The sequence below is a fragment of the Meriones unguiculatus genome, chromosome 4 (assembly GCF_030254825.1).
Source record: "Meriones unguiculatus strain TT.TT164.6M chromosome 4, Bangor_MerUng_6.1, whole genome shotgun sequence".
In the NCBI taxonomy this organism is placed as follows: domain Eukaryota; kingdom Metazoa; phylum Chordata; class Mammalia; order Rodentia; family Muridae; genus Meriones; species Meriones unguiculatus.
In genome coordinates, this window is record NC_083352.1 from 53,764,206 (window position 1) to 53,889,439 (window position 125,234).

Sequence of the window (125,234 nt, forward strand, 5' to 3'; positions counted from 1 at the left end):
TGACTTCCCTGTAACCTCAGTCCCAGCCTGAACCCCCAGCCAGGAAGACAATAGTTAGCATTTTCTCATAAAACTTATTTGAACACTTACTAAAATGCACTCCGGTTTCGGGACCGCTGAGATAAAATATTTTGGAAGTAATCTCTTAGAACATTTGGTGGCTTCTCTTTTTAACTTTAGATGTCTGTTTTATGATTCAGATAAGTCTGTCTGCATGCCCATAAAGCTTGACATCACACAAATGAGTCAGCAGAAACCGTCATCTTTCCCACACTTCCTATTTACTGACAATCGTCAGAAACACAGGCACCCATTACACCGAGCATTTTATGAGTGGTAGAAAATCACTTTCTTTTCCAACCTAATATTTTTATTGATTTTTCGGGAAATTCACTTTATACACCCCGATCATAGTCACTTCCCAGTCTTCCATGTCCTTCCCCCCCCCCAATGCCTTTCTGACCCTTCTCCCAACACGGTGAAAGAAAGAAAGAAAGAAAGAAAGAAAGAAAGAAAGAAAGAAAGAAAGAAAGAAAGAAAGAAAGAAAGAAAGAAGGAGAAAGAAAGAAGTCCGAATTGTGTTGTTCATATACAGGAACATGGATAAACTCCTCCCCTGCACCCCCCCAAAAAAAAAAAAACTGAGTCCTTCTCCACCTGTGCCCCAGCCAGAAGCCATCATTTTTGGAGAGCCACACTTCCTCATCCTTATCACTCTTTTTAGAAGTTCTCTTTCTTGACTGTCACGTCTTTTTCTTTTGGGGGGCTGAGACAGTAGGGGTTCCCACAGAAGCCTTTCATGTGTGTCCACAGTCATTGACCTCACTGCCAACGTAGCTTCCTCATTTTTATGGTCTGCTGGAGCTGGAATCATATCCTGGTCAGATCCTGATGTTCGGAATAAAGATAACTATGTATCTGTTTGGCACAGTACAGGAAGAGAAGGATTTTAGACCCATGATGATTTGATCCAGCCAGATCTGCCAGCTGAGAATTATGTTCAAGTGCCTTCAAAGAGAGGTGTTCAAACCCTAGCTCCCTCACTTGATAGCTTAAATCTTGTACACACCACTTAACCTTTCTGTTCTCTCATCTTTAAAATGAAAACAATACTAGTAGCTGCCCCCAACATTGTAAGGAATCAATGAGTCAGGCCATGTAAAGCGCTTTAAATGCAGTGTCTGTACTATATAAATATTCAGTGGCTATTACTACTGTTACCAGTGTTTGTCATTGATTCTGTACAAGGTTTCCTCTCTGAGCCCTTATGCAGAAAACCATCGTTCTGACCCCAGGTCATCCCTTTAGACAATTTAACTGCATCTTAGGTACCAGGAAGGCGAGCAGGTATACCACCGTGTAATTGACCCGTGGTGTTCTAAAAAAAAAAAAAAAAAAAAAAAAACAGTCCTTTAGTCAAAATTAATCCATTTCTTCTAAAAATCTAAAGATTCATATACTTAAATAATTAAAATCTAATAGCTAAAAATATTTTAAGCTATTTCTTCATGAGTCTGCCTACTAATAAGTAATTAGAAATAGGTTTATTTTAAAAGAATTGTCTCTTTGTCACCTAAATGAATGCTTACATTTTTCACACAAAACTAGACTTAAAATTAGATTTTAAGACAAAAACAACTCTCTGCCTTTAATAGTGCCATTTAAAACGCAAATGTTGTTGCAGATGAGAAGAACTGAAATTTTCATAGCATAAAAATAAATGGAATTCCGGAGTCACTGTCATATAAATAGGTGTCCATCTGGCCAACAGTAGGATTGCCAAATTTCTTCAGTTGTTCCCCCAGGTTTAACACGAGTTTAAGCAGCGCCCTCTTGTGGCCTACAAGGTCACAGGCAACCTTGAGTCTGATCAACTTAATCTGTCGTTTTGTTATTCACCACGTGTTTAGTTTTTGCATTATATATCTTAAATTTTCCGGGGTAACGGAGTAGAAAAACACTGCAGGGCACTGAAATGAATACTGTTGCTTGAGCGTGCAGATGCAGCCAGGTGTGAAGCTTCACAGAACCACTCTGATGCAGGGCTGCTGCTGTTTCTAATTTGGGGACGTTCATCTACAGGCCGGAAGGACCTTTGCCCAGAACAACACATTGCATGAACAGCAATTCATTATTCACCTACAATTCATTATTTCAACCACATGCTCAGAAATCCTCATACTGGATCTACTGTCTTCAGCAGATACAAAAGAATCCAGAACGAAGCCAGGTGTGGTAGCTCACACCTTTGACCCCCCCTCTTCCCCCCCCCAGCACTCAGGAGGAAGAGGCAGACAGATCTCTGTGAATCTACAGAGTGTGTTCAAGACAGCCAAGGCTATAGAGAGAGCACCTACAATTAAAAAAAAAATCCAAAATGAATGAAAGTCCTCTTTCATCTACATTTAACCCGCACTTCCTGATAAATTGTACCACACTGTTGCAGGACACGTGATCCCATTGTGGATCCTGAGATTGTGAACTGTAAAAACCTGTTTCTAATTGGTTGTGGCTCAGCAATAGGGAACACCTTTAACGCAAGGACTTTCTGTTTATTGTAACAGGTGGTTGTGATGTGGCTCAGCCCTCACACACACCTTTAACCCAAAAGCTTTCTGAAAACAGGGTTAAATAAAGTTAACGCTAGGTCAGGAGACAGAGCAAGTACTCAGCTGACAGAGATTAAACAAAAAGGAGGGACTTTGAGTTGAAGGGTATTTGAAACAGCATGAAGGAGGAGCTTTCAGGTTTTTTTCCCTCTGGGATTCAAGCTGAATAGAAAGGCTTTTTCCTTCAGACTGAGTAGGAAGATCAACTGGGTGCTTTTTCTGCCTCTCTGAGCTAGCATGTTTTTTACCCTACCATCTGACTCTTGAGTCTTCATTGGTAAAATTGAACATTTTTTTTTTTAACTTTAAAAACAACAACACTTTTTGAAACTCTACTCTTCTTTCCTGGGTTCCAGAAATACTTTTGGAGCAGTAATCTGTTCTGGACAGCAAAAATTCAACAGCTATGAAATGAATGCTGCTCTGTGAAACCAACCGTGGGAAGGCAAGCATGAAATGGGCAGTCAGTCATGATGATGTTGGATGTGGCAGTCACTGTAAATGAACATGACAGAGAGGCTTTGTGTAAAGGGCTTCATTAAGGAGGTGACCTGAGAAGGAATTTACCAGATTAAGGCAGGGCGGGAAACTATTTCGAGTAAAAAGAATAAGATATACCAGAGTTGGGAATAGAGGAGAACCATTCTTCAGGGGATCTAGAGGAAGTCAGCGGTGCTGGAGAGGGTGGCAGGCTGTAGCTGTAAGCCAGGTCAGCATGGGCCAGGGAGCTCGAGACTAAGGTACTTGTTGAACAAACCTAAGGTCTATTGGCAGAACCCAATATGGGTGGGTAGAAAGGACCAACTTGTGGCACATGAATGCCTACACACACACACACACACACACACACACGGGAAGGGAGGGGTGGTCAAGTTCATGCAGAGCTCCACAGACCACATGTGGGCTTTGTGCATTGCTTTGAAGGGCAGTGGAAACGCATGAAATGAGTTCATGACTAACACGATTGAGTATTCTTTAAAAAATGAAGCAAGTCACATTGTGTGTGAAGCCAAGCCAGGACGGAAGCAGGCTGGATACGCAGTGTGGATACACAGCAGGAGGCTGTAGCAAGAACCACTGCTGGCTAGAACCTGGGTGGGCCGGGGAAGAGTTCGAGGCAATGCCCGAGGAAGCAGGGCTTCAGAGCGGTCTGAAGGTGACGCGGGTGAGATTTGATGGTGAAGTTTAAGGCAGGGAGGGACCGGAGATTGAAACGTGTCGCAGCAAACCATGTAAACACTCTCAATGATGTGCATCTCACAGGCCTGAAATTTGGAAAAGCCAGATTTTTTTTTTTTAATCTAACTCCAAAAGAATGCATCCCTGTAGCTTTCTTCACTCTGACCTTCCTTCCCGGTAGCTCCAGGGGCCCAGTAAGGGAGCTTGTTGTGTGTCAGTGGCTTTCCAAAGTCAGGCCCAGAAAAACCTTCTGGAAAAAACTGAAAGCCCATTATTTGAGGAGCAAAAGACAGACAGCCAGTGCAGAAATATATGCCCAGCACTGTGGCTGTTCAAGGATTGGCTTAGGTTCTGAGCAGAACATAAATAGAGCACACATTTCCAACATTATATTCAACAGATTATGGGAAGTAAAAAACAGAACTCACACATTTTTAGGTAAAGATGGAAGGGGTGTGAATATACATTGAAATATCTTAGGAGACACACAAACCATGAGAAATGTTACTTTGAATTTCCTTCTTACTTCATGCCCTATGTATCACCCATATTTCAATCACTAGTATGAAATAAAAATAGATTTTTTTTCTGGCCTCAAACCAGAGAGATTCATCTAGCCTGTAGAACAAATGCCAGCCTTTCAAATTGTCTGCGAGTTAAAATTAGTTTGAATGAGGAACCTCAATCTCTCAGCTGAGAAAAACATAATTGAATGTGGGAGGCCAGTGGAGGACATGGCTAGAGAATTTTGCATAGAAGTGCCTGAGAGGAAAGAAGGAAAAACAACCTGATTTTCATTTACACAGGAAAGAAATATGGGGAAGAGAATGAGGAGTTAAGAGTGTCCTTTGGTGGCTTAATTTAGTAATTCATTTCAAAGCAGATGAGAGGGCAGTGTTTAACAAAACTGTTTCATTTCTTTTGAGAGCTCCAGAAGTCTTTATCACCTCAGGGCCACAAGGAGGAAAAATAACTTTTCAATGGGGAGAAAATGAATGTTCTTCCATCTGCTTCAGGCGTGGATTTGAGTTTTCTGTATTCAGTTTTTAGTCCATTTGTCTCATTCTTTTGGTCTCTAGGAAGAGAACAGAAGCAAGAACATACATCCAGGGCTGAGGAGATGGCTCAGCTGGTGAAAAGATGAGGCCCTGGATTCGGATCCCTGGACCCCTTTCAGAAGCCATGTCCAGCGGTGTGTGTCTATAATCCTAGAAATGGGGAGGTGGAGACAGGCGGGGCCCAGTGAGCTCAGTGGAAAGCCAGCCTGAGTCAGTGAGTTTCAGGTTCAACAAACAAGATCAATGAGATCCAGGAAGTGCCTGTTTCAGGGTCTCTACTGCTGTGAAGAGACACCATGATTATGGCAACTCTCATGACAGAGAACATTTACCCAGGGCTGGTTTACCATTTCAGAGGTTGAGTCCATTCTTGTCATGGCAGGGAGCATGGCGGCATGCAGGCTGACATGGTCCTGGAGAAGGAGCTGAGAGTTCAGCATCTTATTCTGAAAGTAGAGCTCTGTGCCACTGAGCCTGGGCTTCAGCATCTGAAACCTCAAAGCCTGGCCCCACAGTGACACACTTCCTCCCACAAAGCCACACCTACTCCAACAAGGCCTCACCTCCTTAACAGTGTCTCCCTAAGGGCCAAGCATTCAAACACATGAGTCTATGGGATTCGTGGAGTCCAACGTGAACCTTGGCCTCTACAAAAACATACAGCACACACGCACACACACACACACTTTTAAATGTAATTTAAAGACTTAAAGACTTCAGTAGAGCCCTACCTTTTCCTTTGCACTATTGCTCGTCTGTCTCTTTTCCTCCACTGAGTGTGAGTCCTGAGTTTTCACAGGTGACTTCCCTGCCCTCTGGAGCCACCTCAGAGCCTACTTTCCAGGGAACACACTGGGCTCACCAGACAGGTGTGCTCTCTTGTCCGTTCTCCTAGACAGAGGGGGGAAGACTCTTAGCTTACATGCCGAGTCATGTTGAGCTTTTTTCCGTGGGAATGTGAAGGGTTGGAAACAAGAGATTCCACTTAGGGAACATTCAAAACCAGCCTCATATGGCTACGAACCATGGCAATCCTCTGCCTATACAGTAATCTCTGTAAAAATAAGGAATCTTGACAGGTATAATCTTGCATAGGCTTTCATTCCTTGCTTGGAGTTGGGGTTGGGGGGTTAATGAGACTCCCCCCTTCCCTGCAGATCTGTGGATAGTTAGTGTTTGTTGGATGGGCAGAGACATAACGAATGGTATGCAGCCCGTGCTCTTGTAAGTAACTAATAAAATTCACGGGGTCAAAACTGAGAAGGAAAGTGACTGAGAAAGACCCCTGGGTGGGAAAGCCAGGGAGGTTGAAGAGCTTTTGTGTTTAAGGAACTGCTTTACCTACTAGTTTAACATCCGGAAACAAAGTCACAAGCCTCACAGAGCAGTGAGCATTCACAATGATTTCTGTGTCCAGGCTACTACAGGGGTCAATTATGGGGGAAATCTGATTCTTGGTTACAATCTTGAAATGTAGAGTGTGCACAAATATGTAAGGAAAATTATACAAGTATGTGTCTTGTTTGATTGATTAGCAAAAGATTGTTCCAGATAAAATGGGGCTAAATAAGGGATGTGTATTGTATAAATCATTAAGAATCTAGAAGGCTGTGTTTCGATGCATTCTCTTCAGCCATGTGTCTATTTTAATGCATTAGCCTGATTTTACCTTGACCCATCAGGTGAATCACCAGCGTCTGCAGATTTTTGCCATCACTGCTGATGCATGCACAGAAGATCTTAGTTTAAAAGCAAAACCCTTGCTTTCTTGTAGACATCTTTCCTATTCCTCTTCACCTCTTATGTCAAGCATACTGACACGGAGGCCTTTTCTATCCTAGGACATAGAAAACACATGCCGGCTCCCTCTTCGTGGGAAGGTATGCGGAAACCAGCAGAGCAGAGGGACTAATCCCACCTTACCTTTGAAAGCACACAGGAGTAAGAAGGATGTGTGTGCTGCAGGAGCCGACGAGATGTTTGCACAGCGCTCTATTGTTCACAGAAGCAGTTAAATATTTATTAAGTTTTTATTGCATTTTGGATTCCACAAACATTGCAGATATATCAAAGAAATGCAAGATTGTCCTCATTCTAAAAAAAAAAAAAAAAAGTGGAAAGATAATACTAGCATACATGACCAGTCAATTCAGAGCAAGTAAGCTCTGAATCTCTGAATTCTTAGGCTGCTGAGCTTAGGTCTACCTTGACTGAAGAGGTCAGTGCTCAGATGTCAAGAGCCAGATCATTTATTCAACAAGCAACACATGAAGGAAGTATGTCCCGTCTCCGCATGCTTCCCTATCATTAAGATGATACTTATTAGAGTGAGTTACATCATCAGCAAGGACAAAGGTCTCAATACTGTCTTGGCTTTCCTAACAATACTCTATCGCATTCTCCAAGGCTCTATGTGGAGCACAGGCGAGGGAGGCCTAAGGCAACAGCCACAAGAACAAACCACAAACTCTGAGGAGGCTAATAAGTAAATAGCTTCCCAGCCTGGTTTCTTAATTCTCCTGGACGTTTAAAACCCAGACAAGCATGTGATGCAGGAAGAAAACTAATCTGTTTCCTTCTCTCTGGTTTTATAACACAGTCCTTGGGCTGCTGTAAAATATCTTCAGGCTTAGTGAGTACTGAGGGCAACACTTCCTGTGTACGCTAGCCCGCCTCTCACGCTCCACTCCAGTTCTCTTCCGGCACTACCTGTCTCACCAGCACTGGTGCCAGATCCCCCTGTATTCGTTACTTTTATATCACTGTGACCAAAGTACTTGACAGAAACAAGGGGAGAACGGCTTGATTTGACTTGTCCAGAGCTCAGTCCATCTTAGCAGGGCAAGCACAGCAGAGCATCTCCACCTGCTTACAGCTGGGATTGCTCAGATCCTGGTAGTCCAGAAAGAAGAGCGGTCAGAAGCAGGGCGCGAGCCACCCTATGTGACCCAGGCTCCAGCTCCTGAGCTTCCACAGCAGCGGCTGGTGGGGGCAGGGCAGATTCCGATTCCGGGATGTTGCGGTTTCAGCGATAGCTTTCTCCCTCTGTGAAATCCCAGCCACCTCCCCACATCCCCAAGAAGGAATCCCTGGAGCTCGGGGTCTTCACTGAACCAGTGTGCAATATTACATGCCTCAAGGAAATCGGCAGGCTGTTCTTTTCCCCTCTCAGAGCCACACCTTTACAATTAGGAACACGCATGGTGGCCCCAACGTCCCTGAGGTTCCTACATGGAGCCTCTCCCACAACCTTTTCCCTCTCCTCATCTAGCTCAGAAAAGAGTCCAGGCAAAAGGTGGAGAAATAGAAAATACTTAAAGCTGCCACTTACATAGCTCATAATGTGTGTGGGTACCATTCTAAGTAAACTATACAAATTAACTCAAAATACCTTCGGGAGGTTCCTAACTACAATTAGCACCATTTCCCAAACAGAGCTTAATGATGATGATTAACCGGCTTGCGCAGGTTTGCTACGAGAACTGAGGCTTGGTCGTACATCCCCGCCTCCAGATTTTGCACACTCAAAGCCTCCTTGTCTCTTCCTTACCGTTCTGCCTTTTTCTTGGCACCCACTTAGACACTACCCACTCTCCTCCTGGCAAATGTTAGTAACTAAATAAAATGCCTTTGGGATAAGCTCAAGCTGAATCTTACCCTACATAAACATCTTCCCAAATATACTTTTCCCTGTATAATTTAAAAATAGTTTTTCTTGAGGCCAGGGAGTGAAGATGCTCGCCATAAAGCCTCATAACCTAAGTTCCATCACTCACACAGTGGAGGGAGAGAACTGACTCCCCCAAGTTGGACTCTGACCTTCACATGCATACAAACACACATACACAGAGAAAGAGAAAGAGAGAGAGAGATAGAGAGAGAGAGAGAGAGAGAGAGAGAGAGAGAGAGAGAGATCTGTTGTTGTTTTTGAGACAGGGTTTCTCTGTGTAGAGAGATCTGTTGTTGTTGTTGAGACAGGGTTTCTCTGTGTAGCCTTGGCTATCCTGGACTTGCTTTGTAGACCAGGCTGGCCTCGAACTCACAACCATCTGCCTGCCTCTGCCTCTCTGAGTATTGGGATTTAAGGAGCAATAGTGAGTTCTCTCAAGCCTCAAATGGCATTCAGCTGGACATCAACCCTCACTAACACCTCAGTTTCTATGGCACATGTCCTGCTGTTCCCACAGGAGTGGGAGGGTCTAATGGAAGGTTGAAAATGCCTGGACTATACACCATACGGCAAGTACAAACTCTAGCAGAGCCCTAAAGCGAGGACTAGAGGGAGGCAGTAGAGACCAGACAGCCCATAATAGACCCGGTAGAAAGGGAGAGGTAGCAAAACGACACAGCTAACCTCTGACCTGTCATCCGTATCTGTGATTGACCTGTTGCCCCACTGTTAGGAAGTGACAATCTTCCTTCGATTCTTCTTTCTGCCTTAGCCCAACATTCCCAGGATTTACCAACAACATCAAAAAATTCTACTTATCTTTACCTGCCCTCAAAAAGCATCTTTCCTTCTCCAAGAGTATCCTGATGAAAGCTTGAGAGTTCACAATTTCATATGCAATGATTTGTGAGTGCTGGTCTCAAGTGGCTCTCAGGTGTTACTAATATAAATGGTAAAAATCTTGAGGGCTTTCCACCTGTGAGTGAACTGGTTATCAGAGCAATTCAGTCTGCAAGAGACACTGCAGGATGACTTCTCTGAAAACAACATGGAATAAAGGGTTTCTGTTTGCACAGAATACCATGGCAACCGACAATTGCATCCCAATAGAATTTTTTTTAATCTAATACAGAGTTTAAAGAATCAAAAATTCTCCTGAGAGCCTACCAAGTGGAGATGCTTTCTCCTGGCTTGTACCACAAAATACAGGAAGCCAAAGCTGACAGTACCTCAGGATTGCAGTTTTCCAGGGGGATGTGAAAGGAGTCTCTTGGTTGACGGGGGATAAAATGGAGAAGAACCATGATGGGCTCCAACCATTCTTGGCCATGGAGCAATCAAGACAGCTAGGGTGTGGGGAGCCCTGGCTGTACCCCACTGTCTTTTCCTCTATATGAGAGGAGTGTGTTACCCTTTTATGACCTCCTACTTCCGGTTGGTGGCTTTACTCCTCTCCCTGCTGTCCAACAGGCCAACACTGACACTAAGTGGATCTCATAAAGCTATTACATTAGTAATGGGAATACTCGACCGATGTTAGAAAGCAACGTTGTCTCCCTACCTGGTTATTTGTTTGAACCCTCTCTATAGGGTTGACCATCTCCATTGAAAACTAAAATAGATCACACTGCTCTGAGACACTCTGATAACAAGAATTCTTCTGGTAACGTCAAGTCACTAAGAATTTCTGTCTGTCAGTGAGGGGAAAGTCCCACCGGTTCAGTAATTAATATCGCAACCTTCAGGGCTTGAGAGTGTGGGTAGCTCAGTGGTAAAGTGTATACTTAGCAAGTGTGGGGCTCTGGGTTCTGTTCTCAGCACTTCCAGGACTACCACCACCCCAAACACACACACACACACAGCCAAATCAGTCTTTGTTAAAAGGCAGAGCCTCCCATCTTGTTAAGATAGCCATGGGAATGTGGGCTTAGAGAGCCTCATGCTTTCCTACTCTGTCCTCTCCCACTCCTAGCCCTGGTTCACTTAGGTACCTCTGGCTCTTAAGATGAATTCTCCAAAACCCTTTACTTTTCCTAATCTTCTATGTCAGAGACCTGTAAGCTTTCCATGTAGATAAAGATTGAATGATAAAAGCCTGGAACTAGGATACAGCTCAAAGGAAGGGCATGTGCTTAGCTGCAAGGACACCCTGGACACGAGCCCTAAGACAACACACACACAACAGACAGAAGCTGAAAAACTAAAACAAAGTTTCTCATTCACTCAAGCCATTAAAACAGCCACTTTGCTTTTTGATTTGACAATTATCTACCAGATATCTGCTGTATGAAGAATGTTGTGTAAGAGCCAGAGATGCAGAAAACTGGTAGATTGCTTGCTAAACATGCACAAATGCTTAGGATCAATCTCTAGCAAAACTCTTTGTCTCACACAGACACACAGACACACACACACACACACACACACACGTGCATATGAAATCTCTACTTAAAGGGAGGGAGGGACTGGGAGGGAATGAGGGATCGGGACACGGCTGGGATACAGAGTTAATAAAATGTAACTGATAAAAAAAATAAAAAAAAACAAAAAAGAAAAAAATAAAAAGTCAAAATCTCAAAAAAAAAAAGAAATCTCTACTTAATAAAAGTTGCTCATTAGATCAAGCAAAAGAACATATATACATACATGTTGGGGACAACTTTAAGAGCAAGCACATTTTAATTTGAAATTAAAGGCTCCATCATAATAATATCTCAACCTAATATTTTAGATGTGTATTATAAATCCCTACATCCTTATGAGGTAGGTATAGTTACTATATGCAGTTAAAAATTACAAAACTAAAACAGAACAATGTTAACTAACTTATTCAAGTACGCATAGGTGGGGAAAGAAAGAAGGGGGATTCAAACCCAACACTGTCTAGTCCCATTCCCGCCCTAGGAGAAACGTGCCAGTGTACAGGGAACAGAGTTTGACAACCCATGCACCAGGAATCACAGAGCAGCTGGGGATGGGGGACCACAGTAGGACTATTCCACTGGAGACAATAATCTCTGACATAAGGGCAGGAGAAAAGCAATTATTAGCCGCTCTAAGTAGCCGTTAAGAACTGTTCACACAGGGCATACCTTCTCTCTCTCTTTCTCGTGTATGTGTACTCACTATGTGTATGGGTGCAAGTGCACACATGTATACAGAGACCAGAAGGTGACCTTGGGTGTCAGCCCTCAGGTGTGTTCACTTGTTTGATTTGGTTTGTTTATTTTGTTGCCTTTTTTGTTGTTTTGTTTTGTTTATAGCAGGGTCTCTCACTAATCCGGAACACCCCAATGAACATGGGCTCCAGGGATCTGCTAAGTCTCCATCTCCTCAGAGCTAGGATGAAAAGAACACGCTGCCATATCTGGGCACGAGTGTCCTGGGGATTGAAATCTGGTCCTCACGCTTCCCCACCAAATACTTTGTCGATGCCACCATCTCTTCAGCTCTCTCTATACCCGTATTAGAGCAGCAGGATTTGGCCTCAGAACTTCCACTCGAGGGGATCTCTGTGCAGTTCTGTGCTTTGGTACTGGGGCGGTGCTCCTTTTTCACAATTCAGATAATAAAAAATGCCAATCAAAAGTCCCCAGAAGCAGGGATGGAAAGACGGCTCGGTGATTAACAGCACTGCTGCTTGCAGAGGACCCAGCTTTGGTTCCCCAGCAAGCAAGTGTGGCTTACAACCATCTGTAACTCCAGCTCCAGAGGATCTAGTGCTTTCTTCTGGCACCCAAGGGTGTCAGGAATGCACACAGCGCACATATATACATGCAAGCACTTGCACAGACACGTAAAATTAAAAAGAAAAAAGTCCCTGGAACTGAGACTGCTTTCACTTAATCTTTGGGTGGGAGGAAGAGGACAAAGAAATATGAGAAATTAAAAAAGTAGTCAGTAATAGGAAGCAAAATATGAGATGACCTGAAGAATCAATCTGTCAAATTAATAGAAAAACTATCTGATTAAAGAAGGAGAATCACTTGCAATATTCACTAGGGTCTTTGGAAGTGTGCTATAAACTGCCATTTGGCCACAAGGATGACCTTTTACTTAAAGAAAAATGGCATTGTTTGTTATTGCTATTTTGGTGATTTATAGTAATGCCTTCACAAATTGATGGCGATTCATTATCTTTCTTGAATGAAACAGGCTAATGTAGAAATGGACATCAAAATTGGCTAATGTATATCTATCAATATTGTCATTGTTTTAGTTTTGCTTATGTAGCTCCTTTATAAAAGAGATTGTTTTATAGCAAGATTTTTGAGTATATAATGATGAAGAGCCTAGAACCCAAGTTTGACCATATCTTCCTCAGCACATGTTTAAATCCTAACCTTTCAAGAGAGAAAAACAAATGACAAAGATAAGCTAGGTAAGTACCTACTTTATTTATTTACCTATCTATCTATCTATCTATCTATCTATCTATCTATCTATCTATCTATCTATCTATTCGTTTGTTTGTTGAGATAGGGTTTCTCTGTGTAGCCTTGGCTGTCCTGGACTTGCTTTGTAGACCAGGTTGGCATTGAACTCACAGAGATCTGCCTACCTCTGTCTTCCTGAGTGCTGGAACTAAAGGCATGCACCACCACTGAGTCCCAACTTTATTATGCTCCCATTTGTAATGTTAAATAAAGGCTAGATGAGGTTATTATTTGGGACCAGCTTCCAATTCTAGTCCCCAGCAAAGTGAAACTAAACTTTAAAGCAAGACAATTTTAAATCCAGATTCCAGCCTGCTGTAGTCATGGCAATAAAAACAGTCCCTTTGCTTTAACTCTATAAGGAAATTAATTTTGAGAGAAATTAATCACTTTTAGGTCTCTCGTTTTTATGTTAGCCCCTTTCAATCCAGCCAGTATTCTCTATTCAGCTCATCATTCCCGTATCCTAGACGCACAATTAAACTTCACAGTGCGTGCTGATGTAGTCTTTGACATGACTGTGTGGCGAAACGGCAGTGCGCTCGACTCATTCAAGTTGAGAAAACAACATCCGCTTTCTGGCTACGTGTCTCCAAAAGTCATTGCTTTACTTGCATGTTTTAGCTTTAGTGAGGGTGTGCGTTATCATAATTCATATTGCCATTTGTAACACTCTCACAAGAAGCCCCAAAGCTCAGAGACTGAAGCTCACCACTGTGACAAGGCACGTATAATTACACAGGTAACACCTCACTGGATCCTTGTACTAGAAGCTGTTTGCCATGTTCTCCTCTTCTGCCTCCTGGGCTGTCTTTCCAGCTCATGATCGTAGCCGCCTGCTTTTGATGCTCCCCATATCCTCAACTAATAAACGCCCTGCCCTGGGTTAACTGGGCTGCAGCATCACCCTTTGTCCTGTCAGTGGTCATTTCCTGCTGACACTACAGATCTGTTTGGCTTTAGGGTATTCAAAGTGTAAAGCGAGTGGAGCACTTCTTTTAGGAAGACCGTCCTCCTTGTTTTGAGTCAAGTTGACTCAAGTTAGAGTCATCTGGAAAGAGGAATCCCAATTCAGAAAATGCTTCCAGCAGATTGCCTGTAGGCAAGTCTCTCTGGGGCTTTATTTTTGTTTTTGTTTTTGATTAATGATTTTTGTGGGAAGATCGAATCAGCTCACAATGGGTCATACCACCACTGGGCAAGTGGTCCTGGGTTGTACAAAAATGCAGTCTGAGCAAACCATAAGGAGCAAGCCTGGAAGCAGCATTCTGCCATGCTCCTGCATCAGTCCTGCCTTTAGATTCCTGCCTTGGCTTCCCTCAGTGGACTGAAGTTCAGTAAAATGTTTCCTCCCAAGTTGCTTTCGGTCATGATCTTCATCACAGCAACAGAGAACACAAAAAATAAAAACTGACTTAGAGCAATATATCTGGGTGATTGATGAGTAGTAAGGACACATGATTTTTTTTTTTAATATCTTTGTAATGTGAGCAACAGAGACACTGAACGTGTTGCATTCATAGGTCTATTCCACACACTCTAGTTTCCAATACCTAAAACAGTTCCTGTACATAAACAAGAAATAAATGAATGCTTTGAATAAGTGACAAAAGAAGAAGTGGATGGGAGGATGGATGAGTAACTAAAATTGGCAATAGTTATTCAGTAAAGGAAGTTAGATAGACAGTACTTGTTAAACTTGTCATGTACCAGTTTATGCTTATCAGAATCTACCGGAAACTGGAGCTCAGTGGTATATCACTTACCGTGAATTATTCAGTAAAGGAAGTTAGATAGCCAGTACTTGTTAAACTTGTCATGTACCCAGTTTATGCTTATCAGAATCTACCGGAAACTGGAGCTCAGTGGTATATCACTTACTGTGAAAGCCTCAGCACCTGAGTTTGAATACCCAGGAACCAATGTAAAGCCCATTATGTAGCTCATAGCTGCAATCCCAGTGCTTTTAGACAAGGTGGGAGGTGAAAACAATTTCAGAAGCTCACAGACCATCAAGTCTGGTGCACACAGATGCAAACAATAAGAAGAAAGGTGGAAGGTGAGGCCTGACATGTGTCCTCTGACCTCCACTGGTGCATCATGGCATGCAAGCACCCTCCCTCACACATCTCTCTCTCTCTCTCTCACTCTCTCTCTCTCTCTCTCTCTCTCACACACACACACACACACACACCACTGTAGCTTAAAATGATGAATCAGTGAGTTGGCTTTGCTTTTCACTCACTGTAAACATCAAGACTGAGAGACGTTTGACACCCTTTAAAGATGTCTGGATGATCTAGCTGGTGCTAACTTAAAGCTACATGATCCCAGAGCATAGTTGAGTGGATCACTTTGCTCACTGTTCAGCTAAATAATTTTTCAGGGTCAAGTGGTCACAGAATAGGTCAGATTGTGCAGTCAAAAGTTAGTGCAGCCCTTTGGAGTCTAATTATCTGGGATCCACCCCGCAAGACATTTCTTCTAAGTTTGATTGTGATAATTTAGTAAAACTTCATTCTCCTGAAAGTTGCATTTCCTCTGGATTTCATACCATCACCAGTCTTTCCTTGCTCCTCACTGTAGGGTGGAAATCTGAATTCCTAGGGCTTCTAGGCTTTCTCAACACCAGTGTCAGCATCTACAGATCGGCAGAGGCCCCAGTCACAGGGGCCATTTCACCCCTGATTGCCAGAATGGAGATTTCTACTATCCAGAGCCTATGACATGACTGTCATCCATTACACATGTCCCATGCCATGGGTCATTTTGCCCTGAATACATGTCGATGCTGAGAGCCTGGTAAACAGTCCTAACTGAGATGCTTTCTTGCCTTTAATTTTCAGCAACTCTTGTAACCAATGTTTATTTACGATACTAAGAATGACATTTATGGATTAGAAAGTGCACAAAATACCAGAAATGTTCTTCTAAATTTTTTTTCTCCCTTAATCTCCCTTAAAATTAGAGGTCTACTAGAATTGGTCTTTTAAATTACTCATAAAAATGTTTGCTTTTTTATTTTACAATCCATACTTCTCCAACATCCCATCATCTATACAGTAAATCCGTCACTTTTAGGAATAAAATATGGTGTGGTGTGGTGAGTGTGTGTTTAACCAAGGAATGAACGCAGCATTTTGCACAAAGCTAGGTCAGCATTATAGCCTGAGCTATATACCCCAGCCCCCTTCTTTTTAGCTTTTTAGTTTGAGATGGGGTCTCAGTAAGTTGTGCAGGCTGACCTTGAACTCACTCCGAATCACAGGAAGGCTTTGAATTTGAAGGCCTCTGCCTTAGCCTCCTGAGTGTCTGGGATGAAACGTTTTTTTGTTTTTTTGTTTGTTTGTTTGTTTGTTTTGCCACTCAATCTGGCTTGGTATATACATGTCTTTTAAAACATCACGTTGTAGTTATCTTAGGGAAAATCAGAGGTCCTAGCAATCACCAACTAATATTCTCCCTTTCGTATAGAACTTCAAGAACAGAAGTTGTGAGGGATACTCTTGACTGCCAGCTGGACTGGATTGAGGGATGCCTGCCTGGGAGATGAATAAATTTTATCACACCTCTGAGGTAATTGTCAGACATGACTGGATACTGAAGACTCTGAGCTAATCAGTGGACTCATTCCTTGGTGAATTGGGAGTAAAATGCGGTCAGGATATCACGTATGAGAGAAGAAAAGAGACAGAAAGATTTCTTGTCAAGAATATTGGGAACTAAAATAGTAAGGCCCGTGTCTTCCAATATTCTAAGTGAGCATTTTTTTTTTTTCATCTAAGAAGTCATTGCTTAAACAGAAGTGTCAATGGCAGCAGGAGATACAAAGCCATGCTGCTGATTGTGCAGCCTGACTTCCTCTAGGGACCTTTACTCAGGGGCAGCTGGGCTGTGGACTAAAACTGCAGAAAAGAATTTCAGCACATGTCATGTCAGTGTGAAGCAAAGTTGGAGCTCATTAAGAAAGGGGCATACATACACAAAGAAGCTTCGGGGGTGGTTGATAAGTATATCAGTTTGCTTTCTGTTGTTGCAAAAATACACCATGACCAAAGAAACTTAGGGAGGAAAGGCTTTATTCCCTCTTAGGGCCCACAGTCCACGGAGAAGGGCGTTGAGGCGGGAACTCATGCAGAAACCTAGAGGCAATAATTGAAGCAGAGACCACGGAGGAGTGCCACTCATTGGCTTGCTCGCATGCCTGGTCCAGTATGCTTTCTTAGAGGACCTAGGACCACCTGCCCAGAAGTGGCAAGGCCCTCAGTGTTCTGGGTCCTCCTACATCAATCATTAATCAAGAACATGCCTCAGACGACCCTACCTTATGCAAGTTAACCAAAAAAAAAAAAAAAAAAAGAAAGAAAAAAGAAACTAATCAGAACAAAAATACATACTTTAATGTCTTTTTAAAAATCTATATTTTATATAGATTTTACACTAAGCATAGCCAAGATGTAAATCTATATTTTATATAGATTTTTAAATTACATTGTTCAAAGGATGTAATTTATAACCAGCCTCAAAGATTAAAGTTTTAAAATTAAATTTAAAAAGAATTGATTCACTTGCTTTTCTGGTTTTAAAGAATCCCATCTTGTAAATGAAATTGTAGGTATTTTAAGAGGTTCACTGCTCAGCTTTATGAATGGGATAAGGTTAGTATCAAAGGTCTTATGAGTCAAAAACAAACATTCTGGTCATAAGAAGTATGGTTTATTAGCTGTTTTTATACTCTTGTTTCAAACAGCTCCCAGAAAAGGGAGTACAGTCTCTTGAAAAGACTTTAGACTATATCATTATAGTCTTTTCAAGTTTTCTTGGCTGTGTTGAAATTGGAGTGGGGCAGGATAATGGAGGGACTGTTATCGTTCGGATGTTCTTTCCATTTTCTCTATCTTCCAACCCTGCCTCATTTACAGACACGGAAGCAGCTGTGCACCTGGTTTGACGTGCAAACCCTTATTCTCAAAACCTGAGTGACTCAAAACCACTGGTAACTCCATCTCTGCATAATGTGATGCCTATTTTGGCTTCTTTGGATACTTGCACACACGTGCACAAAACCACAGGCACACATAAAATAAGATAAAATTTAAACTGAGGAAATATTCCACAAAATAAGGGTAAAAAATTATGTCTAAGGATGTGGAGACTCCACCTCCGGAGTGCGGAATTCCACATTGCTGGTCAGGCGGTGGAGCCCTGAGTCCTGAGAGTCAGACTGTGATTTTTACACTCTGGGCACAGCCTGACAGGGTGCCTTTTAAACTAGCTCCCTTTGGGGATGTAGATGCTGGTGGTTGTGGTTCAGGGCTTACAACTAACCATAGCCAGGTTGTAAAAAACAAACTATATTAAGAAAGAGGGAGAGAGAAACGAGAATAGAAAAAGGATGTGAAGACACAGGGAAGGAAACGGAGGTAGGGAAAGAAAAAGAGAAAAGACTGATTTACTTCCTGAAGACAAGGGCGGAATAAATGTTAGATAATAACAGTGCAGTTGGAAGGGAAATGGTTGGAATGAAAAAGATCAATTCTTTAAATGAACAAAAATAAAAAATTAAAAATTAAAAAAACGAAAGGGCTGAAGTGAGGCAGCATCATACAGCTATGTTGCCAGCAATATGCACTGAGGACGAAGTTTGTACCTGATGGAGAATCCCAAATTCGATAATCTATTAGCTAGAGCATCCAGCACGGTGCTGGGCAGTGGGCGGGGCCCTGGCGGCATCTCAGGGATCCGAGTTCTGGCAAAGCCTCCTTTGAGCTCAGGGGGCGGGGCCGCCCGCGACCTGGAGGCGGGGCCTTGGCTCCCTCACCCGCCTTAGGGGGCGGAGCCTGATTTCTAAATTGGAGCCGCTGAGCGGATTGGCGGCTTTTGAACCCGGAAGCAGTCGTAGGCGCTCGGAAGCGGCGGGAACGCTGGCCCTGACCCGCTGCGGCTGCAGGATGGTCGGCGGTGGCGGAAAGCGCAGGCCGGGCGAGGCGGGGCCGAAGGTAGGCGAGGCGGGATGCTCGGGTTTGAGGATGCTGTGGGCGGCGGCCGAGCCGAGGGCTGCTCTGCTGAGGACTGCCGGGGGAAGTCGTTCCTTCCCAGCCCCAGTCGGTTCTCTGGGTGCAGTTCCCGAAGCGATGCAGCGGACCGACCATTCATTCAATCATTCATTCGTTCATTCAACCAGCTGATGGAAACTGAGGTCTGGTGGGAGCCGAGACTTGTGGAGCAGCTGCCCTGACCGCGGGACACGTGCAAACGAACGTTTTACTCCCAACTTTTTGCTTGAGGTTAACGCTGTTGTGCAGAAGAAAGTATTGGGGTTGTTAAAGATGACTTTTGTTTGAGACGGTCTCTGTTTTGTAGCCCTGGCTGACCTGGAACCCATTATGTAGGGTGGCCTCGAACTCACGGAGATCCTCCTGCGTCTGCCTCTCCAGTGCTGGGGATTTAAAGGCATGCACCACCACCGCTCTGCAAGATGACTTTTAAAGTCTTTCTTGATGTCGACGAAAAATAAGAGATCCCCTGAAGTGTAAGGGATACAGGGACGCAAATTAGTGGCCAGTGTATACTGTTACATGACTTTATGGGTTTCCTAAGCATACGCTAGCTAATAGGAATTAAAGAGGGGAACGACTGTTTAACAAGTTACTCTAGCAGTGTTTTAAACTGGATGCGATGAAGCTGTTGTTAAGGCCTAAAGGTCAGTGGATGATGCTTTTAGATATTTTTTCATGTTGTGTCATGTTTTATCACAACACCAAGTTTAAAATATAGTCTAAGGAGAGCAGCTGCCTCAAAATCCATTTATTAGGGATTTGAGGATTGTGAAGCATTTTGAGTTCCAGAAGAGCTGAGGAATCTCTTTGAAGGTAGTGTGGGCTGCTTTGGCAGGTTAATTGACTTAACTGGAAATAGTTAGAGGTGATCTAGTGGTGTGTTAATGCTGGCAGTAATAGCCTGCATCAGTTATCTGCTCCCGACTGTTGAAGTAGATCTGTTCCTTATTAAAGACAAAAATAATGACAACAGGCACTACACTGTGTCTTCACTGTAGAGTACAAAGCACAGAGAGGTTATGTAATTTGACAGCTGAAAGCCAAGTTAGGTGTCAACCCAAAAACTAGAGTGTGCACACACACTTGGAATCTCAGCACTTGGCAGGCAGAGGCAACAGGACTGAAAGTTCAGTGTCATCCTCAGGGACATTTGCAAGCTCAAGGACAGCCCGGGCTACAATAGAACCTGTGTTAAACAAGGTCCAGCACGATGACTTCCTCCAACAAGCCTCAGTGCGTAATGGTGCTTACCTCCAATCTGATGACCTGAACTCTGTCCCTGCAGCTCACAGGGATCGGGGGAGAGGGAAACTGTGACCAGAATATATTGTATGAAATTTTTTAAATAAAAAAATAACAACACTACCCCAGCTCTGTACCTACCCATGGAGATGCTTTTATACTTTTTTTTTTTCCTTTATACTTTTTAGCTAAACTTTTCCCGTTGATTCTAGGCCACTAGCTATCTCGCTGAACTTTGAGTTACCCCTTGCTTTCTTTTAGAGTTTGTTGTTTTCTTAAAAAGCTTTTATGGTGCATTTTGTCTTAGTATTCTACCGCTGTGAAGAGATACCATGACCATGGTAATTCTTATAAAAGAAACCATTTAATTGGGGCTGGCTTACATTTTCAGAGGTTTAAGTCCATTTTCATCATGGCTGGAAGCATGGCAGCATGCAGGCAGATGTGGTGCTGGAGAAGTAGCTGAGAGTGCTGCATCCAGATCCAAAGGCGGAAGGGAGGAACTGTGGGTTTGGAATGGGCTCTTTGAAACCTCAGAGTTCATCCCTGGTTACACACTTCCTCCAACATGGCCACAATTCCTAATCCTTTCAAATAGCCCCACTACTTGGTGCCAAGTATTCAGATTTGTGAGCCTGTGGTTGCCGTTCTTATTAAAACTACCTCACATCTAATATTGAGTACTTTTCTTAGTTGAATATTGTACTAAGATTGAGTCATGCTGTCTAACTGTACTTCCTTTTCATTTATTTGGTGTACCCCATAGTTTGAAAGTCTTATATATCCATTTTTTTTTCTCGTTGGTTGCCATTTCAACCCGTAAGTACAGTGCCATGAACAATTCTTACATGCCGTCTGATTTGTAAATACAGTATGTGGACTTTGAATGATATAATATATATCATTGGACCTCTGAGAAAATGTAATTATCAACACCTGGGTTAAAAATGTCAACTCTAGCTTAATCAACGTGTTAGGGCTACTCTCCTGTGCATCGTAGTGCTTTATTCCTTAGGTGCCACTAGCCCCACTTGGGTCAGAATGTGCAGAGATGCCCCTGGCTTCAGAACCACAAGTCTGGGTTGAAAGGAGGAATGGGGTGGAAATACTCTACTCCAAGGGATCGAGGTTCTCAGAAAGAAAAAGATTGTACTTAGAAAACAAGACTGATAACCTGAACTAAGCATGCTACCTTGGCAGAAATGAACCAGCTTTCTGATAGCATCCTTTAGCCCAGTGTACTTATATTGCACAGGTGCTAGAAGATACAAAGAATAAGCAAGTGTTGATTACAAAGCCATTTCTGAAATAAGTGGCTTTAGCTCAGAGTTTATTCTCATTTTAGTGGAGACTATTGATCCTTTATGGTACCTTCCCTCTCTTTTTGTTTGCAGTGTCAAAAGGAAGGTATCTTATTTTAAATGGGAGGTTAGTACTGATTGCGGTAAGTAGTCCAGATCTAACTATAGTTGGACTTCCTATAGAAACAGCTTTTTTTCTTATTAATTTAGGTTTCACCCTGGCTTCTTTATACAAATGTGCCATTGTACATGTTTGTTTTTAAAGATGGTTTCACTGTGTATCTTTGATGGCTTTGCCCAGGCAGTCTCTTGAGTGCTATGGTTATGGAGCAATGACATTACAGGTGTGTGCCCCTATATCTGGCAGAAACAGCTTTTATCTGATAAATCCCTTTTTATCCAGTTACTTCTGGTGATTTGCTTCTGGTTTGTCTGATGAGCTGATAAGTCTGCTTAAACAAAAGGCCTGATAATGTGATAACATCTTGTTACCAAAATAGGACAAAAAACATTTATGCCTTTTATTGTTGTTTTTGTTTTTTAAAGATAAGGTTTCTTTGTGTAGCCTTGGCTGTGCAGGACTTGCATCTACTTGTCTCTGCCTCTTGAGTGCTGGGATTCCAGGCCTGCCCCAACACACCCAGCTTATTTATGCCTTTATGACAATTTAAAAAAATCTTTCTTTTGTTTCTATTATTATAGAGAAGCATATTTAAAGACATGTTCTATGTGGGTATTTCTTGACTACTATGTAAACTATTTCTACTTTATACAAAAGAATCCCTAGGTTCTTACTTATATATCATTAGCACATGCTTTTGTTATTGTTTTTTGTTTGTTTGTTTTTAACATGTGAAAATGGAGCTATAAAGGTGGCTCGGGAGACTGGAGAGATGGCTCAGTGGCTAAGAGCTCTGTCTGCTCTTCCAAAGGACCAGGGTTCAATTCCCAGCACCCACATGGCAGCTCACAACTGTCTATAATGTGAATTTCAAGGGATCTGACACCTTCACACTAAATGCACATAAAATAATAAATAAATTATTTAAAAAAAAAGATGGCTCGGCAGTTAAGAGGATGCACTGGTCTTTCAGGGGACCCAGGTTAAGTTACTGTTATGTTGGACAGCTATAAATCTCATATAACTCCAGTTCCAGGGAATCCAATGCCCTCTTCTAGCCTGTACAGGCAGCCACATACCCCACCATAGACACACACACACACATTTTACAGTAATAAAAGTAACTCTTTAGAAAAATGTATGTAGCTCCTGGAAACTGACCAACACTAAGCAATATTGGTATGCAGGGAGAGTTGTTGAAGTTACTTTTGGAGAACTAAAGCTGTGAATGCCAATTTCAGGGTGAAAAGACAGTTGATGTGAAGAAAAGTAAATCCTCTGAAGCCGATGTCTCCAGTGACCTTCGAAAAGAAGTCGAAACTCTTTATAAGCTTTCCCTGCCTGAAGATTTCTACCATTTCTGGAAGTTCTGTGAGGAACTTGATCCTGAAATGCCAGGTGGTGAGTTCTTCCAGCATCTCTCTGCTCCTGTGACAGGAAAAGGTGACAGAAATAGCTCATAGAGAAAAGATTCAGCTGTGTCCAGTGATACATGCCCGTTATACTCTCAGCAATTAAGATGCTGGTTTGAGAGTATCACAAGTTTCAGGCTAGCCTCAGCTGCAGAGTAAGGCCATCTTAAAAAAGAAGACAAAAGAACGTTCCCACAGTTCTTTGTAGTGAAACAGGTGTAGTCAGAGAAACAAGTTAATATTAATGTTTGCCAATTTTCATGGCTGTGACCTGAGGAAACAGCCCAGTAGAACAGGGTTATTTTGAGTCATGATATTAAAGGTTTCTGACCATTGTTAGTAGGTTCCATTGTTTGGGGGCCAGTGATATGTTATTCCAGAAGGATGTGTCAGAAAATGCTTACCTCGTGGAGGACAGGAAGCAAACAACATTAGGGAGCAGTAGTCCTTGGATAGGATGAGCCCTTTAGGGTCATTGACCCACTATTGGCCAGTCACAGAACTGCTGCCAGCTGGGGACCATGATTTCAGTACATGAGCCATTTTGGTTAAACGTCATACCCAAACCATAATGCACAGTATGCTCTGTCACCTATCGGCAAAGGCAGGCAGTTACAAAACACTCCATCATGTAAGTGTGGAGGAGAATGAGCAGTTGCATATATCATCATTTTACTTCTACAAATTTGTCTTATGGAGTAGGTAAACTAATAATTTTCTTCAAGGATATTTATTGAACTGACAGAGAGCGAGAAGGGGTGGGAGGGAGCGTTTAAGGGTGATACCCCCCTAGGAAAGCTGCAGGCACCCTGACTTTGTAAGGTGCACATCTGCACAGACTTCTTGGCATTGTGGTTTGCTTGCTCTGCCCATGTGGTCTGTGAAACAAGATCAGTGAGGGTTCTGGTTTACAGATTATCTCAAAGAACCTGGATTGACAGCTGAAGAGAAGGAAAGGAAATGTTTTTTCTATCCTTCATCTATGTTATCTTCTCCTTAATCTGTATGTTTGTAGCTATGGCAGATAGCAGGTAAGCGTGTGGTTCTTATTCCTGAAACAATGCAGAGCCGCTTGGCTAGGCCTACATAGAGGCAGGAATATTTGAAGTGTTAAGCTAATGCAGTAATGAAAATATCCTAAACTTAGTGCCACATTTCTGTTCAACTGATTTCTTTTCCACTGAGTAAAAACATTTTTACTGACTTAAAAAGCATTTCTTAAAAGAACTGTTTAAGAATTACTTAGAACCAGGAGGCAGAGGCAGATGGATTTCTGAGTTTGAGGTGAGCCTGGTCTACATGATGAGTTCTAAGACTGCGTAGAGAGACCCTGTCTCAACGAAAGAAAGAAAGAAGGAAGGAAGGAAGAGAGAGAGAGAGAGAGAGAAAGAAAGGAAGAAAGGAAGGAAGAAAGGAAGGAAGGAAGGAAGAAAGAAATTCTTCAGAGCTGGGTATGGTTCATACCTTTAATCCAGTACAGATGCACAGATAGGTGGATCTCTGATTTTAAGGCTAGCCTAGTCTATACAAAATTCTAGCGTAGCCAGGGCTAACCTTGAGACCCTGTCTCTAGGGGCGTGGGGAGAGGAAAAGAAAAAGAAAAGTCATCATGGTGAAAGGCATTATTTCCTATTTGCCTCTAGAAAGCATTGCCTGAATAAACTTATTTTCCTTATAGATGCACTTGCCTCAAGCCTTGGACTTCGGTTAGTGGGTCCTTATGATATCCTTGCTGGGAAACATAAAATGAAGAAAAAATCCACAGGCTTGAACTATAATCTTCACTGGAGGTTTTACTATGATCCTCCTGAGTTCCAGACCATTATTATTGGAGATAATAAAACTCAGTACCACATGGGGTATTTCAGGTAAAGGAACGTCTCTTCTCTACAGTACAGCTACTCTGCTATTTCTGAGTCTTCCTGGACCTTACTGGCATCCCTTATGGTGAAAGACTCCTTTTCCTCTTCCTGTTGGCTCCATAGTCTGTCTATTATTCTGGCTACCCTTAACCTCTTAGCCTGCATAGGCTGGTAAACTCTTCACACTAAACTTCTCTCATTTCTCTTTCTCTTTGAATATAAACTTGGGTTTGTTTGTTTTTTTTTTTGGGGGGGGGGGGTCAGATGAGCTTCTTTTCAGCCCAAGTAAGATAATATAGACCAGCTGTTTGACTTAAGCCATGCATATACTTCAAGGGGACAAGAGGACTCACAGATTGGTCCTGCCATTTATTATCTTGATGACAGTATGCCAGTCAGTAACTTTCTGTGATTCAGTTTCCTCTCTCGAAGGAAAATGGATAATAACAGCATATATTTGATAGGAATATTGTGAGAATCAAGTGAATGCCTGCAGATGCAGTAGAATGTTACAGATAGGGTAATTTGAGAAATAGCTGTCCACTCGTAGTGGGAGTGATGTGTTGTAAAGTCTGAGTGAAATGAGAGAAGATGTGGTACGGGTAGAGAGAAGTATGATACAGAAACTCATGGGGTTGAGAATGGGGTCAGATGGCTTCCGTTCCTGGCTTTAACACTAACTGACTGCTAGAACCTTATCAAGAACTCTTAACCTCTCTCTCTACTGGTTCCTGCAATTGTAAAAGAGTTGGAGATATATGCATGAATAAGATTCTTCAATATTTGATAATCCGTCCTGTTTCTTTTTTGTTTTGATTCCACTTTTCTCTTTTTGCTTTTATTTTTCTTAATATACTCTAAAATGAAGGTGATTGGCAATTTGTAATATTCTATTGACAGACTTTCTCATTTTTTGTATTTGAGTAAAAGGTAATTAGGTACTAAGAGCCCTGGCTTTAGGTCTGTTATAAGATTTGTTGTAGATAGTCTGAAAATACTTAGAGCTTAAACCTAGCAACTTTAGTCTACTCTTTACAGGAACAAATTTGTATATAGACCTAATTTGCTGCTTCTTGGCATTGTAACTTATGGGTAGCTAAACTTTTATTATCTTTTGTCAAAACAGGGATTCTCCTGATGAACTTCCTGTGTATGTGGGTACAAATGAAGCAAAGAAAAATTGTATAATTGTTCAAAATGGAGATAATGTATTTGCTGCCATCAAGTAAGAAACTATTTCATTTCAATTCTCTTAATTTGTTTGCATGTCTACAACACATTACAAAGTAGGATTATGGTGACTTCAAAGCTTCCACATCTAGGTTCACTTCTGTGACTCTTGAAGCCAGCCTTATACACAGTTCTGATGCTTGTCACCCAAAGCATATGCAACTGCATATTTATTGGACATATTGCTGAATCCTAGGCTGAGCTCTGAGCACATGGCAGAATATGTTCTTAGCATGTTAAAACCCTCTAGGTTTCATTCCCTGCAGTGCAAAAAAAAATGTGTGAGTATTGTTAAACTTTAACTTCAGATGCCCCATGAAAAAAAATCAGTTTTTTTTCCTTCCCTACTAGACCTCACATTTAAACACTGTCATTAAGAGTCCATTGACTACAGTGTAGTCAAAGTGAAAAGTTTTCCCGAGTAAGGTATTTACAGAATTTTTGGGTGGGGTTGGAAGGCTGCTAGAAAAGGGAGCCTCCAGGGATAACAGTTGGATGACTACTGTCTCATCTGGTATCAAGAAGCTGAGAAATAGACCGCTCTCTCAAGCAGCTCCAGGGCTATATCATCTGTAGTTACACCAGCAAAATCACTACCCTGCCTTCTGCCCCCCAGCATCATGAAGCTAAGGATGAGGTACTAGGATCTCATCTACAGCTTCTCTAGACTTGTCATTGGGCTACAGCTTATCTGGAGAGGGAATGCAGAAGCATGGCCACTACTTCCCAACCCTTCCTTCAGCCTTGAAAGAGATGCTTCTGCTCAGGATAAGCCAGGTCCATGTGGAACAAGCTAAAAGTGACTATTGTTCTGTGCTGTGTATACAGAGGGATAGCAACATTCTGTTCTTTCTCTTGTAAGACAATTTTGAGTCTTCGGTAAAGTTTGCCTGGGATTTGTAATTGGTGTAGGTTTTGTTTTGTTTTTTCTCTTTGGGGTTGTGAGTACTGAAGACTGAACCCAGGGCCATGAGCATTCTAGGCAAGTGCCTTCTACTTGAGTTATAGCCCTGGCCTTGGTACCTTTCTTCTAAACCTTTAAGATTTATCATTAACCTAAACTGGCTTTGTCTATATTAGAAACTGTAGTTGTTCACTGACATATTATTGTCTGTTTCCTGTGCCAGCATGTAAGGCCCATGAGAGCAGTGGCTGTGTTTTTTACATGGTGTTCTTTAAGAACACCTCAGCATATAAATATATCTTTTTAAAAATTTCTAGTGCTGGGGAGCACACTCATGGCATTATCATTATAAATTGTTTATAAAAACAAATTATAGAAATAACACAACTAGCAATAAGGAAGATAATGTAAATACATATAAAACATTTGTTTGTTATATTATATAAATGCCATGATTCCATTTGTTGTGAAGAGGGCAAGTAACACAACAAAATAATTCTGTTTTGTTTTTTATCCTAATGCATGTGGAAAATATACTCAAAATTTTTAATCTTTAAACTATAGGAGTGATGTTTAATCTTTCTTTCCTTCTGCTTTCCTTCCCTAAAAGTAAATGCTACAATAATTTTGAACTAAAGGACTTGCAGTAGTCCATACCACCTTAAATATAGTGTAGTAATAGAATGTATTCCGTGTTTTTGTTTATTTGTGCACCAGTGGCACAAAGGTAGTGGTGGGTAGTATTGGCACCTCTTTAAGAATCAGCATGTTGGCACTACGTTAGCAGTATTGCATTGTTCGTTCTTCAGTATGTGCAGGTGTGTTTAATGACGTCAGCAATGCACAGCTCCAACTACAATAGATCTCTGTAGTCCAGTGCATCTGAACGTTGGCGTGTGCTGAAATGGGAACTAGGCAGGAAGCAGTTCTGCATATTGAAGTATTGTGAGTTAAACTTTTACCTACTTTTACTGAAAGAGAGAGACTGATAGACTTTATTTGGGTACAAGCTTTTGGGAGCAACATTTTCTCAAACCAAAAAAAAAAAAAAAAAAGCAGATTGTATTTGGTATCATTGATAAAATTGAAGGTTTAACAAAATAAGATAAGCTTTTCACTGAAACTTCCTAATAGTCATGAATGTGATGTTTTTCATGTTGCACAATGGGATGAACTTGGTGTAATGAGAAGTTTCAACATTCGAAGATTTATATAACTTACTGAGCCAGTATGTTCCAAATAACCATTACAGAGTGCTGTGAAACATGCAAGGGTAGAGCTTTATCCAGACCTGAAGACATTTCCGTGGGCCTAACAAAACTGCTTCAGTTTGCACATTGCACCTTTTAAACATCATTTAGCACAGTGTTGAAGCTGATAGTAGCTTTGATCACAACTGCTTGATGGATAAAGGGTCTTGGTGGCTGCACTCAGAATAATGGAGGAAGTGCTTTTACAAAGGAGCAAGTGTATGTGTGTATGTGCCTAAGTGTACTTGTACACAAGGTACTTGAAGGCCTCCTGGCCTCCCTAAGAGGGCTTGAGGATAGGATTCATTCATGTTTTCGACAGGACTAGATCTAATGGTTAATACATCTCTTGGTATACAGTCTGTGGTGATTAAATTAAGCAACGGTACTGCAATAAGGAGGGGCTGATTATTGTGGTTTGGGTCTCCATGATATGTAGTCCATCCTTACTATCCTTTGTACCTCAGTTTCCTGATACGTAAAGAAGAATGAAGAATTACATACATGCACATGTTTGCATATGGAACACATTACTGTCCATTTCAGGGAGCTCTCTGTAGCCAGCATTTTTATCTACAGGAGCGATCAAGCCTGCAACATGAACTAATTATTAGTCTACATAACTACTGTAAATTCCTAATGTGGTTGCAAACAGAGGCCAGTTTATTCCAGGAGTCTGCTGCCAGGGTGGGTGTTTTAAAAATACAAATCCCTTTTGTGGACAGCACACTTGTGTTTTCCTCTTGAGCCAGCCCTCTCCAAGGCAGTATGCCATATCTTAATTTCTAGAAGTAAGACTTAAAACTCAGCCTCCTCTTTTGATTATGTTTTCCTTCCAGTGTTTACAATGAAGTTACACAGTATAGACATGTTAGCTCTTTCTGTGGCTGGCAGCTTTTTATTAGTACTGCTTATTCTTTGTTTGATTCAACCTATGAGGACTTTGGAGAGAAGGATTCATAGAACTTGACATTTTTATCTCTGCTCCTTGACTCCTGTATTAAATAGAGGCTAGCAATATAACGAGGGCTTTTGCTTCTTTTCCAGATTATTTTTGATGAAAAAACTTAAAGAAGTAACAGATAGAAAGAAAACTAGCATTTTGAAAGACATAGATGAAAAACTCACAGAAGCAGCCAGAAAACTAGGATACTCACTGGAACAGAGAACCATGAAGATGAGACAGAGAGATAAGAAGGTAGGGTTCCACCAGGTCATGTGCCTGTTGGGCTCTGTTCCTGGCTCCTCCCTACCTGCACTGGATACTTTTCTCTAGTCCTGTCCTAAAGAGAGCTGTATGCCATCCCCAGGGACTCAGGGCAGTCCTGGGGCAGGGGGCAGGTGGCTCCTCCAGGTTGGCATGTAGGCCGAGTCCTGCAACTGGAGCCTGCTCCTCTGGTTGCATAACTCATTCTAGTCTCTTAAGCTTGTTGTATTGGACATTTTGTAAAGGTAAATAAAAGCAGCTTTGTACTTAATGTTAAACTTCCTTTTCTGATGGCTGAGGTCTTGTATCAGTGCAAGGTATTTTAGGGGTGGTGTTCTATACTTCCTAGTGACTTACCTAGACCTCAAAGGTGGTTCTCTGTCTAGAAAAAGTATGGGGTAGGATTTGCTCATTTTCTCCTGATTCCTCTTTGATCCCATCAGCATTTTCTAGTGCCTGCAGTGTAAGGAAATGTTTTATAAATGAGCAAGCAATTCTCAGCTTTGGGGTTCTTTTGGTTTTCAGTTAGGAATATCAGAGTAAGTCAACAGATACGTGAAAGAATTTAGCTATTTGTGTGGGCATTCCTCATAAGTGGTGGGCAAGTGAAAGGCCGGCATTCTCCTGCAGCCTTTCACTGATAGCTTCTGAAGCTGTTTTATCTGAACACACATGTTACTTCTGAATGAGCTGGTGCTGTGCAAAGTTCTTAGTGGATTTATGTATTTAGTTTCTGAGCCCTACTTCACTCTGTGATCTGAGTCAGTGTCGAGTCACACACAGCCACTGAATTGCTGCCTTAGGTACTCTTTCTGTAGTCCTAAGACCAGAAATAGTTTCCAAAGGTGTATATTTTAAGATTAATTACAGTGGCATTTAACATGTTGTGTTCCTTCCGCCATTCTGGTTCTCAAGGAAAATCCCTACTAGAAGAAAAGGAAGTGTACCTCAACTTGCTATTGCCATTTCTGAGGGTGTCCTGACTGGACTGAGCTTCTGGGATGGAAAGGGCAGCAAATTCTTTGAGAAGAGCCTTGTTTTTTTTTCTGTAAACAGCTATAATTTAGTTTAGAGACTTTCTTAATACTTTCCTCCATCTGTAAATATGATTGAAACTTAAATTTCATGTTGTGCTTATTCTTGCTCCTTCCAAGTTTATATTCAGTATTTGTTTTTTATTGAACTATATCTGTTATTACAGAAATACAAGGAAAACCATTTGCAAGAAAATTACTTTTCTCTTTCCATGTTGATAGTTATTTTCAGTCCTCTTTAGTTTATGTATAATTTTTAAATGTTACTGTGAGATCATTTCATTCATATGTTCCTATTTCTGCAGACTTGAGCTCCACTGGTATGCCAGTGACTTTGCCCTAGCAGATTAGCATAGAATCTTCATTTTATTGGGTTAAGGCTTTATATAGCATTATAGAGTATAGCAGTGTTTTCACATAGGTAGACTCTTGTCGTACTTTGAAATGCAAAGTTTATGAGTCATATTTTCCCTAAAAGAAATGTGTATTGAAACTAATTCCTTACACTTTTCTTGTAGTATTTTAGTTTTGTTTTCACATTAAAGACTGAAAGCCAACAATAAGATGATCTGGTGTAAAGATCAAGATATAAAGCTATAGATTATATCAGTGTCTGAAAATTCCTTTTGAATATTCTGCCCTGTAGGGTGGCTTAGCAGATGATGAAAGTATTGGAGGGAGGGCTATGGAAGAGTGGGATGAAGTAACTTTTAACATACCTGGGCTTAGATAAAAGCTTTAAAAGAGGAGGTCATCTTTGGACTGTTTTTCTTCTGTTTTGGAAGCTTTCACTAGACTACACAAGTGGAATATTGAAGATATTTAATTAGACAGTACCAAGACCAAGTATGTTGGTGCACATTTGTAACCGCAGCCCTGAGGCAGGAGAACCAAGAATGCAAGCCATGGGCTAGAGAGATGGCTCAGTAGTTAAGAATACTGGTTGCTCTTCCGGAAGACCAGGGTTTGATTCACAGGACCCACATGAAGGTTTACTACCGTCTGTAACTAGGTCCAGCATATATGATGCCCCTTCCTCACCTCCCTGGGCACCAGACATGCAAGTATTATATAGACATACGTGCAAGCAAAAGATTCATAAATGAAAACACTGCAAAAATTTTCAAGCCAACCTGAGATATTAAAAAAAAAAAAAAAAAAAGATAACCAGGGAGGCAGCGTCAGGCAGATCTCTGAGTTCGAGGCCAGCCTGGTTTACAAAGCAAGTTCCCGGGACAGCCAGGGCTACACAGAGGAAACCCTGTTTCACACCTCCTTCTCCCCTTCCCCCTCCAAAAAAAAAAAAAACAAAAAACAAACAAACAAAAAAAAACAACTAAAGAGATCTAAAAATAACCCTAAAAGAAAGTTAAAAGTAAACTAGCCATGTAATTTGTCTATAAAGGCACCACTTAGAACTAGCCTGGTTTTTGGGAGTTTATTAATGAGCTTAAAATTCGGGGGTCAAAAATAGGTGTCTGAATTTTGGCAGCATTAAGGAGTTCTGTTGTTTTCCCACAGACTCCACCCTAATCCCATCTTCCTTCCAGACCCAGTTTCCATGCTTGCTGCTTAGAAAGTTTACTGACTTGCTTTCTGTAACAGTGCTGGTTGTTTTCTCACACGTCAAAACAATTTAATACATTTGTGTATTTTATAATTACTTCAAATGCGTGACTTCTGATTTTAAAGAAATATATTCTCTCCAGGATCCAGATTTACTGATAATGTCCATGGGTGCTCTGTTGTAAAAATATTCATGATTTATGTGGTTGAAGTTGGGAGACAGGTCTTCTGATCTTCTGGGTCTTTTCACAAGGTGTCATTTTGTGGTTTTTGGTGATTTGTTGTTTTCTTAAAATTAGGTTGTGACAAAGACGTTCCATGGTGCAGGCTTGGTGGTTCCCATAGATAAAAATGATGTTGGCTACAGAGAGCTCCCTGAAACAGACGGTAATGTGTAAATTTGTGTATGTATGTGTAAACTTGTGCATATATGTTTGTACACATGGAGAAAGCTTTCTCGTGTTGGGTGATAGGTAACTGTTAAGAGCAAACTCAGGTTTCAGGTAGACATATATGAATTAATACTGCATTCATAGCTTTATTTTGAGCAAACTATTAGTGTCACTAAACCTTATCTTTTTTATCTACAAAATAGGCAGTGATGTTCATTTCATAGGGGTCTCTGGATTGTAAAAGGATATAAAGTTCTTAGTGTGATGTCACATAATGAATGCCCCAAACAAGATAAATACTGTTTAAGACTGTAAGGAATTTTAACACATTGCTTAGGTTATATTTTTCTAACCTGTTTTAGAACCTTTGACATAGTAATGATTGAAGAGTAAGCATTTGGTTGTAGTCCCAAAGCACAAGATCTCTGTGCTCATTTTGGTTTTCATAGATCTGAGATACTACTTTATATGGTTGGTCATACATAAATACTTAGAGGACAACTACACAAAATCTGGCTAATACTCTGTTGAAAACAAATCATCTATTGTTCTCTTTCTTTACTGTGAGCACCCCTATTGGCACTCTTTATATTCTTGCTTTTGTGGGTATAAAATCTAAAGAGAATCCAACTTAGTACCGCCTCAAGGAAGTGTCCCACCTCGTACACTTTTCCTCTAGGATTTCCTCTAGGATTAAACAAGCCTGAGCACTTCTCAGTCATGTGGCATATCCAGCCAGTAAGCTGAGAGTGTTGTCACAATTTATACTTAATCCTTTTTACCATCTAGCCTTACTATTCCTCTAGGAATTCATAGGGGGAACTGACTGTGGCTGAGGTATCTAATAAGTGGCTCCTGAACACTTCATATGTGTCCTAGTGCCACTGTCAAGTGGCATTAATTTAAATGTTTAACATTTTGTTAAAAATTTCGCTTAAATTTATAAGTTCGAGCAGTATTAAACATTTTGGTATTGATTATATGTTGAAATAGTGCTATATTAGGAGTATTGAGTTAAATATCTTTAGTTTCATCTATTTTTTTGTTTGGGTGTGTGGGGTGGGGGCAGAGGGAGGGAGAGGGGAGAATGGGATGGAGAAAGGGCTGAACACATGCCCTGGGGTGCATATGGAGGTCTAAGATAACACTTGGGATGGATGATCTCATGCTGCCTCGTAATCACCTCAAGCGGCAAAGGCCTGTGGACAGGTGCCACCTCTAACCCACAGGGCCCTATCACTAGCACTCTCTTTTTAATATGGGTACTATAAAAATGTGAATTATATATGCAGTTGTCCTCTCACACTAATCTGTCTTGTCTGTTCCCTGAGATGAGAGATAATCAGTCTCTGTCGGAAGGACTGGGGATTCTGCTCCCCTTTCCAGGCTGCTTGAACCAGAAGTAACATTATGACCGACATTCTGAATTACAGCATGGCAGATTAATAAGATGACATAGGTTGTTAGAAGAATACATAAGGAAAAGCCCTTATGTAAAGTCTACCATTAAAGATGGTCATGTGATTTTTTTATTTGATATCTTTTCATCATTGATTTCTTTCAGCTGACCTTAAGAGAATTTGCAAGGCAATTGTTGAGGCAGCAAATGATGAGGAGAGACTAAAAGCATTTGCGCCCATTCAGGAAATGATGACTTTTGTGCAGTTTGCTAACGATGAATGTGATTACGGCATGGGACTTGAGTTAGGGATGGACCTCTTCTGCTACGGCTCTCACGTGAGTGAAAGCTCTTGTCTCCCTCACTACTCCATACACACATTCAAGTCTGCACTTACACTCTCAAGTCCCAGTGCTGGCAGGCGACTTCCAGTTTGAGGTGACTTTAAAGCCAAAGTTCTAAAACTTCTTGCGATCTTGTATTCCAGCAAAGGTGAATTAACAAAATTGTTTCCTCAAGTTCACATTAAAGTTAGCTTACATGTCAATATTCCAGGGGTGTGCCACCTTTTTGGTGTGTGTATGAATTTGGGAATATATACACCCTAACCCTTTGCTTCTGTTTCTGTTTAGGCAGTGTCATCTACTACCATGCCTTGAATACTATTTTCAAATATTTTAATTAAAACATTGCAGCTAGTAGTCTATCACGATTGTTCCTTAAGAACATTACCTGTTATCTGTGCTACTTTAACTGTAGGTGCCTCAGAGTCAAAAGGTCCATAAGACTTAGTTATGACTGGCTTTAAGTCATCATCCCTAACTGTGTATGGCTGGGCAGTTTTTTCAGTACCATTTTATCTCTTCTCCTACCTGTAAAATTGCCTTCTTGTATGCATACACGTTTCTCATGCTATCTCTGGTAAGTCACTGGTAGAGCACCTTCTCCAGTCTCATAGAGGCGTCCCATTCCAGCATCTTAGTCCATCATTCCCAAACTGCAGGTGCTTGGAAGCCACCTGTGGCTATTACTGCAAATTGCTTCATTAGGTCAGAGATGAGGCCCTCATGGCACTAACATACCCAAGTGACCAAATTGCTCCTCAGCATGTCACTTTACAGACCATGCTGAGGAGCAAGTCAGTAGCTCTCTACCTCCCATGTGCATCAGTCATCTGGGGGCTTGTTCACAGATCAGTGGTTCCCTGTCCCCCCACCTGGAAAAACTGATGGTGGGACCTGACAAACTGATGTGACTGCTCAGAGACCCTGAGTGAGAACCCTCTCCTGTGTTGTTATCAGTAAAAATATCTGAAGTGTTGAACACGCAGAATGATACAATTGTCACAAAGGACCTAACTGTAAATTCCACTAAGATGTGAAATAGGTTAAAAAAAAAATGCAAACTTGATGGTGTGAGAATCACATGAATAATGTAAAGATTTGGTACATTGTATAAGTACGTCAATAAATGCTTACTGTTTCTCAGCAAAAGAATATAATGTTGGGGCTGGAGAATTGGCTCAGAGGTTAAGAGCACTGACTGCTCTTCCAGAGGTCTTGAGTTCAATTTCCAGCAACCCCATGATGGTTCACCACCATCTATAATGAGACCTGGTGCCCTCTTCTGGCCTGTAGGCAGAACACTGTATATGTAATAAATAAATAAATCTTAAAAAAAAAAATGGACTTTAAAAAAAAAAGCCAAAAAAGAATGTAATGTATCTGGATTTCCCCTACTGTGTATGTAATAGCAATACTGTAAAATCAATTCAGTAAACCTATGACTATAAAGAATGAGTCAGAATAAAGGGAGAGAGGCTGGAGAGATGGTCAAAAGCACCACTCTTCTTCCAGAGAACCTGGGTTCAATTACCAGCATCCACATGGCAGCTCACAACTGTCTGCAATTCATGTTGGAAGATTTAACATTCTCTTCTGACCTCCTTGGACACCAATTATGTGGTACACATTTAGGCAAAACACATACATGTAAAAGTATTTTTTTTAATTATAAGAGTGATTTGAAAGCCCATATTTGACATACCTAATTACAAAGTCTATGAAAAAAAAAAAAAAAAAAGACTAGTAAAAATAGTTAAGGAGAAAAAGCATTTGACAGCAGTTGGGTATAAAAGGTTGTTAAGAAACGCTTTTGTTTTCTTTTCTTTTCTTTTTTGAAGTGAACAGTTTCCTCTTGGACAGGATAGCAGTTGCATATCCCATGTCCACTGAGTTAATGACATGATTTTGGAAGTAGGCTTTGTTGCACAGGTGCTTTTCAACACATTGTCAGCTGTACCCACCATTTTCTCGGCTTGATGTTTTGTTCTTTGCTTTTCAGTATTTTCACAAAGTTGCTGGCCAGCTTTTACCTCTTGCATATAATCTGTTGAAGAGGGACCTGTTTGCAAAAATTATTGAAGATCATCTGGCAAGCAGAAGTAAAGAGAACATAGACCAGCTTGCAGGATGAGTGAGCTGCTGTCATGCAATGCTGCAAAGTGGGGCCATCAGATGGCACTTGGTTTTTAAGAGAGAGAGAAATAAATAATGGAAACTTTATTAAAAACTTTCACACTACAGCTCTTCTGGTGTTTCTCTTTCACATGTTAATTAGTGAATGACACTCCTCTTAGTATTTTAGAAATTTCTAAGTTTCTAAGGTACTTTTCTGAGTACTGTCCCCAATATTAACATGCTGATAAAACAGTGCTTATCCAAATTCAAATACCCATCTATTAACTAGAAATACCAGACTAATTAAGAGTGAAAACACTTGGGGCTAGAGAACACTGACTGCTCTTCCAGATGACACAGCACACAGTAGCTTAGAACTGTCTAACTCCACGATCTGACAAACACCAGACAGACATGCAAAACCAGTACACAACAAACCTCTCCTTTTAGTGATGGCAACAGTCTCAGAAACAGTTCATAAGACTTTTTATATGCCTTTGGGGCTAATATGAATCTCAGCTAGATTTATCAAGAACAAATGAAAAGGAAGAGCTTTTCATCCTTGTCACCCACAAGCCTAACCTAATCTGGAACTGTATCTTCAGAAACTGTACCAACTTATCAGAGCCAAAATAGGAACTGGACAAAAGACATGACCATTATCTGTAAAGCTGAAAATAAGCTCAACTATAAAGCACTTGTCTAGAGTGAAGCCCTAGGTTTGATCCCTAGCCCTGCTAAACAAAATTACGTGCATGGCAATTCTAATTTGGATATCTGTGACTACAGTAACGAGGGCAATGAGATAACTGATCTTTCAGCTCCTGAACACTTTCATCAAAGAGCAAGCTCCCTGTTGTAGAATACCACGCATTCCTTTCTTGCCTTTTTACTCCACTAAAGACTTAGTCCATATATACATATGTAGTATGTATATTTACCTATTATCCAACTGGAACACATTTTAAGTGCCTAAGCACATTCATGAATCACCATGACCCAATCAGGATTGTTACTGAACTTAAATTCATTTTTTTACTTCTTGGAGCCCATTGATGGAATTTCTATGTTAGCCTCCCAAGCATTTATGTTGCTTGTGTCCAAGGAAATGCACCACTATGAAAGATATTTTATAATGGCCTAAAGTCCACTCATCAGCCCCAAATTGACCTTACTGTATTGACAGCACAGTCCCCAACCGTGTCAGCATAATTCTCTCATTGGTTCAAGGCACAGACCTTGGTTCCCTTCACTCTTCTAGCCTAGGGTTTGACAAACTTGGAGCTGGTCAGTACTGAAAATGAAACCTCATCAAGGTTCCAAGCATTCTTATTACCTAAATACTACCCCCAACGTTCCATCTTCCTCCCTCTGGCACCCCAATTTTTCAACCTGATTTTTGGTTCAAGGTTCTCACCATGCAGCCATCCTCAATTCTGTGTTGTATTTATGTTAGTATCCTAAACCAAATAAACTATGCTTTACAGAAACTCTACTAAGAACCAAGTAGCTGGGGGGGAGGGGGGAGCTACCATGTCACACTGAGGTTAACTTCAGATGGCTAATTTGGATGTCAGTAGGTCCTAGTTCTTCCTCATCTGTGCTCAAGCTCCAACAGCTTCATTCTCAGATTATGTTACAGAAGTGGCAACAAGTATGTCAGAACTTGACAGACTTAACAGCACAGTATACTGTATACAAAGAATATTTCGCATTTACATTTTACGCCTCCCTTAGTGTTCAAGGTCCATCCTATACAAGGCTCCGCCTCTTGGATCAATCCATTTCCCTCTCATCCCACAATTAGCATAAACCATAATACCCTGCTGGGTATTTGATATTTGATCCCATTGTAAACCCTGAGATTGTGAACCGGAAAAACCTGTTTCTTGTGATGTGGCTCAGCCCTAACACACACAGACAAGGAGCTTGGGTTAAAGGCTTTCTGGTTATTGTGAACTTAGCTGTGGTGTGGCTCAGCCCTAGAACACAACTTTACCCCAAAAGCTTTCTGTAAACAAGAGCTAAATAAAGTTAACGCTAGGTCAGGAGGCAGAGCAAACAGCCAGTTGACATAAGAAAACAGAGGAAGGACACTGAGTTGAAGGGTGTTTAAGACCGGGAAGAATAAGAAGGAACTTAGGCTGAATAGGAAGGTCAGCTGGGTGCCTTCTCTGCCCCTCTGGGCTAGCTGGTTTTCACACCAGCACCTGACTCCTGAGTGTTCATTTGTAAAATCCCAACAATTGGGATTTTCTTCATAAAACCACCCTACACCTGAAAATCTGATCTCAAACATTGCCATCACCTGCATCTTAAAATCATCTGACTCCTTTTCTGAAAACCTCACAGGAGAATCACAGCTCTCTCCTGCCTAAAAGACCCATTCCACTTCCACCATGGCATGCCACCATTCCATCAAACACTCAAGTAGGTCGTCAGTATGCTCACAGTGGCCAACTTTCAGCCGAAGTTTCACCTATCAGTAAATATCTAGCTGCTGAGGGCTCTCTGAAATTCCTTCATTTGGGTTGGACCACCCTGTCTTAATGGTTCCCCTTCTCATCTCATTAGCAGTTCTCTTTTGCTGTCTCATTCCACCATTGTCTGCCTCTTCTCTGTCCAAACTTAAATCCATGTAATTTCATCCTCTTTCTGGAATATACTTTCCCTTTAACTCAAGGCAGACTTTTTAACTTGAATTGCATATCCTACTTGAAATCCTAAAAGGTTTTAAAACTTAGTTCTTGGCTGGAGAGGAGAGAGAAGAGGGAGAAACGGAAGGAGAGAGGAAGAGAGACAGAGAAAGCATTCGGCAGTTAAGAGGACTTGCAGCTATTCCAGAGAACTGGAGTTCAGTTCTCACCACCCACGTCTAGTGGCTCACAATTACCTATAACTTGAGTTCCAAAGGCACTTGCGTGCATGCACGTGCGCGCGCGCACACACACACACACACAATAAGGGGCTGGAGGGATGGCTCAGTGGTTAAGAGCACGCATTGCTCCTAACAGAGGAGCCACATTCTCAACACCTACATTAGGTACATCACAACTACCTGAAACTCCAGCTCCAGAGGATCTGATACCTGGCCTCCTTGGGTACTTGAACATAACCACAGCTTAAATAAAAATAAAGTTTTTTTTTTTTTTTTTAATCTTAAAAACGGGCAGGATTGCTCAGTGGGTAGAAGTAAGCCTTATGGCCTTCGTTGGATCCCTGGACTCCACACAGTGGTAGAACTGATCACAAAGGATTGTCCTCTGACCTCCATATAGTATGTACATGCCTCCATTTACATATACACAAAATAAATTCACCGTAACGTCTAAACCCTAATAGGAGGTGATACTGATCTCGTCTTCCTGCAGCCCTTTCCAGCTCATGTCATTCTCTCATCACACTGAAAACCTTAGGGATGCACATCCTTGAGCTCACACTCATACACTCAGGGATACACTAGCAAATCCTGTTCATCTTTACCTTCTCTAGAACACTACTATTTTCAGAGCACCACAGTTGAGTTCAATGAACACTAAGTGAAAAATACAGAATAGAAGATTCATCCTGGCCCTGTGGTGTTTTCCTCTTAACTAAATGCTTATTAGAAGTCTGAACTCTCATTCAAGTATTTCTTACCACTGTTTTAAAGCAGATCTGTTAGTGTATTTCTAATGTGATTACTTTTGCTCTTCATGAAGACAGTATCATTGTTCTTCTAAAAGACAAACATTTTGAAACTAAACTGGAATCTTTCGTTTTGATAATTGGAGGCCCTAGCCTGTTGCTCGTACAATGTACATGCTTTCTTAATTGAGCATGTCCTCCTTTCTTCTGGCTCCTTGCTTACAACACCCAAAAGAGGAACAGCCATGACCCGCCAGAAGCACTTCAAACACTATTCTTCCAAGGCTGCGTGGGCCAGGCATGCTGGCCTACACTGACTGCACAGTGCAGCTGTGCAGAGGGAGGGCTGCTGGTACAGGTGCAATTAAAGGCCAAACCACACATTGAAGTAGAGATTTTAATAGATCTTCTCATTAACTCATCACAGTAGTAAGTTCTACTGTAATGATATGCAGCTTTACTACACTAGTATAAATAAAAACAGATAAATACAGCTCTAAGCAACAGCACAGATTAACAAACTAAGCATTCTTCAAAAACCAAAAGCAAAAACAATTATTATTAAGAGATGCTGACACGTTTGCCCATTTTCATCATACCGTCTCAAAAAGGGTACTCAAATAAGGCGCTGCACTAAGTATATTGGTCAGTAAGTTTGCCAATTAGCTAGGCACATGTAGTTCATGGTATTCACTCTCTTATTTGGTTGGAAATCAACCACACCTTAATGAAAAAAGAAAAATAGAACATATGTTAATACTCAAAAGAAAAAAAGACCCAAAGCTCTGAACACATTAAAAACACGGCACTTCTCTTATATTTCAGCAGTAAGACACATCAGAAAGAGAAATGTAACAAAGAAAATGAATGCTTTAATATGTAGCCTGAAATGTCAGTCTCTGAAGCAACGGTCTGAAAGCAGAGTCTGAAAGAAAATGTAGAAAATAAAACCATGTGCAGTTTTTGTGTAAAGTTGCAAAGAAACTGGCTTCTCCTTTGAAGACTTGGAACCCAGAAGGGGCTGAGTCAAACCTGTTGGCCATGCTGAAGAGTTTGTACCAGCAGTGCCTTGCACACTGCAAATATAATACAACTATCATTAAAAATGAGTTCACTCAGTTTAGCCAAACAATGAAGGGGTTATGAAAAATCTTAAAATCTGCCAGCAGAAGTAAAAGAAAAAATATTGGTGGCAGACAGCACAGCTGAGAAATTCTAAAATGATGATGAGTTCTGGATCATTCTAATATGGCTTCCTGGTTGTTTAAGTCTTCAAGATCATACAGATCTAATGTGATCTCATTATATATTAAAAACGGCTTATTACCAGTTGTTTCAGAAAATGTTTGTACGGATGCATTTGCCTTCCAAAAATTCATATTCAGAGTATCTGGGCCAGTCTGGTGAGCAAACTGCCTTTGCCAGTCGTGAATTAAGACCATGATTAAAGCAGACATTTCCAGTAACAATTCCAAGTACTGAGAGGTACCTCTTATAACTAATCCTGCAGAAATGTGCATTGTAGCTACTTAAATAATCAGTGAACACTTCAGGTATGGCTGGGACCTACCCCGTGATTCAAAGGTTATACTCACATTGTGATTTTATAGTTTTCATTTTGTTTGATTTTTCTTAAAAAAAAAAAAAGGTTTGGCTTTAATCTACTAGTAATAGTTTATGTTATTTTCAACTTTCCAGTTTGTGGGTCAGAATGGACAGGTCAAAGGACATAACCCAGGAGATGGCAGTGAGAAATCAGAAGGTATTATGTGCACTCTGGATCACAGAAGTGACCACCTCTTCTTAAATCCTTGTGCCTATTGTAAACGTTGTTCATACCTCCATATTTGTAAGACAGAATTAGTCTGTATAAAAGAAATCACATTAAAAAGGTAAAATTATTTAAGTGCAATATTAACTGATCTGTATTTTATAAATTTTAATCCATAAAAATATAAATAAGAATGGTAAATTTTTAAGAAAAGAAATATACATTTAGTGCAAGTTATGAATTACATTTCATCTCCAGTGTCAGCAGTGAAACATCCTGAAATAAAAGAATGATCTAATTTGAAGAAAAAAGCTCCAGTGCTTAACATGCAATCAATACCAGGTACAGCTAAACAGAATCCTTCCTTCCCTCCATCACAGCAGCAGGATTTTGTTTAATTATGCTGAACAGCACTTTTATGTCATAGTAGTAATTTTAGAAATAGAAAATTTGCATAAGACTAGATCACATTATCCATAAAGTCTGAGAGGAAAAAAATAAAACTGATTAGAATCACATTTGTTTTTGATTCTGAAATACACAGCACACAAGCTAGGGGATGTCATTTACACCTCCAGATTTGACCTGCTTGGCCAGCAGTGGTGTGTGTGTGCACGCTTCCAAGCCTTTAGTGATGGTACAAACGACATGGTTAATGGCACAAGAAACATCCCTTCTTGTGATGAAACCTCAGTAAAATCACAATACATCTCAATATGAGAAAGGACTGCTTCAAAAGGACACACCAATTCAAAGAGGTTTTGTTACAGCTTAGGAGAGGGGAGAGGAGAAGCTCTTTTGGAATGTAGAAAGGTAATGCTTAACTATACAATTCATGAGTTAAACAGAACAATTCTGATATAAAAGGGCAAGACCTTGCAGTCTTAATAGATGGCTCAATTCAAAGTAATCCCTCCAGAAATAGGGACTGGTAATACGTCTCTGTGGTGCTGAAGTGACAGCCGGATGCTTGAGGATTCCAGTGAAGGCTCCATGGAGGCTCAAGCCTGCACTCCCACTGCATAGCCTCAGTGAATGCAACCAGTGCAGAACAACATGAGATGAATTACTGCTCCAGTCAGTTAGGGAAATACCTCAGTCCTTTTCCTTCTCCCTCCCCAAACAATCCCTTTGTTCTCCCAGCATTATTTGCAAACCAGGTTGCAAAAGCTCTCGGCTTGTATTTCCTTTCCTGTTTTTTAAAAGAAGAAAAAAAGCGGACGAGTCCCTCAAATTAAAGAATTGTGCTATTCAACAAATGCATTTCCTCTTCTGTCTCCTCTCTCTCCTCATCTTCAGGGTTCAGTTGAACATTATTGAAGCGGGGTCTTGGTTTGCCGTCTGGGCCATATGACGGAGGATATCTTTTTTTGTTATAATGCCAAGGAGGCGCCTGAAAAGGATGAACAAAAAAGAGCTATTAAAGTAAAAGGGAAAAGAAAAGAGGAACTAAATCTATAGATAAATCCTTTTTGTTGACAGAAATAGAGAGCAGAGCAAGCAGCCTGATTATGCATTTTTTAAAGTGTTTTGCTATAAAGACAATTGAAATTACCCAGCAACAGTCTTCCTACATAAAGAGTACTGTGGTCACTCAGAGTGTAAGGGCCTTCCCGCTGGGACTGAGGACTACTGTGTGCCTCACTGAGGCAGAGCTATTTTGATTCAAGTATGCCAATAAAAAGGTAACAAAAAACTGGGACGATGTATGAACAGGAAATAATACTGATCCAGTTTGAAAAAGGAACCCATTCCCATTTTATTAGAAAATAATTTAAAACCTCAATATTTTGAAGAACCAAAATTTTTAAGGGATACTTTTTGATTACCCAGTTGTATGCGGAAAATTCATGAAAGCACATACAACTGAGATAAAATATGCAAACAATGGTCAGCAGAGATATTTGCCTCCCAAACTTGAGAAGGCAAGGGTAAACCTACAGCACAACCCAGGGTTTTGAAAGCACACTTAATGTTTTTCGCCTTTTGATTTTTTTTGCTTCCCCAAAAGAAGATGCAGTGCTTGGATGTTAATGTTTACATTAAAAATTAAGTGAGTAATCAAGAAGCAATCCTGAAAGATTATTACAGGTGAAGCAGAAAGCAAAATGAATGGTTTCTATATTGTGGTTAGTAGTTTTAAAAAAAGGATGCATGAAACACTTGTGAAATATTAGCATACAATAGGGACACACACTCAATTGTGTACTTAAACAAATGGGGACAGGTTTCTTATAGTTATGACAATTGCAGGGCAAAATAATTTGAGGTATTAATTGTTAAAGCCAGACAATTTGTTATGCATAAATCAGAATTTATCTGGAATCAATGACACCACTAAGACATAAAACCTGTTAACACAAAAGCTACTCATGACAGTCTAGTAACATCATATAAAAGGGGCACAGACTTGACCTATGTGTAATCTACTAACAAATGGAGACACACACTCTAACTGAAAGTATGCGAGGGCAGCAGAGAAAGAACTAGTGCTCTGACCACAGATCTACACACGGGGTTCTAGTCGATGTGCCCATTAAAAAACACTGCACGCTCAGCAACTCTACTGCCAAGCTTACATAAAGCCACTCCCCAGATCAGGAAGCATAAAAAAGGGTGAAGGGTTGGGTGTGACAGGGCAGGCGTGTTTAACCAGTCAGGAGTCTTCTGAGACCAGTGAATCCACTACAGTAGATAGACTTTTCAGTCTAAAGTGACCAATAATGATTCCTCATTCCAGCACCAGACTGTGCAGTTCTGAATTGTAACTCATTCTGATGAGATGTTAACTGCCGCTTACTTCCTAAGAATAAGAATTTAGACAGTATATCTAAATTTGTCTCACAGACATCTGGTCAGACACTGTAGCTGCAGCAGGGTGGGATTGTTTTTGCTCAGCAGGTATGGGGGGAGAACTGACAGTTCACAAGTTTCATGCCTCCTGACTTCTAGGGTGTCTAGTGAGGAGAGCTGACACAGCTAATCACCAAGGGTTCCACGTGCTGCTTTAGTTGCTCGAGATGCTCTAAAATGTTCTTCTTTGTGATGATCCCCAAGACAACCCTGAAACAGATTATTATGCTAATAACTGTGAGAAATTAAACTCAAAGAGGTTCCAGTCATAATGATAACGAAGGAGAGGAAATAAACTAAACATAAACCATAAGAATGCTTCTCATGGATTTGAGACAAAAATGATTTTAAAAATCTAGGTTCCATTTTCAGACATTCTACTAACTTCAAAAGTGACACATACTATTTCTAATGGAGTTTATTTTTTTAATTAAAAATCAAAATAATGAAAATTTGACTAAAATTTTAACTATGAAGATGAATAAAACTAAAAGTACAAAAGAAACTCAGTGATACAGAGCTACAGACCTCTAAAATTGGGAGAATGGTTTTCAGTGTTTTCTCTGTAGATGAATGCACTTTCAGTTTCTATTATAACAACCTAGGAGCTGTTTAGATTTTCCTCAGCACTGTGTGTGTGTTGGGGAAGAGAGGCTTAGTTTGAATGCCCATGGGATGACTTAAAAAAATCTAGATTTTTTACTATTTATTTCCAATTCCAATTAAAGAAATACACATGTAAATACTACTGACCTCATTTTCAGGAACTGAATCCCATTTCTTTATAATATGGTAATAAAATATTCATGAGTAGAGGTCCAAATGACTTTTAATGCATACTTTTGTAAGCAATTTTTCTTAGTTTACATGTCATTACTATCAGATCTTACAAAATGATTTGTATAAATTCCCATGAGGATACCTGAAACTAGACTACTTTTAGTAGTTATTAAATATCTTGATACTTATTTTACAACAAATAAATGAATTTTATACAGTATGTGGTAATGTAAATTCTAGAAGCCCATCTAAAAAGCCTTCAAAATAATCAGGCATTTCCTTGCTGATCTGTTTGCTTAAGTCATCTTTCCTGTTAAGCTGCCTTGGAGATTTGTTTTTGAAGAGAAGGTTTCTTTATGTAGCTCTGGCTGCCCTAGGACACACACTGTAGACCAGACTGGCTTCAAACTCTGAGTGGCTTCTGCCTCTCTAAGTGGTAGGATTAAAGGCATATCCCAGCACACCCTACCAAAATTTTGTAAAGTGAGTCACCATGGGATTTCAAAGCAGTCTGGAAATATTTGGAAATATTTCACTCATAAAACAGTAATGGCAGGGGCTTGAAGAGCAGGAAGGATACTCACATCATTGTGTTAAAACAATGTACTGACGTTTTAGAGCATGTGAACAACCTCTCCAAGAAGTTAAAAAAAAAAAAAAAAACTTTATTGTATAAAACAAGTATTTGACCATTAGAGAAATGTTCTTGAAAATATCTGAGGTTTTGTTTGTTTGTTTATTATTTGTTTGTTTTTAGCTTTGGGTGGTGGTGAATATGTTCAAAGTACATAGTACACATGTATGAAAATTAATAAAATCCATGATTCTGTACAATTAATTTATGCTAATAAAAACAAGGGCTTTTTTCAAAAGCTATAACTTAGGTAAATTAGGAAATGGGAAATTCTTAGCACTTAATTAAATACAATAACAGCAGGTTGATTCTTGTGCATGCTTTTTTATCCAATTAAGTAGAATGATTATTTTCAGTTTATCATTTGTAAGTTTAGTCACTGCGTGACAAAACAAGGAGAGTGACACATGTGCAAGAAGCAATCAGCAAACTTAGGACATTAACATTCACCTGCAGATGCACAGAGCGCAAACATTTGGCAGGGGTAAAACCAGTTACACAAGCTCCTCTTTTTTAACAAAGACTGGCTCCAGAACATGAAGTCAGTTTCAGTGTTGCTCTTTCAGTTTTAAAGAGTAAATGGTAAATCAATGCTAAATGTTTCTTATTTAAGAATAATCTGAAGTTTCCTTTTGGGCTAACAAATAATGCTGTGGAAGTTAACAGAGCAGAAACTGGCATTTCCCAAAGCATGTTTGCTAGAAACAGCAATCCCAAGTGTGCACCATCTCTCCCCACCAGAGAATGTCTGCATTTTCAGGCCAGTCAGGTAAGCAATGACTCCATTTCTGACTGTTGGGGAATCAAAATACATCAACATCTTCCAAGTTCCAAAGTAAACCTCAGTTATAATTTAATTTAATACCTCAATAATCTCAAATTTATTCAGTCACATAAATTTCCAGCAACTTCTATTACCATCCTGTTTGTTCTTTAAACTAACGGATTCTGAGAAGTTCTGTTACAAAATGTGGGACAACACTGACCTGACATGTCCACAATTTGAATCTGTTCCTATTACTGCTCTATTCTCTTTTACTCTTGCACCTATGGTTCCAGATTTGCTGCATTTTTCTTGCTGCACATAACTATTTTCCATTGCTATGGTATTACATGAAGCTGGAAAGCACAGGGCTATCTAGAACTTCATGGTCTTTAAAACACGCTGTCTTCTTTCAGTGTTAGCCACTGAACCCTCCTGCTTAAGTAGTTCACAGACAATAAAGTTAAGACTCTCCTCCCCAAATGATCATTTTTTTTCTTTCTGAATGCACTTATTGTATATACCTAACTCTTGTCCCCCTAAACAATAATTTAATCCTTAAATTAAAAGTATTTTAAAATACTCTTTTTAAAAAGGAAAAGTATTTTCCTTTCTAGGATCTATACTGCGAAAAATACGAAAATTAACCTATAGAGTAGGGCTTTATGGTCACAGTTAATCACCACTTCCAGAACAGAATTGGTATTTAGTCAGTACAGAAGAGAACCTAAGACAGGCACAGAGAACTCAAAGCCAACAATAGCTAATGAAAATTCACTTTAGGTTCCAACTGAGCCACAGAATGATTCAAAGGGATCAAAGCAAAGCTTTACAAAAAGACACATCATGTAACTAATATTTATTAAGTTTTAAACAATGACATTTGGTACCATTTTTAATAGCAGACAAGAGCAAACAAAGTGAAACAGTAGACCATAGTGCTTTATGAAACACATCTTTGATTTATTCATGTTATACTCCAGAAGCGAAACACCCAACACTGCTCTAATGTTCCTACTTTCTGCTTTGTTCTGTTTTAAACAGAAGTATAAATGTCTATGATATTCCTGTTACTAATCCAGTAATGGTCTACAGTAGAGGCCCAGAAAGTGTTTTAAGGGCTTAACAAATCATGAAGAAAGTATATTCTGTCAGAATATACATTGTAGAATAGTAGCAGGGTTCAGGATTTCTGTGATCTACAGAGCTAATTTGAACAAATTATTATACCTGTCAAAAAGAGCACCTATTTGCAGGACTACAGAGTTAAGTGAGAAAGTGTGAAAGTGTTTAGTAAATTATCTTTTTTTTTTTTAAATGTCTCCCTTTTCTAGAGAGACCATGTGTTCTGCTACCCACATGTTTTTTAAGAAAATCTTAAAAGGACAAAATCTGTTGTGATTCTCTTATGTGTTTGGTGCAGTATTTAATCACCTTCAGTCTATTCCGGGTGAGCCATCGGTTTATAACAAACCCAAAAATCCATCTGTTTCCCTTTCCTAGCATTTCTATTATATACTTCACATGGAACAACGTTCTATGAATTCCAACAAGTTACCAGCAAGAAGGCTGTAATCTCAGTGCTCATGAGGTTCACAAGGGTCACAGACCCAAGGTTAGCTCCAACTCCAGGGAGGCTCTGTGTCAGTAACAACAAAAATATCTAAATAAAAAATTTTAAATCCCACTAAGAAAAAATAATATAGTGGAAATAACAGGCCCTAAGTACATGAATGCTTTTAAGTAATTTAGCAGTTCAGTTTATAGGTCCAACTTGTTTTGGAGAAGGTAGACCAAAGCAAACAAACAATTAAGAAAAAAAGGAAAGAAAAAAGATTAAACACTGGCTCTAATAGCATATATCAAAATATCTACAGAGAGAGATGTAGAAAAAAACCTACACAGAAGAAACGAAACACAAAAAGAAAATGGTTTTTGCAATGCTCCCTAAAGGATAAGGCCAGTATTTCCCAGGAAAGAAACAACTCAAACTAAAAAAGCTCTTTACATGGAGATGTTTCTCCATTTCTTCTCCAACTCTCAAATACAGTATCTTTGACAATAAGCACAGAGCTGACACCCTTCTTACTCTCAGGCAAGAGTGAAGGTTGATTAATCCTGCATTTATAACCATACTAAGTCAGCTCCCAAGTAGAGCTGACTTGCACTGTGCCCTGAAAACATTACATTAATAGACCATTCATTCTAGTGAGTGAACTGATCTCTGCGGTGCTACACTTACCCATTGTGAGTTACAAGGCACTGCCTCAGACCCAGCTTTCGGAAGATATCTACCACAATCTCCATTGGGGTGTGATCTGTTACTGTAAAAGGACTCATATCAAGAATGCTTCTCAGTTTTAATGGCCGAGGACTTTCTGCTGGAAGAGATGGCGTATGCTGTGCAAAACATACCCGAGAACTGCCAACAATACCTTCTTGTTTTTTTCTGGCACTTTCTGAAATAGAGATAGAAAAGAGCAAACATTTTCAATTGTTGGGCTTTCTTTTCTTACATACAACTTCACTTATGACTTTTGCCTTTCTTTTTTTCCTGTCAGTTTCTATTTCAGTCAGAGAGGAAAAATCAGTACATGGCTTATCATTAACTGATTTCCTTTAATGGTGCTGAACTATTTTCTAACTGCAGAGACAAGAAAGCACGTTTGAAATAGGAAAATTTTAAACCTGTACATAGTACAAGAGCAGTTTACTATGAGATCTGTGGTCAACTGCAGCCCACCTATGATGAATGTGACCTACTCTACACTGGAGATGAGACTAAAGACTTCCAGCCTTGCTATGTCTCTGCATGGACTCCACCACTGTGAACCAGCTGGCTCTTCCTTCCACTCTTCTGATGTTGATGAGTCAAGAGCACTACACATGGGTTGAAACTACAATTATACTCCCAACAAATAAGACTTTTAGGCTGTTTATTCTATAAATGGTCTATCAATTTCTCTGCGCCTCTAATGTGCTGCCTGTTTCTTCTCCCACCTTTGAGAGTGCAAGACAGAAAGTACAAGGATGCAAACAAGAGATCACACACAGGAAAATAGAAACCCTTAATATGGACAGAATATACAATAAAGCGCTGTGCTTGGTTTTTTAGTAAACATTAATGAAACTATGTGTATATAAATACAGTATTAGTTATGGTGAAAATATTTTGAGTATGAATTTTGATACAAACATATTTAAGACAAAATAGTAAACAACAACCTGACTGAAGAAAAGGGGATATTACTGTTTATAAATGAATGTTGTCATGCTTTTTGCTCCTTCTGAACAATAAAGCCATATTCAGCTACATTCTAAACATTTAAGTACCAGAGCATAAAGTGAGGTCCTAGTGGCTAGTGCATGGGCCACCTGAAAGTATAGTCATGGTGTGAAAAAGACACCCACTAGTGAGCAAAATAAATGGTACTGGAAAAATACAAAGTTGCTGTCAGCACATAGAATATAACTTATAGCATGTGCATGACAAATGTACAGTGTAAAGAGTAACAGTATATATCTACAATGAATATTCAGAATAAAATGATGGAAGTGTCACATCAATAATAGCAAAAGAGTCAACGTGCAGAGTTTTTACATCCAATTAAATTAGCAGGAGAAGACAATCAAATTTAGCATACTCTAATACTGTAATAGGGGTGTTATTTAAATTTTCAGTATAAAAAAAGTAAAAATGTTAAAAAAAACCCTGTAGTTTTAATAATCTACCAATAGAAAAAATATTAACAATGTGAGATCAACTAGTCAAAATATTAAATATCCAAACAATAAGAAATACATCACAAATGAAAATAACCCTAAATACTCAAACATTTAGCTGTGGTAATCCATTTTATGAAAATCTTCATATAGATTCAAAGTGACTCGAACTTTTGAGTTAAGCGACCTTGAGGTCACTCATGACTGTTGTGCACCCAGTCTGTTTAACCTGCCTTTAAGAGAACAGTATAACAGACAAGCCTTGGGTTCACCATGTATCAACTTTTACAACCTAAGGTAATGCACAGCTTTAATCTTAAATTATGTACTACTCTTCCACGTTCCTGACCCAGAGCAAGGAATGTCTGCACGTGTGTGTTGTGGTATTAATTTGCTAAAAGCAGCAAACCATTCAAGTGACTTTATACATGCAAATATCTGCCATAAGTGCTGGGAACAGCTATTACTTGATAATAATAATTTGCAGCTATGCTTACTTTTCTGAGTGCTTTTAGGTCACCTGAAGTAAGTAGTTAATCCCTTGTAAAACTCTCAAGAATTTCTATAAAGTATCCCTCAACCCTTTCCCATGCCATGTTTTCTACCCTGTTCAATAAGCACAGAAAGAGATCAAACAACAGATCTACAGCAACACACAGCTAGAGGGACAGTCAGACACAAAGAATAGGCAGACACACATACACTTACATACAGATGACATATAGATCGAAAACCATAAGCTACAGACAGATGGAAGACCCAGGGAGAAGTAGAGAATTCAACCTTGCTCTTTGTCAAATTAATCCAAGAGCAAGTCTGTGATTTCACTCCTTAATGAGACACCAACTCATTCTGGCGCCTCTGATGTTACCGTTAATGCATTTAGCCAACACATTTACAACTTAATAGTTTTGTTTTCAATTTATTTTTTATTTTTTTATATTAACTACAGATTATTCACTTTGTATCCCAGCTGTAGACCCCTCTCACGTTCCCTCCCAATCTCACCCTCCCTCCCTCATCTCCCATGCCCTGCTCCAAGTCCACTGATAGGGGAAGTCCTCCTTCCCTTCCATCTGACCCTAGCTTATTAGGTCTCATCAGGACTGGCTGCACTGTTGTCCTCTGTGGCCTGGTAAGGTTGCTCCCCACTCCGGGGAGGTGATAAAGAGCCAGCCACTGAGTTCATGTCAGAGATAGTACCTGTTCCCCTTACTAGGACACCAATTGGATTTTGTTTTGTTTTTATGCATTGGAGTGCTGGGGCGCAAACCCAGAGCCTGGTGCTGCATACCAGCTGAGCTGACTCCCTCGCCTAAAATTCTTAATTCTAGAAAAAATAGTGGGTTTGGTTTTTGTTTGGTTTGGTTTTTGTTGTTGTTTTTTTTGCAACGTTACTCTGTGATACAAAGTATCAGAAGTGAAAATCTAGCCTCTTTGCCTTAAATGTGTCACTTCAAGAGGTGGCATTTTCACTGTGAAGGTAGAAGGATGATTAAGAATTAAAATTATCATCCTCATGTACATAACAATTTTTGAGGCCAGCTTGGGCTTAAAAAAAAAAAAACAACAAAAAACCTTTCTCACGCCATAAAGAATTACCACTTTAATTTTTATATTTGTATTTAAAACTTAAGAGAGATTTTTAGTCCCCTTTATAACGTAAGCATTTGTGGTAACAGATATCAACCAGCTTCACCTAACAGTATGCTATACCTGCATTTATCAAAACATGACATTAACATTAGTTTCAATTTGTCAATTAAAAGAAGAGTGCTTAAGATAATATGACTTGTATATGCAGTAATTATTTTAAGGAGTACCATTTATTATACAATGTGCCATGATATCTGCTAAGTTGTTTTATTTTTAAAATGATTTTCATGTCATTCATTCACAGGCCTTTGAAGTAGAAAACAGCTTATATCTCACTTCCTTTCTTCTTTTATTTTTTAGGGTTAGGGTCTTGCTATGTGGCCCAGCAGCCTCAAACACGCAATCCTGCTTGCTTCCACTCCAAAGTAACAGGTATTGCCAGTGTGTGCCAGGCTACATTTCACTTTCCAACACCACCGAGAAGATTTTTAAAAAGAGTTTTAATTTCAACACTTTCACTTTCATGATCATAAATAATCTGAGACCTCTCATTTAGATTTAGTATTCTAAAAACTTATTCTCTAATTCCCAATTAAGAAGAATAACACATCAAATTTGGTATTTCATATATGGTATTTTGTTGACCATGAACAAATCTGTTCTTCCATAATATAATTATGTATACATAATATACAATGTAGTAATACATAGGTGTTTTCAAAAGTCATCCTGTGATTTTCATTGCCACATCTTCATATTTCATATTCCCTTAAACTAACACTATTTCCTATGCACCAGTATCTCTGTCAAGTGAGTAAAGTTCAAAACAGTATCTATCCACTGTAGGCAGGAATATGAATTACTGAAAATGTTAGCACTGTCATGACTTTAGAACTTGGCCATTTCCCTTTAACTTTATTTCTTGGGCTAGCAATCCCTAGAGAACAGGAAGGATAATGACACCTGGGAATTACCTTTGCAGACAAAGCAAATACTTGACATTTCTAGCTCAAGGTACTGTCCAAAAACCTAGGAAGTAGCAAATCAATGACTTAGTGAGTCTCTTTTCTCACCTTTGGCATCACAAAGGAAAGGATTTAGAGTTGCTGACCAAGATTAAAATTCTTCCTGGCTTTCCCATCATAGCAGAAAAATAATCACTGAAAAACACATTTAATATCACTTGCCCCTGAAAATCCAACCGATTAAATTTCATTGCTCTTTCTCCTCCTATAAATGTATTACACAAGGCATTTACATTCATAATGGTGTTTTTAAAAAACATACCTATTGCAATTGTCAGGTCTCTTCGGAGGGCAAATCCCACTAATCTCTGAGATTCTTTTGACATTATAACAGGAAAGCCATTATAGCTGGTTTCATTAATCATGTTTTCTATGTCATCTACTGTCATATTGTCCTGTGTCAAAACAGCTAAGGGAGGATCACTTCTTCGAGGTCTCATGACATCAGCAGCCAGGGTTGTATGAGTGAATTCTTCTTTTGCATCCAAGAAAGGGTACCCATTTAGTCGGATATGTGCTTCATAAATACCCTCCCTACCAAAGGCATCACCAACCCATTTACTGGTCATTACTGCAGCCATAAGAGGAACAATATATTCCAAGCCCCCAGTAAGTTCAAAAACAATAACCACCAAGGAGACAGTCATTCTTGTCACACCACCTGAAAGAAATAAACACCACTGATCAGGGACGAGAGAATAACTCACATGTTACTCGAGTCTTGCACTACGCAGGTGAACATAGAATGTAGACAGATCTTGATCAGTGAAAAGCACTGTCACCAAAAATGACTATTCTTAGGATAATAACCATCACTTCTAATATAATCTAGAGGAAAGCCAATCTGGCTATATCACAGAAGACGATTATAACATTTGTAAACCTTTTGTAACACTAAAAATCAAGCAAACAAAACCCACAGCTGAGCAAGCAAAACAACCTCACCATTTTAATTTACTGCTGCAGCCAAAGTTTACGAAAGCTTACTATAACTCCTTAAATATAAATAAGTACATCAGAGCTTTCTTGCTTGCTACCAATTAAATAAGTATATATTTATAGGTAGAATATTAAATAATATAATGTCTTTTCAAAGTGTGTAAAATATTTTGAAGCCTTGTGATTTATTAACAATGTGATACTGTCAGGTAGGACATTCATCTATTTTGGGCTTGGGTAGTGGTATATACATAGTGGTTGGGTGTTTACGGAGCATGTACAAGGATCTGGGCTTGATCCCAGCATCCCAACAAGGAGGAATGGAGGAGGAAGGGACAGAAAGTCATCTAGTCATTTAATCAGACAGTCATCCTCAGCTGTAATCTCTATCACTACATTGCCCTGCTCTCTCTTTCACTTACTGGTGTTTTTGTGTTTCTGTTATGCACACCACAGCTTAGCACTGTTTTCATCATCTATAAAGACTTTAGGTTGCTATCAAAGAAAGCAAACCACATGTAAAATCCAAATCTCTCTTCTTCACCAAGGAAGGGTCATTTCAACTTCCCTGGTCCTATATTCCTGCACACATTCTCCCTCATAATCTAGGTGATTATTTTTGGAACCTTAATTTTATTCCAGTATCTCAACTGTTACCTCTACAGATTTGAATTCTTCTGTAAAATATCTACTTATGTGTCCTTTTTCAGGATTCTGACTGTTGAAAAACTAGTCAAGGACCCAAATTATTCTTTCATTAAAAAAAAAAAAAGCAGGCTCTTTTTCTAAATTTATTTTCAAATGTATTTTATTATATATAAAATGGTTTGCCTGAATGTTGTATCTGTGTGCCACATGCATACTTGGTGCTCATGAGGGCCAGAGAAGATGTCTAATACCCAGGAACTGGCATTACAGTTATGAGCCATCACGTGAGGTTTGGGAGTCAAACTCAGGCCCTCTGGTAGAGCAGCAGTGCTCTTAAGGGATAGGCCATCTATCTCTCTAGTCCTATGCTCTCGTTTTCATACCACTTTATCTTACCTCCTTGACTCTTAGACCCCATTACTTTCAACCTACATTATAAGTGCTCCTTTTTGTTTTTAGAGACAAGGTCTTACTGTGTAGCCCAGGCTGGCCTCAAACTGGCAATCCTCACATTTCTGCTGGGACGACAGGCATGCAAAGCCACAATGGCTTAAGTATCATTTCCACTGTGTTCTTTTGGTCAAAAGACCTAACATTGGCTAGTGAGGTGGCTTAGCAAATAAATGCACATGCTGCCACGCCTGATGACCTGAGCTCCACCCACCAAGACCCACAGGGAAGTAGAGAACTGATTTTCATATTGTCCACTGATCTCCATAGACAAGTGTGACACTTACTATGAAACCCCACAAAGTAAATAAATAAATGTAATTAAAAAACCAACAGTGCTTGTCAGTTCATTAAATTTGTTTCTTAACCTAAAAAAAGGAAGGATCTGCCACGCATAGTATATTTACTCCATGCCAGCAAGTGTCAGCATGTTCTACTCAGTTTATAAAGGCTTTTTAAAAAAATTAAACTAAATACCATGATAACAACATTATGTGCATGTTATCTCATATAATACTCAAAACAATCACAGGCAACAAGCTAGTATTTCCTTTTTATAGATGACAAAAGTAAATATCAAAGAACTAAAGGAACTTTTCCAAAGTCATCAAGCGAAAAATGGCAAACCCAGGACTTGGCAACAAATCTGAACAACTTCAAATATAAATTCATCCTTATATAAACTCAGATACTAATCTTTTTATAATCGAATTCTTACCAATTCAACTTGTTTCCCAAAATATCCAAAATGTACTACACAAAAGTTATATTTCTTCAAAGCATGAATTCCAAATATATTTTCATATGAATTTATCTTTGCATTAGAATCTTCCTACAACTAGATTGCTCCAGAAAAGCTTCAGAGAGTGATTCTACGGCTCTGACTTACTCACAGGACTAGTCTGTGGGTCTATGAAAAGGAGCTCAAGACAGTTAAACTATAAAAGGTGAGTGTGTGCCTTTCGCATGTGGTGCGTGCATGTGGGTGTATGGGCATATGCCTGTGGGAGTGCATACGCACACCTGGGTGCACAGGGGAGGACAGCTGCTGTCTTCCTCTACTGCTCTCTGCCTCATTCCTTTAAAAAGGGTCTCACACCGAAATGAAAAGCCTCCTTAACCAGTGAGCTCCTAGGATCCACCTGTCTCCACCCTCCATTCTGGGGTTACAGAAATGCACAGGCAGTTCTGGCTTTGGGGATGGGCCCTGGGGATTAGAACTTGGGTCCTCATACTTGCATGCCAACTGCTTTGTTCAATGAAGCTCCTCCCCAGCCCTAATTTTTTTAATCTTAGGTTTTAGCATATCCCAAAAGTCTGTATGATTCTTCATTATATAGCTTTAAAAAATAAATGGCTTGAACTCAATCATGTTTAAACATATTATGAATTGATAGCCAGACAAATCTGTCTGATCAAAAAGTGACCCGAAAGCTAACTGTCTGAAGAATCAGATTTCAAAGATTTGTGGGTTTTGAAGCTGTCATTAGTAAGCTCATAACTCAAGCGGAAGGAAGGCATACCCAAATAAAAGGGCAGCGAACTGACAATCTTTAAAGAGGGCTGGCTCAAAAATAAATCTCTACCAAAGTTTTACAGGTATGAAAGTGACCTGCACACCTTCTCAACCAAAAACTTAATTTAAAAACAATACAACCTGCCCTTCCTGGACTACTTGCACACAGTGCTCCCTCTAAATCCCTGCAACTGCACTGTCAGCCTGCAGACGATGCTCACTACTGTTTCCTTAGCGTTGGGCTCATCGTCCCAGGAGCCAGGCTCACGTGCCATTCTCCTCTCATCACTCCCTATACCTGCACAATGCTAAAAAGAATGTGGAGGCTGAAGAAATACCTGCTACTTTGGTGAAAATGATTCTGACTTTAATTGCACTTGGTGTTACACTTCTGAAGAGTCTGAGCAACAAAGTCAAAGTACCAACTATTACTCAGTATTAGACCAAAAATTTGGTGGAAAATTTAAATATAAAACCAAATAACGATTTTCAGCAGAAGAAGGTAATACATAGATTCTTACATATTTAGTATCATTATTTTGCTTTTATTTCACTAAAATGAGTAGTTACTATTTCTTACTTTTCTACAAATGTACCTTAGATCCTAGAAGGCTGACAGATATTTTATTAAGGCTCATAATAAGTTACTACAGAGTTTAAAGTAAAGCTATTCTGAAACTTCATTATAATGCTGAATTTAGGAACACTGCAATCAATTGTTACAGATAGGCTAAGATCCCTAACAGTTGAAAAACCAACAGTCTTCTTGGACAGAATTCAGATTTAGCCTATTGTTTGGTTTGGTCTGATGTTTGTGTTTTACTGCTAATTACTGGCTCTCAAGATCTGGTTACTGCATGAATAAACCTACCCTTGCTGTGGAAACCTGTCTAAGACACTACACCTGATTGGTTGATTAAAGGGTCTAAAACCTGGACAGAGCAGAATGGGTTAGGTGTGCCTAAGGTTCCCAGGCTTTGGGAACAGGAGAATCACCTTAAACAGACAGATAGACTGGAAGAGGACGAAGAATGCCACAGGGGGTTAGCACGGAGAAGAAACCCACACGGGCAGGGAGGAAGAACTCCTACGGTGTGGAAAGGCCCACAGGAAGAATACAAGCAAGTATTTATAAGATTATGGATGGAAGATAGCCCAGATGAGTATGGTTAAAGAGGATGGCATCGGATCGGGCTGGGAGGTGGACGGTGGGGTGACTGAGATAGCGTAGTTGAAAATATCTGCCCAGCCCAAAGTAAATAAAACAATTACAAGTCTAACAGCTGCCTGTGTTTTATTGATTGTTGATAGCAGGTTAAATAATACCATCATGATAATCACAGGGCAGATAATAAATAATGAATAGCCCAACATCACTTTTATTTTCAGCAACAGCCTATGTTATACCAAGATGTTTTCTATCATAAAGCATTGTGATATTATAAATATGGTAGCTATTATTAAATTTTTACATTAAACAAATGTTCTCAAATAAAGAATATTAGTGCTTCATTTCTTTTAAAATGATTCCTTCCTTCTACCTTGTACCTCTTCTCCCTAGCAATCAAATAAACGTGAATATACCACCACTTGCTCTTTTCTCTCTCAGACTTGCAAACAGCCACAAACAAGCAAACATGATCATATTACCTAAGCAAGCAGCAGCACCAACCATGGCATAAAGCCCAGGCGTGATGCAGTCGGCCCCAACCTCACACCACTCCTTGAAGATGAACCAGTCGTGGTGATAGTAGGCCAGCTGTTCCACGGCAATCCCCACAATTCTCCCTGCAATTGCTCCAATGGCCATGCTGGGGATAAACAAGCCTGACGGAACCTGTTACAGCAAGTAACACACTTTTAATGAGCGAATAATCCTTTAACCATGTGACTGAAACTATGTCCTGTACATTTGTTTCTAACTATTGGCTCCATTCAAATCTTAATGAAATTCTAAAATCCTAGTACAAATTAAACTACAGCAAAGTCCTGTTACATGGAACAGTTAGTAATTCTCTGAATTCAGTAACAACGTAATATAGTAGATTCTCTAAGACAAAGAGAAAATAAGTCAGAATTTATTTATCCTTTATCCTGTGGACTCCTTAATTAGCCTGTAACAAAATTTTCAATAGTTCATAGTAAAATGAAAAAAATTTAAAAAAAAACTGGTATTTTCCATAAAGCAAAATCTGTTAAATCTGAAGCAGTAAGCTCCCAAGATTGTACTTCCATTATACTTGTAAAAAATGATAGAAATAGCAGATGTTATTTCTTGTAACTGCTACAGCGTAAGTCAAGAAGTGTTTCCAGAGTCCCCAATATTTTGAATGGAATATTCAAAATGGAATTCACATGAACTAAAAGGAGAAAACTCTCTATTAGAAGAATTCTTTAAAAAAAAAAAGGAAAGGAAAGAACATATTATCAGTTCTGAGCTAACTAAAGAGATATATAATACAAAGGGACAAAATATGTTTCACAATCCTCAGTTACACTGGCTCAGTCAGAGCGCAGGACTGAACAAGGGCCTGCCAGCTGTCAAATCCAGCTCCTCAAGTGTTGGGCAGGCAGCCACTGACTGAGTCTGCTTGATGCAATCCTAATGACAGGAATGACACTGAGGCAATCTTGAACAAAAGGGAACTATAATGGCCCCTTTTTCTTACTGTAAAATTTTTTCCTGATTTTATTTTACTTTGATAGTCAACAGACTAAAAAAGGGGGAAAAAAGAAAGGAATGTTAAACTCGAAATTATCAACTTTCTAATCTCACAGAAATAAAGTGGTTACACCACATGAGCTTATCCTGTGGATGTATGCTATCCCTGCCAAGTACCAACTGCTTTAGGAAGTATAGGACTCATGATTTACAGAAAGTATATAGCAAGCTGACATTTGTTTCGCCATGTCTGCATTCCTAAGAAAGCTGTAAATATAGTCTAAGAAAAGCAATTTTCTAGGACTCCTGACTTTAAGTCCCTGATAGAGTCACATTATTTATAGAGCCAGCATTTGATTCTAAGACCGCAGTGTCAATTTACGCTAGCATACCACAATGATAAAGAAAGTAGAATAATGGTTTCTCTTGAATCTGTGACCATGACAAGGAAAATTTAAGGTTGCTAAGAATTAAGGTTGTTAACCAGCTGATATTAAAACAAGAGATTATTCTGTATTATCTAGGTAGATTAAAAATAATACTAGAGGTTTTTTTTTTATGTGAAAGCAGGATTTATATTTCTAAGAATTAGAGGAGAAAGATCTGGCTAGCTGTGGCTGCCTTTAAAAATGCAAGAAAAAAGAGCATAATCCAAGGAATGCATACAGCCCCTAGAGCCTGGAAAATGCAGAAAAACAGACTCTGTTCCACTGTCTCAGGAAGTTACTACAAACCTCTTGTATCCAGACCAGTAAGTCCTTTTCAGATCCTGGTCTCAGAACAGCAATCACTTAGAAAAATTTTCATTTATTCTACATAAGTATTTTGGATATCTTTAAATTATTCCAGTATCATCTCACATGAGCACTTACCTTGATACCAAAAGTAAATACTGTCATTATTATTTTAAATATGAGTGCTAGGCATAACTGCCAGATAGCTGAATATACTCCAACGCCTGCTGGACGGTCAGGAATGTCGTCAACAATTTTACTGGCATTCATGTCATTTCTGTAGTCACAAAGTGAAGAGGATTCCAGTGGCCCACAATCTGTAAACAGCTCTTTGATGAGTTCACTGGTGTTGAGCCTCGTGTATGGGTTAGGGAAGGCTATCACAGCAGTAATGGCTGCAACAATAATGACTTCAAGAACAGGATACTTTCCAAATTTGGTGGACTTGCGTCGGCGACACCAGGCAATATTTGCCCTAATAAAAAAAGCTCCCCAAAGCCCTCCAAATACCCCCAGGAGAATAAAAGGGAACAGTTCAAAAAGGTACCATGGTGTATGATACTCCACATAAAAAAGGACCAGACGGCTGTTACCAAATGGATTGATGGATCTCAAAACAAATGCTGCTACCAAAGCAGCAAAAAATGATCTCCATAAAGTTTTCAGAGGAAAATAATAGCTAACCTAAAGAATAGAAAAGAAAAAATAATGATCACCATTTCTGAGTAACTATAACTCGGGTAAATATAAACTTCACTTTAACTAACTCAAGCTTTGTTGCAGCTTGAATTTACATGATCTGTGCTAATGAAAAAATAATGCTTTTTCAAGCAAGGACCATGCATAGGGAGGACATAGATCCTCTGCCCAGATATAGACCATAGAAAGCTTAGTCTCCATATGGGTCCCCTAGAAAAGGGAGACAAGACAGTCTCTACATAAACTCAGTTGCCTGTTCCTTGATCACTTCTCCCTGGTGGGGTGACCTAGCTAATCCACAGAGGAAGAGGATCCAGAGATCCTGATGGGACCTGATAGGCTAGGGTCAGACAGTAGAGGAAGAGGAGTTCCCCTATCAGTGGACAAGGGAAGAGGGACAGGGAAGGAAGAGGGAGGGAGGGTGGGACCATGAGGAGATGAGGGAGGGGACTACTACCTGGAAACAAAGTAAATAAAATGTAAAAAAAAAATATTTTAATGAAAAATTAAAAAAAAAAACAAAGACAATGGGAAGTTAAAAATGTTTTTGTTTTATTAGCATAATTATAAATTCACAATAACTGATTATGAAAGTTTAATAATCATTTAGAATACCAAGACTGTTTAGTTTTCCAAAGGGGTTTCATATTTAATTCAATCGTGTCGGGTGAAAATAAACATCTTCTTACTAATTATTGTTAACTACTAAAAAGGGGGTTATTTGTCTCCTCTATAAAAAATATATATTCCACTGAATAAAATTATTTCCTTAGACATACTGTTTAAGAAATACTCATACAAATAAGAAAAAATAATCATATGAACTTTAAACAAGCAAATCATAAGTTTAATTAAAAGTCTTATGAATTGATTTAAAATAGTAAAAATAAAAATATAGACTATAATTTAGCCATCACAGATATAAAGTTCTTAGTGCTTTTACTAAAACTGGTAAAATTCCTATTTTGCTAGTTTTAAATATGTCAACAAAATAAGTTCAGCTGGAAACAATATCTACACACGAACAAAAGGCTAAAGCAGGAGGCTGAAGAGGTGGCTCTTAGAGAGAATTCAAGTTGGGCACCCAGCACCTCCTCCCAGTGGCTTGCAGGAGTCTATAACTCTAGCTTCCGGGGATTTAATGCCCTCTTCTGACTTCTGCACTCACACCAAATACCCAAACAAAGATCCATCCATACACATAATTTAAAGACAAATCTTTTTTTGAAAAAAAAATTAAAACACAATATTCTGTAGTGATTACTTTTTATGTGAGAAGTACTTTAAAACTTTCTAAAAGTAAACTTGAGAACTTAAATTCAGTTATACCAGCTATAAAACTAAAATGTTCACCAAGATACAACTACGAATGTAATTCTGTCATTTTCAATGCTCTCTGCTTTTGTACTTACCTCCTCCAAACTAAAAAGAACTCCTCCAATCGGTGCACCAAAAGCTACAGAAACACCTGCAGCTGAGGCGGCTGACAGCACCTAGAAAGAGAGGGTGGCTTGTTTCTACTTTCATTATCAACTCAAACACATTACAAACTTTTGTATTCCATAATATTCCAATGCCTCTTCTGATCTTAACCTATATATCCTCCTTGCAAACCAAGGGACAAGTATTCATTTCTTCTAAAAAGATATTTTTTTCTGCATTAATTTTAAACTCATTTGCACTTTTTCTGTACAGTCAAAACATTAATGCCAAACATACCAACGTGAATATATTGTAAAGCAAAAGCAATGAATACAAGCAACCCTTAATACTTACGTTTGTACAAACAGAGGAGAGGAGAAAATGTGGAATGGGAGTAAATGTTTACTTACTGTAAGTAGGATATAAATTGTCCAGATTTTGGAGCTAACAGCTTCATCATTAGTAATTACTCTAAGCCTTATCAAAGATATTACAGTTCATCAAACAGTTTCTCTATAACTACCCTATGCCCTCTGAACATCCTGCCACACTTGATCATTCTAAGTATGTTCCAAAGGCATCATTCTAAAAGTATAAACAGCAGCCTCTTTGAGTCACCAAACAGTTGGTAAAGATAATTTCAAGGGAAAAAAATCCACACACATTTTTATAGGCCCCCTGAGCAACTCTCTAGGGGTACTTGATCATTGCTCACTTCCCACCTGCAGGATAACACCTATACTGTAATTTCTTTGGAAATTTATTGAATTATTATTAAGACTCTTTATTCCTTTCACTACTAGTAAACATCTGAGAGTAACTTCAAATCATCAAATTATACACATTTCCTGGAAGATAAACGGTTGTATTGAGCATGACTTGCATGACGCTGGCCTCTGGCCCACACTGGCTGTGCAGGTGTGATAAGAACCTCAGCCTCTGTCAATGAAAGTATGCTGGACTTTGTGTCACTAGCATACAACATGAGAATTTTTCCTGCGCTGCAAATCTGTCTAAACAATTGTCGAGCTATATTTTAGGTAACTGGACTGGAGAATTCGATACTACGATGGAGCAGCTGAGAGTGGCCATTGTCACAGTAAATTCTACCGGAGTGGACGCAGGACTAGCCACAGGATTATCAACATGGATTGCTGCAGCCATGAATCATCTGAAGGAATGGGCGGGCATGGGAGTGTTAGCAGGCCTTCTGGTGTTGGTCTCCTTGGTTTGCCTGTGGTATATATGCAAGATTAGAGTCTCACAACAGTGTGATGCAGCCATGATCATTCAGGCCTTTACAGCCATTGAAGCAAGACATTCTCCCCAAGCATGGTTGGATACCATAAAAAGCTAAAATGATACGCTCAGGATGCGAGGCTAAGCACTGCACTCAGGGTCAGCCGCTTTGGACCCAGAGAAGAGCATGTCTGATTGCATGCGGGTTGATGCCCCAGGTCCCGCCTCTGAGAAAAAGGTATCGGACGGGTCCGATGCTCTTTGGGTGGATGACACCTAAATGAACATCTGTACAAAGTCCCAATTTATTTCTAATATCAGAGATCAGACCTCTACTCTTGCCTGATGCGTCTAAAACAAAAAGGGGGAACTGTAGAGAGCTGCAGAATGCTATGCCTTAAAGATGGAGCTGGTTTCCGCCTTCCACCTTCCCGATGGTGAGTGCTCTCTGTCAGGAACAACTCCACATTTGGCTAAGGCCGAGGATCTGGCTTGCTTCCATGTATGTGGACCTATCTGCATTGCCCCCGTGGCATGCCTGGGTTGGCTACCCAGAGGCTATTTAAGCTGTGGGCTGGCTTTCCCCGGGGTCCGAGGATTGTTCAATGTTCCTGAATAAACTGCATTGAAAAAAAAAAAAAAAAAAAAAAGAACCTCAGCCTCTGGTCTCCTTGTTCTCTATCATGACTGTGATAATGGCACTCAGTGAATATATAGAAGGTGCTCAGAATAACACCTAGAATCTCACAATACAGGATCTGGATATTTCAGGGTTTTTTTTTAGACAAATATATATATATATAATAACAGCATAGTACTTAAAAACAGTTTTTAGAATCAGAGAAAGATGCATTTTAATCCACATTCTGATACTTAACTGTCTGTTATCTTGAGCATGTAAGCTAGTCTTTTAAAGCCCTACTTTACTAACTTATAAATGAGGCTGGCAGTGCCATACTATGACTACTATTTTTATAATAGTAATAATTACTAGAAATTAATTTTACAATGTGAGCTAATACTTCCAAAGTACCAGATACATGATGAATTACAATTATCATTTAAATATGAAAATATGAGTCTTTTAAATCATCCACTTTAGGGATATCTATAAAGAAACTCATAAAATATGTGTATGGGGGGGAGGGTTACACTAGTAACAACAGGATGAAAGGCCTGAGATCAACCCTTGATGAGATGTAAAAGCCATACCTTAACACCTGTAAGATCTCTGTACTAAGACTGTAGGTTTAGTTTACGAAAACATAATTTCAGACTCTCAAAGATTATGAGGCTAAAAAACTCAAGTCTATAGAAATGCTCAGGATCCTGCTTTTCCTTCAGAAACACCCACAACAAGAAAGAAACATGAGCTGAAGTCTAGTCTGCTAGAAAAGTTCATGTTGGCCTAGAAGAGTAAAACAGAAGTACTTCAAAGCATCTGAATAAAGAGGATTCCCATGTTCCCTATATAGTTAACTTCTGACTTAAACTTGGAACATCCTGAAGGCCCTCAGAACTTCCCCATGCTGATTTTATGAAGGCTCTCTGTGGAACACATACCATTTCCATGACATTAGGGCCTATGTCCAGGAAGAAAATATAGCCCACCTTCCCAAGCAATAATGTCAAAAACTATGGAAATAAAACCAGCAAAGATCTTCGAAGAAATCAACTTACCTATACCACAGAGGATGAATGACAACTGAAAGGGTCTACCTAGTCTGACTAAACCAGCAATCAATTCCAGACAAGTGCAAATTAGGGAAAAAACAAACAAACAACAAGAACAGACTAACCTCAAGTTTTAATCTGAACACATAACTTATCCAAAAATCATTCAACAGACGTCATTCAATGGACATTCATTTTTCTGTTCAATAAACTATGCAAACAGCACTTACCTCCCTCTTTTTAGCCTCGTTTGTGCTGTACTTTGGAAAGAGGTAGGAAAAGATATTTCCACAGCAACAAGCAACATGGACCAGGGGGCCTTCCTTTCCTAAACTCAGACCTGATGCCACAGCCAGAACTAATGTGATGGTTTTAATCAGTAAAGTCCATTTTCCCAAGTAACCTCTGATGATGAATCCACTTAAAATAGTTTTAATCTACAAAGGAATAACGAAGGCAGTTTAAGTTCCTTTAGGAAACATGAAAATGTAAACGAGCTAAACAGTCTCATGTTTCACTCACAAACTACTTACCAAACGTCAGTGAAGTATAAAATAACTCACAATTTAAAAAAACTATTTCATCATATATAATAAATCTGTATCATATAATTAGTCAACCAAAACTAAGAGGTAATCTTATCTCAGGAACAAATCAAAATGCTGGATCATGGTAAAGTAAAGGCAGGACCATAATGATATGCAATTAATTAAAGGCAAATCTGAAAAGTTCTGTTGTAGGAATAAGTACAAAGTATTTAAATACATTTCAGTCTGTCAAGAATAAAGACATTCTGCCTTCTCACCACACTGTAATCACGTGGTATTTTCTTACCTATACCACAGAGGATGAATGACAACTGATCACAATAACTTTACCTACATAGCTTTAAAAAAAAAAAAATCACTGTAATAAGATATATTAGGAAAAAAAACACTAAAAAAAATTAAAAATAGAGCTAAATGAGTTCAAGCCTAAGTGTTACTCTCTTTTAAATTACTACCGATGAAATAAAAGCAAACATCTATCCTACTAACCTCCTCAGTTCAAATTATTTTCTTAGAACATAAAAACAACCAAATTTATGAGTCATTAGCTTATTTAATCTAGTCAACGGACTTAGAAAGAAAAGGGAATATTAAAATTAGAACCAAATAGCAAAGCATCAACTAATCCACCAAAGAACTTTATGCCACAAAACACTTCTGAAATGTTTGTTATTTAAACGTGATATGCTTACTTATGAGCTATATATTAGTGGTAAGAAGTGCACATGTGCACGTGTGTGTGTGTGCGCATGTGTGTGTATGTGGGGGGGGAGAGATTACTGATGATGATAAGCCTTTTTATTACAGATATCTCTAGCCCCAGCTTGTATGTTTTTAATTTTCTTTTTCATTTTAACCAAAAAAAGCTATTTTCTAAAAAGTACAATTCCTACAGATAAAAAGAAGTATACAATTATCTTTCAATGAACATTAAAAGACTTACCTCTGGAATTCCAGAGCCACAGGCATATGGAGCAAATACTTTCACCAAGGAAACTGCAAGAAAGGCAAAACTCAAAGCCCAAAAGATGTACATTATGTAGTTCATGATATAAGACCCCGGGCCCTAAAAAGCAAAAACAGCTCAGAGTATGAACATAATTTACAGTGCACCACCAATTCAAGTGCCTGCCACATAAGAAACTTATGTAAAACTTACCATTATTGTCACACTGATTTTAGATTTGGGATTCAGATATGCTGCCTTGACCAAATTCAAACTTCTAGGCTAAAGAAATCCTCTTGCTTTAGCTTCCCCAGTAGTTGGGACTACAAGCACGTGCCATCATATACCAACTGGGTAAAAGTTCTAAAATTTGCCGGGCATGAAATCCCAGCACCCAGGGAGGCAGAAGTAGAGGCAGACAGATTGCTATGAGTTCAAGGCCAGCCTGATCTACAAAATGAGTCCAGGACAGCCAAGACTACCCAGAGAAACCCTTTTTTTTTTTTGGGGGGGGGGGTAGGTCTTGGTTTATTTCCATAATAATAAAAGCTTTATGTGAACAAGATATTTACATAAAATCCAAAAGTGTACTCCCATTTAGTAACTTTCCCAGTTTTCTTGACTCCTAAAGTCTTGTTACATAGACTTGTTATTCATTGACCTATGACTACCCACAAATGTTTTAAAAATTGTTGGTAGAGGTAAAATTGTGTTGGCACTTGGATTTTTTCTTTCTTTTGTAGATTTCTTATTTGTTTGTTTAATGTGGGTGTACATTTGGCTGTGTGCATTTATTGAACCACATGCATGAAGAAGCCCACAGAGTACTGAAAAGGGCATAGAAGTTATACAGTTCCATGTGGTGCTAAGAACTGATCTGAGCTTCTGCGAGAGCAGTGACGACTCTTAACCAGTGAACCTCTCCAGCTCCTGGTACTCAGATTTCATTCTGTTTCAGTTCTCCTGAAGATCATTAAACTGACTTCAATTAAGCCAGGTAATAAACAACACATAGAAGATAATAACAAAAAAATATTCTTTCGACCTAAACTTTGGCAATAACAAAAGTTTTAAAAAACATGTCCATATATGAATATATAAAATATATTTAGTATCCTAAATTTAAGCTTTATTTTAGAACATCATTATAATAATATTAAATATTGTACTACTAGAAAGAAAAACATATGACCTTCTACCATTTGCAAATACATAAGCCTAGTTCCAGTAAAGGCCCAGTAACTCATTTTGTTTGAGAGGCACCTTTCCTGGCAAATGGACCATAACTGGACATACTGCAGAGATCAAGAGATTGTTAATCAATATTGATCCGATGGAGCCTAGCCCCACTGGATAGATCTATGCCACAGCTCCTGCATCTATGGCTCAGGGGACAGGGAGCAGAAAGATTTTAGAACCAAAATACCAAGATCTGCCTTAAAACAGTACCTCCTAGAAACAGGTAGCATAAGCAAGACCAGAACAATGGACCCACTAAGGTGGAAGGAGAGGAACTATCACAGACTCCCCCTGCCCCAGACAAAGAACTGTAGGGACTAATGACAGCTGCGAGAGGGAGCCTGTTCCAAGGATAAGCCCCTTATTAGTAATTCAATACAAAATGGTCAGCCCTGAAAAAACATACACAAACAGAAATGGACTCAGCATGAAGTATTTACATATTTATGCATGCATACACAGTTAGATACAAATATACGTAACAATAATAAGAGAAAAATCAAATATCATTTTAAGAGTAAGAATGGCAGAGAAGGAGTTGGAAGGAGAGTACCCCGGAGGTGTTAGAGGGAGAAAAGGGAAGGGGGAAAGGATATAATTCTATTTTAATTAAAAATGTATGTTTAAAAATTTTAAATGTATGAGTTTAAGGTATCTCAACCTAAAAAGGCTGATTTTATAAGTTATAAAGTATATCTTGTACTTCTATAATTCATATTTTCTAACCTTAGTGACCTGTTATTCCACTTTAATAACTTTATACTAACTTTACACAGCTCCTGTTGCAGTAACTATATACTTCCCTGTCACAACTTGCTATAAATCTATATCATAACCACGTTTATATGAATCATATATTCATATGATTATGCTAGGTAAATAACACAAAAGCTGCCTGAAACAATCTGCACCTGTTCTCACTGTATTTGTGTCTTTTCCAGACTTTTTCTTTCCTTCAGTACAGGTTACAATCACCTAATAGATGGCTAATTCTTTAACTAAAAGAAGTGGACACATACATCTACAGCAGTGACTAACTTGTGAGCAAAGACTTACCTCTGCTTGGCCTATGATTAATTCCGCCCATGTTTTCCACTGTGGGCATTTATCCCTCTCTTCAAATGTTGTTTCATTAGACCCCCAACAACACTGTTCATGGTTGTACCACAATGCACTGAGGCAAATGCCTTCCTTTAGGTCAGTCATCCAGTCAGCAGCAATGTCTATTAATCCAGCTAGTGCGCCTGAAAGAATGCATTGGAAATGGTCCAAAAATGTCTATTAAAGGAGAGCTGAGGCCACCTAATAAAAAGCAAAAATATCCTACAAATTAAGGGTCAATTAAAAATTAAATCTCAATTTAAAATTTTAAATTCATGTGTATTAGTTATAAATAGCTCCATTTTAAAATAAAATTAATATTGTTTGAAATTAAAACTGACTCACATCATTAAAACTAAAATTTTTAAAAGAGAGAAAGTTATTTTAAAAATACAACATTTTTAAAAACAACAGCTACTTGAAAGGAGCGTCACAACTCTGGCAACTGAAATAAGCATGTCAATTCAGCACATTTCCATCCTAAACTTAATCAGTAGACTTATAAATGATACAATCTCATTAAAATATAATGCTCATAGCTAGACATGGTGGCACACACCTTTAATCCCAGCACTTGGGAGGCAGAGGACCATGGATCTCTGAGTTTGAAGGCAGCCTTTGTCTACATATTAAGTTCCAGTATAGCTAGTTATATGTTTCAAACAAACGAAATAATAAAATGTTCATTAAATATAATTTAAAAAGCTCACAGCATTCACTGAATTATTTCATGATAAATTTATTATTTTTCTTAATTAACAAAAAATTATACATATGAAAATTTTCTTACTAACACAATACTAAAAATATAGTTACAACCAAACCTAGATCATTCTTACCACAGGAAATCAGTGAGTCACATGGATAGAATACAAAATTTGTATGAATGCCGGTTATCAATGCTTCTATTCTCCACAAGTACCTTACTTTCTCATGTTTTGTCTTTCATGGTGGAGGCTGACAGTGATCAAAACTACCCGTAGTGACACTCAGATTGGTTGTTCAACTCCTCTCTCTAGGGACTTGGTAACCACACTGGACAGTGCAGTGCTACAAGAACAGACCATGTACGGAGCCACCTACGGCTATGAGGCTGCAGCCACGCCACTTCACTTTTCTCGTGCTTAGTCCCTCATCTATATCACGGTATGTGTTAATGATGGAGATTGCCATCAGACTTAAATACATGGACAGCTGCTAGAACACTGCACCACAAGTAGTAGCTATTGATTATGATGCTGGCATACAAGATATTCATTCACAGACGTTGAAACGGGTTCTAGAGAGATCGGCTAAGTTGAGACAAAGTGCCAGAGACAAAATCACGATGCAGAAACCTGTCTCCTGGTCTTATGGTAAAAATTCAAGGAGAGGATGGGAGAATTATTCAATTAATGTAGAAACAAAACCAAACAAAGCCAAAGGTTTACCTTAACTTTTTCCTTACCTGATGCCAGTCCAGTCAATGTAACTACAAGCCATCCTGACCAGGCATCATAAAGACTTTTTGTCATTTCCCATGCTGACTCTTTTTTTTTACTGTTGATCTGAAATTAGAAATATGTTTTACTTCATAAACTGTATTTCTACAATTCTTGAGTGTAATTTTCTTAAATTATTACAACACAAAAGTATCTTGTAAATTAAAAAATAACAAAGCAGATTTGGGACAAAAATCACTCTGTAGGACAGTTGTACCTAGAATTCAGAAAAGAAGCACCATGCAAAGATCTGCATTTTACTAAGAACCTCTGGATTTGAGTGTGAAGGGCTCATAAGCCACACAGAAGTTTCAAACTATATCAAATTCAGATCTTAACTGTTACACACAGATAGCTTACACATCAGAATTTAGACAATACAGGTAAACTGTCTGGCTTCAGTACTTAAGTAAAATATAATCATGTTTAAAAGTTAAAACTAATTGGACAGAAACTGCTCATACAAAACATGGTCAAAGATAAAGAACTGTGAACACACAGGTGTACAGCTCCAATCCCACTTGTAACAGCCCAAGACTCTTCTGTCACTATGCAAGACAAAAGAAAAATGTCCTCAACTGTGAGTGTAGGTAGTTAGGATAACAACAAGAAGAAGGCAGTTGATGCCCATCTCCTCTCATGAAGACTGGCACAGCTAGCCCATCTTCCTGTGTTTCTAAGCCTATCATCCCTAACTAGCTTCTTTCTGTCCTGTTCACAGCTTAGCTTTAAAAGAAGCTCTATTGTCCATCTAGGGTCTCAGCAATCAACTATCCTGTAGGAGAGCTATAGCTGGAATTCAATGACCTATTCTTTTTCCAGTGGAACATCTATTCAAAAGCCATAAAAACCAATTAAAGAGACATAGTAATTCTAAGGTGAATAAGGAAATTATATTCCTTTCAAACAGAAGCATCCAAACACAGATACCAACTACTTTTAGATCTGGAAGTAGGGCATGTCTTATAAACAATCACTAAGTTACATTTTTTTTTCTTTTTCTTGAAAAGAAAATAAGAACATTTAAAAAAGATAATATTAAGTCATTTTCAGACAGAGTCTCTGCCATTCTTCTTGTTCTTCTGTTTGTATACAACAGTCATTTAATTATCACTTGCTAGGGTAGTTTCAGTACAGAAACACTATCTGTAATAGTGTTGATGTATCACCAATCTAAAAAAAATACAGAAATCACCTAAATGTTTACCTAAATACAGTATTAGTCAAGTAAGCTATAATGTATATAAAAACTTTCTTTAAAAAGACTGCTGATACTCCCTGTAAAGCAAATTAAAAACAATAAAAAATAAAGCATTTTACTCAGTGGTAATTTTCTGTTTCTCATATTATGATACTGTCTAATAAAAAGTATCAATATGGGCTAAATGAAAATAAAATGGTTCTCAAAAAAAAAAAAAGAAAAAGAAAAGAAAAGAAAAAAACACAGGTAACCTAAAAAGCCCATGAAACCCCTGAAACTCTGCAAGAGAAACTATTTCTAGCACAATAGGATTGTGTGTATCATGAGTTAAATTCCGAACCAACCAACTGACCAACCACTCCTTACATCTGATAATCCACCTAGGTCAGCAAACTAGTACTTTCTACATAATTTCATGTTAAGAAAGCGTATCCTCAAAATTCAAGGTGAAGCAATGTATTTTAATGTACTAAGAGGAAATGTTGACAATGTCAGAATGCACATAATAGCTAATCTTTTAGAAACTACTACTTGTTATACTATTCTATCAAAAAATTGCTATGACAATCTTAAAAGGCTATTGAAATATTCATAGGTTTCCAAACTACAACTGTGTGAGGCTAGATTTTCTTTTTATTCTTTATGCAAAAAACATAACATTAGAATACAAAAGCAGATATGAGAATCTACTATTATGGAGAGATGAGATATGCATTATTAGATATGAGAATTCATTATTAAAGCCAGGCAATCATGAGGCTAAAAAAAAAAAGAAATCATTCTCCAAATACTTTTTTATTTTGGAAACTGAATTGTTTTTATGTACTATTAGTTATGTGGGTTTGTGATTATAATTTTTAAGTGAACTACAATTTACTTTAACAGGGAAATATTAATTCATATAAACAAAAGTTTTTTGAGGTTTCTCAATATTTTTTCTAGTTCAAAGAGCATGTGAGTGCAGATCAGGAGATGGGAACAGTGGGTTCATATGCTTCTTTTCAGTTATGCCCTCAGGCCAGGAGCAGCTAACAATCTGTACGTTTCATACACAACTCAATCTACTGCAGGCTCAGGCTTCACACAAAAACAAACATCAATACAAAAGGTTGCAGCCAATTTGGGTAAATTTATTTTGAAAGTAAATTTCAGATATCACAAACAAGTAGGTAGATAAAGAGGCTTTGGAAATTTAGTATTTTTACTTCAAGTAAAATTTGTCTCTTTTATGCATTCACTGTACTGTGGGATTTGGGATTGGGGTTTCTTTTGTTTTGAGATAGGGTCTTGCTATTTATCCTAAACTGGGCTCCTGCACCTCAGCCACTTGGTTGCTAGAACTATAGGCATGAACTACCATGCCTCAATTTTCTTTCCATTATTCCCTTAAAAAAAAAAAAGTAGCTTATATGTACATTAAAAAAAAAAAAAACTTTACGCAGGATACAATTTGAGAATAAATCTCAGCAATTATTACTGGGAAATAAAATGTTAAAAAAAATACACACACAGCAAAATTCTACAAAATGTTTTTTTTCCTCTGTACATTATCTTCCCTTCTCATTAGCCTTATGCAACAAAGTTCCTTTTGCTCTAGCTGCTGAGATGCTGAAAGCAAGTATCTTGGTGACCTCATTAATCTTGGCCTGTCTTCACCCAACTCTTGTCCTGCATTTCTCCCTTTCCATCCTAATTTGTCTATTTGCATGCTTTTGTTTGTTTTTAAGTTACCTCAAACCCTGTCCAGAAAAATGCAGAGTTATAAGGAATGCAGGCACTAAAAGAGGAACACCAAGATAAAGGGGAGAAATGTACCATATAGGACATGTTAAAATATATTTTAATGTATAACATTTTGGAGATGATGTGTCTCTTGGTGTGGGCTTTGAGGTTTGAAAGCCCAGCAAAGCCCAGTCTCTCTATATTTCTCTCTTCCCCCACCATCCCAAACAAAATACACTCCATAAAACTAGAAGACAACTTGTGAAGACTAATAAACCGAAAATGACTTTTGTCTGGTAAATTGTGAATAGACTGTGAATAGATCACTGCCAGAAATGTAATTTTAAATGATCCATTTTGCACTATTTTTTTATAAAACACTGAAAACACTTACACGTCTGTGTCTTTCTCTGTCTTTACACTTCTCTCGCACCCAGTCGATAGTATGGAAATCATCATATGTACCAACTCCTGGGATGGGCTCATCCAAAAGATCCAGCAGGTGTGTAGAGCTATTAATGCTGCCTCCATTTGTCATTGTATAATGAGTTCCTGTAGCACAAAAAAGAAAAAAGAGTCTATTTTATAACATACAGTGAGCTTTGCAACCTATTTACCTATTGGTAAGTTGTAAATGTCATCACAAAAATCACTGAAAAAATAGACGAAATGTTGATTATCTAAAACTAGAAATAAGGCAAAAAGAATACTCATGACCTTACAGTTATATTAGCAAACAGCCTAAAGGTCACTTGATACTCTGGCCAAGATAATTTTGTGTGAATTAGTACCATTTACCACTAACAACAAAATACACTCCATAAAATAGAAGACAACTTGTGAAGACCAATAAACCAAAAATGACTTTCGTGTGGTAAGTTGTGAATAGTTGTGTTTCAGTAGGAACGATGTCAGAATTGTGAACGATTTTTTTGCTGTTGTTTGTTGTTTCATGTCTTAGAATTTTCTCTCCATCGCAAACTATATACATTTCTGGCTCACATGTTCTTCTCTGAGTTGGTTTTGTTATCATGCTGATTCCTTCATTAGGGTTAAATAAATCTTTGAGACATATTTACTATATGTTTTATATGAGTAAACAAGTCTAAAGAAAGTTCTGGGATGTAAAAAGACAACTGCAGCATTGAAAAATACAGATAGCTTTTAAATATAAAAATAAGTTTAATCTAACACATAGAGAAATGCAAATTGTTAAGTATCTGAATGCACTGAGCTGTGAGTTATGTAAAATCTTAACAAAAAAGTTCATAAATTAAATATAAACGCTTTGGAAAACAAAAAGCTACCACATCTAATATATGCTGTGGTGGTGTGACTATGAATGCCCTTATGGGCTCATGTACCTGCATACTTAGTCCCCACCAGAATTCTGCAGAAGGATTAGGAGGTGTGTCCTTACTGGAGGTGATGGGTCTCTTGGTGTGGGCTTTGAGGTTTCAAAGGCTCAGCAAAGCCCAGTCTCCATGTATTTCTCTCTTCCCCCACCATCCCGTTCCCTGCCTCCACCCTGCTACCTATGGATCTCTCAGCTCTCTGCTCCTGCTCCAGCACCATGACTACCTGCTTTGCACCAGGATAATAAACTAATCCTATGAAACTGTAAGCAAGCCCCAATTAAGAGCTGCCTTGATCATGCTGTCTCTTCACAGTAATAGAACAGTAACTAAGACATACACAAATGATATAAAACCAGCAAGTTCCCTAGTAGTAATTTTTCTTTCAGTTTATATCTGTACAATTCTTGAATAAGTTAAAAATTAAGCATAGTATGGGCAGAATTTCCTTAAATGTGTTAATGTTAAATGTTAAAAACATGAATGCCAAAGTATTTATAATCTGATACAAAAGTCATCCAAAAGCTAGAGGGTAAGTATTTTAGGCATGGAGGCCACTCAGTCACAACTACTTAACTCTGCCACTGTAACACAAAATAAGGTTCAGAAAGAAATACATCAGTGGATGAATATTAAAGCATTCTGACGAAGATGTGCCAGATAAAAACAAATAAAGGAAGGAGGAAGGAAGGAAGGAAGGAAGGAAGGAAGGAAGGAAGGAAGGAAGGAAGGAAGGAGAAAAGAAAGACAAGAAAGGAAGGAAGAAAAGAAGGGTAAGATTTATCACATGACCACAGTTTGCCAACCCTTAATCTACAGACTTTGTGCCAAAAATAGATTTAAAATAAAAGGCCAGGAGGTATAGTGCATGCCTTTAATCCCAGCACTTAGAAGGCAGAGGCAGGCAGATCTCCGTGAATTCGAGGCCAGTCTGGTCTTCAGAATGAGTTCCAGGCCAGCCAAGGCTACACAGAAAAAGCATGTCCCAAACAAAACAAAACAAAACAAAACAAAACAAAAAAAAATGAAATAAAAACAAAAAATAAAAAGAGCTATTTACTTTTCCCTAACTTTTAAGGATTAGGTGAGTTTTCTAGATGACCCGTGCTTGGCTGTCTGGTTTAAATGATCTCATTTCCTTTTATGCAGACATAAGAAAGACAGATGGGATGTGCACTGAACGTATGACAGGAGTCTACCGCAGAAGGCATCTGAAAGACTCTACCTAGCAGTGTTTCAAAACAGATACTAAGATTCATAACCAAACCTTCGGCAGAGTACAGGGAATCATATGAAAGAAGGGGAGTTAGTATGATGTGGAAAGGATAGGAGCTCCACACGGACCAAATATATCTGGGCACAGGGGTCTTTTCTGAGACTGACACTCAACCAAGGACAATGTATGGATATAACCTAGAACCTCTGCTCAGGGGTAGCCTGTGGTAGCTCAGTGACCAATTGTTTTCCCATAGTAAGGGGAACAAGGACTATTTCTGACAGGAACTCAATGGCTGGCTCTTTATCCTCCCCACCCCCCAAGGGAGGAGCAGTCCTGCTAGGCCACAGAGGAGGATTTTGCAGCCAGTCCTGAAGATACCTGATAAAACAGGGTCAGATGAATGGGGAGGAGGACCTCCCCTATCAGTGGACTTGGAAAGGGGCAAGGGGAGATGAGGGAGGGAGGGTGGGATTGGGAGGGAATGAGGGAGCGGGATACAGCTAGGATACAGAGTTAATAAAATGTAACTAATAAGAAAAAAATAAAATTAAAAAAAATACTCTCTTAAAAAAAGAAATAACTACAAACAAAACAGCAACAAACTATGATGTAGCAAGTCTGAAGCAGGAGCCTTTCCCAGGCAGTAAGCAAAAGGTTGGTCCTCCTAAACCTGGGGTTTGTGAGTGAAGTAGGAAAAACACGGAGCTCCCATGCTGACCCAAGAACTTAAGCACTGCTATGATCTAAGCCAATGAAATACACTGGGAGTTGCAAACTGTTTCCCTCATTACTCAAATGCCGAGAAATAAGGTATAAGAATATGAATATCTAATTTCCTTTTCTTTAACAGACTTGTCTCATCTCCCTACTGAATACGTTTGAATGGTTGCCTTAAGAAGGTATTACATGTCTATAAAGAGAATGGTACATCAATTTCAGTATTCTGGCAGAAGTGTTACAGGAATAAATATTTTTATGGAATTGTTCAACAGTTTAAAGATACAATCCCTGCACTGCAATGTTCACTTTCACTTACATAAAATACAAACTATATTTAAAGCTTTAAACGCATTTTCAAAAGAAAATACCATTTATCAAATTATAAAGCATTTATAATATCTTAACAAATATAAGAATATCTACTTTGCTTTTCATATAATAACATTAAAATTAGTAAGCTAAAAATATTTTTGGAAGAAAGTGTCAAGAACCCCTGGAACAATGTACAATATTTTGTGGCATTTTAGGCAAAAATAAAGACACTCTCAACAAGAACAAACCAAATACACCCAAGATAAGGAAATTCTGCAAAATTGGTTGCAAAAGGGCCTTTTTTAGTCCTCAAACTGTTGAAATTAGCTGTCCATGGTGGTACACGGTTTTAATCTCAGCACTAGGAAGGCAGAGGTAGTCAGATCTCTGACTTTGAGGCCAGCCAGTTTGGCCTTAATAGCGAGTGCCAGAACAGTCAGGATACAGAGAAAGAGCTTGTCTCAAACAAACAAACACCCCCTGCCAAAATATTAAAATTATAGAAGATTAAGAATGAGCAATGAGGGGCTGGAGAGATGGCTCAACTGTTGAGAGCACTGGCTGCTCTTCCAGAGGACCTGGGTTCAATTCCCAGCACCTACATGGCAGCTCAAAAAAACTGTAATTCCAGTTCCAGGGATCCAGCACCCTCACAGACATACATGCAGTCAGATGTACATCTGATAATATATATATATATATATATATATATATATATATAATGGGCAATGAACTGTTCAGGATTAAAAGCAACATGACAACTGTAAGATGTGCTTTAGGATTAGATTATGGACCAGGAAATGCAGTAAGGCCACTGGCCTACTGGAAAATATCTAGCTCAATTAAGAGTATTATACCGACGTCATTCTAATTTAAAAAAAAAAACACAATATAATTATGTACAGATGTATTTCTTTATTTGAGAAAAACTTATTTTTCTAAATTTTACTCTAAACATAATTAAAACCATAGTATATTCCAAGTATTATATCTACAGAAAATGTCACTTGTTTTACATAACAAGGCATATTTAATACAAAGACGAAGAACAAAAGACAGAATAAACTAATGTAGAAAAATGCTAATATTTCAGGAATTCAGATAAAGAATGGAGGATTCTTTGTACTAATTTTCACTTCTGTAAGTGAAAATTCTGAAATTTTTTTTCCTTCAATGCTTAGGACCATGCATACTAGGTGTACCATTTAAACTATGCCCTCATCCCTGAGGTTACTGTAGAAAGTTACTACAGAGATAAGACTGGCTCAAGAGTAAAGTACTTGCTGGGTAAGCATAAAGACCTACATTCAGATATTAGAACTCACGTAAAAATGCAGGTGCAGCAGAGAAATGTTAGGGAAGGCACAAGCAGATCCCTGGGGCTTGCTGGCTAGTCATTCTACCCAGTTAGCAAGCTCAAAGTTAAGTTTACTGAGAGACCCTGCCTCTCTCTCAAAAAAAAAAAAAAAAAGAAAGAAAAAAATAATAATAATAGAGGACTATAACGACATGAAGACAGACAACTGGAGAGGTGATACAAAGGTACAAAGAGACTTACTCTCTTCCAAAGAACCCAAGTTTGGTTCCCAGCAAAATATCTGTAACTCAATACCTAGGGGATTCAATGCCCTTTTTTGGCTTCTGCTGGCAGCATACAATTGTGACAAACACACACACACACACACACACAAAAAAAAAAACCTCACATACACACACACACACACATACACACACAAACAAAAACCACACACATGCAAAAGTGAAATAAACAGAAATCAATTACATGTTATTAAATTTTTCAGTAAGCAACTTTACATTTCAACGTCATCTTACACATGAAGTAGACAAGTTCTCTTGTACTTCTCTTAAACTAGGGTACACTTCTTTTATACAAAAACAGTATTTCAAGAGTTAGTTAATACAGAAATGATAATATGGCTTTTCTAAAACTGACAGATACAAATAAACTCTGGAAAATAGTTTATTAATATATACAAATAAACTCTAAAAAATTTATAACTTTGAGGTTAAAATAAAAGCTGTCAGACCACTGCTTTCTTGATTATGCTTTGTCTTCAGCAAAAAATGCCCCTTAAAATTGGATTTTATTAACCTAAACTGATAGGATGTTATTTGTCACTGTAAATGCTGCCCTCGTTTGTTTATCTGTAGAGACAGAATAGACATGTAGAATATCTTTTGGAACTACGAATGAAGTTCCACGACCTTATTTCCTTATCCTGTCCACAAACTTCCCCAGACCATCAGAGACATGTGTTACCAGGGAAAAGAGTAGAATATAAAAATTCAGTGGTATTGGTGCTGGAGAAGATAGCTCAGCAGTGAAAAACATTCCCATTCACTGCTCTTGCAGAGAACCTAGGTTCAGTTCCCAGCACCAGCATGACAGCTCACAGCCATCTCTAACTCTATTTCCAGGGACTATGATGGTCTCTTCTGCCCTCCTTGGCATTGCACACATGTGGTGCATACATGTGTAAGACACTCATACATATGAAATAAATAAAGAAATAATACTTTACTCACTATTATTTACGTTTAAAAATAAGAAATCTAAACCCCATACAAAAGAAAAAATCATAAAAGCAAATACTTTTGAGCATGAGAGATACTTTTCTAGATTTCCAAAGTCTATAAAGTAAAGGGCTTAGAAGAAGCCATATAATCCACTTTGCCCTATAACTTGAGATGTACTTTGGAAAGAATCAGAAAGAACCAAGTACACAAGAGAGTCACAATAAACTAGTGATTGGTTTCAATCCTTTCCAGTTCCTGAAAGTGAAATATACAGACCAGACTTACTTATAAGCTGGCCATATTTGTTTAGGTGATGACCTTTTCAGTCACGCTTTCTGTAAGCCATGTCATTAAATGAGCACGCATCTCACTTGTGATGAGCTGTTTTCCCATGATAACTTAAACATTTAGATAACCTGACCATGGCAAACAGTATCTGAATTATATTTTTTTTTCTTGGCCATCTTTTCCTATTATTGTAACTTTTTCTTGTCCTTTTTGCAAAACTAACTACCAAATATTCATTATTAATAATCAGTATACCTCGGAACTTAAAATGATTAAATAACCAAGTAATTATCCTCATCACAGGGACACTATTTGCACAATAGTCCCATATTGATTTTATCCACTTATTATCCCTTTACTTCTCTTCTGGCAACATACCTCAAGGTTTTTTTTTTTTTTTTAAAGAAAACTTTACCCTATGAAATATGCAGTCTTGTTGACATCTGTTAGATACATACCTCAGCCAAGAAAAAAAGTATGAGGCTAGAATGTAGCTTGCCTACCAAGCATCAAGCACTGGATTTGAACTCTGACAGAGAGGAGAGAGAAAAGAAAAAGAAGGAAAGGAGGGAGAAAGAGGGAAGGGGAGAGAAGAAAAGAAGGAAGGGTCCATCCAAAAAAGCTGCTGGATATATAATCAGACACACTGATACAACAAATGAAATCAATTCATTTAACAGCTAAACTATCAAAATGATGTACGATGGCTTCCGGTACTTGGATTCCAAGAAGTTAAACTATATAAAAACTGATCTGAAAGTTGTAGCTCTCAAACTTAAGACCAATCTGCCTGCTGCCATGCAATATGTATGTATGTATGTACACACACACACACACACACACACACACACACAGACATTTATCTCAAGGTTTGACCACCAAGAATCTGTGCCTGCCAATCTAATGCCTACTTATAGATACCTACCAGTTAAAATGTAGCAATAAGAAAGTCTGGACAAATTATTTTCTTTCAGAGGAGCCTAGAAAAGGAATCCCATGACCTTAATGCACTTTGGTGTTTAGAAGATTTGAGAGAGTCAACTTCCAGCTTTGCTACCTCTTAGCTTTGTGATCCAGCATACATTACTTATTAACCTCTTAGCCCATAGGTCCATTTTCTCAGCCACTCTGAGCCTAGACATGAGTGAATAGACTAGAAGCAGGTAAGTAACAAGAATGCTTAATATTTGACAGACAAGAGGAAATAACAAAAACACAGCCCTTAATTTCTGTTCAAATATTTGCCTAAAACTTTATCAAACTGTATTATATTTTACTCATCTAATATGATCAAATCATATAATATTAATCTTAGCTCAAAACATTGACAACACTCAAAAGGGACAGGAAGAAAAAAGTTATCTTCTACCTTTTGGGAAGGAATTCTCAAATTTTTAGCTAAAATTAATTATGTTAATATGTATAAAAAAGCAAATCACTTAAAAGTATGATCAGCAACATAGTGACAATTTCACAATTCAAATATCAAAAATCACTGAAAGGCTTCACTTAGAAAAACTCAGTTAACTGGCTTGCAAGTGACTTCTCCAATTAACTATACAAAGGACTTGAGCTTCATTTCATTCTTCTATAGCCATAGAACTTTGTAACACTCAGATACTCATGGAAATAAAATGCATCATTTACTAAATTATCTACAAAATAATTTAACTGCTCATTAAAAATCTATTTCTAATAGAGAAAAAAATAATCTTTTCTTTCCGTGTTTTTTCTTTTTATTTATTTATTTTTTTTAATTTTATTTTGTTTTGTTTTTTTTATCAGTTACATTTTTTTTTTTCAATGCAGTTTATTCAGGAACCTTGAACAATCCTTGGACCCTGGGGAAAGCCAGCCCACAGCTTAAATAGCCTCTGGGTAGCCAACCCAGGCGTGCCACGTGGGCAATGCAGATAGGTCCACATACATGGGAGCAAGCCAGATCCTCAGCCTTAGCCAAATATGGAGTTGTTTGTGACAGAGAGCACTCACCATCGGGAAGGTGGAAGGCGGAAACCAGCTTTATCTTTAAGGCATAGCATTCCGCAGCTCTCTACAGTTCCCCCTTTTTGTTTTAGACGCATCAGGCAAGAGTAGAGGTCTGATCTCTGATATTAGAAATAAATTGGGACTTTGTACCGATGTTCATTTAGGTGTCATCCACCCAAAGAGCATCAGACCCGTCCGATACCTTTTTCTCAGAGGCGGGATCTGGGGCATCAACCCGCATGCAACCAGACATGCTCTTATTAACTCTGTATCCCAGCCGTGTCCCGATCCCTCATTCCCTCCCAGTCCCAGTGTTTCTCTGTATAGCCTTGGCTGTCCTGGAGCAACTCATTCTGTAGACCAGGCTGACCTCAAACTCACAGAGATCTGACTGCCTCTGCCTCCCCAAGTGCTGGGATGAAAGGCATAAGCCACCACCAGCTGGCAAGAATAATCTTCTCAACAACTGATGCTGAGAATGATTATCCATACAAAAGAATGGAACTAGATCCTCAACTCATGCATACTCATGAACAAAAACACAAATTGATCCAAAATCAAAAATTAAGGTTAGCTAAAAATTTAAAACCCTAAGAAGGAAACATAAGAGTCTTGTGGCCTTGAGTTAGGCAATTAGATGTAATACCAAAGCATACATAATACATGAAAAAGAATATCAAGTGAGCCACATCAGAATTAAAATAACTTTTCCATGTCAAAACTAGAACCTATTAACTAGCTCATGCCTGAAAACTACCAGCACCTGCTGAATACATATTGTGCAGGAGACATGTTTGTTAGTACAGTTCATTCGTAGCAACACTGTAAGGAAAGAACCAGTCTGTATTCTAGTCTTTTCTGTCTTTGAAAAACAAAGCCAGAACACTATGAGAGAAAAGATCACGGCCACACTCTAAGTGTGCAGTGGGATAGGCATGCGACTATGCATCTCTGGCCCAACGTCACTGCCGTTGAACTGACAGGGTCGAAAAATACTTTCATAACTGGTATATATGTCTAAGGTATGGAAACACCTTTGTCTTAAGACTGGCTTCAGAATAGTCAACAGCTTCTCCTTAAACACATGTGCATATGCACTTAGGCTGTGGACAACTGGTCTCATCCTGTCCACAAGAATCATCAGGGGAATTCTTCCATTTAGTTCCAGGCTCCTCATCGCTTTTCTCCCATATTGCTTAGAATGCTACAAGAACACGTGTTGTGTGCCAAGGTGATTAGAGAGCTCATATCACAAAGCACCAGTGTCTAGGTGTCTTGAACCCACATTAGATGCCAGGAAGGCATGACAACTAGTTTGTAATTCCAGCCCTGGAGACAGGAAATCACAAAAGCAAGGGGGCTAGTAAGACTATCCTTATCTGTTGTTAGTGCTGAGTCTAACTTTAAGACCCTGCCTCAGATAATAAGATTTAAAAAATGATCGAGGAAGATTCCCAATATCGACTCTAACCTACACACACACACTTGCACATGCATGTGCACATAAACAGACAAAAAAAAAGATGTTATAATAGTAGTCATGGGCAATGTTTTGCTCTTTGAATACACATTCCAAAACTGCTGTGATAATAACACACTCCCACTTTCACCCTCAAGTTGTTCAAGATTCATCTTACATCACAGAAAGCCTCCCCTTATTTACACAAATTAAACTATGCCGCTAGGTGTATACTCAGAAACTAGTTTTTTAAGCCCTTTTGACTGTAGCCTACAACATTGCTCATTGACACAGCTTGCAGATACATATCTAAATAAAACTGAAGTTTAGTAAATGATACTGTTTACTAAATAGTGATCTTTCACTTTTATTTTCTCCATCTTTTAAAAGATATTATTAATTTCATGACTAACATTTTAAATCTGAAGGTTGACACAAAACTAGAGAAAAATAAATATGAAGATTATCTACTTATCCATAAATCAAAAAATCTTCATATACCTCCTATTAGTCCTCAATATATAGCTGAACTGTCCTAAATGAGAAAAAAAAAAAATCAAGTAGCTACATCTTAAACTGGATTCAGAAATAAACTCCATGGTTATACAAACAGCAACCTAATGTTTTTCTTATAGAAAAACAAATGATATTCTTTCACAAAAATATAGGCATGTCATTACTTAATAAGATTGTCATTTATTACCTCTGGGCCATTTCCACTGAACTCCATTTTGCTACCAATGCAGACAAGCCTAATGCATAGACACTATATATTATGGAAGAGGGGAGGCAGCTATCCACGTTCAACTACTTCCTGCCACAGAGCTACTTCTATCTTGAGAGCAACAGGTCCAGCCATGTATGCTCTCTCGCTCTGGGAGCTTATTAATATGGAATGGTCAACCTGGGAAGGGAAGGAAAGGTGAATGCTGTAGGTTGAGAACGAAGTCCCAAGTGTGGGGAAATTAAAAAGTCAATAGCTAATCCCAGCACTTGGGAGGTTAAGGCAGGAAGATCAGACATTCAGGGTAAATCTTCAACTACATATGAAGTTCAAGGCCAGCCTAGACCACATGAAACTGTTTTAAAACTAAAAATGGGGAGGGGAGAGGGGAATGCCAAGCATAGCACATAGAGCTCTGCAATTAATAAGTGATCAGTTAGATGAAGTATAAATGAAATACAGACGTACAAAAATACTGAAGATTTGTTCAGTCATATTTAGTACTAAATATTTAATACTAAATATTAAATACTAAATATTTAATATTTGCTACTAAAACTGCAAAGGCTCAGAAACTAATACAAAACTCCAAAGAAGATGTACAATTAACCACTGCCTACTTCAATGCACTGTTCAGTTTTCCATTCTGTTGTATAAGAGGTGCAGCCTTAGATAGGTAACGAGATAGAAGTTCCTATGCATTCTAGAAGCAAGTTCAACATTCACTTCTGATCTCTGTATATACGATGATGTGTATGTAGTGTCAGAACAAATAATTAAATTTGCAAAAACATAAGCTCAAGTAAATTTTAGTCTGAGTTATAAAGGAAGGAACACATACTCATACGCGTGCACACACACACACACACACACACGACAAAAAAAAAAACCTACAAAGTAAATACACATTAATTAAAAATCAAAACTCGTTTTGAAAGTACAAGTTAGATCACTAGTCTCCAATGTAAGCACAGGTAGACACCTTGATGCAAGAAAAACACCAAAATTACAAACTTAGTAAATGTGGTAAGAGGTCTGCTGAAATTTGAATATACAAAGCATTTCAGATGTAGGATATACTATGAGATGACCTAAAATAAATCACAGTAAAATGTCTGTTGTTTACTTTTAGAAAACAGAACTAGAGCTAGTGAAATGATGAAGATTTTTATTAAAAATTTAAATAGGCAATATAAATTTGACAACATCTGTTTTCATAAGAGTGCTTGAAGACAAATAATAGTGTAAAACAAGCATCACTAATATCAAATAATTTCTTTTTTTTAAATAAAAAGCCTACAGGATGTCCTTTTGATAACAAAAATATGTTTAACACTGGATTTCAAAAGCTGAACAAAAAGTAGAGAACTACTATGATTTCAGGAGGGAAGAAAAACAAACATTCATCTTCTATATTTGGAGAGGAATAGAATATTTAAATACATTTACTTCTCTTTACTGTTTCTTTTATTACTCATAATAAAACTGGTCTATACATTTTGATGCATCAGAGTTAATTATTTTCTGACTAGCTCTTTACTCCTGACATGGCATTTATTCATTCTATTCTCTCCACCGCAAATGCCTGGCACATTTTCTTGTTCATTGGAAAATGGCCTACTTAGTAACACCTGCCAAAATAGACTTGTCTCTCGTTCTCTTAAAGTGCCACAGAAAATTCAGTCTAACCTCAGTTATAAGAAATTAACAGCTTTGATTTGTTTTCAACATCAGAAGCCTTAAACAGGCCCAGACTAAAGAACAGGTCATTTGAAGTTTGTACAGTGATAAGATCTTACAATCGAAAGAAGGGCCAAATTATCTGAATCAAATTCTACTGAATTTTAGCTCTTAATATTATTATTGTAGCTGCCATCAGTCTCCACAGTACCTAGTTATGATTTATATATATAAACACAAGAGCTTTGTAAGTACTTCAAACAAAATAATAGGTAGTCAAATAAATTTTAAAGGCTTTTTACATAGAGTAAATAGAATTCTAAACCTGTCCCTTCCAGGCCCACCAAAAAAAAAAAAAAAGTTCAGGTGCTGGTGAGAGATGGCTCAGTGGATTAAAAATTGTCTGCTAAGCCTGACAAGCAGTGTTTAATTCCTGGGAACACATTATGGAAGGGCAGGAATTGACTTCCACAAGTTATCTCATGCACATGCCATGTGACTACCTGCCTAACACACAAATAAATAAATAAATAAATGTAACAAAAAGTTTTTAAAACCAAAACCATGAAAAGAGATTAGCAGAAGAAAGGAACTCAACTCCCAAACTACTTAAACCTCATAAATAAATTAAGAAAGCCAACATTTGGAATAAAATTAGCAGTATAAATAATCATGTATTTTTTCTTCCTGATTAAAAAAAAGAGACATATTATGAGAACTTAGTTGTTTCTACATAGCAAGTTTACTCCCAAAGATGACTATATCTAAAACATCATCTTAATTTCTAATCAATAATATATAAATAATTTCTATGTTAAGTCTACTGGTTATAACAAGCACTTAAGTAAAAAGCTTAATTATTTATCATCCCACCTTGAAAAGGGGCGATTAAGCCTAATTACCCACAGAGCTAATCCCTAGCTCCAGCTATATTTTTTCAACATCTTTTACAATTTTATACTTTGAATTTTGCCTCTTTTCCCCTTACCAGCCTTAAGATCTGTTTCTAATTAGTGCATTTTGTCCTCATGGGGGAAGCTGATGCACTTTTCTTGATTTAAGCTACTTTCCTATACTCATATCACCAGTTCCTTTTGCTGACCTTTGGTTTTAAAGGCTTATGAATTATGCAAAACAAATACCTTCTCACCCATAGACACTAGGACACTACAGTATGCTCTTAGTAATATGGTACAGTCAAGTAAGGCTAATAATAAAAACTGATCTATACTGCAAATGTGCAATGCTTCCTAAAACCATCAGTTTGTATTAACAGAGAAAGTCTCATCAGAGTATCAGAACGACATCTGAGCTTCTAAGAGTGGTATAGGCCTTAAGGATGATTGCTGGGAATTATTTAAGCACATGTCATTTTTTTTTCAATTTCTCTCTTGATAATATCTACATGTCTAGTTTCACATAACTTTTGACATTTCTTGTAGGTTTTACACAAACAGTCTATAAATTTGCCCTGCCAAAGACTATCAGGTATTTCTCAAGCCCAGCCCTTCTAGTTTGTTATTACTAACAAATGGATGATGTGATCATTCGGAGGAAGTATAGCCTGTCTAGCTTTACCATTTAAATACTTACTAGCTAAGAATGTAACATCTGAAATAATTACTACTCAGTAATTCAATGAGTATTACCAGAAATCTGATGATAGAAACACAGGGAATGGAAACTGTTATTGGGAAAAGGAAAAAATACAACCTCAGGAAGTAAAAAATTAGGAGAAAATGTTCCTCGAACTTTTAGGTATTTCCTCAAATGTTCTAACTTTATATATATATACACATACACATATATATTTATGAATATATGTATATAATACATATATTTATATAATGTTCTAACATTATATATATATATGGAAATGGTTTATGGAAAGCAATTCATAAAGAAAAGCACAATATATAGGACATGATCTTTAAACCATTTCAAACTTTTACTAAGCACAGAATTCTACAGAGTAATGTTGCAACGGTTCAGAACCCAATTATGGTTTTGCAGGTGCAATGTAACCATTAAGTATCTGTTGAATGCACTATAATTCCTAAATTCTAAAGAACTTAAAACTGTCTTCAGGATACAAGATACATTTCAAATTTTCTTTACCTTTTAAACATTAATAAAAGTTGGGATTTACCATAAAGTTTATATAAATCAAGCAAATAATTCAAACTGATATGACTCATATATGAAGTCATCTACTAAAGAACGTTTCTTGAAGTTCACTGACTTCTAGAACAAATGGAATCCAATCTTTTTTTAAAAACTCAATTTAAGAAAATGAGCCAAAGAGCAGCTTAACAGACACCTAATTAGTTTTAAGAGGACCAAGGCAGAGGCTGCCAGAAGATCTACACCATTACACTGCGCGCCCATTTGTTCTCCAACTACCGACTTACATTCTGTAAAAATGTATAAAAAAGAACCCTAAATTGTTTTATCCTATCATGTTGTACAAGATACCTATGGGAGACAATACAGTACGTCAAGTTAGCTAAGATGTTACATGAAAAAAATGTTAAATCAAAAAAATCGTCCTTTACTTTTTAAATGTTATAAAATGCAACTATGAGCTTTTACTGTTATTCTGTGATGCAAAGTCTACACGGTAACTGGCAGCAGTCAAAAGAGAATGGTATACAGGCATTTCATTTCACTGTGTAAACTAAAGAAAATATAAGTTTCCACAGGAATAAAAACATTACTTTGCAGGTGCCAACCGACCAACAACAGGACTTTAGCTGGCTGTTAAAGCAGCTTATATTTGGAGTTAAACTGAAAGGCTTTCACCGAGAAGATGGAGCCGGAGCCCAATGGGATCTGAGGCAGAGCTAATCTGCACAGAGCAAACAATCAGGGAGGGCCCAAGCCCTGCTGGGAAGGTGCATTCTCCCATACCAACAAGGCAGGGCAGCTAAGCAGCGCACTGCAGCAGGAGGACAACAGACAGCCTGTTCCCAGAACCGCCCAGCAGCATGCACGACATACCAACAGAGGATTCAGAGCAAGGGGATGGTGTTACCTCTTTTATGTAATTCCCTCAAGGGAATACTGTCTCCTCCCCCGTCATAAGGCAAATAGGGATCTGAAGAAGCATCCATGATCAGAATTTGTTTAAAAGAAGAAAAAAAATAAGAAAAAAATAAAGAAGGTTGGCAGATTAAAAAGACAGTGGCATTTTCCCTTCCCCTGCTATAGCAGGCAAGGGAGATGCCATATTTGATGAGGTTAGAACTGTATAGTTCGACTGGCTGAAGCAACTGGGTTCTTCCACAGTGGATGATGTCATCAAAGGGAAATTATTGCAGCCTGGTTGCTAGTGGCTACAATCTAGCCCGGCTTAGAGGCGGCACAGCCTTCTTAATCAGGCCCTGCTGTGTACGACGATGACTAAGCGCCAAGTATAATAAGCGAAGCTGGTCTGAGAAATTTAAAGCGCTCACAACATAGTTTCCATAGTAAGACAGTAGAAACATTTATTTTTACTTTAAGAAAACATTAGACATAAAAGGATAATTCTAAATGCAGACGATAACCCTTTTATTATCTAACGTAGAAAAACAGTCAACACTAAAAAGGGTGTGTTTAATAAATGTATAAATGTAATTTATGCAGTAAATTCATATGAGTCATAACAGTACAAAACTAAAACATACCGACAAGTTTTCCAGAGTCTTGGCTTTAAGACTATTTCTAATTGTCTTTTAATCCTCAATCTTTTATGGAAAATTTAAACCTGAATCACTGAACTGAATGGTATTTTATCTCATTTACTAATCCCAGCTGCCTCTTGTTCTTTCCTTCAAATGCCTGCAAGAAGACATTCTAGCTTAAGAGAATGTCAGAGGTAAAAACTGTAAGTATGCTAATAAATTTATTATGTGGGTGGCTTTCTATTTTGCTAGTGCTTTCTCTTATAGAACATGATGTGCTTAATGAAGACTTTTAGTAGAACAAACGTGTACCAAGTCCCCTGAACTGGAATACTCTTCTACATTGCCTGCTGTGCAGTACACTAAAAACTGTATAAAACATGTTTTCTTCATCTTAAATGAGACACCTCTAAGGCCCATTCCAATTCTATGTGTATATGAAAACTGCGAAGAACACACAGGTAATAAAGGGAATCTATTCAATTAGCCTGGTCTATTTTCAGCTATCAGGAGTCTTTTCTCCCCCAAGTTTATAAGTCTCTAGATTTCAAAATCTTGAAATTCAAATAAATAGAGCTTCTTACAAAAGTTCATGTGGAATTTGGAAGTCAAGACTCCAGGAAAAGAATACAGACCAGAATTAGTATGACAGAATAGTCTAATTAATCTTGATGTGAACCATCAGCATTTAAAACAGGATTGGAAAAGCCGGCTGCTCTAGCCCACCCCTGTTCTCCAGGAGGCAGAGGCAGGTGGATCTCTGTGAGTTTGAGGACAGCATAATATACAAATCAAGTCCAGGGAGGCAGAAGCAGGTGGATCTCTGTGAGTTTGAGGCCAGCCAGATCTACAAATGGAGACCAGGACAGCCAAGGCTACACAGAAAAACCATGTCTCGAATAAACAAGACGAAGAAAAAAAAAGTGTATTTTTCAAATTGTCTTAGAAATTTGTATTTTAAGCAAGAAAAGCTTTGACTGAGTCAATTTTACTAAGTTAGCTTAGTGTAAAATCGGTAAACTTGCCATTCTTTGGTATATTCTATGACCATATAGACATTTCATTAAAATATATATATATACTATATAGCACTCAGGTCATTTCATTTGTACGACACTATGTTTTTATACACTTTACAAGAACACAAAAAAACCTACCTACAAACTTTCTCATATTTGTGCATACTTTCCAAACTTGGTCATAAAGAATGAAAAGGACCGTACAAGAGGAGGAATGTCATACCTGTGAAATATTAACAATGCCAGTAAATTTTGTAGAAATACTTATTTACTTTTTGAGATTAAAAATTACGTGCATAAAATATATACATTATTGTAGAGTAATTTTAGAATGAAACATCAAGTTTAACAGCTGCTAACACTGAGCAATAAGGCCCAAGAGGAAAGCGGGCTTTCATTCAGTACTTACACAGTGACACATCAGTTCAGTTGAGGGGAAGAAATGGGCACTGAAGCCGGGGCCCCCTGCATGCTGAAGATCCCTAGCTCTTAATTATAAACAAATATGTTACTTTTGTAATAATGAATGTGAAGGGGTGTTTTTTGTTTTTTTTGGGAGGGGTTCTGTTTTTGTTTTTGTTTTTATTTTAAAAGCAAATTGTTTGTGCTACAGAAGGCACTTTCTCCTCAACTTTACACTTGGACACACCGAGCACTAAGCTTTCATTTGCAGTTAGCCCTCTTCCTTAACAGAAAGTCAAGGGAGGGGAAAGACGCAGCAGAACTTTCAGAAAGCAACCCATTCAAGCTATACAGATGTCTTCAAAGTAAAAATACCACTGAACACACAAACACTGAGAGGTCTGAGAAGTAAACCATGAAAAGAATAAACTAAATTAAAACAGCTCTACAACAGTCATACCTCCTAAAGTCTTAGAATCCTCTCCCGGGCAAATGCACTTCCAGTCACACTTCAGAAAAGGACAAGGTGCACTGGAAGATGAGGCAAGTGGACTGTGACCAGTCATTAGCAGGAATTACAATTAGGGTGTGGTGGAAGGGAGAGCAGGGGAAAAAGAAGGCCCGAATTCTGAAGCACAGCATGCAGAAAATGCTCAAGGGAGAAACTCTGAAGAAAGAAAAACACAGAAAGCACAAATAGCACACACAGGACTCGAAAACTTCGCTCTGGTCAATCTCAATCCTCATATGGAAGTCTGGATAAACCAGACTCTTTTTAGATCATGATATCATGATGGTCCAGCCTGCTGGTCCCATATAACATTAATGATCCAAGAAAACTACCATCTTTAAAAGACATATTTAAAGAGAAAGTAAAAAGTTTGCCTGTAATCGGGATGTAAAATGAATTAATAAATAAATAAATTCTAAAAAAAAAAAAAAAGTTTGCTTTAGGCCTGATTACAAATTAACAAAAAGTACAAAAACTGAAGAAAAAAAAATGTTAAACTCAGCAATTAGATCAAGAAAAGCAAACTAGGAAACAAATGCCAGAGAACCAAGAAATCTGAAAGATTCTGTCTTCTGTAGACAAAGATGCTACATTGATTATAATGTAGTAATACTAAAAAATTGCTTAGAAATAGCCAGAAACTATCATATATGTTTGGAAATTATGAATTACACTTCTAAATAACCCACAGGCTAAAGGAAATAGAAATGTAGAAGTCAAAATTATAATCAATGTAAAAGTAACTTTTATTCACCAGATTTGTCATCTTGTAGGCTTGCTGATTCCATCTGCTAACCTAGGCCTAGTCCTGGAAGCTTCCAACTTCCCTACAATCTAATTTAGGTCTAGAATGTTTTCAACCTCTGAGACTTACTGCTAAATATGCTCTCCCTTTCTATCTCTTTCTGAACCCTGGATGACTGGTTCAACTCGGCTGTTATAGCTCAAACTCCTCTCCAAGCTGACTTGATTCAAACTGGCTTCTCTCAGCTTCTGACTGAATTGCTCTGCTTGGCCTCATACTAACTTTGACAATATGTTATAATATTCTGGCTTCTTCTCATTCTCTGGTTCATTCTATCTTCTGCCTTCTCTCTCTTCTCACCCTGTGATGCTCTCCTAAGTCCTCTTTCTCCTGTCTCTTCTGGTGGGAGTTGGGCATCTCCTATCTCTGGCTCATTCTGTCAAATCTTCCTCTGATTTGTCACTTTGTCTGCCCTTCAATTAGACATCACTTTCAAACATCAGTGCTTCTTTCTATAAACTAACTTTACCTGCACTGTTTGGCATTAAAGGTATGTACCAAGGGCTGAGCCACACAGCTAGAAACAGATTTTTCCAGTAAACAACAAAATCTCTGGGTTCACAGTGTGATCAAATATCCTGCAATCAATTAATGAGAATTAAAGATAACATAAAAATACAATAGTATCTACAGAGAAATTTACAGCCTTAAATTGTACTCAATTGAACTGGAAAGCTACAGTCAACCATTTATTTCCATTTTAAAAATAATTACAGAAAATAGAAGATAGAAAAAATACAAAACAAAAAACAAAAAGGCACACTAGCTTTTTGGAAAGAATAATAATTGTTAAATCTACAATGACAAATTAGTATGGAGAGGAGGGAGAAATAAGAAATGAGAGGGCAAGCAAATAGTGAAAAGGTGGAGAGAGAAAAGACAGGAAAAGGCACTAAGAGAAGATGATAACATAAAAATCCATGATGATGGGAAAATAAACAAACAGAAAACAAAGAGTCTGGAAAGACTTCCTCATATAGATGGGTCCTTCATCTATAAGGAAGCCCAATACAAAGGTGGATCTTTTAAAACTGGTTATCATAATCATTAATATTAGGGTAACTTGTTATCTCCATGTTAACAGAAATGAATGCACACATTTACATATCCTAAATACACATGTACAGCATCATTTAAGTCTAAAAGAAAAAGACAAAGTTCTTTTTAAAATAATACAGAAGGAATATCTGAAAGTAAAAACATTTTCTCAAAATACAAAAGCATAAATTATATAAAAAAAAACATAACTATAGTTAAGAACATTTGTTCCTAAAATGCCCACTTAAAAATAAAATGCAACCCACAGAGTAAAAATATTTATAGCACCTTTACCCATTAAAGATGAAAATCTCTAAAATAGATAAAGAAAAAAAAAAAAAAACAAACAGGCAAATAACCTGTTATGTAACAGTTACCAGTTACCACACATAATATCCTTAACCTCTTTGGCCACCACGATAATGGAAATTACAATCACAATTTATAATAAACTAAATGTCTGGCACAATGGAAACTGTGATATATCTCTGAAATGAGTAACCTTGAACCACACTTAGAGCAAGTTACCTATGACCCAGTAAGTTCGTACCTAGGACAAATGAAATTGGTGCACAGATATATGCATCATTCTGAAAGCAACATTGTTTGTAACCACCAAACCATAAAGATCTATCAAAACCGAAATGAGTGAATTGTAGTAAATTTAGAAAAATAATGATTTCATTGTGTGGAGTAAAATCACAAATAGCTACTACCATCAACACATGGGTATTTTGAAAAACCATACCATAGTAAAGAAAGAAAAGCATATGCAAAAATGGTTCCATTTTTAACTTTCAAAAACAGGCAATATTAAACTGAATTCTTAAGAATGTATAAACTCCATTGATCAATATCACAAAGTTAAGCAAGGAAAGTGATTACTGAAGGAAAACTACCTCTGGAAAAGGAAGAGGTAGTGATCAGACAGGTCAAGCATGAAGCTTTCTGGAATAGGCTATGATTTGTTTCCTTACCTGGGTGTACTACAAGATATCTGCCTTGTACTGACAAAGAAAGCTGTCCTAAGTGTTGTTCTCACTCTGCAACCTGTCTCTATACAACTGTCCCGGTAAAACTGCCTCCTCTCTCACTTCTCTCCCTGTGCTGCTCTCAGGTCACAATTCAAGCCTCAGAGTTTACAAGTATATCTTAAATATCTCTAATTCTATTAACATCTAATATGGATTTCAATACTTCCCTAGCTAACTTCCTATAGTGTAACATTATTTACCATTTCAATACCAAGTTTCTTAAGTGGCTTTGCTCACTTTCACAGTTCTAAGCATTGCTTATAAGAAATTATAAGAACAGTACTCAGGGACTTAGAATCTTTGGGCCTTACTGTTTTTGCAGAGCTAAAGCAACACTTGCAAGTGGGATTTTAGGCACAAGTAACCAGGTTCTGTAGTGTATTAAAAAACAAGCTCCCTTCTTTCCAATGATAGCAATTCAATATTTTCAGGATTTTACTGGTACTTTAGGCTCATTTTACCCAGGTAGGCGCCAACAAATCAATATCATGTTCTTCTTTCTGGTACATTTAAAACATTCCAAATCACACCCTTGCATAAATGTTTAATTTTCCCTAAATGCATCACATCGTTCCTACATTATCGCACACATTTGGGCAGTCCTCTCTTTCTACTAACTGAGTAGGCTGCCCTGCATAAACAGCCTGGAGATACGGGGGCAGGAAAATGTTTACAAGGAACTGGCAACAGAGTGAAAGCTATCAAATGCATGAAGAATATGACCTTGCTTAGAATAAGTACCAGATTAACTTTGTAATCATTCATTTCTAAAAATAATTCTGAGTAGAGCATTTGAAAGCACCTGGACTTCTCCAACAAGCAACCATTAAATTTAGTTACTAGAGTTGTTTTAGGGTAAAGCCCAGGACATTGGGCTGGCCACTGTGCTGGCTAATTTTATGTCAATTCAACTCACGAAAGAATGCCTCGATAAGACTTAGGGCATTTTCTTAATTACTGATTAATGTGGGAGGGCTCAGCCTATTGCGGTGGAACCATTCCTGGGCCTGAGCAAGCAAGCCAGTAGCACTTCTCCATTGCTTCAGGAACAGCTCCTACCTCCAGGTTCCTGCTCCTGTCCTCATTGCTTTTGATGAGCTACTGTTACATAAAACTGTTAGTGAAATTAACCCTTTCCTCCCCAAGTTGCTTTTGATCATGGTGTTTCATCACAGCAAGAGTAACACTAAGACAGCCACCTACCACAACAGTCCAGTTAGGTTTAAAGTAGTTGTGAAAAGCCAGGAAAGGTAACAATGTTAAATGCTATAGAGGAGCCCACACTTCTGGCAGCTGTGACTATCTACACTCACATACCAATACATGAATATACCTTTAGTCCCAGCACTCAGGAGGCAGAGGCAGGAGGATTACTGTGAGTTTGAGGCTAGTCTGGTCTACAAAGCAAGTCTAGGACAGCCAAGGCTACACAAAGAAACCTTGTCTCGAAACAAACAAACAAAATTCTAAACCAGCCTTTACCAAAGATCTCCAACATGTGGCTTGTGAGTTTATGTTGCCTAATTTGACTTTAGAATTTGACATGGTGCCAAGCATCCCACTTAGCTGAACAGTACCACTTATACTGGTAAACACCAAGTTAAACAGTACAGCTAAAATCAGTTTGTCATCTCTCAAAGACTGCATGCATAAACATTAACCTTTTAAATGCTGTTGCCATTCTAACTCAGAATTTGTTTCTTGGATTTCTGAGCACCACTACAACTTTTCTCATATCTACCACAGAAAACTTAACCATCATGAAGTGGTCATGTCAGCAGTTTCTTTATAGCCCCTTGCATTCACCTGGTCCTGTTTGGGGAACTGGAGTTTCCTGACAGCCGCCTTATATATATATATTTTTTTTTTAATTCCTCATATTCTCTATTAGCTTATTTTGCTTTCATATTTAAAATTTAACTATTTCCAATCATTTTGGGGGCAAAAAGGATGAAGCTATTGAGACAGTGTCCCATGGTAGCTCTGGCTATACTAAAACTGAGCCTGCAAGCACATGCCATCAAGTCTGTTAAGCCTTCTATGTATGTACCATGTATCTGCAGTACCGGGGCTTGAATCTAGGACCCTGCACATGCAAAGCAAACATTCTACCACTAAGCTATATCCCCAGCCTTTTCCAATCTATTTTTACATGTAAACTTTATCTCCAAATAGAGAGATCTTGAGTACTTCTTTCTCATTGTGCCAACTGTTAGTATTTTACATTTCATGGTCTATTTGTCAAAATTAAAAACAAACATTGGTAAACTCTAGGCTTCAGCTGGACTTCAGTCTAATTGAAGATTTTCTGTTCATGTCCTCTTTGTAGTCTAGATTCCAGTTCTGGATACCACCATACTTTACTTGGTTATCATCTTTTAGATTTAACTTGTTTCCATGACATTTACTGACCAGGCATCCTGGAAAATATCGTCTGTTCTTTACCTATTATTTTTATTGAGAATGGATTTGGTCACAGATCTTTAGAAAAAAGAACACAAGATGACATCTCCAGGGGTATATGATAACAATTTCAAGTCATTGCAGCATTAATGTTCATCGTTTGAGTAACAACACTTGCCATGTTTCCCTACTAAAAAAAAAAAAAAAAAAAAAAGTATTCCTACCTACCCCTGGCTCTAGTCTTTGAAAGTGAGTCATTTAGTCAAGCCCACCTTTAAGGAATTAAGCTTCTCTTCCATAAAGTTGTAAAAGCCACATAAATTTTAGGACTTCTTCCACAAGGTAGGCTTGCCCTCTCCATTTATTTGTATCAGTTTATATCATATATATAGCTTATATCATGTACACATATGGCCTTATTTCATACTTGGAACAATAATCCACATTCCTTCCTTTGTGGCTCATCTAATTCTAGCTCTACCCATTAGGGCTCTTTCAGGTTTCTCTGACATGCTCCCAGTGGGTTTTTAAAGCATTTTCTTGTTTCTGACACAGTAAGATACACCAAATCATTTTATACTTCTCCAAAGCATCCAAATAATTATTGGATCTCAAAGGAAATCAAAATTATGAGCCTGGATAAGCTAACAGGATGTCATGACATAATCTATTTGATGGCTGAGAAATTTAAACTTTGGTTACCCACGCCAAAATTGTCACAAAAAACTTTCAGGTCTAAGAAAGCACTTGCACGATTTCTACCACCATATTCTTTTCTTTTTCCCCCCCAAAACTAGTCTGAACCACGTGTAGTGGAACATGCCCTTAATCACAGCACTCAAGGGGCAGAGACAGATGGATCTCTGTGTGTTCAAGACCAGCCTGGTCTACATACAGAGTTTCCAGGCCAGCCAAGGCTGTCAAATGAGACCCTGTCTCAAAAGAAAGAAGCAAACTAGTCTGAATTGAGTTAGGAAACCGAGATATTTTTCTCTCATTTTTCAGAAAAAGAAACCAAAAAGCAGAAATGATAATGACTGGCAGTGTCAGAAAACCTCTTAATATTGCCATGACCTGCTTTCCACCAAATTTAGGTCTTTTCCTCCTGAATGCCACTACCATTTTTGTGAGTTCTTGTATAATGTAATTATGACAATAAGGAACATACTACCTCCCACCCTGCTGAATATCCTGTCCATTTTTATAGGCATATAGTTAAACCAAATCTTTTCTCTATATATTCATATTCATCTTGATTCAAAACAAAGGGTCCTAAAAACTATAAAATATGAAGAGCTAATATACTAAATAGATGGCCATTTAACAAAACTGCATTAATGAGCTCCTCTTACATGTACACCAATATTAGCTATTATAAGAAAAGGATAAAATAATCAGCAAAGTTTGGAAATATGAGGAGGATCAGAAGTTCAAGCCAACCTCAATTACATAGTGAATTCAAGCCTACCCTGAACAACAAAAGACCTTGTCACAAAAATAAAGCAAGAAAGTTCTGAGAGAATAATATGCACAAGAACATAAGCTACTTACAAACCAGAAGGAACAACTAGGATAATGTTACAGGGGGAAAAAGTTGCATATAGGAGGAGGACTAACAATGAACAGTACAAGTAAGGATGAGAAATCAAATGTTGCAGAGGAAGGTCTGCAGCAGCCACAGCGTGAGACAAGATAAGGCTGTCTAGAGGTCCTTCTTTCTAGAAGCTAATTTAAGATGCAAAAAACACAAAGTATTGTAGGAAAAGAGCACAAGGACTTGGAGAAATGGCAGCCAGACACAAGCATAAGTATAATATTTATAGAGCCCAGGCCAATGCTTGAGAAAAGTAGTCCATTTACCAGTAATAAATATTTATGAATCAAGTGTAAGAGCTGTTGATGAAATACAGTTTATCCTCCTATAAGAACAAATGCACTTTTATCATGGACATGGAAGTTTAAGGTCAGTTTTATAATTCTGTGGCCAAATTGTTACTATTTGAAAAACATTGAAAAGCATAAAGAAAAAGTAGTCAAATTCCATGACCGAGATAAAATACATTTTCATGTTTTTCTCTCCAGCCTTGTGCATATAACCAAGAGAGTGGGGATTTTATACAAAGCTTACACATAAAAGCCTTGCATGCTGTACTTAGCAAGCCAGTGTGCTATAGGCTGCTAGCTTATCTTAAAACAAATTCATTGTCAAGTGGGGTCTTTAGACCCAAGAGGTCCCTAAGATCTCTTACTAAATGTCTGTGAAGTTAAAACCATTAATACTAACACACTTAGCCAAATTCTATTGCTGCCATAAAGAAAAATGCTGACACACATATACCAGCTTGACCAACATGAATTTGTTCACTTACAGCGCAGGCCTCAGAAGTCCAAGATCAAGGTGTCAGCTTGAGTGCATTCTTTCAGGAGCTTTAAGAACAAAATCTGTTTCCTTGCTTTTTCCAGCTTTTTAAGGCCTTTTTTGTTCCTTGCTTCATGGCCACCTGTTGCATCACTCCAGTCCCTCAGCACTGATGCTCCGGTCTTCCTCTTGTAAAGACCTCAGACCACACTAGCACCACCCAGTTATTCCAGGCTAACCTCATCTGGCCATCTCTGGGTTCAACCACAAAGTCCCTTTCACCACCTGCTGTAAGATCTTTACAGACACCCCAGGAACTAGGGTATGAGAGAGGGGGAGGCTGGGGAGGGGCAGTTACTCAGTCAAAGGGAACACTTTCTTTTTCTTTGCACTGACCTTTGCATATATAGTACAAGAGTAATTAGAAGCCATCACCTAGCACAATCAAAGCTGTCACATGTACTAGATACCCTTGTGATTTTCACGATTGTACCCTTGTAAAAACACAGGAACTGGTTTTGCTTACAGATAAATGCCTTTTACACACCAGCAAATGATACTCACTTTATTGAATCACAACTCTTAGCAATATGCTTTATTTAATATTCGTTGTATGAAAATAGAAAAATATACCCCTTTGTGCACCCTTAATGCTCTTCCAGTGGCCCATCTGGGGAAAGGTGGTTGAGCTAATATTTGAATTGGAAGGTAAATCTTTTTCACAAACTCCACTTTTTGAAAGAACACAACTATAGTTGGTTAGAAGTCAGAATCTGGCAGGCACTTTCTCTACATAATTAGGTGAGCCTGCCTCTTCAAGTAGAAATAAATGGTAGTATCTGTTACCAATAACAGATTCACTTTTTTAGGCAAAACAAAAAACCCAAAGACTGAACCTGTGATCCAGGAACTTCCCAACAGTTTAGACCTACCTCTGTGAAATCCTGTGACTTCCTGACTATGTGCATGAAGATGTACAGAACTATCAACTGTCAGACTGAATTGTGTGCTCCCCAAATGTGTGTCTTAAAGTATTTACCTCTAGCATCAGAAAGTAACCATTTTTTTTAAGATACGGTCTAAGTTACCCTTTAAAAGAGTATAAGGCTAAACAAAGGCACCACTTTGGGTTCTAATGAAGTGTTCCAGGTCTCTTATGACACAGATATACTGAAAGGAAAAGTAATACAAAGACACAGGAAGTGCAGACAGGCTCATACAAACCAAGGACTCACAGGAAATCAATCTGGAGCTCCAGAAGAGTTAAGAAAATAAATATGTGGTTTAAGGTATTCAGCATGTAGAACTTTGTTATAGCTGTAATAATAAAACAATGTATCAATGCATTTCCCATGTAGGTAAAAGATCTATTAAAAGTACAAGGTGGGCAAATGGATTAAATTTTACAGAGCACAAAGTATTCATTAATATGGCTCCAGCATGACAATTAGTCTTTAGGAAATTAACAAAGTCAAATCCTAGTGTAATATCAAAGAATATCCACACAACCTACAAGAAGCTACTAGCTTATATTCTTTTTTAACCACGTATTTTCTGAGCTGGATTTTCTAACATGTCATAGTAAAATAAACACATCTGAGATTCTGTTAAGTGGAAGTTCCTGGTTTCTTTCAAGACTGAGTTTTGTCATGTGATGTTTGGCTGCAAGCTGGGCACGTGATGTTTTGCCCAGAATGGCTTGTGAGAGGGCACATGAAGTTCTGCTGTGAACTCTCACATGCAAGGAGTGTGACTTTGGCCAGCTGAGAACATCAGTGGATAGACTCTGAGGAGAGGTCCTGTATGTAGAAGCCCATCAGCATTGAGATATCACTTTTTGGGTTGACATCTTTTCGCTGATCTTTGTGCTTTGACAGTTGACTTTGCAAAGAGAAACGTTCCAGAGAGCTTCTCTAGACAATCCAACTGAGTCTTGAGGCTTTCGCTGACTCCATGTTGCTGCTTGGTATTGGCCTTTGGACTGGAGTGCTGCTATCCTAATGACTGAGTCTGGTAATCCCCTAAAGACCCATAGACCCTAATCAGGAAGTAGATGAAAGAATACTACAGTCCTTTTCCCTACTAATGTCCTACCTAAAGGTTAGGGGGGTTAGAAGGGAGGGAAAAGTGCTTAAGAACCCTAAGTAAACTAGGTTTGGTGAAAATCTAGGCCTACAATTCTGTTCTCTACTAAGGAATATCTATTTTAAAATATCTTTAATGTCCATTTAAAAATAAAGATATTTTTAAATGCAAATCAATGCTACTCTTCTCATTAAGTTTATTTGGGAAAAGTTCTCATTAATGTCAAAATATATTTTGTATCTGTATTTTAAATAAATTAAAGTTTTAAATTCATCTTTAACTCATAATGGTATATTTTTTCAAAGATGATGCTGACCAGGCATGGTGAGACATGCTTACCAGCCAGAATCTGTAAAGCAGAGTTCAAGACCAGCTAGGGTTACACTGTGACATTCTGTCTCACAAATCAAGGACTGGAAGGCTGTATCATAGTGGTTGAGTTTGGCTAGTATACACAAGGTCAGGACTCCTAATCATTTCTTTAATAGTATAACAGAAAGAGATCTGGGGAAGGTAAAAAAGGCTCCTACTTAAAAGACATTCCAAGAATATACTTCAGTGATAAGTGTTTTGTGAATCCCTGAATGAATTCAGTTTTTAAAGACCTTCATGGTCACTATCTTCTTTAAAACAGTGTCTGCCTGTGGTGGTGCACACCGTTGATCCCAGCTCTTGGGAAGCAGAGGCAAGAGGATGTCTTGAGTTTGAAGCCAACCAGGTCTACAGAGCAAGTTCAAGAGTAGCCAGGACTACACACAGAAACCCTATCTCAAAAAACAAAATAACAATAAAAATTAACCATAGTTGAAATTACTATAGCTTTGTCATCCATAGAGCATACACATTTGACCTTTCCTCAGTACTGCATGAATACCTTTTGACGAACAAAAAATTATTCCTTTTTAAATACTTTGTAAAATATTTATTTTTCTCATATGTGTATGAGTGTTTTGTTATCATGTATGTGTGTCCCAAGTACGTAATGCCCACCAAGGCCAGAAGAGCAGATCCCCTAAAACTAGAGTTGCTGAGCCAAATCTGAGTAATGAGAGCAGAACCCAGGTTTTTAAGAGCAGCAAATGCTGTTAACCATTAAGCCACCTCTCCAGCCCCACAAAATTCTTCTTAATGAAGAATTCTAACCTTGTGTAAAAAGAATTTCATTAACAGAACCTCTAGCAACTTCTATTTAGTCTTACATTATACTGGGCTTTAAAAATTTTAAATGAAAGTTATTTAAAATGAAATTTTAAATAATGCTAGGCCATAATGCCACATATAAACACAAAATAACAACTTAACAAAAAAAAAAGTCACTGATTAATTCCTAAAACATTTATCTGTACTGCCTCATCTATTCAAAGATAGTATTAAATGAATTTGTAAATCCTAGCAGACCATTATAAATATCAATGCCTATGCAGGTGAGTATTTTTAACCAACATGTTAGGGACCAGAGTATTTAAATTTGGGGGCCTTTTTGTTGTTCTTTGTTTTAGAATTTTGGAATAGTTATATATTCATATAATGAGGTATCTTCCTGAGTGAAGGTAACATTTTCTCCAGTGGTATAGCCACTGATAAGTTTTCTGTCATCCAGGAATAAACTCTTACTCATGTTCACATAAACAAGCCTAATTAAATCAGTGGGTCACACAAAAGCAGTAGTGAAAACTGGAAGAACACTATTTGGGAGAACACGGTTTCATCATAAGGGGGTATGAGGAAAATGACTAATATTAATTATATGCATTTTCAAATATTTGATAACTGTTCTAGATTACTTAGTATTTACTTTGAGCAGACTTCATTTTTGAGATTAGTAAATATATTTTTTATTTTTTATTTTATTGTTTTATTTATATTTATTTGCTTTTTAATTTATTATGTATACAATGTTACGTCTGCATGTACACCTGCAGGCCAGGAGAGGGCACCAGATCTCATTATAGATGACTGTGAGCACCATGTGGTTTCTGGGAATTGAACTTAGGACCTCTGGAAAAGCAGACAGTGCTCTTAACCTCTTAGCCATCTCTCCAGCCCCCTAGTAAATATATTAAAGGATTTATAAACCATAAGCTATACAAAAACAGCTATTTAATGGGTTGAGTCCCAAAGCAATTTTTCTCTTATAACTTAAAGCCTATTCTGGATTTAGGCATACATCCTTTCACTAGAAATAATAGAAATGTAACTGAGAGCTTGTTCTCGTAAAAGGAATTTGCTTATAGTAGGATAAAAGAGTTTAGCATATTCAAGCAGAAAGAGCACAGGAAAAAACAGAAACAGCCACTATTAACTGATTCTCTATTACTCTTTTAATGACCCAATTCATATTGTTTGTATAAAGATCTCTAATGCACTTCATTCTCAGAGCATTCTTAAAACGATTATTATCTTCAATAGGAAAACATGAGGCATGTAGAGGCTGACATTAGAATTAGCTAATTAAGAATGTTTTAAATTCAGGCTTCTAACTTGAAGGCTACTGACCATCACCAACACACACAGCAAAACATTACTGGTACTTTCCAGTGATAGTTTTTTGTTTTGTTTTGTTTTATATGTTGCTTATCTGCTTTGTGATGCTTTGCCTTGGAAAAATAAACAAATACCAAATCATGAAATAATATTCCCAATTGCTTGTTTTACCATTCACTGCTGTAACTCATCAGACACAGGCCTACACAAAAATAAGACCTTTCTCCTGTTTGTCTGAGTTCATGATGGTCTATAAAAGGTTCCTGCTTCTTTCAAAAACCCCTTTCTGCTACTTTTGAGGATCATATCAACTACACTACTTCAGAGATAATGCTTATTGCTTTTGCTGGTCCTTCATGTATTACTTCTCTTTGCACAATAGTCTTACCAATTCAAAAGGTGTATTAAAATAAAATTCACTGGGGCTAGTGAGATGGTTTAGTGGGTAAAGGCACTTGTCACCAAGCCTGATGACCTGAGTTAGATTCTCTCTAATCTACAGGGAGAGAACTAACCTGTCAAGTTATCCTCCAACTTCCACATGCACAGCATGATATGTACACGCACACACACAATAAATACATGTAACAAAAAGTTTTAAAAGAAAAATTCATTTGGGGGACATAACATTTAGAATATCTAATACCAAACTTAATATGTAATTAACTTTGAGAACATAATCTATAAAGAGAAAACCAATGTCTGCTTCCCCCAAGAGCATTCCAACTTCTTTCTTCCTTGCTACTACAGCCTTAATTTTATTTGGTTGGTAACATATGTAGGTCCAGTAAAGGAATCATGACTGTTAACTAGTCAGTAATGTCATTTCCTTTTGCCAGTGGCTGGTCTTAATTTGGGTATGTTGCTAAGCTCTGATCAAGTAACATGCAAAGAAGTCTATTGGTGGGTTTCATTTGAGGAAGCTCATATTTTTATACCCTTGTCCTCTCTTTCTATTTAGCTGTCTTTTTAAAAGTCTGAGTAAAGACATCACCAGCACTTGATAACAATGAAAAGATGGGAAGTGCTGGATCCTTCCTTCTGTTCCTTCTACTTTCCTGAGTTAATTTTACACCCAACATAAAGAACCAAAAAGCTAAAGAGAAAAAAAGAGAGCGAGAGAATGTTGTTCATTTCACCTAATTTTTCAAATCATGAATGCATATGTTCTAGTTTAAAACTGACAATGTCACTTTTAAATTAGGCAGAAAAATCAGTGACTATAAAAAAAGCCAATGGCTAATAATGCAGAGTACTATATTTTTCAATCAAGCAACATTCAAAGGAGGCAGCCTAGAGGTGTTACTATTCTGAAAAGCAATGAAGCAAAGAGGTAAAACCAACAGTCCCAACCATTTTTGCTCTGTGCCATTTCCAGACTCATAAAGAGAGTAACTGAGAAACCCCAAAGGTGAGAATTGAAAGCTTCTGACAGTTTGAAGGTGTAAGAATTCAAAAAGTACAAAACCACCATATGTGAATTTGAATGGACTGATACCTGGAGAAGAGATAAATATGGGTCATTGTATGCTACTTTATCCCTAAACTATTTGATTCCCAAATAAAATAAGCAAAAGGCAAGTAGACAAGTCTTTACAATAAAAAGCAGAGGCGTTGGTAATCTTAAAATGCTAAAAGAGGCAAAAAGTGACCATCAGTACCTACCATTGAAGACCTCCAGTAAATAAACAGCTTTCTACAAAAAAACCACAAGAGCAATGCCCTAAGAATAAGATGATTCTAAGAGAGACCAACTAACAGAAAGTCTAAAATCATGTTGTAAGTTCTCTTGCCAGATAATAAATTGCCTGTCTGCTTGAAAGTACTCTTGAAAGATACTACAATTATTTACATATGGTATCCAGTATTCAGTTAATAATTATAGAACCTCTCAGGAACTAAAGCCAAAAAGATCTAGAAAGAAAAGAAAAAGAATGAAACAAATGGAACCAAAGATGGTCCAGGTACTGAAATTTTCAGACATGGATGTAAAAAATGTGATTAATAAGCTCAAATAGGCTCTGATTAAATAGGCTTTGATTTTTGTGATTAATAAGCTCATATAATAACACGGAAACTTTCTCAGAACACTAAAACATACTTTAAAAAACTGAAATTCAGGGTAGAAATAACAATGTTATTGCAATATACTGTTGTGTATTACAGAATGGCTAAACTTCAAAACACTGACACTACCGAATGCTAATGGAACAGGAACTCTCAATCAAAATGACAAGCAATTTGGAAGACAGTTTGGCAATTTTCTATAATATTAACTTGACCTTTACCGGAAGATTCAACTATAATACACCAAAATATTTACTCCAGTTAGGTGAAATATTCACATGAAAATGAAAATATAAATGATGCAAAATACAGAAAAGCCTAAGGATCACAATGAGAAACTCTACCACATATAACTGAAATCCCAACAGAATGGGGAAGGAACACTGTAGAAACTACATTTATGATGGCTCATCTTAGTTATCAACTTGACACAACTGGAAAAAGGGATCCTCAACTCAGAAACTGCCTCCATCAGACTGGCCTGTGGCATGTCTGCGGTGAAATTTTGTGGATTACTAATCGACAGAAGAGGACCCAAGCCATGTGAGTAGCATAAAACGGTGGCTGAATCAAAAGTCTGGGGAGAAGAGTACACCAATATGCAGCATTCTTCCATGGGCTCTGTTTCTGTTCCTGCTTCAGCTCCTGCCCGAGCTTCCCTACATGATGGACTGCAATCTTTAAGATGCAATAGATCCTTTCCTCATCAACTTGGTTTTGGTTAGCATTTTATCAAAGCAACAGAAAGCACAGTAGAACAGAGGTAGAGCAATAGCAATGTGGAAATAAAATCAAGTCACATTTAAGTTTAAGTCTCTCTAATACCTCAACCAGGGTATTATTAATACAGAGAAATGAACACTTAAGCATATCTTGCTTAAGCAAATTTAACTGCAAAACTTAAACATATGCTGAGGTCTGACAAGAAAAAAAGGCAAGCATTTGGGAAATGCAAGAGAGTACAAAGCCCAGGAAAAAAAAAAAAAAACTACAGAAATACAGATACTTGGTACACAAAATAACACTGTAGTTAGTAGCCTTGTACTCATATAATTGTTCCTGTAATGCTTTTGGCTTTTCTGTGTTTTCCACCTTTTTTTTTTTTTCCATTTTCATGTGACTATTTCACCTAACTGGAATAAATATTTTGTTTAATTGCTGAATCTTACAGTAAAAGCTCAGGTAATATTATAGGAAATTACTAAACTGTCTTCCAAAGTGTCATTTTGATTAAGTTGCCTGCCTTGGCACTAGACCAACCAGTTATGCATGAGAAAAAATAAATTTGAATCCTTACTTACACCAGTTAAATGAAAGCAGATTCTAGATCTAAATGTGAATGACACAAGAAGAAAACAGAATACTATCTTTGATCCCCTCAAGTATCTGAAACCTTTATTTTTAAATAATAAATCTAGCTATGTAAGTAAGGTAGGGCTAGCCTTAGTGTCTCTATCCTTGTCTCAACATCTAGGCTTACATGTGTACCATCATACCCAGTTCAAAAGAAGTATTAATTAGAACATAAGAAAATAAGAATAAAGAAAATTACTAACAAGGTTTTACTAAAATCAATGACTTCACCAAAGCACCCTAAGAAAACAAAAATGAAAAGTCATTCTTCAGAGTAAGAGAAGCCATTTGCAATAGACGTATCTGACAAACCAGAATATATAACGGGCTTCTACAAAACAGATGTATCTGGCACTGCTGGAGGCAACCTAAAAAGCCAAGTCAACATATATAAACGCATTTCAATTCCTAAGACATCAAATATAAGCTCAAAATAAGAGACTTCTGCATATACAGAACAGTTAAAATGTTTCAAACTGATAACACTACATTTTGGTAAAGATGTACAACAACTAAACTTCCACAAACTACAGACAGAGATAAACGTACCACAGTGTTGGAATATCTCTGAGAGCACCCGATGATGCTGAAACATGCACACTCTAGATCTAAGCTTTCCACACTAAGTATAACTCTCCATGAGGCATATCACCTTAACTAAAACATATTCACTGAAACAATTTCACAGTAATACTAATATCTAAAATCTACAATGAAGTATATAGAATAACTAAGCAACAGTATATTTATACAATGGAAAACTAAACAGCAATGGGAATAACCATCGCTATATACAACAACATAGGTAGGTAATATCAAAACACAATTAACAACACCAGAGATAAGACTTAATACATTACAGGCCCATCTATAAAAAGTATAAATATCCACTGAATCATTTTAAACAGAAAGTATTATCTTTTAGGGTAAGGAGAGGATTCTAGAGAATGTTTCTTAACTAAGGAAAAATCATATAACCTGTTTATTTTGTAGACATTAATTTATTCGCAAGTATGATGTAATGATTTCATGATTTATACTTAAATTTAAGAGTTTATCCCAATGTTGGAGAATTTGGAGGTAGTAAATATTTTAAGATAATACTGAAAAGATACTAAGGCCACTGAGATGAATACTTTTAAATGGTTACATTCAAATCATGTGACTTTACCTTGGCTTTTAAGTTACCCCAAATGCTACTCTCAAAAAAAATATATATATCAAAGTATATTTATTGGTATAGCTGTGACTACAATTCTCAGTTGCCATGCTGAACTTACCAGCTGCTGTGTCACCGTCTAACAAATTGTCATCTTCAGAAGTCTGAAAGTCCATAATAGCACCTGCTCCATCTAAGAGCTCCTCATCGCTACTCGCGCTTGTTATGCTGTTGTAGCTGTTTCTATAGTAGCCTCTATGGAACAGCTGCTCAGACTCCATTTAGCTGTCTGGTTATCTGGAAAAAAGGGGAAAATGGCTTCAACATTTTCCCAACATATAACAAAAATCACGTATTCTAACATCACAAAATGAAAACTATGATCTCTGTATTAAAAAAATACTAAGTCCATCCGCTGTAACAATGGCTAACTCTACGATGCTACAGGGTAAGGGATGGTTTCATTCTTTCTTCTCACTATGCAGGTGTAAAAAATAAAGAAAAATTCCTTCAAGTAGTGCTGCAAAACAATCTTCAACAATCCGCTGAGTTGAAACGTGAAGAGCTACGCTTACAGTTTGCAGCTCACTGCACAGGATGGGGAAGAACTGCAGTATGTGACCACTTGAGTACACACAGACTGGACCAGGCTTTGCAAAGAGGAGGCCCACAGGGGCAGCAACAAATGGCTGAAATGCCAGGTCCTCCTGTGGATTTTACCTGAGGCAAGTACTACCTAATTTCCAAAATTAATCTTGCCACTTAAACATTTTTAAATTAACTTGAAATATTGAAGTATTTGGAGCTCAGGGTCAAAAACATTGATGAGAGAAAAACTGAAAATACTTAAAATTTTTCATTTTTTTCAAAGCAGGTAAAACCAAATTATTATGTTTTCATTGTTTTTACTCTTTGTATGCCAAAAAATAATACTCCTACATCATTGTTTAAGTACATTGACTCCCATGCTCATCATCAAAATGAGAAGGTAATTATAAAAGTATATTGACATTGACAATAGACCTGAGAAGGACATGTGTGGGACTCAAACAACCACTGATGTAGTCAAACCAGTAAGGCTGGTAAAGCAAGGCTGGTTCTGAAGTCACAGTAGGAATACACAGAACATGAAAGAAGCGAAGTTCCTAAACTCCAACCAAGACTCAAGATGGCCTTGACACAATCTCGCCTCCTTGGTACTTTTTCTTCTGCACAAAAAAAAACTAACATGGCAGCATAGCAGTGCCTTAACAACAAAAGCATTCAGAAGCTACAGCTATTTTGGAAAAATCAAGCAGTACTAAAAAATGGCTTTCTTTTTAAAATTAATTTATTATATCCCCTTAAAGATTACTTCAAAGAAGTAATCTGAGAGCTGTTTGAAAGTTTCTATTCTCAGCATCTAGCACAATGACTGGAACAGAATATAGGCAATAAATACCAAGCTTCCCATTCAGCTGAGATCAAAGAGAAATGTATTCCATTTTCAACACATACACACCCCTCGGCAACAATAGTAAGCTAATATTGAAATAAGCAAAATTTGCAAATTACAAAAAAAATTGCTGCTCTGAAACTTTTTTATTTTTTTCTACCCAAACAACCTATTATAATATACTAAGCTTGTCAAAGTATTATGTAAAGCAAGTTTGTAGAGTATATGGAGGTTTGCAAGCATATTTCCCAAATTACAAAGATTAGACTCCAGAGAGAAAGCCTAGTGTACTCTTAGAAATCTCGAATGACCTCTGCATACTTTGTCTGCCCCCAACTTGATCTTCGTTCTGCAGCCAGCCCTTAAAAAAGTCTGATTAGCAATCTATCCTTATTTCATATACTAAAATGTTTCAGTCATTTTTCACAGTTCTTTGGAGACAAACTCTTTAAGAAAGCAGAAAACGTCCCAGGCTGGCGGTCCGTGCCTAGTTCCCAGCTTCATTTTGTAGTGTGTACTTTTTTAGACTCTAGATCACTGCTCTTTCAATCCCCAGTCCCATCAGATTCTTTCCTGCCTCCTGATTCAAGGCTGTCAGTAGGCCTTCTATCTGTAGCATACCCTTTTCTCCTCATCCAACTTTGCTACTCATTCTTCACATCTCACATCAAAGTATCTATTAATCAGCTAGGTATCTGGTACATTCTTGTAGCCTCAGCTGAGAAACCGTAACCAGAATTATCTGGTGTTCAAGGCCAACCTCAGGAATGTATACCATCTCAAACATCAACAATGAACAAAAGCACTCCTTTAGTTAATAAACCTATCGCTTTAGCACTATCATTGCTAGTACCTTTACAAAAGACCATGCATTAAATATGAGCCAATAACAAGGTTTAAGAACTATTATTCTCTCCACTTAACAGATAAGAAGTCTGAAACACAAAAGGTTTGAATAACCAAAGCCATGCAGGTAGCTAAAAAAAAAAGAAAATAGCCTACCATAGTACTTAAGTCAAATCTTGCCTATATCCAATTTTCCTATTAGTTCTTACAGCTCCCCCTGGATAGCACTGGCCAGAGCTGTACGAGATTTTATTAATTTAGAATTAATCTTGAGGCCTATGTTTTCACTACATAGTCAATGGTTAGCAAAGTGTATGACATATATATTAAGTATTCAATTTGAGAGCTGGTTGGGGGTTTTTGTTTTTTACTTTTATGACATGGTCTCATTTAGTCCAGGATGGTCTACCACATAACTTAATTTTGATGTTCAATTAATCAATTTTTCCTTTATGGATAACACTTTTGTTGTTAAAACACATAATACTTTCCTCGCCCTATTTCCCAAAGACCCTGCAAGCAAGTAACATAAGGGACTTTTATGGTTCTCAATCAAGTTTTGTTTCTCCTATAAAAATATCTGTGCAGAGTTGACGCTAATGGCTAAGCTCCGAAGGTTGTCAGTCAACTGTGTGTCTACTTTTTCTAAAAAGAAAAAGTAGGTCACAATCTAGAGAAAGAAGTGAATCACAACCTTCCACGTCAGCAACCAGAAAGAAGGACCAAAAGTCTCCAGAACAATGATGGCAGCGAGGGGAAAGCCTAACTTCTAGCCATCTGTACTTATGACATTTAAATATTTTTTAAAATTTTTACTAGCAAAGCATGGAACACTTTTCTATGACTCATTGATCAGGGAAGCCCTAGAGGTCTCCAGAACACAGGCTATCGCCACTGCCCTTGGCTATCCACCATGATTACAAGATCCTATTGTGAAGACAGCATATTCTTTTGCTGAAGAACAGAGAAAGTAATCTCAAACTGACCAGTAAACTTTCTCCCTGATGACTAACTTTCTGAGCAAGTTATTGGATAGAGAAGACATCAACGGTCTTACCTAGCACTGGGACCATATGCTGCAAAACCTACTTTACAAGGCAAAATGTGCTCACTAGGACCTTTTTTTTAAACAGTGTTTCTCTGTGTAGCTTGGGCTGTCCTGGAACTTGCTCAATAGACCAGGCTGTCGTCAAACTCAGATCTACCTGTCTCTGCCTCCCAAGTCCTGGAATTTACCATTGCCTGGCAGTGGTAACGACTTTTAACTAACCACTCTCTGACTGGATCTGAGGCCTTCTCCTCTGACAGGAAATCTCATGTCTGGTAGTGAATCCTGGTCAAAGGCTTATGTGGAGGTCTTAGGCCCAAGGCTAGAATCTGTAATTATTATTGACAGTTTTGTCAAACTGCCTTCAAAGTATTTATGTTTATACAAACAGGTGCTTCTTTTTGCAGTTGGCAGCAGTCAACAAGATGTTCAAAACCAGTCTAAGCACTGAAATAAGAGACTCGTACTTAGCCCTAAACTGGACAGCTATATTAAACATACACACACGCACACACAGACACACACACACACACACACAGACACACCACCACCACCCCTCCATGGCACAGGAAACATGACAGATGAGGAGGCAAAAAGAACGTAAGGGCTGAGTACAGGGAGGAGTGCTGTGAAATGCTGTCTTCTATGAGACATGGCTGTCACTCTCATGAACTCACAGGTGCTGTGGTTACTTGCATATGACCTGTACAAGAACATAGAATCCCAGATCTACCCAGTATAAATGGGACAGACAATCTCCAGGCCTCGCCCTTTACTAAGGACCTGTTGGCAATGGATGTGGAGAAAAAAATAATCATTCTGTGAGGATATTGTAGTCACAAGTAGATCTGCCATACTCCATTCCCACACACATATGTGCAACCCAAAGTGGACTCAGTGGGAGAAAGAGAGGGAAGGAGGAGATCCACCATCTACTGACCAAATGGGAGAAAAAAAAGAAACACATAGGTGGAGAGGGAGGAATGCAGGAGGGGATAAATGAGCACAGGCATCATCACATTTCACTGTATATACAGATTAAAATTTCAGAAACAAAAAAAGTAAAGTTTATACTAGGTCCCACATTAAAATGTGGCAATTATTTTATTGATTTCAAAATATTTAATCACAAGTATTCATAGAACAGCTAAAAAGTATCAGAAATTGATAAATGCAACTTTATTGTGTAATACCTTATTTTTATAGGCTGCATAGATTTCGGTAAACTTCAGCATACATTAAGTACTATCTTCTAGGGAAATGTAGTATTTTCTGATAGGTTGATCTGTATTACTACAGTAAAAAACAAAAGCCGACCAATGGCACAACTTAACAAAATTCAAAGAAAATGACATCTCACTGTGGTAGATAAGATGAAGCTTCCCTCCCCCACCCTTCCTTTCTTTCTTTCTTTCTTTCTTTCTTTCTTTCTTTCTTTCTTTCTATAAAATAAAGGGTGAATAGGATCTAGGTGGGAGAGATGGGAGAAGTTACTGAGGCAAAAGGAAGCAGGAATTGAACTACCACGCTGATACAAGAAAAAAAATTTAAGTAATTCTAAGAAAGGTTTGAAGGTCAGTCTGTATGGGAAATGCATCTATCTCACAAACTATACTGTAGTAGCTGTTAGAAAAAGAGCAAGGTATGGTGACGTACACCATTAACCCCAGAGACAAGGATGGAGGCAGAGACAGGCAGCTCTCCAAGAGATCGGGATGAGCCTGGTCTACAAAACTAGTCCAGGGCTACATAGAGAAACCCTGTCTAAAACAAAACAAAAGAACAAAAACCTATATGAACATTAACTTGATAAACAAAATCCATTAAATGTCTTTCAAATTTATTCTGTCAAAGAATGGTCTTCCACACCATGCAACACTTGTAACAGTCTATGGTTCCAGCCAAAGAACACACGTGGAGGTGCCACTGAGAGCATGAGGCACTAATTAAAGCTTATGATAGGCTGCAGAAGAGCTGCAAAAAGACCCAAAGCCTAATCATGGATGAATGAGTGTTCCTGATTAAGTTAAGGTAGAAAGGGTGGAGCAAATGAAATGATAACAAGCTGGCTTCTGAGAAGAGTGAAATGGCAGCTAGTTAAAGAGGATGTCACCAAGGAGAAATGACATAGGAAGAGCACTTGGAAAAGGTTCTGGTACTATTTCAATATCAAATAATAAATCAGCTTATGAATGAAATTCTGGTGGTAGAGTCTAGCATACTCAAGATCCTGAGTTCAATCCCAGCACAGAAACTAATAGTCATAATAAAGAAAACACCTGTTAAGATGTTGCACTGAGAAAAGATCAATGAACGTGGATCTATTGAGAACTACAGGGGAAAAGAAGCACTAAGTCTACAGTTTTCGTTCCTTTCTCTACAGTCAATGGAAAGATTTCACTCCTGCTAGAAGTAGGAACGTCAGTGAAAGAAGGAAGTTGAAGAACATGAAAGAAGACAGAAAGTTCATGTCACTATTCCAGGACATCTGGACAGAAACCCAGACAGCAGGCAGTAGATCCACAGAATCTCCTACAAGAGGATAGGCCACATTCTCTCTTCCACCTGATTTCACACTAAGGGGAAACCTTGTCTCCTTTTTCTAGCAAGCAAAATGGGTAGGACATAGTAGACTGAAATGAAGCAAAGCTAATTACTAATTAATACAAGTTATTAATAAGTAGGAAAACCTATATTTTGAAGTCAGTTAAAAGTGGAAATTAGATATAAAATACATTTTAGTAAACAGTGTGAGAGGCATCACCCTGAGGAGTCTGAAGATGATATTTATATATTAAAGTACAATTAAAATGCATTTACATCTGAAGAAATTCAATAATTTGAATCAACTTAGAACTATTTTAATAAGCACTCTTTTCCTAATTTTATTAGTTTGATAGCTTCATATATCTCTATAATGAATTTTAGTCATTTTCGGCTCCAATTCATTCTCTCTTCCCTATCTCTGGAGCCCTTCATTTTTTTAATGCAAAATAAAAACTGTAATATATATCTTATACACATACATAAAGAAAAATCTGTAGGGGACTGGAGAGATGGCTTAGAGGTTAAGAGCACTTGCTGTTCTTCCAAAGGTCCTGAGTTCAATTCCCAGCAACCACATGGTGGCTCACAACCATCTATACTGTGATCTAGTGCCCTCTTTCTGGATTACAGGCACACACACAGGCAGAATACCATATACTGCATAAATAATAAATAAATAAATCTTTAAAAAAAGAAAAATTTGTAATACATTATGCATATACATACATATTACATTTTCTTTTTCATTTTACTCATTTATTATATATATTACACACATACATGCAAATATGCCGTCTTGGAAGGAAAGTCAGATCTAAAATAATCAGAACGATCACTATAGAACAGAAACTAAATGTAGTCTACTGAGCTGAGAATATCTGGGTAAGGTACTCTGGGTAGGGTTCAATTTAAAATAAGTACCCAAAGTAAAATTAACTTCCTAACCCTAACTACACTGATCTGATATTAAATTATTTTTACAGGGGCTGGAGAGATGGCTCAGAGGTTAAGAGACTGACTGCTCTTCCTAAAGGTTTTGAGTTCAATTCCCAGCAACCACATGATGGCTCCCACCATCTGTAATAAGATCTGGTGCCCTCTTCTGGTGTGCAGGTGTACATGCAGGCAGAATATGTATACATAATTCATAAATAAATCTTTTAAAAAATTATTTTTACAGAATTATTTTTTAATCAATTAATTATTTTATTTAGTTAGTTTTGATTTTTCCAGACAGGATTTCTCTGTGTAGCCTTGGCTGTCCTGGACTTGCTTTGTAGACCAGGCTGGCCTTGAACTCACTGAGATTCCCCCTGCCTCTGCCTCCCTGAATGCTAGGATTACAGGGATGTGCCACCACACCCACACAGAATTATTTTTCTTAATCAGGTATGATAGCACATGGTGTTTAATGCCAGCATTCAGGAGGCAGTCAACCATCCTGCTAAAGGTTAGTGTGTGGCGCATGCACTCAGGAAGCAGAGACATACAGATCTCTGTGAGTTGGAGGCCAGCATGGTCTACAGAGGTGCCCAGGACAGCCAAGCTACACGGAGAAACCTGTCTTGGGAAAACAAACAAACAAACAAACAAAAACACTAAAGTTTAAAACACATCCATACACACACACACACACACACACACACACACAGTATGATTTGTTCTATAGAATGGGGACAAAAGAGCAAGAACGATGGGGGAGGGGTCGCTCATTAGATCTATTGGGTTATTAGGACAGAATTTATCACCTTCCAATAATCTGATTTCTCCCCAAAGTAACTATTTGATATTGTATGGTTACTGTTCATTTAACAAGTCAAAATTACACCTTATATATTTTTCTTTAAAAAAAAAGTTAAATAATTAGTTCCTTGAAAAAAATATTTCTTAAACATACAAGTTCTTGTAATTTAAATATTATTACTCACTAGAGAGAGCCAAAATATGAAAACCTAAATGTATAGTAAGCAAGCACAGAAGAACACTATATGATCTCACTTACATGTGAGATCTAAAGAGTTTAGTTCAAAAGCACAGTGGAGATGGTAGTTCTCAAGGGCTGGAAGGCTGAAAGGGAGTGGGGGAGACTGGTCAAGGGTACAAGATTTCAGTTATCTAGGCAATCAGTGACCTACTGTATATTACAGGGACCACAGCTACACATATGAGCTGCTACCTCAAACACAAGTGTTTTACCACATGCAGGAAAGACAAACTAATCTATGTGGGTTTGACCTAATATTTCCACAATGTACACTTTTATCAAAGTACCACAACATACTTCAAATATACACACACAATTACAGCTCGTAAAGTAAACAAAAACAAGCATCCAGAAAAGGTGAACTGGAGTTACAGACAGTTATGAGCAGCTATGTGGGTGCTGGGAATTGAACCTGGGTCCTCTAGAAGAGCAGGAGGTGCTCTTGACTGCTGAGCTATCTCTCCAGTCCCCAGAAAAGGGGGGAAAATTAAACAATGTGTAATTTTTAAAAGGCAAAGGGGGAGGGGTAACACAAATATACAGGGAAAAAAAAAGATAAAACAATAGTTCAATTTAAAAGCTGCTACGGAAGATCAAGAATTTAAAAACAAATAGTTTTCAGGACTTTAAAAGAGAGAACTTACTCAACTACTCCTATAAGAATGTGGAGAACTGAGTGATTTACTTGGTTCCCTCCCAGATGCAGCAAATCTCTGAGTTCCAGCAATGTGTGAGGCAGTGGGGCTTCTTCCTGAACTTTATACTTAACTAAGGAACACTTATCTTTAGGAATCAAAAGGAACTGTAGCAGTAATGCTTACAAATAGGAATGTGCACACAGAGATGTAATAGTTTTAAAGTGGTAGTACTGGGTGTGTCTCTTTTGAAAACAACACACAGAACAGTTTCTGCAACTGAGCATTTCTTTTATAAATTACAAATGAATGGGCCTATGGTGTATGTCTCTCACTCACCTTTTCTGGAGGGTGTCATCTAGTAGAGTTTTGCAGGACAGTGCAGCCATTGAGGATTGAAAGCACGAGCTCTGGGATGATACTGAGTTTCAGTCTCAGCTCTGAAACTCATTGCTATGGGACCTTAGGAATGATAATTACATTCTTTCTCAAGTCTCCATATCTGTTAAATGGACAAAGTGTATGTATCTACGTTGTGGATTGGTGAAGACAAGTTCTCTCCTCTCTCTTTCTCTCTCTCTCTCTCTCTCTCTGTCACACACCTAAACTATAATATGTACTCTATTTACATAATATCATATCATGTATATTGGAGGTATTCTGACTACAAAGTAAGCTAGAAATTCTACAAACCATGGGCAGTGGTCAGACCCCACAGGATATGGCTTTGATATATGACCCACCACAGAGATCAAATCTGACTTCCTGAGAGATCTGAAAACTACCAACATATCACAACAGGAACTAGGAAGCCTATCACCAACATGACCTGGACAATTGCCATTTTTCTACTATAAAACCCAAATCCTTAACAAATCTGTTCCTCTGAAATACATATATTCAAAAACAGGTTAATTCTTTAAAGCTTTCATAAGGTACATAAGACAGCAGTGTAATGACCTAAGTTATTTCCTCTGATCTCTTAAAATAATTAGAGCTATTACTCAAACAAAGGCTTTGAAGTAAGTAGCAATGGGAGAGGAAGGTATGGGGGGTCAGTGCTATCTCTGATGAATTCTGCCAACACCATATAAGCATATATAAACATTCAATTTGATAAAATACCCACAAGTCATACACCGGATTTTAAAGCCATATAAAACTGCATATCAGCAGAAGCAGCACCTTTCGAAATTGATCAACATACCTAAAAACAATGGACTTCTTGTCTATACTCCAGAACTGAAATACTTTTTTAGTAATTTACAAAGGCATGTAAAACTGAGCCAAAGAAAACAATTATCTAAATCCTTCATGGGTGAAACATACATCTACAAAGCGTCAATTATATATATAAGACACAGTGATAGTGCAGAAACTGAATACAAGGGTTCAAAAAGGTTTACAGAAATCTTTGAATTTATACACACTCACACACAGAGAGCAATTAAGAGACATGGTCACCATTGAGCCAACTGTCATAAACAGAGATCGTTTCCAAAGGAAATAGAAATCTCAGTTTAGAATTAGAATAACACCCAGGGAGCTGAAGATGTAGTGCAGTGGTAGAGTGCTTACCTTGCATGTGTGAGTTCAATCCCTAATGGGGCAAATAAAAATAATAAAGTTTCCTAGAATACACCCGATGAATATGCAATTAACTTCCTTGTGCTCTAGCTTTAAATAAAGCTCGACGAACGAAAAAGTTCTCTTAAGTAACTTCTGGCCCAACAAGTTTACTACCAAAACGCAAATATTTACACAAAAATGATTTGATACACAAAAGTCTAACAACAAACGTTGATAAATTTGGGCAAACTCTACGTTCAAGATGAATCCCGTCCTGGTACCTAGTTTTAATTCTATTTATAGCTCCTTCGACGGTTCTTGGAGGAACCGGGGGAGATTTTAATGGGCTGGGCAGCGAGTAGGTCGGTACCTCTGCGGGAAAGCCAGAGCCTGGCCAAGGCGTGCACCTGACAGCGGGCGACTCACCTCGCAGCGCAGAGGCATAGCACGCTCGGCGGCTGGGGGCTGTGCCGCCTGTGGACCCCGCATCTGCTTCAGATCGCGCGCCAGCCGCCCCTGAAGCTTCACCCGGACACGGCTGCCGGGCGCCCACCCCGGCGGACTTCACTGCTACCCGACTTTTTTTAGCGGAGGTTACGTAAATGCGGCCAGGTGGGACCGGCGGAGGCTGGTTTCGGTGAAGTTCAATCCTCCGGCTCCAGCGGGCCCTCCAGTCTACCTGCCTCTTGCCCCGACTTGAGTCTCCAGCCTCACTGCGCTCTGAAAGGACTGCAACCGGGTCCGCACTCCACCTGCGGAGGGCTGGAACGCGGCTCTCAGGCCTCCGCCCACTCCAGCCTCATCCTCCAGACGGTCGAGCCGTCCAGAGCTGAGCAGGCAGCTGGGCGATCTCGACCCGACCGGCCCTGACCCGCTGAACTGGAAGCGGCGCTGCACAGAGTCGGACCCGACAGGTGCGTCGCACGCGCGTGACGTCACCGCGTTGACGTGAACGGCCGTTCTGCGTTCGGCCTTCAGCGGCACTTCCTCCTACGGCCCTGCTGGAAGGCACGTCCACTCCTATTGGTCTGAATGGAACGGTGGGCGTGACGTGGGCGTGGCCGCGAGACAACGGGCTCCGGGATCGGTGAAGACCGCTCGGGACAGCTCGGGACAGCTCGGGGCCGCTCGGGGCCGCTCGGCGCCGCTCGGGGCCGCGCAGTAGTCCACGTCGCTCACGTCTTTGCATAAGCCCCACCGGCGTCCACAGGAAAGGACTCCCACAGAGATGGCGCTTACTGAAGCGTTCGGTTCCCGACACCTCTCGGCCCTCCCCGGACCGGGAGAAGCTGAAGCTGGCTGAAGCTAGCGTGTGACCCCGCGCCAAACGCTGCAGAGCCTTGGTAGTGTGCAGTGTGTGCTACGGTGGCGCCCAGCCTTACACACCGTCGCCAAGTTATGCGCTTAACAGAACATACCGCAGGGAGAAGATCCTGATGAATCTAAATTTAGACACCACGCATTTCCAAAGAATAACTCTTGGAAGAATCTGAGGGCTCCACGCAGTGTTACACAGTGGGTTCCCGTCATGTGTCACAATATAAGGGAAGCCTCTTTCCCTTGCTCAAAGAGCTGTAGTGTGACTCAGGCAGGGAGGTATATAAAAGCCTGGCCTAGGCCAGAGCTTGCCCAAGAGCCTGGTGAACAGGTAGGTGCAGGCTTTCTAACTGAACAGGACCTGTGGGACCAGTATGGCTGACGCCGCAGGGTGGCAGAATTAAGACCTGTCTTCGTTAAAGTGTCTCATGTCTATTTCTATATTGCTTAATGAATACTCATGCCCTCATCTATTTACTGCCTTATGAAATATTAAGTGTGACAGGCTCTCACTGCAGACATGTAGCCCGATTTTTTTTCTTGCAGAGGGGGAGGAGCATCTAGATTATTTTTAGATAACTGTCATAGCCAATCTGTTTTCTGTAAAGATGACAGAATCCTGTACTGTTTTAGTTCTATCGTGGAAAATTACTCTTTTAAGTAGACAAGAAAATGCTACTTGTACATTTGGCTTTGTGTAATAATTATGTTGTACACTAATTTATGAGAACGTTTCTTTTTGGGCTGGTGAGGTGGCTCAGAGGTTAAGAACGCTGGTTGTTCTTCCAAATAAATGGTCCTGAGTTCAACTCTCAGAAACCACATGGTGGCTCATAACACTCTAAAGTGAGATTTGGTGCCCTCTTCTGGCACACATGCAGGCCGAATGCTGTAGAAATAATAAATAAATAAATAAATCTTTAAAAAACGAGAACGTTTCTTTTAAAATTTGTGGCTCAACGATGCAGGACTTGGCTTGGCACACCAGAAGCACTTCGTTCTGGCTCCAGCCTGACGAAAGTGAAATACTCGATCTCTGGCACCCATACAACCACACTAGTCGTTCTCAACCTTCACGCTTCTCTCGGAAATTATTTTCACTGTTTCCAGACTGGCCTTAAGCTTCTCTGTATGTAATCCTTAAATAGGCGAGGCGCAGAAGCACCACATTAGACAATATATTTGAACACTGTACTATGGGATACCATTGTCATGGAAGTATAGATCACATCTGAGAAATCACTTTCTTTGTGATTTCTCTCTTGAGACTTGTAGAAAAGTCCTCTGACATGAATCTCTTCTTCGAAAGACTTGAATGGAGAGGGTAAGGCCTCCCCAGCACAGCATAGTATAAGTTCTGTTACACAGATGCTCGTGGCATGACCTCCTTTCTTGTCCTGCAGAAGGGATCTTTGGTGACTGAAACTCTAAGAATGATCTTCTCAGGACAGAGAGAATTCCCAATAAGGAATTTTTATAAACTTTTATTTTTTAAAAAATCACAAACCTGACTGCCAGTCTTCCTAAAACCTTAATGGGAGTTTATCCTTTTGCTGAGCAGATGTATTATACTAGAGTTCTTTAGGATAAAAGTCTGACACCGGCCTTGCTAGTTAAAATCAAGGTTGGCTAGGTTGTTTTCTTCTAGAGGCCCTAGGGAAGAATCAACATTGGTGTAGTTATTTGAAAATACTCGCTTACTCCTTCATCTTCAAATGACAGGGAGAGTCCTCCTTTAATCTAATTTATTGATTCTAGGGATTAGACAGGCATGGATGTCTTTGGGGGGAAGGGGGGCTGAATATCCTGCCTGCTGTGACAGTGTTTTACAGCATAACGCCTTAGTATGCATTCTAATGTACAATAAGTATTTGGAGACACAGAGCAGTAAGTTATCTGCAAAAGTCAGTTTCTCTTTAAGTTGACTTTTGCTGTTGTTAGAACTGAGCTTAAGGGGTAATTAACCAAGCCCTATTAATATTCAGATTGGCTTTTCCCTCCCCTTACCAGCCAACTAATTGTTTCAGGCCTCTAGGAAAGGAAAAATTTGAACTCACAATAGAAGTTTATTTCCACCATTTGTAGTATAACCTGTTTATTAAGAGTCTTGCTGGTTCCTTGGCCAAAAGGAAGGTAAGTAGTGCCTATGACATGTGTGAGAAAGCTAAGTATTTTTCTGTGTTAGTAGTTTCCCTCCGTTGAGAATGCCAGATTATTTTTTGTTTTTGTTGGTTTGGTTTGTTTGGTTTTTTTAATCTGGCAAAAGAAGCAAAAAAGAGCACTGGGGAGGATATCTGTTTCATCTAGATTCTTCCTTTCTTGCTGCTGTGGGCTTCCCTTGAAATAAAAACCAGGTGCACATGCCTATAAACCAAGCACTCCAGAGACAGAGGCAGGCAGATCTCATTGAGGTCAAGGGCAGCATGGTCTAAAAATCATATTCCAGGACAACCGGGTCTACACAGAGAAAGCCTGTCTTGAAAAACAAAACCAAAGAAAGAAAGGGGGGAAAAGAAGAAGAAAAGAAACCAGTTGCTGCATGTAGCTCACTGCTAGACTGTTTGCCTAGTGTAGACAAGATGCTAGATTTCCAAAAAATAATATCAACTACAATAACAACACATACACACACAAAACAAACCTGTGTCTATCTTACCATGAGCCTACTTTAGAATTTCCTCCTGACAGCAGCAATATCAGGGAGGTAGTAAAAAATGACCCTTTCTTATCCTTTGTCTTTTTTACCCCTAAAATTAATCAAGTTGTCTTGAGCAGTTTTTCACGCCTCATTATTTTATGGAATCTGAGGTAGCAAATAACTTTCCACTTTCATATGATTCTTTTCTACAAAGTCCTGCCTTGCATGATAATTCAACCACATTTTCAAAACAGCCATGAAATGAGTCCTTTCTCACGTTTTGTGCAGATAAAGGCTCAGTCTTGCAATGGTGCATGGGAGTGTACACCTATGATCCCAGCACTTGGAAAGCAAAAAAGGAGGCTTGCCACCTTTAAGGGCAGCCTGGTCTACATATAGCTAATATAGTGAATTCTAGGGCAACCAAGGGTGGACAGGGAGACCCTGTCTCAGAAAACATAAAAATGAATAAAACTTCCATAATAAAAATTTTTTAAAGGTTTATTTATTTATTATGTATAGATTATTCTGCCTGCATGTACACCTACATGCCAGAAGAGGGCACAGGATCTCATTATAGATGGTTATGAGCCACCATGTGGTTGCTGGGAATTGAACTCAGGACCTTTGGTAGAACAGCCACTGCTCTTAACCTCTGAGCCATGTCTCCAGCCCCCCATAATAAAAATTAAAAAAAGAACACCCTGTATTGAATTGTGTAACAGGGCTAAGAGGCAGCATCTCTTCTTTGTTTCTGCAACACTGTGCTCCAGGATATCTGGCCAAAAAGCTTCCAGCCTATCTTACTATCACCGCCTTCCATCTCACAGGATGAGTGCTGAGATCACAGAAGCACGCCGCCATATCTGGCTTAGGTTCTGGGGCTCAAACTCATTAAGGCATGGTGATTGATTTTACCCACTCATCCATATTGGCCATAGTATTGCCTTTTATTGGGTGTTTGTTTCAAGAAGGCTCCACCCTCAGGCAGGGCTTTATGCTCCCACAGGGCTGAATTATTTTCATAAGTTGTTGTAAAGCAAGGCAAATTCTCTTGTTTTGTCTCCATGTCCCCACTTGCATTTGTGCTCTTCTTCCATGTTGTGATTCAGTTTCTGTGTTCGTACTAGCTAAATAAACGTTTCCTTATAAGCTACCCACTGTCAGGTATTCATCCACAGCATCATCATAAGATGGACCAGGACAGAGACCAATAAAGACACTGAAGAGAAATATAGAAAGAAATGCAAACATAAATGATAATTTAATATTTGGAAGATTTTATCTCCAGTCGGTGACAAAGAAATATCTATTTTTCCCACCAAAAAAAAAAGGTTTTAATTTCTTCATTTCATAAATAGCTTAAAACTGGTTTATTACGTTTCATTTATCATGTGTGAGCACAGGCACATGTACATCATATGGCACAAGTGTGGCTAGCAGAGGAAAACCTGTGGAGTCAGTTCTCTTCTTCCACCATGTAGGTCCTTAGGATTGAATTCAGGTCATCGTGATGGACAGAAAGCACTTTTCCTTGCTGAGGCAACTGACTGACTTCTAGTAGCAAAACATATGAAAGGCAATCACAGGCAAAAATGCAAAATGTATGCAAAACCAAGAGAAACCCAGGAATACACAGTGACTGAGTCTACTTCTAGGCACTTTTACCATAAAGGTAACCCAAGATGTTGAACCTAATTTCCAAATATGATTGACCCTGATCCCCCCCCCTTAATAAATGCTGCCTCTCTATACACCTTTTTTAAAAAACCGAAAACATGGCTAAAATGACACAAGACTTGAGACCTGGCCTGTAAAAGGGTAGGCAATTTCTGTCTCCCTTATTTGAAGGCAGCTGCTGTGGAGAATGTATCACTGAGCTCACAATGCTGTGAGCAATCCAAGCTATTCATGTGGAGGGACTGGAGGACACTAAGGCTCTTTTTCTTGGAGCATCAAGTGAAGGATGACTACTGCTGAGAAGCTTAATGAATGATCTTAGTCCCGCTGTGTGGAGCAGAACCACATGCTGAACCATCCTTGACCTCCAGCTCGCATAACTGGGAGGCCCTGAATTCTTAAGGATGATTTGTTATCCAACAATATGTTTTCAAAGTATGGCAGTGTTTAATTATAGTGGGAAGATCTGCATACGTTTGACTTCATAAACCTGCTTTTAGGAATCCCTAAGAAATAAAAGTGTACTAACAACCCTCATCAAAGAAGCCCCGTTTTACAGCAAATGGAGACCATCACAGAAAACCACAAATGGTCACAATGCAGAAATGGATTGTGGGGAGCCCAACCCCAATGAATATATCTACATCCATGATTCAAAATAACTCAGAAGGGGAGGGAAAGATTCTAAGAGCCAGAATACCAGGAAGTCAGCTATGAAACAAGTATCTCTAGAAACAACTAGAACAAAGACAATATACATAGACATGCTAGAGTGGGAGGGGAAATTTTTAGCAGTGTTTTATCCCTGGACAATGAATGACAGGCAACTAATGAGAGCTGGGAGAATTACCCACTCCCAGAGGTAAGCCCTTTTATTGGTTGTTCATTGCAGAGTGGTCAGCCTTGAAGCCATATACATACATTGGACCCAATAGGTTCTATTTACATATATCTGAACAAACGCATGTACAGACACACGAGTAACAAATATAATTAAAGAGGCTATCAAGTTGAGAGGAGACATAGGAGGGGCTTGAGGGAGGAAGGGGAGGGGTAAGTGACATATTCTATTTCTATTAAAAACATTTTTAAAAGAATACCATGAGAAACAATTACTATAACTGACATCCATGTAATATAAGTAGTACATCCATTATCATGAAGGTTTTTTTTTTTGCATGTGTATTTGTGTGTGGCATGTGTTTGAATCTGTGGGCACACATGGAGGTGGAGTACATATTGACATGCACATGTGGAAACATGAAGTTGACATTCAGTGTCTTCCTCAGTTACTCTGTTTTATCAAGGCAGAGTCTCTTAGTGATATGGACTTCACCATATCTGGCTAGTTTACCAAGACAGCTTCTCATGAATCTCCTGTCTCTGCTGGGGTACAGGCAGCCCACAAGCCTATCTAGTCTTTTCACACGGTTCTAGGGATCTGAACTCCAGAACTCATGCTTACAGCAAGCACTTTATCTGTT

At 38.5% G+C, this 125,234-nt stretch overlaps 2 protein-coding genes across 7 annotated transcripts; one reads left to right on the forward strand and one right to left on the reverse strand.

Annotated features, from left to right (window-relative positions):
* Nucleotides 1–18,835: 18,835 nt before the first annotated feature.
* Nucleotides 18,836–36,515, forward strand: LOC110561330 (histone PARylation factor 1). 2 transcript variants are annotated; one of them, XM_021657707.2, is made up of 8 exons: nucleotides 18,836–18,951; nucleotides 22,917–23,076; nucleotides 24,766–24,955; nucleotides 26,076–26,174; nucleotides 29,381–29,531; nucleotides 32,440–32,527; nucleotides 34,097–34,269; nucleotides 36,275–36,515. In XM_021657707.2, exons 1-8 carry the CDS (start codon nucleotides 18,904–18,906, stop codon nucleotides 36,404–36,406), a joined length of 1,041 nt encoding a protein of 346 aa, XP_021513382.1. In that variant the 5' UTR covers nucleotides 18,836–18,903; the 3' UTR covers nucleotides 36,407–36,515. The 2 variants fall into 2 exon arrangements, with proteins under 2 accessions (XP_021513382.1, XP_060237806.1); XM_060381823.1 differs by having other exon boundaries at nucleotides 22,917–23,073.
* Nucleotides 36,516–40,400: 3,885 nt separating this feature from the next.
* On the reverse strand, nucleotides 40,401–119,061 carry Clcn3 (chloride voltage-gated channel 3). Of its 5 annotated transcripts, XM_060381818.1 has the most exons (14): nucleotides 118,542–119,061; nucleotides 108,173–108,348; nucleotides 73,778–73,935; nucleotides 70,427–70,526; nucleotides 68,935–69,122; nucleotides 66,637–66,759; nucleotides 65,376–65,582; nucleotides 62,223–62,303; nucleotides 60,250–60,795; nucleotides 58,366–58,552; nucleotides 53,425–53,823; nucleotides 49,061–49,277; nucleotides 44,776–44,851; nucleotides 40,401–43,181 (listed from the first exon to the last, which is right to left on the reverse strand). In XM_060381818.1, exons 2-14 carry the CDS (start codon nucleotides 108,330–108,332, stop codon nucleotides 43,023–43,025), a joined length of 2,601 nt encoding a protein of 866 aa, XP_060237801.1. In that variant the 5' UTR covers nucleotides 108,333–108,348; nucleotides 118,542–119,061; the 3' UTR covers nucleotides 40,401–43,022. The 5 variants fall into 5 exon arrangements, with proteins under 5 accessions (XP_060237801.1, XP_060237804.1, XP_060237803.1 ...); XM_060381821.1 differs by lacking the exon at nucleotides 108,173–108,348 and having other exon boundaries at nucleotides 118,542–119,060; XM_060381820.1 differs by lacking the exon at nucleotides 44,776–44,851 and having other exon boundaries at nucleotides 118,542–119,059.
* Nucleotides 119,062–125,234: the final 6,173 nt, after the last annotated feature.

Bases quoted from the DNA above. Each gene is read 5' to 3' on its own strand.
- LOC110561330 (XM_021657707.2), top strand. From the start codon at position 18,904: ATGGTCGGCGGTGGCGGAAAGCGCAGGCCGGGCGAGGCGGGGCCGAAG. The intron at 29,532-32,439 runs GTAGGGTTCCAC...TCTTAAAATTAG, and splicing joins TGAGACAGAGAGATAAGAAG to GTTGTGACAAAGACGTTCCA. The intron at 32,528-34,096 runs GTAATGTGTAAA...GATTTCTTTCAG, and splicing joins AGAGCTCCCTGAAACAGACG to CTGACCTTAAGAGAATTTGC.
- Clcn3 (XM_060381818.1), bottom strand. From the start codon at position 108,332: ATGGAGTCTGAGCAGCTGTTCCATAGAGGCTACTATAGAAACAGCTAC. The intron at 66,760-68,934 runs GTAAGTCTTTGC...TTTGCTTTTTAG, and splicing joins TAATCATAGGCCAAGCAGAG to GGCCCGGGGTCTTATATCAT. The intron at 49,278-53,424 runs GTATGTTTTTTA...TCTCTATTTCAG, and splicing joins AGACCTGACAATTGCAATAG to AAAGTGCCAGAAAAAAACAA.